The sequence below is a fragment of the Patiria miniata genome, unplaced genomic scaffold (genome assembly GCF_015706575.1).
Source record: "Patiria miniata isolate m_02_andy unplaced genomic scaffold, ASM1570657v1 HiC_scaffold_14, whole genome shotgun sequence".
Classification (NCBI taxonomy): Eukaryota; Metazoa; Echinodermata; class Asteroidea; order Valvatida; family Asterinidae; genus Patiria; species Patiria miniata.
The window spans coordinates 2,889,530-3,002,706 of record NW_024037052.1 but is presented as its reverse complement, the minus strand read 5'-3'; the positions used below and the strand labels follow the sequence as shown (position 1 = coordinate 3,002,706).

The 113,177-nt window shown below is 40.1% G+C and overlaps 2 protein-coding genes across 5 annotated transcripts; one reads left to right on the top strand and one right to left on the bottom strand.

Annotated features, from left to right (window-relative positions):
- The first annotated feature begins 8,916 nt into the window (after nt 1-8,916).
- On the top strand, nt 8,917-94,551 carry LOC119721892 (cadherin EGF LAG seven-pass G-type receptor 1-like). Of its 3 annotated transcripts, none has more exons than XM_038191833.1 (30): nt 8,917-9,572; nt 35,075-35,297; nt 36,427-36,631; nt 54,161-54,270; nt 56,152-56,453; nt 57,942-58,108; nt 60,447-60,593; nt 61,598-61,877; nt 62,985-63,244; nt 64,287-64,470; nt 66,951-67,147; nt 68,403-68,609; nt 70,140-70,323; nt 71,391-71,643; nt 72,387-72,563; nt 73,537-73,663; nt 74,543-74,749; nt 75,330-75,568; nt 76,441-76,507; nt 76,672-76,751; nt 78,251-78,419; nt 79,267-79,344; nt 80,302-80,414; nt 80,648-80,757; nt 82,312-82,359; nt 86,201-86,347; nt 87,613-87,660; nt 88,155-88,355; nt 89,314-89,557; nt 91,964-94,551. In XM_038191833.1, exons 1-30 carry the CDS (start codon nt 8,981-8,983, stop codon nt 91,989-91,991), a joined length of 5,394 nt encoding a protein of 1,797 aa, XP_038047761.1. In that variant the 5' UTR covers nt 8,917-8,980; the 3' UTR covers nt 91,992-94,551. The 3 variants fall into 3 exon arrangements, with proteins under 3 accessions (XP_038047761.1, XP_038047762.1, XP_038047764.1); XM_038191834.1 differs by lacking the exon at nt 91,964-94,551 and adding an exon at nt 90,283-91,150; XM_038191836.1 differs by lacking the exon at nt 82,312-82,359.
- A 2,920-nt stretch (nt 94,552-97,471) lies between these two features.
- LOC119721888 (protein SEC13 homolog) lies at nt 97,472-111,473 on the bottom strand. 2 transcript variants are annotated; one of them, XM_038191831.1, is made up of 9 exons: nt 111,321-111,473; nt 109,044-109,088; nt 108,327-108,442; nt 106,188-106,339; nt 105,294-105,424; nt 104,012-104,145; nt 101,047-101,227; nt 100,375-100,461; nt 97,472-98,877 (listed from the first exon to the last, which is right to left on the bottom strand). In XM_038191831.1, exons 1-9 carry the CDS (start codon nt 111,321-111,323, stop codon nt 98,770-98,772), a joined length of 957 nt encoding a protein of 318 aa, XP_038047759.1. In that variant the 5' UTR covers nt 111,324-111,473; the 3' UTR covers nt 97,472-98,769. The 2 variants fall into 2 exon arrangements, with proteins under 2 accessions (XP_038047759.1, XP_038047760.1); XM_038191832.1 differs by lacking the exon at nt 109,044-109,088 and having other exon boundaries at nt 111,321-111,419.
- Between the last annotated feature and the right edge of the window lie 1,704 nt (nt 111,474-113,177).

Sequence of the window (113,177 nt, the reverse complement as noted above, 5' to 3'; positions counted from 1 at the left end):
CAGGCTGCTTCTAGACAAAAGAGCTAAGGGAGTTACGGTACATGTAGGATTAAAGAAGCCTCATACTTGTGTCTCAACAGAATCATCTCAACTGATTCTGTATATCTTTGCTTGAGACTCCCTGAGTGGATTGTGAGCAAAAAGTGATGCAATCTTAGAAATTCAAAGATCACATTTTAAGAGGCAAGTAGGAACTGACCTAGCGATTAAATGAAACAAAAATCTTGCTCAAAGTGAAAATATTGATGTACCAAATACCCTGTGAAATAGTTCTGCCTGAAATGGTATTAGTTTAAAGAAAACAACCATTAATTAAGGTAAGTAAGATTTGAGGCTTTGCATGGTGAAGATACTAAATAATGAAAGGTTTGCGGAAACACCATGTGCGAATAATTTCTCAACTAAGAGAATGGTTCTGAAAAGAACCAGAGGTATAAACTCGACGTTCCGGTCAGTATGCTCTGAAGACGGTCAGAGCATACTGACCGGAACGTCGAGTTTATACCTCTGGTTCTTTTCAGAACCATTCTCTTAGTTGAGAAATTATTCGCACATGGTGTTTCCGCAAACCTTTCATTATTAATTAAGGTGGTTTTTAAAAAGTGTGGCCATGGGCCCACATTTTTTATGAGACCCAAAAAATTGTGCGCATGTATGGATGGTTGTCTTTTAGCTGAGAAATTTCTAATTTGTGTTCATGTATAAGGAAGGTTGCAATACACATCTCCATCAAGCTGGAAGTTCATGGGAGTTAAGATGAAAGATTATTCATAGATTTAGTCTGTATGCAGAAGGATGTTATGATAAGGGATTGATTTGGACAGATATTTCCCAATGAATTCCCTCAGCAAACAAGCCATGGATGCACTCATTGGACGCTAGGCTCTTCACCCTCAGAAACCACCGTCCCTCAAGATAGCATCGCTGTTTGTTTATCATCCTCAAACTGCCAGTCAACTCGCTGGAATAATTTCCTGAATCATAACGTGATGATCCTCGCAGTTTTCACACTTTGGCAAAATAGGCCAACAGATGAGCCCGTAGGTTAAAGTATCTTTCTTCCAGTTAATGTCAGTTATGTAGTGAGTTGTCCTCACGTGCATTTAATGTGAAAAACATCAATCCGGGGAAGAAGTAAGAAAAAAATTACACCTGCGTTTAATTTGTATCAAATTAAAATGCGAAACAGACAAGTTTTCCAAACTGACTGTGAAGTGTTTAATTTGGTTTTCCCATTGGAATTAATTTCTTTACAAGACAAACAATTAACACTAAATTAATTGAGCCATTAGGAAATTGCATGCATACACAGACGGAGATTCACTTGATGTGCCGCACACGTGATCCCATTATCAGTAGGTAGTGTTTTGCAATAATAATTATGTCCTCATTCAGTATGTGTTTTGTATTGATACCATATGATGTTGGCTTTATTTGTGGTTGCTTTACACAGACTGAACCAGTACAAGTTTACAATATATTTCTTTCTTCACACAGAATTTTAGCTCTTCATTCTTGGCAAGTAGCCTACATGTACATGTACATGGAATCATGTTTGCAGAAAACGTGTTGTATTTTTAATTGGTAAATTTTTTTAGGAATTTTTTAGCACACAATAAACTGTGGGAATCTGGCCATCATCTGTCACCCTGTGCACAAACCCTATGAGACTGGTCTGAAATTTCTAAGTGTTTTCTCAGTAAATACTTCAGTATTTTCCCTGCTAATTTTGACTCTTTGGGACATTGTCACTATCTGATGGCTGATACATGTAGGTCAATACAGGGAAAAAGTAGTGATGGCCAGATATGGGAATCTTTCCATGCTGTGTATTTAAGGATTTGATTTTTCAATATTTCAGTGACATGGTTGGTGCCAAATTAAGGATAATCTGAAAGAATTTGAAACTGGAGGGCTCCTTGAGAATGGCTAATATATTTATGTTGTCTATTGTTGTCTATTATGTTGTCTATATAAATATTGCAAATATTTATTGCATTCATTTATTGTTAAAAGTTTTGTTGCCAAGTTCATTTTAGGCACCAAAGACAACTGGGTAGCCCCTTTTTATCTTTAACACATTCAGCTGTGTTTAAACAACATGTGGCTGTGTTTATACCAGAAGTGGAAGGGTTAATCCTAGGACATGGCTTCATACACAAAGCATCATGTCCCACCCATCCCAGCTACTTGTCCCGTCTGACCCTTGACCTTGGAGAGACTGGTAACTGTCAATAGCGCATCGACCTGGTGATAAATGGGCAGGTATTGAGGGTGGTGTGCTGGCAAGTGCAACCATGGTGGAACCGGCATGTATTTGGGGTTCATGGTGCAGAGGGGATGTGGTCTGTATATCAAACAATAAATAGAAGATCGTTATGCTCCTGTATAGCACTATAGCTGCAGTGGTTTGCCATCGCTTTGTTTTGCTCTACCTTAGGGCATATACATTTTGTACATACAGGCAGAATTCCATGCAGTTGAATGCAGGGCCAGATTTAATGTTCGGTAGGCCCTAAGCACCGGTGTTCTGTAGGCCAGGTACTCCGCCCCATAGCACAGGCACCAATTTCATGTGATGCTAAGCTGTACAAAGCAAGCCAGGCCAAACTGGTAGCTTTAAAAACCTGTTGACACCGTGCTTCAGAACGACAAACTTTATACGTAAATTTGTACATGTACATACGTCAGCATCAGTTTGTGGTATAAAAAATTCTGAGAGAGATGTTGAAACTTTTGAAAATGTTTCTTGGTGTGGCACACTGCGGTATTTTTGTAGGCCCTCAAGTTTTTCGTAGGCCCCCAAATTTTTCGTGGACCTTAGGCACAGTGCCTACTGTGCCTATTGGATAATCCGGGCCTAGTTGAATGCTACTCCGATTGATTTCATTGCAGCTGTAGTACATGTAGGGCATTGTACATACATACATTGCATACTATTGTGAGAATGAAATACGGAAACAATTAAGGCACTCACCATACATGTACACAGTTGCTAATAATCAACGTATCTGAAACCTGAAAATCTGAAATTTGTTCAATTGAACTGTATGTGCATGTAATTAGGTTCTCTTTTGGGGAGGGGGCACCGTAGTTTCAAATAATCCAAACTTTGGGTCAGTTCGTATGAGCGAAGTTCTATGTAATGAAAATACTGGGAAAAATGCTATAAAAAACACACATGTACAACTGAGTACACGCATGTCCACCAGCTGTAAAGCCAACTCCTTAACAATTGACTCCTTAATCCTAATAACCCTGATTTCAGGATTTTGTGGGATTAGTTCTGTGCATTCTTTGAATACACATGTAAAGCCATAACAAAGGCTGTAACAAAATCCTGATAAACATGTACAGGTATACATACTGTACATTCAAAACAACAAATGGCACTTGCAACTGCAAAAGTACATAAATATGTAGTGTGTATGTACAAGGCTACGCGTATAAAATTAAACTGGTCATCATAATCTACAATGTACAAGTTCTGGCATGTTAGTAATGAAAGTTAGACTATGGTAAATTGTGCTTTGCCAAACTAACATGCTATGTACAAGTGTTACGCATTCTTTCCCTTTTGAAGAAAATCCCCCTCCTCAAAATGAAGAATTTGTGAAGTAACTGATTGTGACATTTAAAGTGGCGACACAAGTGAACACAGCATTTTATTCATCTCAAACAGCATTCCATGATATTTTTTTTCATCAGTAAAAAACTTCAAATGATTTGATAAGATCAGCAACTAGTGTAGTGCACTCTTGGGTTGCCCACTGTGACAGCATCTGTTTATGCACTCTATTACCGCTCCGTCCTGCCATCTGCCTTTGTACATTGTCATGTCCAATCACGGCCGAGCCACTTTAGGTTGCTTGTCACCTGCCATTACTCGTCATATTCCCATAGATGCCAAACTCGCATGTGTTTTTCATAAATTACAATATGTCACAATTGCAGGCTTTGCGCTTGAACCCTGAGGCTTATGCATTTTTCATCTTGTCACCTCAATACGTGTATCTATTTTGTTTTGCTTTCTATTTTTATTTTTTCTGAAAAATTTATTTTCAAAATTCAAATTGCAGTATATGTATTTTTGACAATTTTTTTAGCTGTGTTCTTTAGATGCACATCCCTTTCTTTGCTATTTGCCTGAAATACTCAGAAAATATAATTTTTTTTTCGTGAAAAAGAATTATGTTAGGCTTGATTTTGGTGGGATTTTTTTTTGGGGGGGGGTAGGTTTTTTTGGGAGTAATACGTTTTGGTGAGCCTCACGTTGTTGAACTAGTTTTGTACTGTTTTGTACTTGATAAATGAATATGAGCTTTTTGGTTAATGATTTTGATCAATTTAAATTGTTCATCCGTTCTTAAAGCGTAACTCGTCTTATAACTCTCCTTATTTGCAACATATCTAAAATTAACCACAATGTGTCAACACTTTTCTCGAATTACACTCAGCGATAGTGGCAAGCATGGTGTGAATAATGAAATGTCTGCATGTGCACTGTACTTTCTGCCATATCAAATAGGGCAGCGATTCTTCATATGTAGGCCATCCATAGCTCTGTGATAATACCGAGAAGCATCCTCATATTTCTCTCTCTTGAGATTCAGTGATAGAATCAGTCATCACCTCGTCAGCCCCACCTCCTATTCCGACCGTCACTCACTTTTTCTTTGTACTTCTTTACGTTCCGAATATGGTCACAGCACACAAGGAAACCCTGTCCGATTTTTCGCTGTGCGCAAATTGAAAGCAGTCCCCAGTGCCCTGTGGGACCGCTTAACGTCCAGTCCGGTCAATACATGGACGTTTGTATCTAGTGATGCGTGATGCGCAAGTGGTTGCGCCTCGGGCCATTTTGAATAATGGCGGTCAAGGAATTCTTTTATCACTGTTTTTCATGCGTGGAACGGTATAATAGGCAAGCAAGGGCAATTAGACAGAGCAATTTGTAAGTTGAACAAAAGAGATATAGGATTAGACATGTACATGTACTTGACCTTTACTGTACATGTATGTATAGTGTTTTTTGGCTTATAGCATATATCAAAATTGTGAATGAATCAGGTAGTTTGGAGTGGGCCTATTCAAACTTGGAATAATCAGATGTGGTTGAAACCAGACAACATGAGCTTTTTTTTGCATTTGACAGAGTTTGATATTTATTATCGTCATCAGATGATTCACTTAGAACATGTCCCTGCATTCATCATTTAAATAAAAAAAAAATTTACTCTATTCCCTGTTAATCCAAATAATAACTTTGTAATAAAAGGAACTGCATTCTTGTTTTGGGGTTTCTATGGAAAACATACATCTATTGATGTTTTCAACATATATTTGTCACTTTTTAAATATAAATATAATCAGCATTTCAAAGGAACTGGAAATTTTTGAAATAATTGACTTACATGTAGCATGATCACCTTGTGATTGAATTTATTTTAATTATAGGGAATATAATTACATGTAAATAGGAATATGATTAAAGGGAATATACTGGTAATTAAATATTCTTGCTAAAAATGTACATACTGTAGTGTTTGGTTATGACACACAGTATGTCAGAAGTATACACTGGCTTTGAGCGAAAAACTGTGTGCACATCAATGGTGTATGTTTGCACACGGAGGATCAGGGTCTGCATGCATATTTGAACGCTTCCCGTAATGAGTTTTGGACGCATGCTTTTCCCAAAATTGGCTTCATTTATTACCGTGTTCTACTGCCACCCGAAACTTTGCCCAAAACCAATATCCCAAAATGATGTCATCCTCTTGCCAATTCTGACTTGCGATCTGGCTGGAAGCGGGCACATTTCACGGCCAGATCACCTGACCCCAACACCTTTTGCCACCAGGTGCAGGGATTGTTATTAAAAGTCGGTGCCGGTACGCTACGTATTGTACGGTACCGAGCCCTTGCGTGCCTGCGCATTGTGTACCGGTTATGGGCGCCCTGAGCCAAAATGCACGCTTGGCAATAATACAGTGCCACGCAGTCACTCAGAAAACGTCCTGTATCCCCATAAGGCTTTCCCGGGATCAATTGTACTAGCTGTGTGGCTGCATGTACTAGTCTCATTTAAGGGGAGAAAGCTGCCATAAACATGAAGGGAACATATCTTCTTTTTTGGGGCAGCGCATTTTGCGTGATTGCTATCGGGTTTGCTGCATTGGCAGATAGGGATCTTAAATGGTGCATAAAAATTGACCCAGGGCGAGATTTCACAAATTGGATATGGAATTATGCAGAAGGGCCCCAGAGCCTCCGATGCAGGTGCCCATTTAGGCAAAAAAAAAGAGCCGCCTCTCCCGTTTTGCATTTTTAAAGGAATTCTTCGTTGATAGAAGGATGTGTGCATTGTAGTACCGGCATGTACCGGTAGGCCTACCGGTATTTACCGGTACATGTATAGTTTCAATAAAAGAAAAAACATTTGTAGGCTATCGGTTTAATTTAATCTCTGCCATAAAGCAATCAAATCACACATTTACAAATGAAGGCTTCTCTTCTAGTAAGATACCGGTAGCTAATTCAGGCCCCCCCCCCCAATAATAATAAATAAATGTGATTATTAAAAACAAATTCATGTACTAGTAAAAAAAAAAGGAGCCAACTCGTTTCAGAGCTGCTGGTTACAGTACACGGTAGTACTGTACCCATATGTACCGACAAAGTGTATGAATAATATCTGGTGTGTCTTCTGTGCAGCATCAACTAACAGCTTCTGGGGTTGCTGATTATGACTGATTTACGACTGTAGAAGTGTTGGCATTTTATGCGCTTGTATGTACAGTGTGAGCTGAAATGTCGCTCTGTTAGATCAGCAGGAGAGAAAATACAAGTGCCATCGGAGTTCAAGGCTTGCAATGAATTCTGGGCTATCCACATCAACAGGTCGTAAAATGATCAGTAGCAATTATGGAGAGTAGACTCTGTGAATAAATGCATGCAGTGCAAGAACATGGTGTTTTTCAAAAGACAATTTGAAGTTACCATGATACAGACAGTAAAAATGAAAATGAAGTAGTAGCCTGCACGTGGATGTACATATACACGTCTGACCTATTTGCAAAAACAAGTGAGTCACATGTGGAAAGTCACCACTAAGGTTTGAGTTGAATAACCCTGAGACATTAATTTTACAATGAGGGAATAAAATGTGTTTGGCCAGTTCTAAGCAAGTACGTTTAAAACCGGCTAGGGACCTGGTCACCGATAATGGCTAGACCCCAAGCCTGTTAAGCACATATTTATTCCCATTTATAAATACGGTACCGTTCAGTCTAAAAGTCAAAACAACTCAAACATTCACAAATTTCCAATGATTGTGTTCAACAAGTTGCTTCATGTTTTTTTTGTGAAACACCCATCTGGCCATGTCTATGGTATGTGCCTCATGCACATAGTGCTAAAATTCTCCTTCAATACATGTACATGTAGGCCCTATGTGGTGCAGAATTCAGAATCAGTCGGTGTTTTATCAACCATTTAAAACCACCCATGTGACAGGCTCTTAACCAATTCGCTCTTTTCACACTTCTGCCATGGACATGCAGAGCCTCGATCTGGCAATTTACACAATAAATATTGCCGGTTCAGTGATTCCCGAGTCGGGGTTCAGATCACTGAACCGGCAATTTTTATTGTGTAAAGTTGCCAGATCGAGGCTCTGCATGCAATAATGGCGGAGTGTGATAAGAATGAATAGGAATGGGTAAACTGCCTCAGGATTATTGTATGAATGGAAGATAATGGAACACATGTTCCAATTTTCCCAAAACAATTTCTCGTTTTTGTGACACAGTTGAGTTTAATTATATAAAACTTTAAAAGACTAACATTCAGTCAGATATTGCTGAACAATAAACAAAACTGGGTGCATGTTGTATGTACCGGTATTAATTCCCTCCTTTAAAAAAAGCTACACTACAGTGTAATGTTCAGAGCCTTATTACCATGTGCGATGATGCTGTGGTGCAGCGGCCATTAGCTACAGATGATGAATTAGGTGAAGAAATTGCAGTTTTCTAGACTTCAGTTCTTGTCAGGTCACACCAGTGTTATTCCAGTCCTTCGACCCCTCGCTGCATGGGGGACAACAACTCTACATTGTGCAGCTAGCTGAGGGTGTTTAACAAATAGACTGTCAAAAAAGTGACCCAGGTGCTGTGTTGAAATACGCAAGAGCCGCAAAGACATTTTGCCATTCTCAAAATCTGTACTTGTACAACCATTGTATAACAGCTATTGGTATGCACTCTAAAAATGTATTAGTCAGATTTGACTAGAAACCAGTTAAATTTGACTAGCCATTCAGGGTCAGCTGGATGCAACTGAAAATTAGTCAATCTGATTTTTCCAGTCAGTATTGTTGACTTTGGAAAAATAGTTATGCAAATAACTGAAATTGGAGTCCAACCCAACTACTTTTTCTACTGTAGTCAAAGTATGAAACTTTGCATGTTTAATTAAATTCCTGGTCAATTTTCAATAACTACATGTAGGAAAACCAGTCAATATTTTGACTAACTTAGAGTGTAATAAAGGCCACAAATTTGTCTTTTGGAATGATTTTTGTTTCATATTAATTAGTATTCTACATCCTTGATGATAGTAATGGAACCACAGAAATTCAATAAAATGTTGACAAAGTTTGACAAACTTGTCCATAGCTCCTCAAAACTTCCAGTTGAAAGTATTTCTCCGTTTTTCTTATTTTTGAAAAAAAAAGGTATTTTTCAATCTTTTGTACATGTATGATCTTTGAAAATATGGAAAACGTTCTACAATAATCCCTTTAACGGTTCAGTTTTTAAAGAAGTAACCCAAGAATTTGCTTGTCCTCTACTAGCACATGAGTATTCCAGAAACATCTGTCCAGAATATTAATGTATTTTTTTGGTATTGTTTCGGTTTGATTGTTGTAGATGGCCTGAATGCTGTGACAAAACAGTGTACCTTCCGTCTCACCATGGTCACCAACGACCTCCTCTTCAGCAGCATCACAGTCCAACTGGAGAACATGAACTCCCAGGAGTTCCTATCCCCTAAGATCAACCGCTTCGTTGACGCCCTGTCCAACATCATCCCCACCCAGCGCAACTTGATCTACGTCTTCAGCGTCAAGGACCATGACGTGACGGATCCGCCCATCCTCAACGTCTCCTTTGCCGCCCAGCACCAAGACGGTACCTTCTTCACCTCCCAGTACCTCCAGGAGCGGGTCTACCTGATGCGGTCCACCCTCTCTGAAGTCTCCACGGCCAAGGTGCTGCCGTTCGGAGACAACCTCTGCCTGTATGAAATCTGCAGCGGGCAGGACTACGCCCAGTGTCTCTCCCCGCTGTCCTTCTGGAGCTCGTCGGGTTTCATCGCCACTCAGACCGTCATCTTCCGTTCCATCCACCCGGAGACTCTGTACAAGTGTGACTGCCCACCAGGTTTCACAGGCAACTATTGCACAACGGAGATCAACTACTGCTACTCCAACCCTTGTGGTAGGAATGGTCAGTGCATTCAGAAGGAGGCCGGCTATACCTGCGTGTGCAATAACAACTTTGCAGGTGAGTGATTATTTCTGTAAAACTATAGAAACCCATCCTAAATTTTCCCCTTGCCCTTAGCCACACACAGGATGTATCAACTGCAGTAAGTGCCTTTCACTTCCAGAGTGGAGTAAATGGTTAATAGACAACAAAGAATTTCTTACGATTCCAAAGTAATTGAACAATTGTACTAGCACAACATCCACTTAAGTAGATAACGAGTGAAAAGAGTAAGACATATATTTAAGAAACTGTACAGGTGTACTTCTACCTAAAGAATTAAAAAAAACTTAAGAAAAACATCTTTAAACAAGAGAATTTTCAAAACTTAAGAAAAACATTTTAAACAAGAGCTGGAAAAATAGTGCAAATCAGGGTTTTAGTCAGAAAATCAGACATTCAGATTTGCCTTGAATTGAAAAACAGAACATTCCACTTGCTAACAACTTCAATAACAAAGTTGCTTATTGTAAAAAGCTTACATGGTGTCAGAAATACACACAGACACCCCTCTGGCAAAAGCCAGTACAAATGTTAAATAAACAAGAAAGGTCCACTTTTATCCTGCATCCAAATGCCCATCCAACCTAACATCACTCCAGAACGCAGGAATGCACATATCTCTGTTGCCTTTTCACCCATCTGAATTGCCACGTTAGACTCAAGAACCTTATCATTCCGGCTGCTTCCTTGGACCTGGTTTGGATTTCAGCCGGCCGCGAAACTTAAGACAGTAAACATGTAACCAGCGCAGGTCCTGTACTCCAAATAAGCTCTAGTTTTTGACTCGGCCGATCTTGTCCCACTTGAACGTGACCGAGGCTTCATGAAAATGGCTCACAGCCATTAGACCAGTCTCCTGGAGACGCAGGGTTGTTTTTTTGCGTGGGTGTTTTAATGACATCTATCAAAGTTTCTTATGTGGAATGACTTTTTTCAGAATTTGATGGGGACCCCTTTTGATTAAGAAGACCCTTTATACACGAGACAGTCTGGTGGAGTTTTAAGTGGTGTGTTTATTTGTAAGATGCATGTTATTACTTGATCGTGTCAGTTGCATATAAATGGGTTTGTTTTAAGTGCGTGTTTAATACATTTATGTGTTTGATCATCGCAGTCTACTTACGTGTACTGTTGATATGCAAATCTTAAAGGCCCCCAGCTCCTTGATGAGTTTTACATGTAAACTAAGAATCCTTAAAATCTTTCAGAAAATCCAATATTAACAAATATATTAAATGTGTTTAGGGCCTATCTTTGGCTTTTCCACACAAACAGCAGAACTTGGAGTCTACTTCAATCCTTTCATCATTCAAATTAACTACTACATTTTTACAATACATACATACATGCATAACAGTATTTTATTTTTCACACTCGAAGAGATGTCCACTGGAAAGTTTGATCAAAAGGCAGCATGAAATGCCGGAGGTTGTTGCATCTCTGCAGTGCTGCCCATTCTCTTGTACATGTACAATGTACATGTACTTACTTGGGAATGGGAACGTGCTGTTCTTGTACAAGAGATTGGTAAATGTTATTTTGTAACATGTACCTGAGCATTGTTTACAAAAGCAGTTTACAGCAAGCACAATGAAACATGTACCGTAGTATGTACCGCTACATGTACTTAACGGAGTACATAACGGAGTACATAGGTACATGTACATGTATGTAACAGTATCTTCAAAAGCGCGAGAACATGCGTACTTAAGTAGTAACTAGCTTGTAAATTCCAAATGTCAGACTCTATGAAACAAGAAATGGAAATCCAGAACTGACCCGGATGAGCCCTTGGGGAAAAACTGTTCATCTCAAGAGTCTTCTAGGGAATCTTGTTGTGACTTGGGTGTTAACAAGCCCACTATCACGCCTTCTCATATCCCATCTGCGTCCCAGTCTGGTCCGCTGCTGGCAGTATTATGCAGTGTTTGCCTTACTATACTGCGTGATATGGTTATGATAGGCATCAGAATGGCAGGTCAAGTCCAATTAGGACCTGGAAATGCCTTGAGGTTTAAAATAAGGGAGACATGGTGGAATCAAGAGTGGTGGGCTTCCGTGGAAATACAAAGTCCATCCTGCTCATTCCAATTATCAAAATACATGTACGTACCTTCATTAACCGTAACTCCCTAGGCATTTTTGCTAGGATGTAACCTCAGTCCTGTAAAATCCTCCAACTGCCTCCATGTAATAATTGCATACAGCCTCAATCCTGCAAAGTCCTCTGTTATTTCTTGAATGTGGTCCTCGGAGGGGTGACCACTGCCTCAATCCTGCAAACTGTCAATATGTTGAGGCAGAGACAGTGACATCGTGGAGGGTTTCAAATATAATTTAGGTCTAAATTTATGCATGGCTGAGCATAAACAACACAAGGTCTGGCCAAAAACCTTGACACAGTGCATCCTTCAAAATTAGCCATACAATTTGGCCATACATGTATAGCCTCAATCCTGCAAAATCCTCCATTTTGCATCCATTTTGCAAAGAGGAGTTTTGAGGATTGGGAAGGTTAGGGTTAAAAGGCAAAAGAAAGGTGAATTACATGTAGCTAAGGCCGGCAGAATGTGCATGCGCAGTTAGATCTCTTTAGCTTCTTAATGGACATACCAGTACCGGTACAGTCCCCTTTCCTAAAAGCAATCCTTACATTACTCCTAGGGGAAAAAGTTCTTGTGATAAAACGTCTTGCCCACGGACACAAACTGGAATACTCGACCTGAGCTGGATGCTACAATATATTTGAGATATTTGAGTCCAACACATCACAAATAGTGTTGGAATCAGGGAATGCTGAAGGATTATGGAGTGCAATGTCTTCCGTAATCCCATGCAAATCAATGCGCATAAAATAGCAATTAACCCAGATGCACTGAACCGCGAAATCAAAAAGTCACAAATGAAGTTGAAAGTACACTGGACTGCCTTCATATCGCAATACTGTATGCAGTGCTAGCCTTCCCCTGCACCCCTAGTGTACGTGACAGACATAAGGGAGACTACAATAAATCACAACATTCATGGCTAATGCATGAGTCTCTGAAGGAAAGAGCAAGGCAGGAAGGAAGGATCCAGGGGCTTGGTTAACACTCGGAACTGTTAAGATTCTTAGCATTTGCAGGTTGGTCGGTCCTCAATGGATAGATTATCTAAATTTCGAAAATTGCAAATGTCAACCACTCAGTCAAAATCAGAGAATAATTCAGTGGGAAAATATGTGAAGAAATATTCAAAGTCTGATCTACCAGTACATATATGCCAGGGGATTATATTGGTCAAATGTAGTTTTGTAAATTATGTTAGCAAATCTACGGTACATGTACATGTAGTTCCAAAGTAGAGGGTGCAAATATGTAACAAATGTTTTACTTTTTTACAACTTTCAGAACTGAGATATAAAAAGTTGCCTGTTTAATTATTATTAATGATAACAATTTATTAATTAATTATCATTTAATAATAATAATAGTATATTTCACAAATTTCAAATGAGCATTCCAAGAAAATAACCATAAAACTTAATGTACATGTACCGTAAATTGAAATATAATTAACATAATTTCACAAATTACACACGCACACACACAAATCACTGGTTAATCAAATACATTTTCTTTTTGTGTTCCTCTTGTTCAAATAACTGGTGGCAAATGCTTGACCGTCTGCCTTTTTTGGGGGGAAAGTCATAGATTTGTGGTGATTTTTTGTGGAAGAATAATCACTCATACCCCTCGTGACAGTTCTGTACTGATGAACAGACGAAGACTGATTGCAGTACATGCCAGGTTTCACTCAGCTCTTTTTGCTTGGGTGGTGACAATCGGACTAGGGCTGGATAAATTGGACAAAACCAAGCACAAGGAAGGGTATTTTATAAGTCCTTCATCTTGATCAGTTCGTGAGGATGTACATGAAAGGGAAATGTCAATCAGACGGAATCTTGCCCCTCAGGTCATGACGTTTGTCTGCTCATGCTGGTTGAGGTTGGACTGTGTAGTTCACTAATCTCCCAAGTGTCACTGGGAATGTGTCCGTCTCTTATTGCCCAAGTGCACGTTTGAAAATCTTTTTGAATCCATGGTCCATGTTTACCAGTGACTTAGACGTATTTGATTTGGAGACTTAGTGCCTTGTGGATCCTACACATGTGTATCCTCAACCCTATTGCCCCTCCCCTTAAAACCTTAAAATACTTTTAAAATTTGGGATGAAGGAATGAACCAAATAAAAAAAGGCAGTGTCCCGGAGGTTGCAGGTTTAACCCTCTCGAGTCAACTCTTTGTCTAAAGATTGTAAAATTATAGAAAAGGGAATCGCGTAACAGGACAAACAAAAAGAATGAACAACAATGCCTGGCTGGATAGATGGTACAGTCTCAACAACTTTATTCAGGCATGCACCTTTTCCTCGGATCTGCTGATCTCCTCATTTTTTTAACTTCTCATGAATGCCATTACAAATTGAAAAACACTTTACAAAATAATTTGTGGTATGGAGTTTCCTCGATACGAAGTACATTATTGTATGTACAGTATGTACATGTAACCCCTTTTCTAGCGTTGGGAGGAATTCCCCAGTGCAAGGATATAATAAGAAAAAGAAGTGCTAATAAATATCAATTGGTATTACACTAAAGTTAAAAAAAAAGTAATATTTTTTTCTGACAAGGGATTTCAAAAACCCATTAGATATTATGAATATACGCGTAGCATTAATTTTGCCATGCCTTTTTCAACCACGCACTTTTCCAAATTAAATGAGATCACTCGATCCAGTGAAACGAATACCATAGCTTCTGCTTCACTTCAGGTTGAATATATGAATTAATCGCTTCAAAAAAACCTGTCTGGCAATTAACCTTGAGCTACCATTTGAGCGGAGCATTCGCAGTGTAAAGCTTTACCGATGAATGAGCGCGCTGTTTTCTCGCCAATTATTAATACCTGCATCCAGCGTAGTGGTGTGCATGACTAACCGGTGATGTGTTAAAGTAACCAGCGTGGTTCATAGTGCGCAAAAGTGCAGCGCCTTTGTTGTTGTCTGCCATTTGTTTGACCTCAGACTATTGTTTGGTAAGGTATAATATGTGACGGTTTCATGCAGTGTTATGCTTTTTTACCTTATTTGAAAGACTTGTGCCTGTCTGAAAAGTTAAAATTTTGTCACAATTGTTCCTTTTTTTCCTTTATATTTTTCTTGGTTGTTTATTTACATGTAAATGATTTGTTCACCTGTTGTGATTTTTTTCATCAGATTTTGATCTGCTGGTTATGAAAATACATGTACATGTAGAAGGATTTTGCAATTGATTTTGCCCTTTTTATTTTCCCCCTCTTTTAAAAAAAATAATATTTTGTAGCTTTCCCAAATTTGTAACATCAGTAATTCAGTTCATACGGATTAAAAGTATGTCCATACATGTACATGTATGTGAAGGTGGCATTTGGCAAACTTGTACTTGTACGGTACATTTGTACTGTTGTGATAAAACAAAGTGACATATGGAGGATATTTCTTGTACAGTCCTTATGTTACCGGTACATACATGTACATACATGTACGTGTATATTCTTGTATGCATTATACATTCATACAGGAACCCAATAGCTGATACATACATCATTGTGCTTTCTCAGCTCACTCTTTTCCATGAAGTTTCAGCCATTGTTGAAAAGAAAGCCTGATCTGGCCTCCTGTACAGTGTGCATTGTGTGTAGAGCCACAGCCCTTTTCTCTTTGAATTGAACATTCTGTGAATGCAGTGGTTACATTTTAGCCATTTGTGGTTACACTGACATTAAAGGCATCCATAGGATCATTTGCATTTCATCCCAAAAGTAAACCACCGAATTATTATCTAAAGGCTTACCGGTACTTGGATTAAAGATCATACTGGTACTATAAACACCCTGTGAAATTATTCTGTCTGGCTTGCTGTCGTTTAGAAGAAATTTACGTAGGTGATTTCCAACGATCAGTCAATTGACAGATTTTTGGAATAAAGAGTCCCATTGACGGAATCAGAATTGTGTTCCTGATCAAAATGTTGCGCATGGTTTTTCACTGTTTTCTTGAAAAGTTTAATATCCACTAAGGTGAAACTTCAACAGATTAGGTTTGAACATTCCTCTTTGGATTTTGAGTGGTGGTGTTATTGGAAACGTACAAAAGACATGAAAAGCGAAAGATACTGCATGCCTTTAAAAAAGCAATGTGGTTAACCAAATGGAATATGCTGTACAAAAATGTACACATACCGGTACAATGTACATTTTACACATGGATGTTGTTGCGTTTTTTTTTTCAAACAGACAGACTTACTGTATCAAGAATTGTGTGCATGTGTGCGAGTCAAAAGAATAGGCCTATGTTCAGGCAATATTATTTTTAAACATCCAAAAAAATATAATATGTATTTTTTACATGAATTTTACCTCAATAATGTATTCCATGAATGATTCAAATCATGACTAATCATTGATGTTGTCCTTATCCGAAGAATTATCACCATCCACTCGTTTGCTAAGTTACCGGTACATGTATCATGCATGTATTTTTCAAAGATAGAATATTTTTGCATTCAAGTAGCAGTGTGCAAGATACAATGTACCGATACATATGTACCGGTACAAGAATACATGTAATTTGCATAACATTGACACTGACAAAATGACAGTAGATAAGTACATGTAGATAAAACAGGCAACATCCATCATAAAGTCGTGTCAGAGTTTAGCAAGATAGCATACTTGTATGGATTATATTATCTGATTCTGATAAAGTTCAGTCATTTTGTGTCGGCATTTTGATAAAATCGACAAACATTGAACGCAAAGTTTATGTATTTTTTTTCAAAGCTCCTTTGAAAAATACATGTATATTTATGCATAGACGTATAGATTTATCTTTTCAATATCAAATATCTACCTTTTGGTTTATACATACCAATACTTCCTAATGAACATTTATTTTACTGCGTTGTGGGGACTTAAATTGTGAAGTTCAACAGGAAATGGTAACAGTAAAGCATTCAAGATTGATTGTTACAATTCCTTGCAATTCGTCATTTTGTCAAAGCCAGCAAAATGTAGGTATGTGTACATTGTATGCGTATTGTCTAATTCACCTGCTGAAATTCCACCCATTATTGGTCCGTCTGACGCACCCAGTTCAACCTATTCTTTCATCAAGGGTCAACTCTGAAATGCAAAATTTCCTTTTTTTAGAATTTACTTGCACATTGAACAAACTTTAGGAGAAAAGGCGGGCTGTTGATACAGTATAATAAAGAGGCATAGAGACTGTGTGTACAGTACATAAAAGCGAGGAAAGGCTATGGAAGGCCAGTTGCGGCAAAAATACATACATACATGTACATGTACTTTATATACCGGTACATGATGTAGTGGTGGAATATTTAATCACTTGATATTTGGACTTGTTTGTGCACATACATGTAGGCAGTGTAGGCTTATACTTTACAGAAGATGATTAGGAATAACTTGATCATTTCATAAATTTGTAAGTGTTATACACGTAGATAGGGGGCACTTCCATCATTATAAAAGGAAGTGTCATGTCCGTGACACATCCACATAACCATGATGTATCTGATTAATGATTCAAAGAAATGATCCAAACTCCTAGTCTGGAATTGCCCATAGATGGTATTTTTCAGCATTATCATTAAATTTGATTTTGATTTGATACTTGTTAATGCCGTCATCTATTGAAATTGACAGAAAATTGAGTTACATGTTTAATGATGATATCCCTTACTGTCTATACCTTTGTAAAAGTTTTACATGTACTTGAACTTGTACATGCTTGAAAGAAAAATTGCTAAATCGGAAAAACATAAAGGATCAAGTTCCCACATTCAAACATTCGTGCACACTAACACGGTATCAAAAACAAATTGATTAGATTTTGCAGCCACTGGCTCTCCATACCCATCCTAAGAATAAGCATCTGTCTTTGAGCAACATTGGCCTCCTCTTGACCGCTCAAGCAGCTGTCTCCTTCCCTCAGCGCTCCGTCCAGAAACACATCCTAGGAGATGTTATCCTGCATAAAACATGCAGGTCGGTTCCCACAACCTTGTGCTTTCATTCACAAAGATGAGAAATCTTGAAACAGAGTTGCTTATTCATTAGGGAGGAGTGCAAAGCGTGCAGGGATTTTCAGCCCAGGACAAGGGCTTTTAAGTTGTTTGTTTTTCAGAGCCGTGCAGAGGGGAATATTTGGATTTGTGATTCAGTTTTGGGTGGCTGCGGTCATTTCCCTTTTTGGTGATGGTCATGATGAGAATTTCAGTCAAGTCGCATAGTGTAGTCTAAAGCTTTTATTTTTTTCAGTGTTATGTTTTTGATTTTTTTTGGGGGGGGGGGAGGGGGCTGCATCCACCCATAAATGTGTTGGCAGTCTCCAAGTTTGTCAATCGTGTTCTGGGATGCACTATTTTCAGAAACTAAAAAGCCTTTGCATGCCATGTACCGTGTATGTGGCAAGTTTCACAGCCAAAGCAAAATGCTTTCAGCACTGCTGAAAACTTGAAGAGCTGAACAGGCATGCAACTTTTTTACCTTGGAGCTGCTAATTTCCTCCTTTTTCACTTCACACTTATGTCATTAAAAATTTAAAAACAATGAATAATTTCTTGTAAAGCATGGAATTTCCTCTTCTGTTTTGTGACTTCCAAGTTGCAGTCCTGGTTGAAGTGGGGAATTCCTCATAAAGGTTACAGTTTTTTGTATAATGAGTATTGGATAACAGGGGTTTGCTGTTCAAGTCAGTGGCACTTGCCGATCATGCAAGAAGAAATTCCCACCATTCGGGCCAGTTCAGATTTAATCAAACTAGCTGCACCTGACCAGACTGCATTGCCAAACAGGAACTGCTTCTATCGCCAAAATCGGAAATTTACTCCGCTTAGCTGCATGACGTTCTGCTGACTTCTATTTGCATTATATCCATCGGGTCGTGACAGTCACGTCCGCGTGAAATCCCTCATTAAGAGACAGTCACTCACGCGGAGGCTCGGTAAATGGCTGCGTGGGCTTCCGAGGTGTTGGAGAACCGAATGAGAAGCTTTGATGAAAAGCAGCCAATTATTTGGTTGAGGGTCTGCTGAGTCCTTTTGAGGTGGGATCTTGATTAGTTACGTGTCGGCAGAGCTGCTTTGGAAAGGCCTGTTATTAAGATGTTGAGTTATTGATTTCAGATAAAAAAAAAACATCAGTGATCAAACGTTGATAAGCTTGGTTTATACGTACTCGTACTGTGAATTTCAAGGAGATTTAGGCATCTACTAAAAAGACCATTCTATTTTCAGAGAATTCTTATACTGTACATGTACAAATATACATGTACATGTACGCCACTGAAAAAAATAGGTAAACATACGCATACATGTACCTTTTAGGGATCACGTTTGTCTTTTACTTGTTGCCATTCCTTGTCAACACTTCACGGTATCCTTTCATCACGGTATGCACATGTGAAGGCAATTTTCTTTTGAGACATTGTTTTCAACAAGATATAATTCCACATGCAATCAACCACCTGATGTCATTCACACTTCACCTACATCATTGTGACACTGTGAGATATTTAGGCCTGGGGGTCCCTTTGGAGGAATTACACATGTATACTGATCAGTCTGATTCAGAATGATTCCCATCTGCTAAGGTTGTAATATCTAGTCCACAATTGCTTGTTATTAGAACTACCGGTAGGTGCGCTTGGGGAAAGATTACGAACTTGATCCCTCTGAAGTTATTCTGTCGCAAACATCTTTTTATCAGCATAATTGCTGACATCTGCGAACTGGTCAGTACCTTTATGTTCACTTTGTCTTACTGGATGACTCACAAGTTTGTCCTCTTTTACATACACGTGGAAATCATCCTGAACGTTATGAGACGTGCACACTCATCATAGACACCGGAAACAAAGATTTCTACACTGAAGATGTCAGACGTTGTTGTTACATTGTACATATTCTGGGTCAAAATTTAAAATTGGATGGAAGCTTTCCCTAAGTTGCATTTCTGGAAACTCTTCAGTGGTGCATACATGTATGTTGGTAACATTTTGCAGCCTCATTACCCCTTTGGGTTTCCTTAAATATATAGTCCATCATTTGTAATTTGTGCATTTTGTTCGTTTGAAGCAACAAAAGTGCTCAAAACCTAAAAAAGGGTACTGAACAACTAACCTGATGAAGTTTCAGCTCAGCTTCAGCTGTATATTCCGAGAAAAACAGCATTCTAGGATCTCAATTTCAAATCAAAAGTTGCTGAATCATGTTTTGAATTGGTCCTGAATTCAGCGTCCGAGACGCGTTCTCACTGAACCGACTGCAGTTACGCGATGTCGCGCACTGATCCGGCGAATTATAGCAACCGCGCGTGCGTGTGCGTCGTGCCAATGCTTGCGCGTGCTTCGCTGAATAACAAAACGAACTACTAATATAAATTTTCCTACGGTGCGTCTTAAGAAGCACCGTTCTTTCGTTGATTACTTCAAAATGACAGCTTGCCAGAAAGAATAATTTCACAGGGCGTTTAGTCCCCTTATTATCTTTCTACCAAGTATGTTTTTCAACAATAATTACGCCAGTTACTTTTCGGATAGCTGCAAATGATGGACTATAGCTTTAAAATCCAAAAAAAGTCACTGCTCAAAACAACAGAATTAACCAGTTCACATTGGATGATGTGTATACATATACGCAAAGGTTTGGCGGTATTTGGAACGGATGACGGATAAAGACACAACGAGTGAGCGAGCGGGGCCGGAAATATCAGGGTGTGCTACCCGCAGATGATGGCCTGAACCCGTAGACGCCAGCCTGAACCCGTCTGGCAATGAGGTTGGTGAAAACAATCCCGTGCCTGGGTACAGTCAGTGTCAAACTAATCCCGTCGTGAACTGGTTCAACAGAATTTGACCAGATTCATTATGTGTTTAAAGGACTCCTTGCTTCCATGTGTTTCATGTAGATACACAGTAGTGAATTTTTCCATCATACACACAGGTCAGTATAGCATTGCATCTTCCTCAATTGCGCCACAATTTCTGAAATGGAACCATGGACTAGTGACTCATGTGTAGGATCACATTAGTACATCTTTACATCCGATGGAAATGCAAAAGAATGTATTTCTCCAGAGTGCATTCTGCGACCCGATTCCACCACATCCTTCCCCTGGAAAGTGTGCGACTCAAAAAGCCAGGCGACATTTCATATTTCAGCTGCATAGAAAAAAAAAAAGATGGAGGGACTTGAGCCTGAAGAGGCTTTGGCTTATTCACTGTCCTCATCCCCAGTTTGCCAGCAATTTGTAAAACGATCATCGGAGGAGCACTCACTCCCTCGTAGAGAGAGAGACGGCGAGAGCTGGAATCGAATCTCTTGTCCCTCTCATGACTCACACATCGACAAATATCGCGGGCCCTCCTCGACGAGCCAATTTCTGGAAAAGTCTGGGGGAGGGTTCCGGATTGCCGTGGTGCAGCTGAGATGGGCTGTGTGTAATCAGGAAGAACTTAGTACGATTATTGAGTGGAGAGTACAAGAATGTGCCAAGCATGTCACTTGATTACGGAAGTAGGGTGTACATGTACATTTGCACATGTACATGTATTACGGAAGTAGGGTGTACATGTACATTTGCACATGTACATGTACTTGTTCTCAATGATTTTTTCTTGAAAGCATAATTGTACTGTAAGACTGGTGATCCAGCGTTGTGCTGACCACAGGGCATGCAAATTTTCCTCGGATCCCCTGATTTCCTCGTTTTTTACTTCTCTTGAATGCCATTACAAATTGAAAAATAGTGTACAAAGTCTTGTGTGGTTTTGAGTTTCCTCACTTTTTTTCTAAATTCCCAGTTGCATGCCAAAAAAGGATTTAAACAACTCAAGTAGAGACAATTTTTGCAGACTTTGGTTTCAGACAGGAATAAACATATCTACTAATTCCCACTGACTAAGTTCTAGAGCATTTCAACTGCATTGTCAGTCCATTTTGCTAGATGAGAACGTTCATTGTACATGTAATTCTAATACACAACAGATTTATCTTTTGGTGGTCAACTTCAAGAGTTGAAAGTTAATGAAAGTGTTACGCTCCATCTGTTGCATGCCTGCATGTTCCAAATTAGCAAGTTCTTCCCTTTTGACATTCTACAATTACATTTCAACAGCAAAAACTCTGACATAACGGCGCAATGACTTTGTGATCTTAACCTTATCCTCTGGGCTGCTGTATTCCCAGTGTCACTCCATTGCCCAAATATCCCCAGGATTATCACTGCAGGCCACACGGGCCCAATCTAATTTTTACCCAATCATCTCGAAATCTGCGTGCTATTTTCTCTCTTCCCCCCCCCCCCCTTCACCGTTGCAGCTCCATCCATCCCACCCCTCCACACCTTGCACGGTGTTGTCCACACAGCTGCGTTAATTACACCGCACCCGCAGATCTTGATTGAATTGACCCGCATTCCTCCGGCGCGCTGGACTTTATCGTCCAACCCAATCGCTGTACCGAGCTGATAGTCCCCGGTGTCGCAACACATCCTTCCTGAGGGCCATTTTTTCAACCGGTAGAAATCCTCAGTCACCTTTGAAGAATTGTACTTCCGGCAGTCTTAAAAATCTACAGAGAGAAGGCAGCCAAGATGGAGATTGTATGAGTTGATAAGACTCCTCCCATGTGACTGATCACTCCTGTGAGATATATCGCACATCTGTTTCATCTCTGTATCGGTCCATCTTTACCCACAAGTTGCTCAGAAGATTTGGGACTTATAGCTATTCCCTCTTGTTGCTCGCTGGGGCTTTGTGCCATAAAATAATCCACTTCATAAAATACTCGCATACATTTGTTGAATTCTCATTTAGTGCACCATCATTTTCCACAGTCCACTGCATGCATTCTTCATCAAATTCTATTTGCATGTCACAAATTTGTGAAAGGAGAATTTGCAGTTGTATAAGAAGATTCTAATATATATAATGTTGTGTTTGTACCGGATGTCTTCCACTTACTACGGTTAAATTAAATTTATGATTTACAGCAAACGTCTTCCCAAGTTTGCCTAAATGGCGTACGTTTGAAAAAAATCTGAACATAGATATTTTGTGAACATTCAATCATGTGGACTTTCTTTAGAGTTTTGGAGAAGGAAAAAATACTGGTTTTGTTAAAGTTGTTTTAGTTTTTTCAAGCTGTATTTCTTACGTTTGTGATTTTCTGATAACTGATGTACTCATACCGGTACATGTAAAATCTGAAGCAAAAAAATAATTTTCAGTAACAATGTGTTTTCCTAAACATATCCCCATTTAAAGGGATTGACACTTAATTCCTACGTAAATGAGCAAACGGAAATTGAGCAAGCACCACCCAATAAAAGATTCATTCACAAAAAAACCCTGAAGTTCTAACCTAGATTTTTGCTAGTTTGAAAGAGATGCCATACATGTAGGCTAAGATGAAATGAAGGATAATGTTCATAACATGGACGGACACTCTTGATTCATACCGGTGTATGTTCTTGTTATAATAAATCCAGCCCATGTTCCATTTATATTACATATGAAGAATTAGTATCATTCAACATTAAAGCAATTTATGAAATTATGATGCGACTTGATACATGTTCATAACATGGACAGAAATTTGTGACACAATTTCTGTCCCTGTTATGAACATGAAGTCTTGAAGATGTGCCCACCCTGTAGTTCAAAATACCTAGATATCTCAGTGGAACAAATTTGGGATAATTGATGTATTTTATTTACTGCTTCCCACCACTTGAAAATGAAATGTCTGTACATGTTATGAACGTTAAATCTTGAAGATAATCCTCTGTAATATCTCGAAACCTGAGAAATTTATCAAACTTGTTGGTGGGCAATGTTCTTACCAAGATATTGCATGAAGAAAGATGGAAAACTTAACATATTACTTCATGTATCGACTCCTGTCCATGGTTCCCTCTAAATGTCACACTTTTGTAACCGTTAGTGTGGACAGACTAGTGCAAGGTGCCATTCCAACCACCGTCCATTCATTCATGCTGATTTCATGCCAGGCCTACTTGTCCGTCAAAGACCGCCACAATCTGTTTTCCTGAGCCCTGGCAGTCCCTCGGTGTGAGAAGGTGAAAGAAAAATACATTGATTTTGGCCCGAACCAGGTCAAATCAAATACGGCTAATGCGCAATTCTTGTCCCGAGAAAGAAGTAGAACAACACTTGGAATGCAGAAGATTCACAGGCGGTTGGGGGTGCTGTATCAATACGCACGTCGGTACGGTAAACACGAAGAGAAACTGCGTATTATCATGCGGGGTACGGGACGTTATCGATCGCTTTTTAAGAAAAACCTGTTTTCTTAAATGGCAAGTTGTTTGTCCTTATCACCACGCTGTGCCATCAGTGGTGTTTACATGTATGTGTAGCAATAAATTGAAAACAGCTGAAAAAATAAATACATGGACTTGTTGAAATAATTTTTAGTGCTGTTAAAATTTTGTATGCGCAAAGCCTATGGGTGTAAACACATACATTGTAGGCACAGCACATGTATTGGGAATAGACCTGACGTCAAGTGTTGAGGCTTACATTGTAAAACATCATGAAAAGGAAATGAATACTTTTCTGAATGCAGATTCTATTGAAGGTTTTGCAACAGTCATGGTTTCTAAAAGCTGCATTATTGTAAATCAAACCCACAAATATGACACTGCTGTTGTGTAACACGCATAGGCGTAACATTTCTCGGAAGAACTAAAGGCATCACAATGAAACCTTTCAAAGCTATAAAAACCTATCCTTCAACTTGGGAGCTTACATGTATATTTTTTTTAAGTAACTATGTACGTATGAAACTTAAAAAAAATATATATTTTCTTCTAGCATAGGCCTACATTTTAACAAGTTTTAAATAACAAGTTATCATATTTTGCCAAAATAAGATCATCATTATGCAACCTCTCTAAGATTGTTTTCAGTGTTTCAGAAATGGGCAGTTTGCATGATATCCTGCAAATTACAGGTAGTTTTAGGGACAACGTGCAGGTTCACTGTATTTCTGCTACCTAATGCTGAAAAATTGCTCCCTAAAAACCTATAAAAGCCTATATTTTGGTACGTGTGGAAACCTTTAAAAACCTGTATTTTGATTTTCATAACGTTCTTAAAAGCTACCTGTATACTGAAGAGGGGCACTGTGAGGCATGGGAGTATGAGAGTTTGATATGGAATGAAAAGACACCAACATACATGTAATAACCATCACATCACCTTGACCGACAGCTTCACGCACATGTTTTGAGTTGACCCATTGATCTTAAAAATCAGTATCGAACCTTGAAACCACCAAGATCCACAACAACATTTGGCAGTTATTTAACAGATAAAAACTGAGTTGCTACATTGGGCTCATCGCGCCAGTGTTTGACAAGTATTGGCATGGTGGACATTCACCCATAGCAAAGATTATGGAAATGATTCCCATCGAAATGGCTTTGGGGAATTGGGATGATGTTAAGCATGCGCCTTGAACCAGTGATGGACAGCAACAAGTGAAATCCTGGGAGATATTAGGTTTATTGCTGCGCCCTTGCATCGGCAATAAAAATGAGCGGGTATGGATCTCGTTAATGTGGTTGCCACATAAAGGGTTGGTGTCCTCCGAGCAACTCTAGCTTAAAGGTATTAAATGGACACCATTTGCAAACATTCAAAAATAAACTGTCAAAATATCATGAAATATCCTCCTTGATTGTTAGTAAATAATAGGATCATTCATCCTGTGAGGTCATTGCGCCTAGTATGTTGTCATATTTTGAGAGAAGAGAAATTACCATTTTTCCTTTCAACAGAAACATATATGTTTGTGTCCAGAAAAATGAAGACACACTTTCACATTTTTCTCAAAAAGTATGGTATCTGTAGATCAGAAATTTCGGCAGGTAGTGTTTTAATAGCCTGCTTAAGTTTTGTTGTATTGTTGTTCCTTAAATCTGCATAATCACATTGTTTTTGGTAAATGGTGTCCATTACATTTCTTTTAGTGAGCTTTCTTTCACACATGGCCGGCTGGCCTGCAGTATTTTTCATCGTTCAGTACCTTTTCGTTGGACGTGCTTTCGGTTTGTTAATGACTTTCTTAATTGATAACTCATTTCAGCAACAGATTTTTTCTTATACCAGTACATGTAAATGTAATTTTCATTCTTCAAGGCTTGGTGTATAAGCCGCCCTGTGTATAAGCCACCCTGTGTATAAGCCACCTTGTGTATAAGCCGCAGTAAACATTTTCATGGGCAAATTCAACGTATAAGCCGCGGCTTATATTTCGCAAATTACGGTACTTGTATGCTGCATTGGAATGAGAACTAATGCGTCCCTTCTGGCTGCCATACTGAACAGTTGTAACTCGTATTACACGAAATCTACATCATGCAGTTCGGCTACCATTACTTACACCAGCTTTTAAAAGTTGAAAAACAAAACACTTTCAACAGGCAGTTATCAATTTTCTTTTTATAATACATTGTAACCATGGATCTTACTGGCCCAACCCATCCACAAGCCCATCGCCCTCCACAGGCCAAATAAACACCTCCCATGCTCAGCAAGCCCCAAATAAACAGCCTCCTACAGTGGGCTCATGATTTATGACTGTGGTCATTGGGGAACCAGACAAGCCTGTTCCTTCCTCCAGCCTGCAGACCAGTGTAAGTGACAAACAGCCAATTACTGGTGCATTGAGTGACCAGCTAGCCAGTTGATGACCCTAGTTAGGACACCTTGGTATGTGGCCTATCAGGGCTGATACATAGCTCCATGATGCAATCACAAATGGCTGACCTCATGAGGTGACATTGGTCAGTCCATGGTCAGTCCGCCTCATCCCAATTCTGAGTGTGCATTTAAGCAAAGGAAGTAAAACATCTTTTTGCTGTTTGCAGAGGGCCAGCTTAGCGTCGTCTTTGCACCTGATTGACTCACTTGCTGATTATCTGTCGCTAGCGACTGAAACCGCATTCACATTGGATTTGATTTTGTCAAAAGTTACCGTGAGGGATTGTTAATATTCCATTGTGGTTATTCTACTATAGCTGTACATCCACACTTATTCAAATACTGACCCCAATTTGCCATACATGTAGTTAATCCACATTTTGTTTGCAATCGATTACACACCTATGAATGGGTACAAGCCGGCTAGACTGGTTTACCTGACCTTACAACTCCCCGACGTCTATAAATTGCTTCGTTTCATCTTAAGTGGGGTCAGGGAACCAGACTACAAAAGCATGATTGTTTTTCTTGGTTTTTCCAGCATCCACGAACACAAAACTTCTAACAAGTCAGTGTAACAATATTTTTTTATAAAATACTAACCCCCCAATCCATCCATTTCTGAAAATTACAGCAAAAGTAAATGTTTTATATATATACATGTATTCCCTTTAAATGCGGCCCCAAACTATGGTACAACATACATACACCTGTTGCAATGTGAAAGTCTCCCAACAATACACACATACATTTGTACATGTACATGTACAAGAAGATACATTAGTACATGTACAATGAACGTGTACATATACTCTGTACATGTACAGTGTCATTATGGAGAATTCTAAAGGTATCAGGGCCCACATAAATCAATAATTATCTCAGGCAGAAACTGTTAAGCTCTCTGAAGAAACCGCTCATTACCGTATAGGGATTATGATGTTCACTCTGCGTAAATGATGAATGTTGTGCAAAAGCAATGCAATTTTTATACCCAAGTGAGTCACTACTTAGTGCAGCCACTTGTAAGAAAAATACATTGTGTTTAAGGTGCATTAGGCAGAGAAGTACAGTTCAATCAGTATTTAACATAATTTCATTTTCGTAATGTTCATTGAAACACTTGCATCTGTACCGGTACATTATGCATACACAATTTCTCATCCAATCATAATGTACATGTAATACTATGGTGTATTGCAGTATTTGATCATTTGAAAGAACTACCAGTACTGTAGTTTTATTTAGAAATTTTGGCCGCTTCAAATGAACCGGTAAGGGTGAAATAATTTATTTGAACCAATCTATACATTCGTGTACCGCTACCTTGCCTTTCTCAAGACACAATATATATACTGGGTGGATAGAAAGTGAGAAACAAGGCAAAATTTCAGGGGGGAAAAGGTTTGCTTCCGAGCAAAAAAGAAAGCTACAATGTATCAGCCCAAATGAAACGTGTGTACATGTACCAGTATGTGATGAAGTTGGCATACATGTACATGTATGAGTTGTTCTCAACTGAGTTTAGCTGAGCAGGGTGTTATGATCATTATCTGACTATTGAATACTGTTTGAAATGCATGTATACATTGCATAGCCCTGGTGCAAGTGTCATAGAGCCGTTATAAAGTATAAAATCCTGCCTACAGTATTTAGTCCCCAGATTATGCATGGGGGAATAAAACAATACATGTACATGTATGTATTTTTTTATTCCTTTGTGTTTTAAGTAACCTTTCAAAGTCGGAACAGGTTAAAGTACATTTAACCATATTTTTAACATGAATGCACTGAAGTTGCCATGGCTAGTTCTTCCCTTGCTCCATCAGTCTACATATTTTTATTTTTTTTCATCTGAAAATTTTACATTAGAAAATAGGAATGATAAATGAAATCACGGGGTGAATAATCAGAAATGACAGACCTGGAAGGGCAATGCAGCAAAAGTCGCCTGACGTGATCTTCTGGAAAACCTGTCTTCTGTGCCACACATGGACCCTACGTCATCTAAGGCACTGTACTGCAGCTAATTGAGCCTTTGCTGCGTAGTCTAACTTGACTGTGGGTCCCCCCTGTGGGCTGCCTGGCTTTTTTATTACAGCCAGTGATGAGTCCATTTAAAAGAATTGCACCCTAGGGGAGAATTGGATTCTTGGCAGGGAAAATGTGGTTTGGGCAGGCACTGGGGCTCTGGTGCGAAATGCCGAGGATAGTTTGGATGGGGGGGAAAAAAGTCAAGGGAGATGGAATTGGATATTTTATAGGAAACCAATCATGTTGCTGCCTGAAACCACTTTACATGTGACCCAAGACAGTAAGGTCTTGGCCCAATTTCAAGGCTCTGCTAACTAACGCATTCCACGCTTACGATCACCGTTCTGTGTTAACAGCGCTAACAGAAAAATTATGTGCTAGCCCTGTAAGCACAGAATCCCTAGTTATGGGATACATGTATATGGATGCACATACCTCAGCCGAAATTCCTCGCTAACACGGGAACTACGCTTACCATAAGCACAGAATTTTCTGCAGGATTTTTCGCCAACGGTAAGCAAAGCCATGAAATTGGGACCTGTATAGTTAAAGGTAGAATGGACCATTTGTCATTTGTGCATTTTTTGTGTGTGGAAGCAACAAAAGTGCTCAAAATCTATAGACGGGTGCTTAACCACTAACCTGATGAACTTTTAGCTCTGTGAATGTTATTTCCAGAAAATACAATATTTTGGACCTTGATGTCATTTCAAAATTTGTGGAGTCATGCCGCAATTGCACCCTCTCGTGACACAATCCCGATTACACAGCATTCGAGACATGATCCTCATTCAGCTGATTTTCTTTCTCCATGATGTCACACACTGAACCGACGAATAATAGCAGCCTTGAGTGCATGTGCGTCATTTCAATGCTTGCACCCATTCATGGATTATATCCGAATTACAAACCAACTACAAACGGTAATTTCCAAAAATTGTGACACATGGCACATCTTTGGAAATGACCTTTTGTAGTTTTCTTCAAGATAGCAGCATGCCAGAAGATATCATTTCACAGGGATTTTTATAGTTCCGTAACTATCTTTAAACCAAGTTACTTTTTTAACAATAATTTGGTTGTTTACTTTTTGATAGAGCTCTGCAAATGGTCCACTCAGTCAGATTACAATATGAATCACGAGATGGACATACTATTAATTGGCTTCTTTTTTTTTTAGTGAAATTGTTTTGAACATTTATTCTGAACTCTAAATGTAATATTTTTCAAATTCGAGAAGATCAATATTTTATTTTGTGAGGTTTTTTTTTTCTTTACTTTATTTCAAAATACCATACACATGATGTCATCAGACATGTACAATTAGCTGTGTCGATTTTCGTTGAATGCCAGAAAACTAATGCAAATGGCCCAAGGATAGCTTGAGTTTACTTTGAGGCATCTCAAGCAGAAAGAAGCAGTTACTGTAGCCTGCAACCAAAATGCATCCGTAAAATGGCCCCTCGGCCAAACGTGCCCGGCCCTGCGAAAACATCCTCTACGCCCGTTTGAAAGCTTTCAAGACCCCATCAGCTATAGCCCGTGCTGTGTGTGTATTGTGCAGTGGCAATGCTCGCACCCACTCCATCATTTCTCCAGCTTTCAGACATTTGCAAGTCAAATAAGATGGGAGAAACAATGAAGATCAAGAAAAGATTGTAAGGGGGAAATGTCTAGTGCTTGGAGCTATTAAAATGACAGCCGAGGAGGGACGCACAATGGCCCGGAGCCTGTGCAATTTCAGGGAGAAAAACGATAGCGTAAAATCAACACCCGCGTCTTGACATTTCCAGCTACTTTGGTGTGTATCTGTCTGCAGCGAGGTTTTTCCTCAGCAGTATCCCTCCCCCACATTTTGCTTATCACAGCCTTCCATCAGGCCATGTTCCCCTGATCAAAATGCCACCAGTCTTAAGCTTAATCCGACGGCACACCTTGTCTTCCCTCCCAGTGGCATGCTAGTTTACATGACCTACATGTACATGTGTCGAAGCATGTTTGAAATAAAAAAATTGGAAAACTGAATATCTGAATTTTGTTGCATCTGATTGTTTTCGTATATTTGGAGGTTGTAATTACAGAATCCATATAAGCTCACTGGAGTCTCCAAATTAATACCAAAGTCTGTGTCACTTGTACAGAAGAAAGGGCTTGCAAACTGTACCTGAAGTGAAGAACCTTGCTAGCTCTGAACAGAATTGCATGCCGTGAAATATGTCATGGCATGAAACTTCATGAAAAGAAAACAAGCGCACACCATTGCCTATGAACAAGGGACACGGGTATGGGGGGGGGGGGGGCTTGACTACAGATTTAAATGAGTATTCCCATCTCGCTATTTCCAGTGTTGATCTCTTTTATCAAATATTCTCAGATAAAGTACACACTGTAGAGGCTTGTACAACAGTACATGTTCATTTACATGACCTGTGCATATGTATGTTCTTCCACAGGCTATATTGTAGTTGTAAAACAAAATCACCAAATATTTCGGACTCAAATCTTTATTCACTACATTGTCCCCCCCCCCCCTTCTGGTTAAAAACAATTTTTGTCAGTTCTTCCAAGTCCCACGCTAACAAGGCTCAATAACAATCCCTGTACCCACCTAGTCCTTTGATAGTCATAAACATGATTGCCGCGTTTCCATTAAATATGATTTATAGCTTTCTGCTGTGTGTCTTAGTCTCCTAATGCCAGACACATTTAATGGTCTTGAGTTGCTACCATAGATGAATGCAACAGCTGCCTCAAATTGCCTCTGACTTACTATCAACAGTCAGATGTGCCTATATACATGTATACAGCTGTACAGTAAATTTAGATGTAGGGTGTACTGGTACTACCTACATGTACATGAGCATTGTATCAACATGTACATGTACATGTACACACATACACATGTCATGTTTTATAAACGCACATCCACTCCGTGAGCACAGATGTTCTCTCATTAATGGAATTGAACATTGAAATTTACTCAATTTATCATATTCATAGCAAAGGCAACAGAAGTGGAGATAAAGCATATTTTTACATTTCCAGTGTGTATGTATACACACATGTATACATGATCTGATACACCGTGCCCTCTGGAGACATGCACACAATAAGGAACAAAAGATTGTATACGTCTCCACAGGGCAATTTCTGTAGATGAAAATGTCTATACAAGGTTTTCACGAAATAGATATATGGATTTTACTCAAAAACTAGGAATTTCCAAGGTGGGTTGATTTGTCGCAAATGGAAGAGTTTCAGAAAAGGGATATTAAATCCGAATTTCAGCCAAGGAAATTAATTCTGGTTAAAATAAGAGCATTTTGAAACTGTTCTTTCAAACTCTAGTACACGAGAACAAAGAAATGTCTCCACAAGGATACAAATTGCAGTATTCGTGAATACATGTATGTATTGTGGACATCCTACTGCCCTAAACTCCAAGGTATTTCATCATACTCTACCCCTTTAAATGGCAGCCCAGATGTATGATGTACGGCGTGACCCATGGATATTTGGCTAGGAATCACACTTACAAGAACAAAATGTCATGTGCTCATTAAGGCCATGATGAAATGCCAGCTATGAGCCCATGTGTCAGGCTTGGGCACTAATTCATGAATTGCGTCCTCCTATCTGTCATCGCTGGTGCTGATGATGTCCCAACGTGCTAGTTAGGCTATATTGTGCTATCTGCGTATCTCAGGCATTTGTCATTTTCTAAATGCGTGCTTGTACAGTCAACTAAAGGACAATTTTGAAATGGGTATGAGCAATAGTGTGAGGTTGTGCATTAGACCATGGAGGTACCGGTAGAATTAGATGGACTAACGGTACGTGCTGAGCAGTAGGTGTTGCTTTTTGCATGCTTTCAAGATCTCCCTTGGAAGGTTACACCACATGGGTGCACTTAAGACTATTTATAGACCTTTATCATGCTGCCGCCATTTCAGTAATGTTTCCTGTATCCAATAACAGTACTGAATAATAATGTTTTTTGTACACAAAGGAACCAGACTATTTTTCCTTCCAGCCTCGCTATGGTTACGTTGATTTGAATGGGAAAAAAATCAAGATGGCCGCACAGGCTGTGAAGAACCGGTATGCACGAATAACATGTGCAGATATCTGTAGTGTCGTCTTTGCACAAGCGGTAGGCGTACGGGCCAATGCATACAAGTGTCTCTCCTATTGTGATGTCAGTGGTCCCTCCCGACTCTCTCTTTCCAACCGTTGAGGGGTACTTGTGCACTGAGTCCATTGATGGTACAGGATTCTGCAGGATAATGAAGTCTCCAGTAATGGATATTTTTTTCAGTTGGGGGAGGGGCTTTTTTTGACACCCCCCCCCCACCTTCCCCTGGCCGGAATAAGCTACTGTACTTCTCCCTTAAAATATGACCATTTGTGACAGTAATATCCAATTGTGGACATTAGCATAATAAATCCTCTATAAGCAAGCTTTTAGCTTAAATGACTCCTTCAGATGAAAAGTAAGTAATTGCTCTCTCATTTTGTCCTCCAAATGAGGTACTGGTATACAATGTATCTACCAGTACGGTACATGTACATGTACATGATGTACATGTACTGCTTACAAGTTACAGATACATACATGTACAATGTGCATACGGGTGCACATACCTGTATTCATACTGTAGTTCAGTAGTTGGCTATTAAGTTATGTTGCCACTGTCATTTCTACAGCTGGCAAAGATGATATAGTCTGAAATATTCTCTTTACAACCTAAAAACATGATATACATGTATATCTAAATATTGTGGTAATGTTCCATAAATATTATTGTTGAGATGTCGGGACCCCATAAGTATTGCCAACCGTGGGGGCGAAGGGTACATGTAGTAGTACGTTGTCCTGTCCACGTGCATCGTACATACAGGCGTGTTTTTTGAAGATTCTGCAAATCATGAATCATGTGTATACATCATTCAAACGTAATTGCCCAATTCCGACCAGAACACGAACATGTACTTTGCACAAGCAAAGAGCACATCTATCACAGCTGCGAATGTTTGTTGATTCTGAAATGACATTCACTTTTTAAAGTACAGTCAGATTCAGCGTTTGCAACTTCACTGGTAAAATATTTAAAAAAAATAATTGGTACATATGAAGAATTTAATACAAAAAACGTACTATATCTATCTGAAAAAAAAGTTGAAAATTTGCACAATTATGAAACTTTAAAGTATAAAAACAGTAGGCATGTAACAGCTATTTTTAAACTTTAATTTTCGCTTCATTTTATTCTCAAATTGTGTTTAATTACATAACAGCCATCGAAACTGGCTTTGGACAGCCAGGAGAGGGCGGGATTCCAAAAGTTTATCGCATTTTGGAAATGTTCATGAAGATCAGTTCATTTGTATATATATGAACTTGATACGTATTAATACTTCAAGTTGATGAATGTGTATTTGTTCAGTATGGGATTCATTTAAAATGCACATTTCCAGAATTTGTTTTCTTTATTAGCCAATTTCAACAGCCCACCAAAAGACATCATTAGGCAAGAATTTCCAAATTCACTGTCAGTTTGTGATGATGAATTTCCACAAAAACGTTATTCTGAACATAACTACTCATCTGCTGTGGAAGTAAATGTCCATTAATAATCGTGTGTAGCTGTACTTTAAGTTCGTTATTAAAGACTGTTGTTTATAAGCTACATGTAACTGATTGGGAGTTATAGGCGTATTAGAAAAATAGACTTAGCCTAATGAGAGTGGTGATGTGATGTGATTGTCCACGTTCAAACATCCTAGAATGAATGATGATCCAGATTCATCATGTTTTGCAGCATCATCTGTCGTCATGGGTAACAAATGATTAAGAGTGCATGAAGTAATGGTCAATTAATCACAGATTGGAGATGGCCTGAAGCGCATGTTTTGTATAAGCAATCTGCCCAATGCAGCCCAAAGAAATTCTATGGAAATGGAATGTAATTGGGAAAGATGTAATTCTGTAACATCTGTGATGATTCCACTATCAATGCTCGAGTTCATTTTTGAACAGGAATTTAGGGAAAAATTTGATTAGTCTTGCATTGTCGTGCTTGATTGGAGAGACTCAGTTGAGGCCATTATTTATACTCTGTGTCTAACTTGTCGGTCGGTCTGTCAGTCTGTCTGTCAGTCTGTCTGTCAGTCAGTCAGCGACTCCGGCTGTCACAGGACAATAGGCTGGCCAGCAAAAACTCAAAATTAAATCTTCAAACTCAACCGTGTTTAATTCATTCCAAGCTTTCAACTACATGTTCCGAAAAAAATTGTTTGGTATGATACTTATTAATTAAGCTGTTTTTACAATATTTTATTTTAGGGTTGACCAAGTTTGTTCAAATATTACTTAGGCTGTATCCAAATCACTTGGCTATGACCAGCAATAACGCAAGAGTCTATGGAAAGTGGCTACAGCCGCTAGCCAGTGGCTTCCATAGGTGCGTGTGTTATACACAGCCGTAACCAAGGGATTGGGACACAGCCTTACACAGGAGCTACATGTATGTATGAACAGTAAGACATTGATTGAGAAACCAACATTGGCTATACCGGTACCTCTACATGAGACATTTCATATTTCACAAAGCTATAATCCCATTCCTTTCTCTCGCTTTCTCTTGAAGGTCCAAACTGTGAGGTAGACTTTGACGAAGGCCGCTGCACGGACAACCTGTGTAAGAACGGTGGCCTGTGTAGGAACTTCTTACTAGGAGGCTTTGAGTGTGTCTGCCTGGGGCCGGAATATGATGGGCCTCTGTGTGAGATTCGGACCAGAAACTTCCCTGACAACTCCTTCTTGATGTTCCGGTCGTTAAATAGGAGAGTCCGGTTCCAGATGTCATTAAGGTAAGATGAAATGCACTTCTGGCAAAAATGTAGGAATGTAGTAAAATGGTTCCTGAGTGAAATTTCTATTTGACACCCAAAAAACGATACTTTTTTTTCTAGCTAAGGTTTTCAAAAGGGAATTTGGGGTATGTTTTAGTAACTTTTAACAAACTGTCAGTCCATGGTTCCGCCAAGAACAGATGAAAGGAAGCTGACTGGGTTCATTTTTGGTCCAAATTGGTTGATCAAAGAATTGATTGGATGCTCCAGTCACTTTTCTTGTTTAACATGATGTTGCTGTCATCTGGATTTTTGCGCAAACCCTGACCTCATGGTAAGGTACATATGAGTGTATGGCTCCTGAAAGAATTCCATGGACAAAGTCATTATTGTCAAATAGGGGAGAGGGGTCACTCCGTGTCAAATCACCAAAAACATTTGGAAGTTCAAATCGCACCCCCTTCAAGTTGGTTCTTATTTAGTGTATGGGGTAATTTAGGCTGAAAAAGCTGAAACTTTAAGTTTTGGCGCCATCAGACCTACTGTTTTCGCGCTACTCACTGCCATTTTTTGCAATTTTTGCCAAAATGGGTGTGGCTGCCAAGTTTCAAATGACCATAACTCCATAACTTGTTTGCAAAATTTGTTGATCTTGGTTTCTCTGGAAAGGTATTAAAACATGCTAAGGAATGGAATCTAAATTTACCATTATTTGTCATGCCGGAGCAATTAGAACTATGATGACCTTTACACCTTTAGTTTGACCTTAAATTTGACCTAGTCAATCACCAGACCTTGAGACGAACGTGGATGAAAATTATATCCCGGCCAACATGTTTTCTAGATATATATTCAAAATTTGGGGTTATAAGATTTTTTTATTTGCTTTCTAGGTCATCTCAAAGTTGGCATACCTGTTGCAAAAATGTGATGATATTCCTATTCCGATTTGACACGGAATGACACAGAGTGCCAGTATAGGACTAGATATTGTAGCCCAATTGGTAGAGAACCAATACAATGTTGCAACTGTCACAGGTTCGAATCCTGCACCAGTCAATTTCATTGTTAAGCCATCTATTGATTTAAAGTGATCTGGTCAGCGTCGTTTAATAATTAGCTCAATTTCCTGTGTTTGTGCCTTCAGTTTTGCCACCAAGGTGGACAACGGCCTCCTGTTCTACAACGGTCGCTATAATCAGAAGCACGATTTCATCGCGCTGGAGATTGTCAATAGGCAGGTTCGATTCCTGTTCTCAGCGGGCGAGGTGACCAGTGTAGTGACCGCATCTATCCTTGGTGGCGTTAGCAATGGGGAATGGCATAAGGTGTCGGTGGATTATCTGGAACAGGTGAGTTGGTCTGTTTGTTTGTCTTCATGTCATGGTAGTCTTGTCTTTGTCTGACTATTGTCTATTTGTGACCAGCTGTGTCAAAAAAATGAGTCTCCAGAGCTGGTTTGAAAGTCATGACCATGGAGTGTGATGGCCTAGCGGTTAAGAACACCGGACTCACGTTCTGGTGTTTCAGAGGCAACAGTGACGTGGGTTCGAGCCCGCCGGGGGACACTTGTGCTCTTAAGCAAGGCACTTAACCATTATTGCTTCGTCCTTCGGATGGGACGTTAAGTCTTAGGTCCCATGTGTTGTATAAATGCACGTAAAAGAACCCAGTAAACACTTATCGCTAAGAGAAGGGGTTTGCCCCTGTGTTTCTGGCCTCCCGGATAAACTCCCACGTGGAGTATTTAGGAGAAGAACCAACCAAGAACCATTCAGGTTCCTTTCTTCTCACTAGAGAAGCTCATTTCTGTTCACATTTGATTAATCTCTATTGAATGACACATTCAAGCGTTCCATATTTTTTATTTGTTGATATGAAAATTCTTTTCAGTTTCACATTTGCATGAGTTACACGTAAGAAGAGGGTATGAACAGTGGTGTACTTGTTTGGAAAGAAACGTACAGATCATGCTACATCACTCCACAGTCCATTTTCTTCATCCGAATACTATAAACAAATTACACATGGCGAGGCTGGGCTTAGAAAAATAATCAGAAGTAACTAATGTAAATGCATCACACGGTTTGCACATAAAAGAACAAGCAAGTTGTAGTCCTGTAGCATGTTAAAATAAGCCTACAGACTTTCCATATTCAAATTGGATAGTGACAAACTGTCATCTGAACTTCATGAGCAGCAAACACTCATTTGTTTGTTTTTATCTGGCACGGTCGGATAATCTTTATAAACCAAACACGTATCATGTGAACAGACCGTGGAGCTTGCCATAAAGTGCACTGATCTAAGGGTTTGAAGTCAATCCAATATTAGAAATAGAAAGACAACAAAAGCCCCTGGCTTTGTTTTTGTCTTCAGCCCAAGATCCCCAAGAATCTGTGTGACAGGATTTGGTGTTTCTGTTGGAAAAATATGGACCAAAATTGTACTGGAGTCTGTACATTACTTAAGGGGACTGAAAATCATGGGTCTTGCACCCGAGACAAAACCGAGAAATTCAAAAACGAGAAATTCATACATGGCAGACACTTCTAATACATGAAGGGTTTACATGTATTTCCAAAACGCAATATACGCCTTTTTGTTACTTTCTATGGAGAACCGAAGTGTGATGTCATTTAGAACCAGAAAGTGTAGTGCAAACGAGTGAAGTACGCGCGCGTGTTGGTTCACGGACTGAATCACGCACTAATGTCTTTTTACACACATATTGTGCGCATGATGTATTCACTTCAGTACTCCATAGAATCCTGCTCTCTCCTAACTGCACTAAGTTAGTTTCTACGACTGTTATACAGTTAAATACAATTTCAGTGTGCAAAAAAGGGAAAAGGGAAATTTAGAAACAGCTGTTATACTTTTTTGGCCTTTGAAGTTTCATAACCGTGCAAATTCTTCACTTTATTCAAATGGAGATATCGCGTTTTGAAAATAAACACTTCATGTGTATAATGCCATTACCACCTTGCTTTGCACCCACATGAAGATGCAACAAGGTTGCCACAGTGAACATTTGTTGTATGTATTTTGCACCGTACAGTTCATGTGCATGTACACGTACCGGTACGTGGATGTGTGCAAACCAGTACGTTTCATTGGCCACACAGCGCAATCTACATGTAATATTCTGTAAAGCCGCCCTCAGGTCGACCTGCGATTTGCTTGCGTCGCGAGGTAGCCATCGCCATCAAACACAAAAGTCATGCTCAGGTCACAAAACTGAGAAATCGTGTGATTATCGTTGAACAAGTGGCATCTCACTTAATTTTGAAAGCCCACCGAAAGATATACTAGGCAAGAATTTCCCGACTTCACAATGTTTAACATGTACATTTGTAATGTATGCTCATGTCACCCATGACGACGACTCACAATAAAATAAGATGATCTGGATGCGTGCATGACGTTGTAAGTTCACACAGGTCGAGTGCGATTGATTCCCGCCTATCGTGAACAAGTTCCGTCGCGGTGCAAAAGTTGAAATTTGTCTACTCTTGCGACTGTCGATTTCGTTAGCGCCGACTGATGCCGATTGTCTTAATATCATCGCAGTTGCACTCAGGTCGCAAATAAATTGGTGACTGATATGTTCCCGATAGTCGTAGATCAGACACAGCTTGATCGTGAAAAGTCAGTGCTGACTATTCAGTGTCGTCGCAAGGTCAATTTGGGGCAGCTTAAAGTGTTTTATGCATATTTTATGTACTTTTATGCATACTTATATGCTCCAGATCAAACACACTTTATGCGCACATCTACATTACTCCAGATGCCAGTTACAATATATCCCAACTACATGTAGGGGACCAAAAGTGTTAACAGCTTGTGCATGAATTTGATATCTCAAGAGTGAACGACATACATGAAAGGATTTCACACCGCTGACACTCAACACCATTATGGCCATCTGTGCTCGCTTGATCCAAATTAAAAAGCCACTCCAACACTCTCTGTGCACATAGTGACAACACTTGATTAAAATTAAATCATTTGTTGACTCAGTTTTCTTGCTATAGTAGGTGTTCTATTTGTTGCTATTTTGTAGTTTTAATCAATGAATCTCTATTTTTTTGGGGGGTGTATAGGTGTAAATGAGTACGTTCTTCAGGTATTTTTAATAAATTTAAGATTTAAAAAACCCTTCAAATTCTATAAAGATGTCAGATTGGGTCAAAACTGTTTTTTTTCCAAAGGTACATTTGTACATAAAAAGAATCAGTCCAGCATATATTTATTCATGAACTGATTCTAAAAGAACAATGAAACATGGATCTTTTTTTCTTCAAAAAATGCTAGCAGAATTAATGTCATGCGCATACTTATATAATAAGCAATATTGAAATTGAAACAAAAATGAAGTTATTAACGGGAGTAGAATAACAGATACATGCAGTATACCCACTGTCATTCCTTCACATGTGGTTTCACTACATCACCACCCCAATCACTTTTCTCCTACAAATGCCCAACCCGGTGGAAACCATTTACAAACCCACATTGCACATAACTGTCTCCGCAATTGCCCCATGCCTAAATTTATCAAATCTTGGAACATATCCTCATGCCATTACACAGTATGTGTATACATGCAGCCCACAGCATTCATTATATGCCCTGAGTCAATAATATTGCATGAAACAGAGTAGAATGTTGCCTGTTTGCACAGCACTCTGGAGCCGCTGATCAAACTAGCCAAAGTAAAGGTCAGATTCCAGGCAGGCCTAGTTGAAAAGGCGCCCCAGCTTTGTATGTTGATTCTCTGAATTATCTGGCCTGTGCATCAGGCAGTCAAAATATTCCTCTTTGACAAGAAACGGCGGCGCAGGTTTTGGGAATATCTTGAATCGTTCACCTTTTCAAAAGCCTCCACTCATTTCCAGCAAAGTTGGAACTTGATGAACGTTGTAGTTTGTCCACTCTCAAATACTTCAGAAGATCATGTGTGTTCCTTGATGGAAATTACATTACTTTTTGCCCGAATTTGGCAGACTTAAAGTTCCATGTATACATGTACCGTAGTTGTACGTGTTCTACATAACCACTGAGGACCGACACACAAAGGGAGAACAACAGATCCTTTCAGTCCTCGGGCATTGGGTCTTTTGTTGGAAACGGTCCTCTGTAGTAAGTTTGTGTGCTTAGTCTATGGGAGAGTGTTATATGACAGGGACAAAGGGAAACACAAAGCACTGTCCTCGAGAGTATAGTAAAACACTACTGTGTGTACAAGTCTGTTGAGGTAATATAATTAAAGTCTCTTTTATCAAAGTTGATACATTTGAGAATATTTGGTATCTGCAATACAATACCTCTTACTTTTGCTGTGAAAATACTGAATTGTAATCAAAAAATGATCTGCATCTTGTGCAGCTAAACATTACTGAGAAGCTGTCTTTGTTGACAACAAATTGTATGCGCTGGGCTTCATTATGATGGCTGCATATTTCTGAGATCACTGTATCAACTTTCATGCATGTATGAGCTGTTTTCGGTGGCCAGACAGAAAGTCAACAAACCACAGCACCCAGCACCAAGGCATCACATCACCAGGGGATCACCAATGTGTGATATCTGATACCCAAATTGAGGGATTAACCATAAGTTCTTTCAAAGAAAGTAGCACCAAAAAACGCAAGAATGATAGCAGGACACCTATCCTGCGGATTAAACCACGAATGCTCCATGCCTATTGCTGACGGCTCTGCAAGCCACCAAAACGTGACTTTATCCATTTCTCATTTACTAAAATATGTTTAACGCTAAGGGCTGTGTTGATATAATACCGCTTATTCTTAATGCACAGTGCTCATTTTTTTCCCCTACCGATATGGAAACATGCATTGAGTAAAAGTTTGGTGACCATTTCAACGTGAGCAAATGTGACAATGATGTATCGCCGGCGAAGGGACCCAAACCCAGCAGGACGCGCTGGTGACAAAGAGAAATGCTGCTGATTTGTAGCTGATATTGTTCCCTCGGTGTGTGAGGGGATCAGTCAATTTCATGGCCAGAAGGAAGAAAAAAATGTCTTCACAGACTAACAATGGAATCCGTTGGAGGATACTGTTGGCAGACCGTGAATAATCCTTCTCCATCAATAGGTAACCAGGAACGGCTAGGCTGTGATTTCTATGGTCGAAAATCGACAAAATATTATGAAAAATTGGGAATTGTATGGGGAAAGTATAGAATTGGAGAAGATGTATTACATGCCTGGAAACGTCTCAGTGAGAAGTTCTGTTTGAACTTTTCTTTGAAATGGCAGATTCAGACTTGTATGAAAAGTTGCTGGAATAAATCCTGAGTATACCTGTACTTGACAAGTCGGGCGATCCACAATGCAGTGCGCCACCAAGAGTTTGCCACAGAGAGTCCATTTTGCAAGTTTACGGTCGACAAAACGTGGCCCTTTTGAACGAGTGTCAGTAGACAACTTGAGCTAATTTGTTATAGATTGGGGCATAGCATACTGCTGCCTTACAAAAAACACCATATTGATAAAAAGAAAAAGAGGGCAAACAGATACACATACGAAACTACTGACTGGACAAACTAACAATTTCAAATATCCTTTCAAATGTCGACCATCTCCCACAATGCACTGGGAAAAATGAACTCTCTGTGGCAAACTATTGGTGGCGCACTGCATTAGTAATTGTAAGGAAATACAAGGGGATACAGATTGTCACTTTGTTAAAAAAAAAAAGGGCCTTCTGATAATCTGAAGGGCTTTTGGGAACCTCCAAACAGCTCTATGCAGTATGGCTGGATTCTTGTCCAAACAACTCTCGTCCTTTAGATCAAGCTCCAGAACTCTTCTGCCAAACATCCACAGACTGAGATGAAAAGGGAAACACTAAACCCAGCACACAAAAAAAGAACTGCCCTCTTACAGGCTTTCTTTCCGTCACACACACAAAAACCAAGAATTGAGGGTATGTGGGAAGGCATTGAAAATCTGTCAGAAGTCCCAGCGGTTTTCATTGTGTCTGACAAGGCAGCTTCCCATGGGCTGGCCACTGTTTGCATGACACACTTTAGAATACTGAAAGCTGTTGGTTGGTAGTCCTTTCTTTATCTGCAGCCATACATCCACTGCCAGCAGTGTCTGTGACCCTTGAAGGTGACTGTCCTGAAAATTTGCCTACTCCACTCTCAACAAAAAGTATTTGAGTAGGCACCCAATTCAAGCTCAAGAGAGAAATCCCGGAGGATGTAAGGCATTATTAAGCCCAAACTCTCAATGCACACCGGCCAAAAGACAGGCATATAAAAAAAAAATGGAGTATAATTGATTGAATTGAAAGCACCTGTGAGGGGATTGTAGGGCACCTTCTATTGAGAAAGTCCAGTAGCTCCTTCCCCCAGAGGACTTTTAGTGGATTCTGAGTTTGGGATTGTGGAGCGTGGATTGGGTTACGCAGGGTGTGAAAGGGCTCACTGAGCAGTGATTGAGTGAAGAGGAATGGTTTACATGAATCTTGGCTAGTCAATCCATTGGAGATTTCATGATTGGAAAGGATATTATTGTGTCCAGTTTTTGAATTTTTTTTCTTATTTGTGCATAATCTGCTTCATTGCAATTAGAGTAATTGACCAATTTTTCATGAAGTCACAAAGCACTGAAAAATCATTGCTGAGCTCAAATAAGGCCATGTAAATTATAAACCAGTTTCTCATCTCTGCAAACTTCTTTTTTTCCCAGCCGCCTCCATTTTTTTATTTGCCGTCTGCAATATATCTTGCACATATATTATCAAAATGTTGTCTTTTCATTTGTTTCCAATAAAATTGTAGCTACTTTAGGAAGGGCTATGGGCTTACTGTATGGCTCCTTTGGACAAATGTTGTTTCAGCAAAATAGTCAAGAAAATTGAAGAATCTATCCCCCATCTTGGAAAACAAGCCATCTTAGGGGAAAAAGATGGGAAAAATCACCCGCCTCCATTTTGGGTTTGTTCAACATTCATCCCAATACAATGTATCCTCCAAAATCCAGTGACACTTTTTTACCATTCAGCCTGGGTCCTCCAAAACCACCTGGTCAAAGAAACTGTTCATTTTTTAGCTGAAAGAACTTACGTACACGTCTTCTGAAAAGGAATTTTTGAATACTGCAAATGTTTTGGTAGGGAAGGGGCTATTAATATTGCAAAATGTGTCTTTCGCACAAGCCAACGCACAATCAACCTAAAGGTTTTGAATTTTACCTGGAGTACATGTTTGCGTTAAGATTGTATTGTATTGAGCCCTGATGTCCTAGAGCATTTTCCACTTAGTGACAGTGGCTGTAACTGTAGACATTCAAAAAACATCGGTAGAGAATGGCATACTGCTTGCCAGGATGTAATAGCATTAATTGCAACACCCTTGGATACAAACACAATTGCTGATCATCACATGGGTTACAAGTGAGCGCAAATTGCTTCCTAGCCAGGCAATTAACAAGTCATAATACAGTCACACAACATTCCGTGAAGACTTACAGGGACCCTAACTCAATGGCAATTATGGGTCATTTTATAGTCGGGAGTATGTGTTGTGGATACTGTTTGCCTGCAGAGAACAGATTTTGAAAAGAGTTTTAAATACACTTTGCTGTTGGCATAGAATACTGTGGCTGGGACTCTTGAAAAAACACGGCAAAATTGAGGCCCCATGTTTTTGTTAGCTGAGGTGCAGAATAACTCTAACTGTTAAGCTTACAAAATCCATGTTATTTATTTTGTACTTACGAAACCTGCACAGGGAATAAGGCAATGAAATGTTTAGATGTGCCTGGGGGGGGGGGGGGGGAACACATCACAAAATACAATCAAAACTAACCAGAAGCAGTGTTATCATATCAAAAAAATTTGAAGATGTGCTCAAGATAGTCATGGTTCATATCTTTGGCTTTATGCATGTATGGTAGCTACATGTAACGGGATGAATAAGCCAGTTGGGTATTTCAACTGCGCGTGCCCTCAGTGATATGGCTCACAGGTCATTTGGGATAATCGAATGCTCAGAGAAGGTGTATGAATGCGCAAGGAGATGGTCGTCCGATGCTCGAATGGTCATTCTAGTAACACCGCCTAAAATTGCGTTAAATGACTTTTGACCTGGACTACCTCATTGAGATACTGAACTGACTTATTGGCTAAAAATTCACATCAGCTTCCTTGAAAATGGGTAGATACACTGCTGAAAAAAAAAATCAAAATATATATTTCATAAATTTATTAAAACATTACCTCTGCATGCATCTAGCCCCTTCTAAATGAAATAGTTTCAAATACAGGGTGAGTCAAAAAAAGCGGAACCCAAACCCCATATAGTATATGTCATATTTAAAAAATACGGAGCATCAAAAATAATAATAACTGGAAAGCCAATTTCATAAGCTACTTTTAGATGAAAAAATTACTGAAATTGGTCAATCCGTTCAAAGAATATCACCATTTAAACACAATGACCCTAAACCTGTCTCGTCCAAAAATGCAATTTTAACAATCGTCGTCACAATTGTCTTCAAACATCACCAGCGATGAAATCTTAGTTTAAACGTTAACAATATGCAACAAAGTCCTTTTGAAGGCCCGTCTTTTCAGAAAGTAGATTTTATAAATCATATTGTTTGCCTAACCAGGGTTGTCAATCAAAATATTGTGTAGTACAGTTGGTGACAGTTGTTGAAACAAGTATTCTGTGTCATTTTCTTTGTTGTTCCAAACAGTCAAAACACACAATAAATTGGTTTTGTTGGACGAGACAGGTTTTAAGGTCATTGCGTTTAAATGGTGATATTCTTTGAATGGATTTAGCAATTTCAGTAATGTTTTCATCTAAAAGTAGCTTTTGAAATTGGCTTTCCAGTCATTATTATATTTAGTGCTACATATTTTTTTAAATATGAAATATATTTTTTAGGGTTTGGGTTCCGCTTTTTTTTACTCACCCTGTATGTTACCTTGTTTATTGATTGAAACAAATCTGATGTCATGTACATGTACATGTGAAACATTGAGCACACACTATGGCATGCAACCAGCTTTTTGTCTGCTCAGTGCTCAGACTCTAGTGCAGATGATCCAAAACCTTTTGTGTAATAAGCTGGCCCAAATCAAACAGCCAATCGCATTTGAAGTGAAACAGTAAAGCAGCCATCTCTTCTGTTCTGCACTCAGCTTAACTAAAGGTTCACTTGATAAAAAAAAAAGAACTCTCGAAAACAACCGTTTTTTCCCTGACCACTTCAGACAGAGCGTTGCCATGCAACGCAACATTTATGACCCAAGTCGTAAAGCCAAGGTACAAAGTTCGCACTTGTGGCTCCATTGTGTTTTGGGAAGAGACTGGTTATGTGGTTTGGATGCCTATTGACCTCGGCACTGACACAACTGAGCAGGTCCAAGAAATTCCACTCGAAAATAATAGAAGATGAATTGTAAATGTGTGCGCCAAGCAAGATCAAATTAATATGTGTGGGTAGTATAGATTGCTAGTTGAAATTTGACATTCAGGTTTTTATGTGAATGAAAAGTAACCTATGGTATTTTTCTAACATAAAATCTTAAAAAGCATAACTGATTTTGTAAAATTGTATTGGTTTTAAGGCAAATGGGCAATTTCACAGTTACTCACATTACATTTTTGATGTACTTTTGAGTTTCCTTGGGCTGTAATTACCTTACTGAAAAGGTTTAATAACTGTTATCCCCATGGCAGATAGAGTAGACCTAGACCTACCTAAGCACCACAGATGACTTCCAGAAAAATGTGTTATGTATGATAAACAAGGCGCACAATAGTCACGTTACATTTTCGTACATCAAAAATGTTACGTGAGTAACCGTGGAATTGCCCAAATGAAGACATGTTCATTTCAATGAAAACGAATCCAAGTAAGTCAAATTTTCTGATTTTGCCAATGTTTTTGGTCACATTTGTGATGGATTTTAGACTTTCACAAAAGTGTCTTTCAAAAATAGACAAAGCCCTGCAGTGATTAATACTCCAGCACACAGGCCCTGTGAAGAATATAGATTTGAAATTTAGTTCCATAATTTTGTTTATTTAGAACTGTCATTTTGAGGATGCGATGTTAACCCAGCTTTCCTGCCGTATTACTTGTAATACTGTATGGTACATTTTACATTGACATCGTTAAAATGTTGGCTCCAGCACAATGACTTGTCTGTTTTATTGACATGAGTCATAAATTGTGCCTAATATTGAAATGACTGTCAACAATCTTGTGAATACAAATAATTCAATTGACAGTTGATGCTACCCTGTGTACAAGTATGAACATTGCACACTTCAACCGTACAGTACCTGTGCATTCTAAATTGACCCCCCCCCCCCCCACGGACCCTCTTAAATTCAGTGAGATTTTCTTGAATGTACATGAGTCAACAGAGGGCGGTATTTTGCCTGACACAGTGCAATGTTTGCAGTCACTTGTCATTTAAGGACTTGGAGCACTCACTGAGTTACATGTACCGGTACTTGTAGATTCATTGCAAAGGATTATGCATGTGTCAATGCCACAAATACACAGCAACTACAGTAAACATGTACTTGTATTTTCATGAAAAACACATTTTTATTGAATTCTTATGAAGCTAACAATTGGAGGGAGGTATGATTATCTAGTCTGTTATCATATCTTTAAAGATATAGTTCATCATTTGTAATTTGTGCATTTTGTTCGTTTGAAGCAACAAAAGTGCTCAAAATCTAAAGAAGGGTACTGAACAACTAACCTGATGAAGTTTCAGCTCAGCTTCAGCTGTATATTCCGAGAAAAACAGCATTCTAGGATCTCAATTTCAAATCAAAATTTGCTGAATCATGTTTTGAATTGGGCCTGAATTCAGCGTCCGAGACACGTTCTCACTGAGCCGATTGCAGCTACGCAATGTCGCGCACTGATCCGACGAATTATAGCAACCACGCGTGTGTATGCATTGTGCCAATGCTTTCGCGTGCTTCGCCGAATAACAAAACAAACTACTAATTTTAATTTCCTACAGTGCATCTTAAGAAGCACCGTTGGAAAGACCTTCTTTGGTTGATTACCTCAAAATGACAGTTTGCCAGAAAGAATAATTTCACAGGGAGTTTAGTCCCCTTACAATCTTTCAACCAAGTATGTTTTTCAACAACAATTACGCCAGTTACTTTTTGGATAGCTGCAAATGATGGACTCTGGCTTTAAGTCTTTTATATGCACAAATTCCCTGAAAATGATAATGTAACCGCTACTCTAAGGAGTTCCATCCATTTCGTTTAGTCCCTGATCCCGACCCAAGTTAACCATTCACCAATGCCGCCATTTCTATTCATCGATTCATCCTGCCTGTTCCACGCATTTATGCGCCCAGAATTATTCACAGTTTCCCCCCTCGCGTTATGCCTGACACTACTTCATCGAGTTCAAGAATGCCCACAGGCTACTATTAACAGCCTTTCTTGTGGGGGGGGGGGGAGTCTGACGCAGGGCTGCAGAATAGGAGAAATGTGGAGACGGAACAATTAGAAATTGATGAGAAGGATTGGCCAGGGATTGTATTCGGGTGATCAGTCAGCTTTTTTGATAGTGACCGAGGGAATACACGTATTTTGGTTAAGCTACGTACGTGTACATGTATGTGGACTAGTACAGCAATTATTGGTTGGTGACTTGCTTGTACTGCACGCTCCTCAAGATGCAACAATTCATGTTTCATATATACATGTACATGTAACTGTTAAAGGGAATATACAACATATGCAAACATCGAAAACAAAAGTACAATTTTTTTTACAAAATACCTCACTAGGATATTGGTAAATGACAGTCTAAAGCATCCTGTAAAGTTATGGCAACCGGTGTGAAGCCATTGTCAAGAAAAATGGTATTTTGTATAAATTTCCAACGGTGGTCGGCCGACCACCGCTGGAGAAACCTAACTATTTTTCAACCACTTCTCCAAATTTACCTTCTTTTTTTTCAGTCCAAATTTTGTTTGCTATTGGGCACATGTTCTTGAACAGGTGCAGGCCAGCTAGACTGGTTCCATTACCTTACAGTTTTCCGACATCTATAAGTTGACCCATTTTGTCTTTAGTGGGGTCAGGGAACCAGACTACTTGAACACTTTTGTTTTTCTTGGTTTTTCCAGCGTTTTCGAACACAAAACTTACATGTAAAACATGTCAGTGTAACAATATTTGATCTATATACTAACCCCTCAAATAGTTCATTTCTGAAAATTATAGCAAAATCCAATGATGTACATTCCCTTAATTTAAGTGACTGCTTGGAAATTTTATAAGAATATGTTGAAGGTTTCTTTTTGCCAAGATATTGATATTCGGTACATATACCGGTACTGAAATATTGTTTAAATGGCATGAGAGTCCGAATTCTTTCATCCTCTTTTTCAAATTAACTTAATTTTTTTTTTTAATCCAAAGCATGAACGGTCAAGTACTTTATTCAATCAAATAATTTAAATTGGTTGTTTTTTTTCTGTTAACTTTTTCAAACTACATGTATATGTACATGTACAGATTGAAATGAAGTTGTCATTTCATGGCTGACCACAGGCATGCAACTTTTCCTTGGATCCGCTGATTTCCTCGTTTTTTACTTCTCATGAATGCCATTACAAATTTAAAAAACAGTGTACAAAGTCTTGTGTGGTTTGGAATTTCCTCGTTTTTTCTAAATTCCCAGTTGCATGCCTGTGACCATGATAATGTTTAGAGAAGTCAAAGATGTGAATCTTGTATGTTGTCATTACAATGACAAATAAACGTTTTCTTCTTGAAAATAAAATGTATATCAGTGAATCTTGCTGAAAGAGTTGAGTGAAGTGAGAGATATCTGTCAGGAGCTGAGTATTCTGATCTGAAGGAGCCAGTTCCAGGACTCGGATGTTTAACAGGGCAACTGTTTCCACCGTGAGTGGTTTACCGGCTGAGGAGAGCAAGTCAAACTGAAGCGAAGAAGCCACCAATTTTCTGACGAGTGACCCGCGGGAAATTCCTGGGTAACAATAGAGGTGGAGCGGAGACGAGGCTCTAACAACCAGCCAGCCTTAAACTTGTAACGAACAAGGCAGAGGGAATATCATCAACCGAGAAAGATCCCTCTAGGCTTGTGTATGACTCACACATTTAGAGCCACTAAGGTATTGGCTGTGAAAACCGCCCGCAGCAGCCGCGGCTACGTTCATATTGGAAAAATCCTGAACAAACCGGGGCAATCCGAGAAGCAAATATTGCATGAATGTAAGTCTTATCTAAACACGGCGGATCCGTGCGCAGAGAAGCGTCTGTATCAGACCTCTGTGGAATCGTCATGAGACAAACCCAAACATTTATCCATCTGGATAATGTTTCAGACATTTTAATCTAAGTTTCCACGCTGCCGGCCGTATATTTTGCCTCCCCCATATTGGCGGGTTTGGAGTAATCACCGGGGATACAGATTTTGCAGAGAGACTGTTGCAAAATGACTCAGGGCACAGCTCCCCAAAATAAACAGGGACTGCACTGTGGGTAATAGATGACTGACGAAGACCGATGACTCCTCTACTGCTCCCTTACACACCATATATTTATGATAAACAAACGTAAATTCCAAACATGAAAAAAAAAAGCAGTTGGGGGCCCCTGACTTGATCTGATCCTGGGCTCAAAAACACATAAACATGTCCAAAAATAAACAGGCTCAGACGCACATACATGTAGAAAGAATCTTTTAAAAACCAATTTGTCAGTGAAGTTGTCGCTATGGTACATACATCTCTCGGTTCAGAGTCACGTATTTGGAATATTAACCTTGCTTTCCTTCTGTCTTCACACTTTTTGGTCTTTGTGATATACAGTGGAATACACGCAACCATTGTTGGCCACATGTCCTAGTATAAAAGGGGATGCTGTAATCATTGTTTGGACCACAGTTTAAGCCTCAGTAGTTGCCTCAGTTGAAAGACATTTGCAGAGAGATGATTATGTTTAGCCACCAAAAAAACCCAACTCACAAACAAAACTGTCATTGCTGTGTTTTGCTATTTTTTACTAAGCATTAAAGGTCCCTGAAGGTTGCAGACCAGTAAAAGAACCACCTTAGACCCCATTGGTAATTTTTTTGGGTAAATATCCCCACCAAAATTCAGGAAAAATACTCACAACTCTCAAAGGTGTTTGAGACAGACATCAAAAATAAAGCTTATTTGTTCATCTTTCGTGAGACTTTCAACCCCGATTGAAAATCTCAACCCTGGGCTGGAGCAGGATTGAGTTCAACCCGGGGAGAAATCAATCTCAGGGTTGATGTGGGGTTGACGCGGGGTTGAACATTTTCAAGTGTGAAATGCCGCATTTCCTCAACCCTACGTCAACCCTGCATAAACTCCAAGATTTGTCCAGTGTGAAAAGGCCTATAGATGCTGCAGTAAATCCTTGGGCCAGTGTCATGTAGCTGCTACTGCTATTAGCTAACCAAGAACAGGTTACCAACCAAATGTTATACATGTATCATACATAATTTGTTTGACTGGTACTCTGCCAATTTCTGCTAAGGACTAGAAAATAGCTCAGCAGTGTTTTCAGCATAACAGCTACGTATACATGAAATTTTTCCTTTAACGCATTTGCTGATTTTTATCCAAATCGCATGTACAGTCTGAGAAACTTGAGATGCCAGCATCCCTCCATCCCGCCACACTCATAAGATGATTACTAGAACACGAGCTGCTTCTCTCTATATACACTCACACACATAACAAGCGGGTTGTTGATGAGACTGTAGATTGATCATTGTTGGCATTGACATCGGAGGGATGTACTCGGTACCATTACCATCCCAGACACGCTGGCTGGTCAGGGGGTGACTCACTCATTGCGTCCACATTAGGACTAATTGGTTGATGGATATCTTGTGTCTTAGTGTTATGCTGCACCCTGCATAGAGGTCACTGCAAAGATGTGAAATATATCACAATCTGTGCTTATCACTCCTATCATGGCAATTTGCGTGGGATTCCCTTGGCGTATTAACAGCTACGATGCCGAATCACTGAATGAATTGTGGAGTCCTTTACGCAGAATCACTTTTGGCATGCATGTAGGGTGCATCCGAAGGACTTGGTAATGGCCAGGCCGGTGATAGATACTGATTCCACTTTTTATAGAGGCATGTTTTACTGCTGGCCATAGGCAAGTAATCTAGAAACTGGGCCTAATTTGATGGCTCTGCTTAGCACATGATTTTTTTGCTAACTAGAGCCTCTGTCTATTTCAAAGTGACCATAAGCAGTAAGTACAGCAAAGCACACTGAACCCCAGAGGAAAAGGTTGCTTGAATCGGTGCCGTAAGAATAGAAATATCCATGCACGCGGCCTTTAGCACATGTATCCACTTCATGATATGAAGTGGAGGTTAGGTTTGAGGTTAGCACAATTTTCTGCTATAGTAAGCACAACTATTCTGCTAACAGTTAAGCAGTGCCATGAATTTAGGATCTGAGGGGCATTAACACACTTGCAATGTGGAGCCACACACACCTCAACCAAATTCTTGGGACTATGTTACCGGTATGTGGTATAAGCAGTCTTGCAAGATTGACGATCCTGCCCCCCCCCCCCCCCCCCCAACATCTGACCTTTTGTCTTATCGGGAAACCATCCGTAACCACTGTGGTTCACATCAATCTTGCCCCTGTCTTGGCTTTCATCTTGGCTTGATCAGCTAAGCGTGAGCCTCTCCAAGTCCCAGCCTAATGATGCATACAGCCAATTTGTTGCTTCAAATCTCTCTGCCGCGCAGAGTTCTTTGAGGCTGTGCCGCCCTGGCCATAACCAAAGGAGAAAGAAATCAGTCCGTGTGTTCCAGAGAGTGGAGGTGTCACATATTTCATGTGGTTTTCTGAGAGGCTGGCATTGCCAAGAATGATGGATTTCAATATGGATCATATCCTCTGCGTAAAGTGCTCTGACTTCCTCAACACCAAAGTAGCGTCATTCAAAAAGTAGAGCAATACTTTGATATGGAGATGCTGTGTTAACTTTTATTTGATATTCCATTTCATGAATGAATAATTTCCCTTTATGAGTGAATGATTTTTCTTGTGTGAAGTGAACGGTGCAATTTGCTTGAGTTATTTCTTCCAGTAATTGTGTTTGTGCAAAAACATCTTCTCAGTAGGATACATTGGAAATGGTACGAGCACGCGCTCAGGAAAAGTTGTGAAATCACTATATTGTGTGGTAATTTCATCTGGAACACTAGGGGCAATGTGCATTTTACATCCCAATGATAAGATTCATTATGTGGGTTTGGTGAAATAACCACACAAAATGGTGATATTCATGTAAAACAGCAAGTATTTCCGAGCCGCATTCGTATCCCGTACGCGTGCCATTTCTAATATTTCAGTTGCCCAAACCTGAAGTTATACCTCCAATACATGCTTCAGTCTAATTTTGTTTGAAGTGAATTTTTTTCCAAAAATTTGATGCAGAGACACAATTCACATAAGGTACTTAATTTCCCTTCTCTTGTGATGTGTCCAAGTAGACGTCCCAGTTGTCCCCCTATTTTAACCAAGCAAACCCGACCCTCAGTAACACGCAGTACGGTTAGCAGATCATGCCAAGAATCCGCAACAAGAGATGACAATTTACACCAAAACACTTGTAATGCCTGCCTGTGGAATACATCCTATCCGGCCCCCATCTCCCCAACGATATTTCCTGCAGATAAAGAACGGCCCACCTGCAGCCTCGCAGCATCTTGGGCACGCACGGCCGAAACGCGAAACCGCGGCCATAAAAAAAAAGTCCCTTTGTTCCCTGACCGTTTATTGAATTCATGAAACGTGTGAGTCACATGGTAGATGCTGAGTCGTGCCCGGGACACTGATATTTTAAAAATGTCAGAAAGAGTGAATTTCGGAATATGGTTCCGCTTGGCCTGTCATGAAACTGAGGTGGTTTAGAGGTTTCGGCTGGAAACGATACGAGCTTGTCATTAACTGCAGTGTGGTAGAGGGGTCAGATTTCAGCCAAGCAAGGGTGCGCATACAAAAAAAGGGCAGTTTTACACCAAAATGACGTACATTTAAAATGAAAGTGGGTTAAATAATTCATTCCGGACCTGTGCCATTATACTGTACATATCATTATTTTGACAAAATTATGTGTGAAATCATTATAGTGTACACACACAAACATACACAACTTGAGTTTAACAAGTTTTGAATTATTTGACAGTCAAATCATGGAGATGTTTTTTTACCTGTTCAGTTGATCTGATAAGATGCCATCTCCCTACAAGGAATTCACAAATTCCGTTGCGTATTTTGTATTTAGAACATCTTTTTTGTATTAAGCAGGACTGCAGTACTTGTTTTAAATTTGTTTATATGTTGATCAGTTAGTATCATTTGGGTTTAGTAAATCTTGGTGGAATAAAATGTACATAATCCTTACGACACAAATTCCAATCCAAGCACATGAATCTTTAGCAACTTATGTACATTTGATTTGTTTTGTTGAGAAGATAAATTAATGCAACTGATGGTTGCATCCAGTTTTTCCCATGAACGTGGTCGGAGCAAAGATTGTAAAATTTCTGTAAACCTATTTTTGCATTGATGAATTGGTAACTAATAAATTTAATAAAACTGCTCTAACCATTGGGCCTAACAATCTCAAAAATTGAATATTATAATAGTCCTCTTTGAACAGCAATGCATGTATATTTAATTGAGACTTCATCAGGTATCAGTGGTCAGATATTTTCTTGAACTCGCGTCTTACTTGAAACTCTTGACATGACCTTTAACCCTTTGTCTTTATATCCATCTTTTTCTGTGCAGACTGCAACATTGATTTTGGATGACTGTAACGCGGCTGTGTCTTTGCAGCATGGTGAAGAGCTAGGCAATTACTCCTGTGCAGCCTCAGTCACGCAAGGGGGACAACTCAAGTAAGTGACTGGCCATGATTTCGAGACCCACCATGAGGCATGTTTACAACATATCTAGAAGCCCTCCTTCGTCCAATTTTAACGTTGAGATACTTGAACTTTTTGTTGCATTTTGCATTTGTAAATACTAAATCAATCGTGGGTTTTTCCTTTTACTGATATAGGTTAGTTTCATAAACACTGAATATGTAGTGTTGTCCAAAGGCTTACCAAGAAACAATTTACACGCATACGCAGGTGGGACTCGAACCTACGACCTCCTGCTTACAATGGCAGACATCAGTACATGTTGTCGGACATATTCAAATTTGACTCGATCATAAACCCTATGGGCTCTGTGCGCCAAAGAAAGAGGGCACCCTTTTACCTAGCAACGACGTCCCATGGGTGGGACATTTAGCTGGTTGACGCGCACCGTTCCTTTTACACCAGGGGATTTGTACTATGTACACGCAGTGGTATGGCCGCGCATCGCAGCAAAACTTGCAGTCAGGCAAGATGGCGTCGGTCGGTCACCCCCAACTGTACTTTCTTTGCTGGTGAGGGGGTACTTGTGAGCGGAGCAAATAGGCCTACCCTGCCAGATCTTTCCAAATCTGTGAGGAGTTATTGAAGGATTTTGTAGGTTTGAGAAAGGTTGAGCCCAGCCTTTATTAAAGTTTAAACACACAAAAAATGTGCCATTTGGTTTCTGCAAAGTGGGTGATCAAAAATGCCATAGAAGGTAGTTTGGGCTGCACAATCATATTTACTTCAGGAAAGCTTATCCATTTTCTGTGGACCAATGTGACGCATTCTGGCATTCTGCGATGAAACAGGCCAAAGTGAAGAAAAAATTGCAAAAAAAAAAAAAAAAGTATCAATGGGGGTGATTTTCAGATTTACAAATTTATTGATATTGGTAATCTTTGATATGTCTACTACACATTTTGAAATCGTTGATTAAAAGTGTTTTATGGAAAAACATTTGGCATCTTTCATTTTCACGAATGCAAAACTCAAAAACTTTAAAGGCCTTTTTCTCAGTGTTTTACTTTTTTGACATGTCGATAAATGCAACCTTTAAACAGCCATAACTTGTCAACAGAATGTCTGATTGAAGTGCAACAAAACAGTATTGCTAGGAGAATTATGTTTTCTTTTCTAATACCCACAAACCCTCATTTGGACCTCTGCCCAGATCTGTCTTGTTTTGCCAGAACGCCTCACAAATGCAGTGCTTCAATGTAATGTGGCATGCACACTCATGTAGTTAAAGGTATAGTCCATCATTTGTATTTTGTGCATTTTGTTCGTTTGAAGCAACAAAAGTGCTCAAGATCTAAAGAAGGGTGCTGAACAACTAACCTGATGAAGTTGCAGCTCAGCTTCAGCTGTATATTTCGAGAAAAACAACATTCTAGGATCTCGATTTCAAATCAAAAGTTGCTGAATCACGTTTTGAATTGGGCCTGAATTCAGCGTGCGTGACACGTTCTCACTGAGCCGATTGCAGCTACGCGATGTCGCGCACTGATCCGACGAATTATAGCAACCGTGCGTGTGCGTCGTGCCAATGTGGGCGCGCGCTTCGCCAAATCACAAAACAAACTACTAATTTGAATTTCCTACGGTGCGTCTTAAGAAGCACCGTTGGAAAGGCCTTCTTTCATTGATTACTTCAAAATGACAGCTTGCCAGAAAGAATAATTTCACAGGGAGTTTAGTCTTCTTTAATACAATCTTTCAACCAAGTATGTTTTTCAACAATAATTACGCCAGTTACTTTTTGGATAGCTGCAAATGATGGACTCTGGCTTTAATGTCGTGTTAAGATGATCTGACATACAAACATACATACATGTACATGTACTAACTGATCAATTTTGTTTTTTCCCTCAGGTTCTTGGACATGACCGGGCCCTTCATACTCGGCGGGCTCCCCATGCTACCAGAAGACTTCCCCGTGATCAACACAGACTTCGTGGGCTGCCTCCGTGACGTCTACATTGACAGTGAGCTGTTGGACCTAGCCACAGCCACCAACCTGGAGCCCATGGGTAACACCTTGCCGGGCTGCTCGCATCGGGAAGACTTCTGCACCAGTGGGCCTTGCGGCGGTGATGGGGGGCGGTGTCTGTCGGAGTGGGATGGGTACAAGTGTCTGTGCCCCGATGGGTCTGGTGGACGCAACTGCCAGGAAGGTTGGTTGTGAATTCAACGAGCACTGTTACTAGAGTATTAGTTGTTTCATGTTATAATCAGGGTTCCCACAGTCATGAAAAGAATCCTTGAAAATTCTGGAATCACGGAGTCATGGAAGTTGATATTCCTAAAAAAGTCATGGAAACGTCCTGCATAACCCATACTTGATGATGCGTAATATTTGGCTTTATACATATATAACCGACATACAGATCCTTGTCATTTGATTGGTGGAACTCATCCCACATCACATGACATTCGTTATTGCCCCCATTCACGCCGGGTCTCAAAAAGTACTCTCCGCCCTTGGGTAATGGGAAATACTATTGAACAGTTAGGATCATTCTTGTTCCATGACACGGTATTTGTGTGCAAATGCATGCTGGTGTGCGCTTTCAGCATTGCGCGTAGCGCATATTGTTCCAAAGAGCCAGCGCTACAGCGTTGGGTTCAAACATTTTCGTGAAGGGGTGGTTTGGAAGAGAGAAATACATTTTCCTCCAGTTTTTATTGAAATAAAAGTTCAAATATATCAAATGACAAGGATCTATATGTCAGTTATATAAAACAAATATTGAGTGGCTTTAAATTGTGAAATGGGAGGAATATTATCGCTCGGTAAAATCTGGACTTTTCCAGTTCACTCGGCTTCGCCTCGTGAAATGGAACAGTCCAGATTTTACCTTGCGATAATATTCCTCCCATTTCACACTGAGCCACTCAATATTTGTATAATGGCAGTATTCCAGTTTGCATTCCAGTTCTGTATACTTCCTCTTTATACATCTAACTCTATACTTGGTGCCTGTTCAGTGCACCATTGAGATGCTTTTGTGGTGCTCAGTGGTCCTGTGTCAAACTGGAAGGCTAACAGGGAGTGGCGTCCCTTTCCTTAGTGTGATGACTGGCCAGAGTATTGTAAATAGGCTCCTTGATGCCAGAACAGTGTAGGAATTGGTCATAGAAAGCACTTTTTTGTCCTCGGGAAGTCATAGAATTTGTTTTACGATTTTTTTTGGGAACCCTATATAGTGGCAGTAATAATCGTGTAGTTTATAAACCCAGCCATTTTGTTCTTGGTGCTTGTGTTCTTTGGCAAGATACTTGACAGTAAGCGGCTTCCTTTGTCTGAGCATGAATGGTGACCTGATGTGGGCAGATTACATTGTGCACAGCTCTTGTCTTGTTGGATGCTCCCCGGAATGCTTATCAGCCAGAAATCTGTGACATTTTATAATTCCTGTAATTTCAATGGAAAGGGGCAACATTTATTCATTTATTTATGATAAACATATTCTGTGCTATGCTTTTATTAATGTTTTTCAATTAATTAAACTCTGAACTTTATGCTTGTCTTAATATTACTGATATCCACCATTCCTAGATCTTTATTATTTTTCTGAGAACTCTGCCAAAAATATACTTGTTGAGAAGCTCTCCCGTTGTTTTTCAAAGTGACGTTTCTTTTTTTTTCATTTTCACTGTAGATCTTTCGGACGTGATGACCTTCCAAGGCAACGGCCTCCTGACCTTTCCACCTTTGACCTCAGTGGTCACCATCCCGTGGCTGAACCGTGTGGTGTTCCGCACCAGGGACTTCAACGGGGTGCTGATGAACATTGAGCTGGCCTCCTCGCTCACCATACAAATCGAGGTGCGGGGAAAGACACCAACATTTCAAAACAAAAAAATAACAAAAATGAACATTCATTTTGTTTCTCCACTGAGCTGAAAGATAGGAAAGCCTTGAGGTTGCAAGATAGTGAAAATGATGCAGATTGATGATTGTAATTAAAATTTTAATTCAACTTGCATCAAATCAATCATGCTGATAAATTAATGCCAACACGGGAGTCTGTGTCTAGACAAGTCAGTGTTTGGTATGACAGGGATGTGATTTCTCCGTTTTTTTCCGGAAATCCGGTTTTTGGAGCCTCAAAAGTCCACCAACGTGAATCGTGTGAATCCGTTGATAAAATAGGGGGGTAGAATGTGCTAATTAATTATTCCTAATGAGTTTTGCTTTCCGAAATATCCAATTTACTTACGGACATAAACTTCGTTGATCGATATGTATGCCGCACGCACATATTGAACACCCAATGTGAGAACGAAGTTGAAGACCATGCATTGCCATTAGTGCAATTATGTGATTTTTCGCTCGGGGCCGAGGTTGTGGTTATGTAGGTCTAGTTTGTGTTTCGGTACTCGAGATGCACGTGTTGCGCTGGTCAGGTGTGCAGACGAGTGCAGCATGGTACACTGGTACCCTTCGCGTGCTAACAGAATCGATGCTATGATGCAGGATCGAAACCAGTGACTACTGCAAGTACTCACAGGTTTTCCGTGCGTAAGCGGCCGAAGTTGGATCGTAAAAATAGTAAAAATACCAAACAACCATCGATGGAAAAAGAGGATCTCGAAACATCGTAGCGTGTTTCTGCAGTCCTGCAGAATGTTCGGCCACGTGGGATGGGCCGTACACAGTGCAGCAATGCACACTGATACTGCGCCGGGCCGGCCGTGTGTACGGCGCGATGTACGGCCGGCCAGACTGAATGTTTGCGGTGCTAGCGGCCGTGATGTACGTTAAGCATAATTGTGGAATGACCCACCTCAAATATATTTTTAATTAGGTGAGGCAAGTTTTAATTACTTTTGATGGCTAGTCTTGATAATTTTTGTGGCGCAAATGAGAATAATCCAGGCACAAAATACATGAAATATAAACGATTCCTTGCTTTACTACAAATATACAAATGGTGAAATAATTTTTTTCCAACAATACTACCGACGCTATTTTGAAAGGCATGTTATCGGAAGCAGAAGTGATTTAAGTTTACAATTTTGATTTTTTTTTTTACAAAAAAATTACAAGATCTCCTGTGAAATGCTCTAAAATGCACCAGAAATCTTCTAAAGTTCAAAATTTTTCGGGGCCCTTAAGCGGGCCCCGAACCCACACCGTGGCTTCGCAGGTTGTTGTATCACAACAAAAATTCCCCCACAGGTTTGAAACAATCCTGGGGAGAACAGCTTGGTTCTCAACTTTGAGTACAGAAAAAACTTTATTAGAACAAGAGTACATTTTAACAATAAAGGAAAATTCTTCATAAAATTAAAACAAATTCTGCTTCAGAATTTCAGAGGAAAGTGCCCAGTAATTGCCTCAGATTGCACCACAGAGCATCTAAAATCAAAAAATTTTCGGGGCCCGTTTACGGGCCCCGGAAACCACGCCGTAATGGCTTCACGCTCGCCGGAGTTTGCACTTCATGCATACAATTTTCAGGTTTTTTTGTCACAGACCAATCACATCCCTGGTATGAAGACATTCACATAAAGACTTGCAAGCTCTGTTAAAAAGCTTTACATTTTGTATTAGTAATAATCAAGACTTGGTCTCACTGCACTTCCATAATACTTTGCAGTACTACACTGTTCATAAACAATAGGACAAGTGACATCATAAAATGGATACAGGGAATTTAATCTAGAAAATCATTAACAATATTTATCTATACACAAGATTATTATCCTGTACAGGACAGACTTTCGTTTATATCCGACAGTAATTTAAACAATTTTTGGGGGTGTAAATTCATTACATTTTCCATCAGGCAAGTATCAAACTATATATTTGAGACGTTTTGAATTGGCACTTAGTAAAACATTAGGGCCCATCTCAATTCATATCCGGGAAGAGTTCCCAACAAGTTGAGGATATTGTATTGGGTATAAGTTGCAGGATTCTGAACAACTCCTCCCACAATCTTCCTGGAATGGAGTTATCAGTATTGGTAAGTAAACCAGTTGCTAATGAAAACTTTCCCCAGAACTTTCCCTGGGACAAATGCAGAGCTTCTTCCTAAGAAAGTGAATGATTCTATTCGCAACTTGCCCAGAACTCGTCCCAGATATGAATTGAGACAGGCCTTTGTGTCATTGCATATGGGTGACAAACAACCTGGATGCGTTGTTTTGTTTTGTAGCTTGACTCTGGTCAGATTAAGTACCGCACACCCACGGTGACTGCCAAGCTGGACAATGTGGAGGTGAATGACGGACAGTGGCATGACTTCACTGCGGAATGGAAGAACAACCAAATTGTCCTGACGCTAGACTTCAACCAACACACGGTACGTTATCCTTCACACCTCCCCAGTTTACTCTCATGGCTTCTGTTGCAAGTTGCCATCGTGCTGGCTTCCTCAGTCATTTCAGTGGGTCAGATTGGGAACGATAGAGGGCAACGTTTTGTTGACCACAGGGTCCATTCCGTGGCACATTTCATGTACAGAAACAATTCATGCAAGGGACACCGCAGAACTTTTTACATAGTTGGTTTGTAACAGTAGGACACTGGCATGCTGCAACCACTTGAACAAGTTCTTATATAACATCCCATATCGTAGTCAAGTCTGTCAAGTTTTCACAAGTCATTCAATCTGAAAGTACATGTAAGTGACAACTATTGTTATGTGGAGTGTCATGGCCTAGCGGTTAAGAACACCGGACTCATGCTCAGGTGTTTCAGAGGCAACAGTGGCGTGGGTTCGAGCCCGGGCCTGGACACTTGTGCCCTTGAGCAAGGCACTTAACCATTATTGCTTCGTCCTTCGGATGGGACGTCAAGCCGTAGGTCCCGTGTGTTGTGTAATGCACGTTAAAGAACCCAGTAACACTTATCGCTGAGAGAAGGGGTTTGCCCCGGTGTTTCTGGCAGTTTCTTGTAACCCTTAAAGGTGCTACATAATGGGTCTCATATTTCTCATATTGAGGGCCTCCATGGAAAGCAGTGCCCTGCACTGATCGGAGCTACCCTCACTAAAGATGACGCAAATAAAATTAAAATAAAGTTAGTTGGGTGGCATGGATGGCTAGTGTGTAAAGTGCTCGCTTCGCACCGCTGTGGCCCGGGTTCGATTCCCGGCTCGGACCATATGTGAGTAGAGTTGTTCTTGATTCTCTCCTGTGGCACAAGGATTTTTCTCAGGGCTCTCCAGTTTTCCCCCTCCGCAAAAAAAATGACACGTTTGAACTGGCTGTGCTTTCGAACTGGCTGTGCTGATCTTAGCCTTGATGGAGTTTTCAATTGACAAATCTCCTTACCTTGGACACATGTTTGATTTGCACCTGTCAGAAATCTGTGACTGCCCGTGACACCATCGATGGCCAGACGGTCAGCGCCGTTCATGTCGGTGGCCTGGTCAACTCGGAAGGTACCCTGCGACGCGGTTTCACTGGCTGCGTGCAGGGCCTGAAGGTAGGGGATAACGTCCTGGCTATCGCTGCGGCCGAGCAGAGGAATATTCAGACAGGGTGTGATCAGCTGGACTCATGTTCCTTCCAGTCAATCACCTGTCCTTCTGCCAGCAAATGCAGGGATCTGTGGGGGAAGTACGAGTGCGTCTGTGATCAAGGTTAGTGAGCCACAGAATTCCATTGCAGTTTCTCCATTTTGTAACACCCTTATAATCGTTACTTCCAAATTGAAGACGGAGAGACTTCAAGATGAATTTCACACTTCACCGTTTTGGGGTATCTCCAAACTGTGTGAATAAGATTAAGAAATTATTGTAAAAGTAGTTTAAGGGGCAAGTTAGTATAGTCATATGTTAAAATTTGTTTTATCTTTTTGTGAAATTGTTATAACCCACTTTAATACCCAAATTTCAATTTTTTTTAAATGCTGATTGACAATTTAATACCAGATGCACTGAAGAACAAAGTAATGCTTCAAATGAAGCAGATATTTAAGGTCAATGCTGTCCCAACTCACGAGTTTTCATTGGCTTTTCCAGGCTTCCAGCATGCAACTTTGTAGTTAAAACAGACGGAAATTGCAAAGCACACAGAACTTTGTACAATGTTTTCAGTTATCTAAGACACTATATTTAAAAAATATAAAGGGTTATTTCGGCTTCGTTGTGATAAGCCCTTGCTGTGTCCAATGACAGAAATGACAGACAATCTCAAAGAGGCCGCTGGGAATTTTTTCCCCTTCTTTTTGCATTAATTCTTTCTATTACTTTAATTGAAAACTGAATTTCGATTTTCAGGTATTTCCTTTGACCCACCCACCCACACAATTTCGAAAAAAGATTGCAAATTTTTAATATTGACTATTCTGAATGGTCCCTAAGGCACTTTTTCGTCATTTTATAATCTCCAATGTTGCTGTCATATCACTTAAGTTGCTGACAATGTTGCTGACAGACAATTTTCTGACAAGGGATTTTCTGTTCAAATGTTGAACCTAAACATTTTCTGTTCAAATTTGGAACCTCCCACTAGGAGGGTTAAATGTCCATGCAAGTAAAGAACACCAGTGTTGTAGGTCTCGAGACCGGTCTAGGTCTCGGTCTCGAGACCACTTTTTGCCGGTCGGTCTCGGTCCGCCTTGAAGGGGCTGGTCACAGTCTCAGTCTCGGTCTCGAAACGTCAGGTCTCGGTCTTGGTCTCGGTCTCGGACTATCTGGTCTCGACTACAACACTAAAGAACACACATCTTGAATCTTTCCTTGCAGGGCATTACGGGCCAGACTGCGTCAGTGCCTGTGATCTGAACATCTGTCAGCATGGCTCGTCCTGTATCCCCTCCAACAACGCCCCCTATGGCTACTACTGTGAGTGCTCGGACCAGTATTACGGGGATCACTGCCAGTATAGGGTGGAGGAATGCGATGAGAATTGGTGGGGTTACAAGATCTGTGGGCCCTGTGAGTGTGATGAGGAGAGAGGTTTCAACTCGGACTGCAACAAAACCACTGGCCAGTGCTACTGTGAGGTGAGTGTGTGACGTGGGTTTATACTCAACTCACAGATGCCTCAACTTAGATGCTGTTTCCCTGGTTTGCAGGATTGCTAATGTTGCTGGCATCGTAAAATAGGGCAAGATGCCTGGCTACATGGCATACATATACGGGAATTTTGTTGGTTATCTTTTTATCCCTTCCTTTACTGAACCTAGAAGAACATGAAAAGTATGCAGTAAAGGAAAGAGTAACAAGATAACCAACAAAATTTGAAATTGTTTTTAAAGAATTTTTTGTTGGAAGATTGCGTTAGAGACAAAATGTTCACACTCTACTTGCACATATACAAAAGTCATTTGTCATAAATTGCATATTTTGTACACATTATCGCTATTTTGTGACAAATAAAGAGTGTGACTGTATAGCTTAGGAATTTTTTGATGGATTAGTCGTTATTTGAGCAAAAGATGCTCAGTGTTTGTTGAGTTAAGCAAAAAAGTATTAGGGACTTTCTTTTTGGTTAAATGTAGGTGTAATACATCTGGTAAGGATAGATTATAACTGTAGGCACATACTGTCGGATGTGCTCATTTGGCTAATGTGGGTAGGCAAAAAAAAAAATTCTCTACAGTTCAAGTTTTTCAGACAAATGGTTCTGATTGTAATTAATCCAAAGAAAGTCTATCAATTTAATATTGAAATTGTTTAGTACCTTTTTTACATTTTAATGTTGATTTTCCATAATATTTTATGTAAAAGCTGAACTAAACATGAAGTAAAAACTGCATGGTTTCCTCGGTCGTGGAAATATCACGGAAAGTCCTGGAATAAAAGTTGTCCCGGAAAGTCATTTGAATCAAGATCATGTAAGGGTCATTTTTGATGGGCCACTTTACGGATGGCTGTAGGGGAGAAGGAGGCCATTATTAATAAAATCTTATTTTCAAAAGTTAACAAATGGTTAGCCTAACATCAGCAGTTCATCAGTATCATAATACCTGAGACATTAGACATTTCAAATTATGACCAAGAAGCCAGCTGACATCTGACATCTGTTTTCTTTGGTCCATCTAGGAATATTCTTACCAACCGGAGAATAGCGACACCTGTTACCCCTGCAACTGTTTCGTGGAGGGGTCCTACGGACCGGAATGTGACCAACAAACCGGGCAGTGTCGCTGCAAGAGGGGTGTCATAGGCAGGGCCTGTGATGCCTGTGTTGACCCTTACGCTGAGGTCTCGCTCAGAGGTTGCGAAGGTTGGTGGAATTTTTATTTTCATAAAAAAATATTCACATTTCTGTTACAGAAAACGTGTCATCTCCGGTACTTATTATTAATGCATATCCAATGTGCATTCATACAAATTCTGCTGCTCACAACATAGCAATACATCGCCGCACCACACTGCGATACGATTGAAAACTCTGCCCTGTTTTTTTCAGCGCGAATCGAAAAATGTGACATGGAAAATACGACAGCACCAAAGCAACTGCACTGGTGATCCTTACCATGGGGCGACTTTTGTCGACAAGAAGTACCCCCCCCTGCTGGTTCCCATGGGCGACTTAAGTCGACCAGGAAACCACACACAGAACACCCTCAACACAGATATATTCACTACTTTTCAGAAAGGCGGCAATGTTGATATGTTTGCCCCCCCCCATACATCAACTATACACCAGCTGAAAGAGTATTTTCGGATCTTTCTATTGGTGTGGTTTATTCATAGTGTTACCATTAAAAAAAAATGAGAAAAGTGCTTCAGAAGTATCCACGCACAATTTGAGGTATGGAGTGCCATTTGGTCATGTGGTGAAATGGCTTGCAGTTTGATAATTGGGACCAGATGGACAAAAAGGCATAATATTCTTATATTTGCATGGATGGACTTCATTTTTACATCACATAAAAGAGTAAGGTTCAAGGAACAAACTTTACACACAACACCTATGAGTTTAATCACTCCTTGGCAGTGAAAATCTGGGTTGAAAAAAGTGAGTTTTGGACTTGTGGTCATTTTGTTGACGCTCTAGTGATTTCCGCATGACTGAGCAAACAATTTGGTTCTGGGGAGAGCCAAGTCAATAAACAATGTGGTAATGAAAGGGTTAACATGGTATAGTCAGTTCCTACAAATTTGCGTCGCAATGAAATTCATCTTTGTAGTAGGAACTGGCCTTTTCATAGATGGAGCGAGTAGCTGTGCCTGACTGTAAGGCATCCTGATGCAATGCACCATGTTCCTATGTTGGCCCAAATAAGAACAGACCATTCAGCAGCAATTGCGGGTAGTTCATACATTCCTATTTGGGAACACCTGGGATGGCCAGGCTGTTCCCAATTAGGAACTGAGTGACCAGTGTAGCGTGAATATCTGACTCCATAAAATATGGACTCATTGGTGGCATTGCGCATGCCAAAGTATGATAATAGCCTATTTAAAGGCCTATGAGCTCCGTGCGCCACCAAAAGAGGGCGCCTTTTACCTTACAACGACGTCCCATGGGCGGGACATTTCGCTGGTTGACGCGCACCGTTCCTTGTGTGTGACGCACGTACATCAGGGGATTTGTTCTATTTACACGCAGTGGCCGCGCTTCGCGGCGAATGAATTGCAGTCAGGCAAGATGGCGTCGGTCGGTCACCCCCAACTGTACTTCCTTTGCCGGTGAGGGGGTACCTGTGAACGAAGCGGATATATAGGAGAGTGACCTGTCACGTGTGAGGGATTAACCAATAATAGGGAAAAGGCATCTGATTTTCATAGGAGTTGGATTTTCATATGACACCGGCAGTGTTCTCAGTTAAAGGGCTGGATTACGCTGTGAACATTCCGCACAGTAGAGCGATAAATCGCTGAGGTTAGAAAACTGAGCAAATTGCCCCCCCCCCCCCAAATGCCACGTGGTGAACTTGCATGCTGACCAATGATAGCATTGGTGGTTATGACATTATGGAGCTAGGACGTGATGCCACCTTAATTAATTTGCATAAGTTAATTTGCATAAGTTAAAGGGAATATACATCATTGGCTTTTGCTGCAATTTTCAGAAATGAATTATTTGAGGGGTTAGTATAATAGATCAAATATTGTTTAACTGACATGTTTGAAGTTTTGTGTTCGAAAATGCTTGAAAAACCAAGAAAAACAAAAATGTTTAAGTAGTCTGGTTCCCTGACTCCACTAAAGATAAAATGGATCAATTTATAGATGTCAGAAAATTGTAAGGTAAGGGAACCAGTCTAGCTGGCCTGCACCCGTTCATGAACATGTAACCAATAGCAAACAAAATTTGAACTGAAAAAATTGTAAATTTGGAGCAGTAGTTGAAAAATAGTTAGGTTTTTTTAACGGTGGTCGGCCGACCACTGTTGGAAATGTATACAAAAATACAATTTTCTTGAAAATTACTTGACACCAGGTGCCATAATTTTAAAGGATGCTTTAGGCTGGCATTTACCAACATCCTAGTGAGCTATTTCGTAAAAACTTGGTAGTTTTATTTTAGATGTTTGGAAATGTTGTATATTCCCTTTAACATAATTCCGCACTGTCGTCCACCCATGTTTAAATATTTACTACCACGCGGTACGCCACTTTCATTACCGCTTCCAAGTTTTAATCAAATCCTTAACAATATGAATCATTCTATTCCTTAACAATATGATTCATTCTATTCCTGAACACTATGAATCATTCTATTCCTTAATGATATGAATCATTCTATTTTTCCAGTGGTGTACGACTCCTGTCCCAAGCGGTACGCCCAGGGGATCTGGTGGCCCAACACCAAGTTCAACCAGGAGGCGGTAGTAGACTGTCCTCAAGGCTCCTTTGGTAAAGCCACAAGGAAATGCTCCTTAGATGACAACTGGCTGCAGCCCAATCTCTTCCAGTGTATGTCCGAGGCATTCCACGCTCTCAAGGAAATGGCAAGTATTTCTCATTAACCCTCCTATGGTAACATGCATTGTCAGCCTTGTTATTACTTGGGTCAATATTGGTCAAGACCCCCATTGGTTTGTACACAGTGTGCCAGAGGTGAGGAAGAAAATTTTGACAATTGGTGACCTATTAAAGGGTTAATAACTGAATCTAGAGTTGAGCATAACATAAGTATCCTACGGTTGTTTTGTAACTGAGCAACAGAATGACGTTCAGTGTTTTTGTGACGTCAAAGAAGTTTGACTGAATCTTTCAGATTCTTAAAGCCGTTTCATACTTTGCACAAATCCAACGTTAAAACATGCAAGGAAATTCAACTTCTTGGAAATAAGATATGTGTGGCTTTTGTGAATTCGCAGAGCTACCACTCGCTGTGATGTAATGTATTCACGTTCATGTTCACCATTTCTCTGAGTATGAAACGGCCTGAGCATGAAAGTTTCTGAAAATTTGCCAACTTAGGTTATACTTTATTCAGTGGAAAATAAAAATATTTGTATAGCTGAAATGTAACAACACTGGCATCTCTATGTTCACATAAATATGCATCACTAAATTTGAAGGGCGCCCTCAGTAGGCCGGGCACAAAGAGGATACCTTCCATTCATATGCAGGATAGAACGATCATTCAGCCCCAACCCATACACGTGTGAAGAACATCTCCAATGTCACACAGCATTTTCCAGGCCTTGCACATCATACACAAGTGCACACATGTTGAATTTTGTCGGCCATAAATCAGTATTGGTCAAAATATAATGGGTGGTGCTTTAACCCTTACCTTCCCAAATCATCCAAAATCCACTTTGCAGAATGGAGGATTTCAAAGGATTCAGGCTATATGGCTAAAATGTGTGACTGGTTTTGTAGGATGCACTGTGTCAAAGTCTTAGGCCGGACCTTGTGTTGTTTATGCTCAACCGTGCATACATTTAGGCCTACTTTATACTTGAAATCCTCCGCACTGCGCCAGGGTGTCGCTGGCTCTGCCTCAACATATTGACAGTGATAGCCGGAGGTTTTTGCAGGATTCAGGCATTGGTCAACCCTCCAAGGACCACATTCAAGAAATTATGGATGATTTTGGAAGACTGAGGCTATATGCATTTTCTACATGGAGGCAGTTGCATCCTAGAAAAAATGCCTAGGGAGTTAGGGTTAATAGATGCAGTCCATTATAAACCACGTTATTGTGTTGATGTTATTATTAATTTTAATTTTTTTTTTTTCCCCACCCACTAGCTTGCTGAGCTTCGGCACGTCAAGCGGCTGAACCCAGACCTGTCCTTCTCGGCAGTGGAGAAGGTTCACCAGGCGACTGAAGACACAGACAAGATGTACGGAGCCGACGTCAACATCACATACGACATCTTGGTGCTGGTACTGAACCATGAGAGCAAGCAGGAGGGTCTGAATGTGACCGCTGCCATCAGGAGCTCATTCACTAGGGTGAGATGATCTAGATTAGAATTAGGCTTGGACGATATTCCAATAGTGACGATATTTTTGGATACCGAACAATAATGTTGTTTTAAATTCCAAAATACCGAAAAGCTTGGTATGGAATTCCAATACCACAATATTCTCTCTAACATGTGGCCATTTGTGTGCAAAAGCCCTTTAGTTTTGCACTATATGGATAAGATTTATACAATATACGCTCGATCAAACTTAAAGGGAAAATACAACATTTGCAAACATCAAAAAATAAAACTACCAAATCATTTTGAAATCCCTTGCTGGACTGTTAGTGAATGACAGTGTAAAGCATCCTGTAAAATCATGGCACCTGGTATACTGTCATTTTCAAGAAAAGTGGTATATTTGTATCAATTTCCAACGCTGGTCGGCCAACCAGTGTTGGAAAAAAAACTGGCTTTTTTCAAATACTGACCCCAATTGACCATCGAACTTGTTTGCAATCGATTACACACCTATGAATGGGTACAAGCCAGCTAGACTGGTTCCCTGACCTTACAATTCCCCAATGTATGTAAACTGCTCTGTTTCTTCTTATATGGAGTCAGGGAACCAGACTACAGGAAAATGATTGTTTTTCTTTGTTTTTATAGCATTTTCGAACCCAAAACCTCAAAAAAAGTCAGTGTAACTATTTCTTGCTATATATTTCCAACCGCCCAATTCCATCCATTTCTGAAAATTACAGCAAAAGCAAATGATGTATATTCCCTTTAAGTTTTCTACATACACTGACGGGATTCAAAATGATGTTTAAAAGCTAATTGTACTGGTATGCAAGTCACAGATCATTGTGCATATGCTGCTGCATGGTGATCGTCATGCTAACGCAGTACACCAATGTATGTATTGTACTTTCAGTGGCAATGTACTGGGTACATGTACGTAACGTAACGCTAGCACATGTGGTATTGTGACGTGAGTAGCATGGTGTATTGCGATCGTGTCAGATTTCTCCAGCCCTCAAGCAAAAACCCAGGGGTATCCCTGTATTCTTTTCCAGTTCAGTTACTCAAAAGTAGCTCTCCAGTCACATGTGACTCATTTTGTTGGGTTTTGTCACAAATTGGATTAACATTGACCTAAAGATATAATGGGATTTAAAATAAACTTACTGAATAAATAGAAAAAAAAGAGTGACTTGGGATTTAGAAAAATTAGATTGATCGTAATTTAGAACTAAATGGGATTAATAGAAGTGGTGAATTTAAGATGGATTAAGAGCAGAATTGATTCTAAATTAAATGCGGATTTAAGTGTGATTGGATTTAGATCTTTTGTATTCATTCCAGGATAAAAATGCAATGATAACTGTCCCTATTGGCCCAACTTTCTAAGATTTCAGTCAGCAATTCCCATTCACAATGTTGTAAGTGAATGACGGTATTGATACAGTATATATGAATGCATAGAAATTTCATGTGAGCTTTTCGCATTTGTTGGCAAAAAGTTTCATGAGCATCGTTGACTTCCTTTAATCCACTTTCTTTTCTCCTGTAGAAAATTGTTGAGATTGCTAGTCGTCTGCTGGACCCTGACAACAAGGCTCACTGGGCCGTGATCCAGAAGAGTTCAAAGGGCGTGTCAGAGGTCATATCGTCGCTAGAGGCCTTTGGTGCTAACATAGCCAGAACGTCGGACTACACCTACACCCCAGAGTTCTCCATCGTTACGCCTAATATTGGTAAGAGACAACTCCCTTGAACATTGCACAATTTAATAAACCTTTCAATCGACCTGTCGGGGTAAAATCGCATCAACACACCTTCTGAAATAATGTCCAATTACATGATATACAAATGGACGCAGAACGTGCAAAATGTGAGGCAACAAAACTTAGTGTACAAAAACTCCATCTAAGGGGTGTGGCTAACTCGCAAACGGCGCTCGCAAACGGTGCTCGCAAACGGCGCTAGGTCAATTCATATGTGTGGAATTGGAGTAGGGACAGAGTAGTTCTGAAAACATATCAGATAAGATTTTAAGATTTACAAAAAAGTAAGCAGTACTACTATACCTCATACATATTCATAAGCGAGAGCCGAATTCCTACTGGTCTATTCACCATTTCGTGGCAACCGCTAGTTTTGCTATTTACCAAATGCACACGTGAGGATTCACGCAAACAGTAAATATGCCTGTGCAGTGGACTATCGCATGGGTTATCCGTGCCATAGTCTACTTTGAATGCAGTTTATTTAGCTATTGTGGAACTATCTCATTGGGGAAGTGGCTTTCACAAACATCGCCCTAATTACATGTAAAGATGGCAGTTCACATGCGGCATACGTTAAATATGCCTGTGCAGTGGACTATCGCAGGGGTTATCTGTGCCATAGTCTACTACGCATGCAGTTTATTAAGCCATTTTGGAACTATCTCATGAGGGTAGTGTGCTTTCACGAACATCGTCCTATGTAAAGATGGTGGCACACACACAGCCACATTTTGCCAAAATACCTGATGTATAACTTGACAAAAGCAACCTCGCATTGAAGCAACGTTAATGCATATTGTCAGCATGCAATTTACACTGTGAACCCAAGATGTCTGAAATCACTTTGAGATGAAATGGCTGAAATTTCCGCAACGGGTATATACATCTAGAGCTTCATACCTGCACAGTGTATTGAATTTATGTGAGAGTTACAGACATTTTGTCCCAAGGGGTAAGATTACAGACATTGTTGAGCTTCAAAAGTTAATGTTTTGAAAAAGCTGACCGTTGTTTGTAACATCTGGTCTCGTTAGTGATGCACCACGATATTATCGTTCGAGAGGACTTCAACTCGACAGTCATCCCCAAGTACGAGGTGGAGCAATGGGAGGAAGGAATCGAACGAGACACTACCCGCATCCACATCCCAGACGATGCCATCCAACCCAAACCTGAACTGGAGGATCCCTCCATGATCTCCATCGAGGGAAACGTAGCCGTCACCTCCTATATCAAGTACAACACAGTGGGACAGCTCCTGCCCAACCAATCGGATATCACCATTAAGTAAGTCACTTGTGGAGAAATATGGAAATGTCTTGGTCTAAGGTCTAGTCTTGGTCTGAACTAGATTTGGATTTTATTCCCCTAAAAGCACAGCTGGTCTCTGGCAAGCGCGATCAAGCCACTGGTTGTTATTAACCAGTTCGCATCTGAGGACGTGATAACACGCACTGGCTTTGTTTATACACAGGCACGGCTGACGGGTTAAAACGTCAAGATTGCATGGACTCGCCTCCGGGTGACGTCTAAACATGCAAATCCCTCATGCCTTTTGTACACACACACAAAGTCTGTGAAGTCTGCGGAGGCGGACCATGCGTTGATCTTGAATTGGCCGTTGTGCACGGCCTATTGTTCTAGAATTTACGCTCCAGTGCACACCCAGGAGTATTGAAACATATGAGGTTTCGACAAGAAATATCACACAAATACTGTTGAAATGACTCCTATGAATCAGTATTTGTGGCGTTTGGCTGTATATCAGAAGTTGGCTGGAAAATTTTGGCCGAAAATTTTTGCGAAAATTGAAATTTTCGGCAAACATAATCCCGGCGCAAAGTGCTTCAGGATGAATCAAATCCAGACTTGGGAAGTTCAACAGCACTTCCCAGAAACTTCTGAGCATACCTCTTGTCAAGCTAATACAGGCGCGTGAGGTGTGCTCAGAATTAGCTTGAAAGCACTGCCAAAATAATTATCAATGGTGAATTATTTACTATTATGATTTTTTCTTTGTTACTGTTTAGGCCATCTGAGGGTGCCGTTGGTCAAGTCATCAACTCACCTGTCATCTCACTGACACTCTACGATCACCTAGCCAGCGAGGGTAGCACCAACAACCTACCAACCCCCATCCTCCTGGAGATAACCACGCTGGGTGCCAGCGTACTCGACCCACAATGTATCTTCTGGAACTTCTCCTTGTAAGTTTGCGATTCAGTAGACGTAATGGCTCATTTACATGTAGATAGTAAGAGAGTCTGAGTTTAACGCATAACGCAATACGAACAAATTCACGGTTACAGAAAAGCTGCTGTTCGTGGTACGGGCTCCATGCAAGAGTACCCCCTCAACATTATGAAAGGGCAATTGGGGGAGACCACTGGGGCATTAAAACGCATTGCAGTCGACGTCTGCGGTCGCGCGAAGCTGCTATGGCTTTGTGTACTTTCAGAATAAAATCAGTTGTGCATACTATACGTGCGTGAACCAGTATGCGCAAGTGGTTTGTCCCGTCCACTGGGTGCGTGAAAGTAGTTAAAAAGCGGCCTCTCTTGGTTGCGCATGGAGCCCATATTCTGCTGTAAATGTTGTGCATCTAAAGAAAATCTACATCCGTAGATGTTGGCAGAGGGTATTCATATTGCGTGGTTTTCATATGTTTTTCAGTTATCCACATGTCCTCAATTGTTGACATGCTGCACCACATAAACCAGTGTTGTAGTGGAGTACTTTTTTCCGAGTACCGAGTACTGCCGAGTACTTAGGTTACTGAGTACGAGTACCAGTCCTTGTGTTTCCAAGTACAAGTTAAGAAAATCGAAATTTGCTGCTCGAGTACAAGTACCCTCTTTTCGAGTACGAGTACTTTGACATTCGAGTAGGAGTACGAGTACGAGTACTCCAAAAAAGTACTCGAGTACGAGTACCGAGTACGAGTACTACAACACTGACACAAATGCATTTGGAAGCCTCATAATATATTATAGTCATTTCCATTGCAGTCAAAATCAAACCTACGTTGCTTGTGGGTTTCAACTTGCAACTGATATGCTGCGAAAATAGCCTCTCGGTGATAACCTTTTGGTGTTGAATTGTAGTGTGAATCGCTTCGTTTCTCTTGATGAAAGTTTGAATTCAAAGCAGTTACATGTATGTCTGTTATGCCCCTCTCAGGTTTGACGGTGTAGGTGGCTGGTCCACTAAAGGTTGCTCAGTCAGTTCCTTCAATGACACCCACGTCAACTGTTCCTGCAACCATCTCACCAACTTTGCTGTCATGGTGGACAATGCAAATCCTGTTGTAAGTATTCCTCCTAGGTATCCTTCCTATTATCATTATGCTCTAATAGAAACAATTTCTAATTGATACTTGATACTTCTAATTGATAGTTTACAAATGTATGAGCCTATGTATGGGCATATTTATGGTACTGCACTGATAAAGTTAATAAATATGTATGAGGTGAAATACTTATTACTGTATTGATAGCATTCATGAATATACATGAGATGAAATGCTCACTGTACTCCATGGACATATCTTGACCATGTGCAGGAGTTTGTGCAGCAGCCATTGTCCCTCCCATAGTCTCCTATGTAGGTCTGGGTTTGTCCATCATTGTCATGAATATGTATGAGGTGCAGTAATCACTGACTTGTCTTGACCTTTTGCAGAAGGAGTTTGCGCAGCAGCCATTGTCCCTCCCATAGTCTACTACATGTACAAATGTATGTAGGTCTGGGCGTGTCCATTTTTGCCATGAATATGTATGAGGTGCAGTAATCACTGACTTGTCTTGACCATTTGCAGAAGGCGTTTGGGCAGCAACCATTGGCCCTGCAGATTGTCTCCTACATCGGTCTGGGCGTGTCCATCTTTGCCATGAATATGTATAAGGTGCAATATTCACAGACTTGTCTTGACCATTTGCAGAAGGCGTTTGGGCAGCAACCATTGGCCCTGCAGATTGTCTCCTACATCGGTCTGGGCGTGTCCATCTTTGCCATGAATATGTATAAGGTGCAATATTCACTGACTTGTCTTGACCATTTGCAGAAGGCGTTTGGGCAGCAACCATTGGCCCTGCAGATTGTCTCCTACATCGGTCTGGGTGTGTCCATCATTGTCATGAATATGTATGAGGTGCAATAATCACTGACTTGTCTTGACCATTTGCAGAAGGTGTTTGGGCAGCAGCCATTGGCCCTGCAGATTGTCTCCTACATCGGTCTGGGCGTGTCCATCTTTGCCCTGGTCTTCACCTTCTTCACGCTGCTGTGCATTCCCAGCCTGCATTGCAACCTGAACAGCATCCACGTCAATCTGGTCTTCACGCTCATCACGGCCGAAGTCACTTTCCTTGTCGGAATCAACACCGAGAATAATGTAAGGCTGGTTTTCTTGTACTTACTACAATCAATCATGTAAGGCTACCTACTAAGTTACATTGAGTTTTGACTACATGTTGGTAGGTTAGTCCCCCTTCAATGAATGGACCCTTCTTACCTGTCAACTGGTACGTATTGACCAATTGGATCAAGGCTTTTAGTTATTTGACCATGGTCGGTTAAACCCGCCCACAAGCACTGTGAAAGCTGTACACAAACCAAAGGTGGGCAGGGCTTATGACTGAATTCAGAACAGTCAACTACTCGATTTCCTGCTTAAATGTAAATTGCATTGCAGCTAACACAAGTCCCATAGGCGTTGTATGCATACCCTCTTCAGTAAGTAGCCGAGCTAAACATGGAGTTGGAATCATAGATGTGTCGAATTTTGACACAATATTCCTCCTGTACATGTTTGAAACGAACACGCAGACAATGAACAAAGCATCATTGTACATATCAGCTCAATCATTGTGGGTCCGAAATTTGTAAGTCCATTTTTGTAATTGTGCAATTTTAGCCTCAGTGTGTAATAGTCATCATGACATCTTCTCATCACAACTTGTTCCTACCCACAGATTGCCTGTACCATCGTAGCCATCCTCCTCCATTACGCGCTCCTCAGCGCCTTTGGCTGGATGTTCATTGAGGGCATCCACCTGTACCGCATGATGACTGAAGTCCGTAACATCAACCAGGGGCCCATGACCTACTACTACGTGATTGCCTACGGCCTGCCGGGTCTCATCGTAGGCCTGGCGGTGCCGCTGAGTGAAGCCAACTACGGCCAGCAAGTCAACGTCAACAATCAACACTTGTGAGTTCAATAACGGGTTGTTGGTTTATTATTTATTTATTTCTGGCAATGAAACCAAAGATTCCCTCAAAAGCATCCTTGGCACCGTAGCTCACAGCCTGAAGAAACCTATGGAGTGTCATGGCCTAGCGGTTAAGAACACAGGACTCATGTTCTGGTGTTTCAGAGGCAACAGTGACGTGGGTTCGAGCCTGGGCGCGGACACTTGTGCCCTTAAGCAAGGCACTTAACCATTATTGCTTCGTCCTTCGGATGGGACGTGAAGCCGTAGGTCATGTGTGTTGTATAATGTCTAATGCACGTTAAAGAACCCAGTACACTTATCGCTAAGAGAAGGGGTTCGCCCCGGTGTTTCTGGCAGTGCGATTATCTTCAGCCATGAAGTCTGCACTTGTAAGGAAGAAGAAAAAGAAGGAGAGAAAACAATGAAGACAGATTCAGTTTTCAAGGTGGGAGGAGAAACCCTAAAGAAGGTTGTGGGGGAACCCACACATTCATGTAGGGACTAAAAACTCAATCCACATATGTATCTGGGATGGATTCGAACCCGGGCAATAGAGGTGGAAGGAGAGGTTAGGACCACTGCACCAACTTGACTCTCCACTGTTTTATCCTTTGCTGCCTTAAGTTCATGAGCTCTTTATACACAGTGCTGTCCGTGGGCTTGGCGATAAAATATTCACATGCTTACTCGGGTGGGACTCGAACCCTTGACTTCCTAGTGCAGACCACCGACCTTGGTGGGAGTTAACTTGCCAGTTCAAATCTGACGTAGCAGTGGGTAACACTTTGAGTGTCACACCGGAATCTAGTGCCACTTTTTTTAACTGTCACGGTTCCTTCTTAAATGTAAAATATTTCTCTTTCCTCAGTTGCTGGCTGTCGATTGAAGATATCCTGATCTGGAGTTTTGCTGGGCCTGTGCTGGCTGTCGTGGTGGTAAGTACCTTAATAATCATGCCAACCACAGCAAATTTCTTATTAGTCACAGAGTTTTATGAGGCGGTTCACCATACATTTTACATTGTCATTTTGTGATTTTGTTTCACTAACAGTTCTCTTACTCCCCGTAATGATTTGCATTTTTCATCTTGCCCTTTCAGATGAACCTAGCCGTGTTCTTCCTGGCAATAAGGGTCACTCTCACAGGCAAAACCAAAAACCCGGAATTCCAAAACACCAAGTAAGTCCATCGTTACAAAAGATATATATACCTTACAACTCCTATTGCTCGTCTTCTTAGAAACTATGAATTTCTGTCTGTTGTTTATTTATTCAGTGCGTATAACAGAGGAGCAAAGATTTGTCCTGCACTCACTGCATGGGAATTATTCAGTGTCATTTTTGTACATTTAAAAAAAACCTGGAAAATAGTGCATAAAGTGACCTAGAAATTTTCCAGACAGTTTCCCACCAAAAACAAAACACTTGTTACCACTCATTACCTATTACATAATTTATTCATAACACCCTTTGAATATGTATGGACCAAGTTGTGAGGATATACACATATGACAAAATTATGGTCAGTAAAATGCCATTTCTTATTTCACCATGTATTTGAAATAACTGGAGTAATTACAAGTACCCTTGTTTGATTTCCCCCGATTCATTGATGTCTACTTGACTCTTTAGGCCTCTATGGTAAGTATAGCAGACATTTTGTCCCACTTGATTGTAATAAGTTTGCATTTGTGTTTGCCAGCCGTCCCGAATGTTTGTGCATAAAACTGCATTTTGAAGGGAAAAGCAGACAAATTACATAAAACACTTTCACTGATGCTTGAAAGTTTCTCCCGCATATCTCAAAAACTAGTCTTCCTTTAAAATTGATTCCTTAAAAAGACACTCCTAAATAACTTTGTAACAAGTGATATTGGCGATGCATGGCACGCTTCCCAAAAAAATGTTGATTTTTTTAAAGTTGTCAAAGTTGTCCGACACGTTTGTTTTTGATAAAAAAAAAAATGTGTAAAGCACCCAGTCTCAAAGTTTCCACAGTTGTGAATGCCAGCCGTTTAAAACTGCATGTACATGTATGAGTATCCAGAACCCGCTTGCTATAAAGAACACAGCCATGTAAATGATGTCTGAAAGCCCCTTCCAAACTGCAGTGTTGAAGACAAAAATAGTACAGCTTTATTTTCTGCATTTGTTGTTGAACCCCAGTTGTTTCCGCTCAAGAGAAATCCTCGATTCGAGTCGCTGTGGTTTCGAATCTTTTTGAGATGCCACGTTAAAAATGATCCCCTTAATGAAACGTATCATTGTGTGCGCCATTGCAAACTGAAAGAGCATGTAGCATGCAGGAATTTCACTTGATCAAGTGCGCAATATTCCTGGGTAACATGAAGTGTGGTAAAGTGACTTGCCCAAGGACGCCAGCATAATTAATCCAATGTGGGATCGAACCCACTTTCTTAAAGACCACCACAAAAATGCAAACTGTTTTCCCATAAAGCATCATCATTACTCCAAGGCCATACATCCTCCAACCCATGAATCCATAGCCTAATCAACCATGTTATAGTCTTGCTAAGAAGAAGAAAGCGTGGTAAAGTGTTCTGCCCAAGAACACAAGCACCGTAATCCTCATGTCTCAGCGCTTGGTGAAATCCAGTGCTGGTCTTCATTTCATGACCCTTAATTCTCATGTCTCCTGCTATGGCTTGTCTGTGATAGGTCGGGGCTTCGCTCAGCAGGCATCCTCCTACCTCTACTAGGCATCACCTGGGTCTTTGGTCTACTCGCTGTCAATCAAGACATGGTGCTCTATCAGTACCTCTTTGCTGCCTTCAACTGCCTGCTGGGATTCTTCATCTTCCTCTTCCATTGTATCCTCAACTCCAAGGTAAGGATGTATTGACTTAGGAACAGTAGATCAGGCTGTGTGACCACTCACGAGAGCTCCAGTGTGCAGCACACACAGTACTCTGTCACTGCTTCAGCTGGTATGGCACGACAAAAGTGGCACATTTTCAATACAGGGCTGGAGTTTCTGATAAGAAAATAGCTTCTAGACTACAGGGTAAGCTAAAAAAAAAATTAAAGATAAGATTCAAAGGTTTGTATGGTGAAGGTAGCAATCACATAAAGGTTTCTGGTAGCAACATGTGACAAATGTCTTTTGTGAGTTGCGAGGTTCTGAAAAAAACCGGGGGGAAAATCAACGTTTTGGACAGTATGCTCTGCCCATCGTCAGGAGACACTGGATGACGGGCAGAGTAATCGTCCGAAACATTGAGTTTGCCCCTGGTTCTTTTCAGAGCCTCACAAACTCACAAAAGACATTTGTCACATGTTGCTACCATATACCTTTATCTTATTGTATGTAAAGACTTTTGCCAACATAAGACAATCAGTCATTTGCAGCGAAAAGGTGTATATTTTCCAAAACGTTTAGAAATTGTACAAGAACACTTTTGTTCTTTGTTACCAATAATAAATGGGAAAACAGAAGTATACAGAGCCATTTTGGACGTGAACTATAGTTAACCATAGTTCGACTAACTTTGCTCCTTCGTTCCTGTCTTTCGAATTTCATCAAAATAAAAAAAATACTGGAAATTACCATAGAAATGTGCTTACTTGGAGGATCAGTTGCTCTTTTATCTGGCTTGGGAAGGGGTCTAGCCAAATCCAGTGAATTGAATGCTCATTAAATGTAAGTCAACAATCTTGCATTGCGTCTTGCCTAGGTACGGAGGGAATGGATGCGTTGCTGCCTGGGGATCCAGGGCAAGAAGGTTCAGTTTGATGAGAGTGTCAATACCTCGGTAAGTTAACGATCACGTGCATCTAACCAAAAATGGCTTATATATATACAGCAAGCTACACAGGGAGGTTTTCCAAACCCTGGCTTTGTCTCTGGTCTTAGCTGCAGTTGTTATAGGTGTCCAATGTAGAGGATTTTGACTCCAATATAGCCATCATACTGTGTAATTTGAGGGAAAGTTCAGAGTAATTCCAATTAATTTGGACATAAGGGCTTTAAAAAACAAAGGGAATACCTGTCACAACCCACATCAGGGTTCAAATTACCTCAAGGTTATATTCAGTAGGAAGAAACTGCCGATTTCAGTTGAACAAAGAAATTTGGCTTGAGGCATATTAAAACTTATAATCCTCTGAGTACTCTAAAAGTGTTTTTTACCATCTGAGTTATCCAGCATTATAGTTCACGGTGTAAACCTCTGGGCCCAATTTCATAGAGCTGCTTAAGCGCAAAATTTGCTTAAGCACGAAAAAACATTGCTTGGTAAAATTAGGTTACCGGCCAAAACTCCAAGTGATGTACATTGTTTGTGACTGGTATTTAGCTGTTGTTTACTTAGCATAACAATTGCACGGAGTTTTAAAATTGGTGGGTAACCTGATTATATTAAGCACGTTTTTTTTGTGCTTAAGCAAATTTTGTACTTAAGCAGCTCTATGAAATTGGCCCCTGTTCAGGCCACCATTCGCATCGATTGTAGTCAGCCTTTACTCTGCTGCAAGGTTTTGCGTGTGTTCCTGCCAGTCATAAATTCCATTTAATGGACTAATGGGGTCTATCCTACACACCGTACTGTGCTGTGCCCCGTGCCATTGTGACACAAATAATGTGCAAAGTGGTTATTGACCGACATAAGTGATGTTGCAGTCATTTAATTACATGATTGTTCTAGTCCTATGAAGTTACAGTATTCAAGACATGATGTAATAATGGTGGTCTTTCTATGTTTATATCTCAGCGCTCAGCGTTGTCGTACAGCAAGACCGATGGTCAGTTCCGTCACCACATCGGCATCTCCACAGGCTCCATTGGCAGCAGTCATGGCAGCCGCAGCACCAAAGCCAGCAACAGGTGGGTTCATTATCAACTTCTTGTGGAACCCTGGTTGTGTCCTTGAGCAGTGCACTTTACCATGATTGCTTGTGTTGAACCTTCTCTGTTCTCACTTCTTTCCAGCATTTTCGTGACCTTTAATCCATTATTTGAAACAGAATGTTGCTTTTCCGAGTGTTTTGATTAAATAAATGTGCGATCCTCTTTTTTTTGAAAGAAAAAAATTAATCCAGTTCATTTTCCTACCTCAGGCCCGAGGGCTATCTACGCAACACGGCCAGTACATCCACAACATCGCCATCCAACCACGAATACGTTCCATCTTACTACAACTACAAACCCAAAGTCACCAATCTCGACGGTAAGTTTCTACATTTCTGAAAACCAAACAAGAAATTCCTCTAATTCTCAAAAGGTCTTCAAAAATGAGACGGTGTCACAAAGTAGGTGCCCATTGGGACAAAAATATTGGGATAATAGGGTTTGCTTTGGGGTGATATGGTATATGCACTGATGGGAAGAGGCTTAGCTTTATTGACTCCGTGCACAAACAAGAAATGGCGCTGTTTGGTCACTTATGAGAGCTCCATTGGGAAGGACGCACTGCGTGTGCGCACTGATTACTTGCATGTAGTATGCGTCGTTAATTCTATTCACAAACTCGTGTGAGCGTCGGGCGCCTTCAGCAATGCGTCTTAGTGATCTTCTGAGTGGTCTCCCCCAACTCTCCCTTTATAACCATTGAGGGGGTGCTTTTGCACGGAGTCTATACACCCTTTGGGTTCATTTTTGCACTCTTTGGAAAATAAAACCTCAGTTTTTGACATCATTGAACATGTACAAACCATAGGTCATATGATAAAATACAGACATTTGGAAGTAGGCCAATACTTACAGATATACTTTTAGATGAAAGATCTCGACAGCTTTTGTTCTGAAAAGAAAAAACAATTAAAAGTCTGGTATCCTTTTTCAAAAGCCAAAGACACTCAGGCAACCTTTGGGTTGAAACAGGGCACCAGACTTGGAGATGAATTTCAATTATGACTTGATTAACATTGAGCTAGTTTTCGCAGAATTTATTGCAAACAGACTGAAGTTATAACCTCGTGTGGAAATGACATTTCTCCAAATCTCTTCATCCCATGATCAATACCACTAACACATTTATTGATTAACGTCTCTATAGTCAATACTCTGTGGTGTCTTTTGGCTTCCATTATTTTGGCTTAAATGTTTAAACAGAGAATCCAGCTGATGCATGTCCGTGCGTGAAATGCTGCAGTGTGTGGAATTTTTGAGAGAATGCCTACCACATGGTTGTGAAAAGTTTGCTTCTCTGTGGACCAATTCATGAAGTCTTTTAAAAAGCACTTTCAACCAATCTTAGCAAACCAAGAAAGTAGTCTCGACCAACAATATTTCAATGCTCCTGTCCTGATAGGTTCTGCATAGAAACAATTATTACAAGAAGTTTTTCTCATCCAAGTGCGCAACAGTTTGTGTGAATGAATTCGTTACTTTGATAATCTTTCATATTAAATTTTCAAATTTTGTAGGAAAAATTAGAGTGTATATAAGTTATCTTATTAATTACCAAAAAAACCTTCTTTCTTTTTTACACTTTCCAACCTTCAGCAATACAATATTTACCTTTAATTTTTTGCTGGACGCAAATGGCCAGTCTATCGTCCTCTAGCTGACCGAGTCACTGAACGACTGATTCACTGACTAGAAGACTGGAGTATAGATCATGTATAAATCAAGTGACACTCATCTAGACATTGTTCTTTATGTCGCATCATTTAAGCCAAGGCCAGTGACAACATAATACTGTTTTTAATGGGACCAACTAATCCATTTCTTCAGTGCATGTATGCATGACGGTCCGTTATTAACCTTATACTACCCACAGATCCTGATAACTTGACTCTACTCAATCCTCAACGAAACAACCTACTAGGTAAGGTTCTCACCCCTGACCCTTAACCCCTGACCCTTAACCCCTGACCCTTGACCCTGTATTGTATCCATGGATGCTTCACGGCTCCAGTTTACATTATAAATCTGTGATTTACAGTCAATAAGCGCTGGTGTTCTGATGCTGTTAATTGAGGTGCCCAGTAAAATAGATTTTTATCGCAGACTAGTAGTTTGTTCCAGTCACCAAATGTCAAACTAATAAATTACACAAAAGGTAGCAAAGTCAATTTTATTTTTCAACTCCTCAATTGAACTAACTCCTTGATATTCTCACCGGGTTGAAAGTGTGTAAAAAATTGTACACCACTGTTAGTTTCTCCTAACTTGCAAACAAATGCTAATTCTCAGAATAACAACATCCACTTTTACCTCACAAACCCAAGCCTGAAGAAGTTTCTTCTTTGATTGTATCATAAATGTACAATCCTCTCCCTGACCCCCAAACTTGTGCTTGGCTGGCAGTTTTAAAGTTGCGTTCCCCGTGCTATTTTCAAGTTTCACCTTTTTCAAACAATTTTTTTTTAAATTGTTGTTCACCTAGCAATATGAAAGTTATTCTCTTTTGAATGAGACATCGACTGAAAAAAAATATGCCCATATTTAGTTATTAAATTAATTAGTTATTTAGTTATTAGAAATTTGAATTATTAGCTGTCAGACAATAATTAGGCTCACTCAGGGAGGGTCGTTTGTGCAATGAAAGTCTTTCAGGGGGTTGCAGATGCCCAAAAGTTTTTCCGTTAAAGCAAAAGTTGAAAATTCATTAGTTGAAAAAAAACCCACCAATTTTTATGAAGAGCACGGGGTACGCAACTGTAACTGTGCAACCAACCGACCAACCAACCAGCAGGCCTCTGATTGCGGCTGTGTGTCATCCAGCACATAGCAAACTAAACCTGATAAGTTATGCATTCCCTTCCTCGGCATCTCTAGAACCTTTATTGCATCCCCTGAATTGAAACCAAAAGTCCTTCCAGAAAGATGCTTTCAGGTATTTTGGTAAAAAGGAATGTCCTTTTTTTTTCCATCGCAAGCAATAATTTATTCGTTATTCATTTATTTTTATGCAAAATTTATATTTGACATATTTTCCTATTTGTAAATTCTGCATGGGTGACTAAACAAAAGCGAGAAAATTGGATTCCACAGTTATTATTCATTTTAATTTTGAGTCAAAGAATTAATTGAATATCCCTATGAAAGGAAATTCATATAAACTCATTTCCTTGACACTAAGACGTTTTCCTTTTTTAATGAATGAGTTTAAAAACAAGCATTATTCCTTTAAAACCAACGTTTCTTGACAAAGCCTGTCCCTATGCACTGCTGGACCTATTTAATATTCCTTAACCTATGCATTTATCCTGAAAGCTCATAGAATGTCTTAAGAAAGTCATCCACATCATTCCTCAGCTTCTAGCCATGAAACATGGGAGTTTTCTCCGTATCAACAGAAGTTTTTTCTCCTGACCTTGTCATATAATATAAATCATAGTCTCCTAATGGATAACCATTGTGCAGTAGTTTGGTATTAGCAATACTTGACCACCATACTAACACTTTTCACCTTCATTCCCTCCACCCCATTGTCACCTCACCATCCACTCACCTATACCTCCATCCACCATTTGCTGCTTGCATTTACGGCTTGCATAGACTGGGATTATGACTTTAGTGGCAGCCATACAGCCACACTGAGCAATAGCTGCAATAATAGTCGTAGTCAGAGTTGTGTTAGCCAGGGCCGGCGGAGTCAGCGAAGCCGGCGCAGCCGTGGTAAGATCAGTGGATGTCTGTGTCTAGTGGATGTCTAGTGGATGTTGTGGAACAGTGTTTATACAGTAGCTGACATTGCTTGTTTTTGCATGCCGTTGCTGATAGTGAAATTGGTTTGTGTTTACTACAAAGGTCAAACCCAAGTTAAGAACAGATTGTAAGATATTCGGTTGCATTATTTGCTTTTTGGTTTAATTTTCCAGAGTATATGTAAGATTTGAAGATTTGGTGTCGGGTCTGAATATTTGAGATAAGATATGAATATTTTGGGTCAGATCTAAAGATTTTAGGACAGATATTAAGTTCTGAGGTCAGATGTTGGGTGGCATTTTTTGCTTTCTGGTTTGATTGTCCGGAATATGAGTGAAATTTGGTCTCAAATCCTAATATTTGGGATCAGATCCAAGGATTTGAGGTCAAATATTGAGATATAGTGTTATCTGAAGATTTGGGGATCATCTGAAAATTTGGAGGTCATATCTGAAGATATGGGGTCAGATCTGAAGAATTTGGGTCAGATGTGATAATTTGCAGTCATATCTGAACATTTGCGGTCAGATCTAACAATTCAGGGGTCACATTTGAAGATGTTGGGACGGATATGAATACGTATTTGAGGACCTGAAGATTTTAGGTCGATTTTTACAGAACATTGAAAATCTGTTTTAACCCTTGGTAAGTCGCCTTTTTTGTGATCATTTATACCGATTTTTTTGTTTGTTTCAGTTTTAAATCTTTTATAGAGCTTTTATCCAACTTGCAAATATTGCATTCTTTCACCTTTTAATACTGCAATATCTTATGACATCATCATCTTTAATGAATGTTGCATGCATTTTCATTAATGTCACTACAGATTTTATTTTGGATCAAGTTTTCCATGTTATTATAAATTTTCTTTTTGCACGCTCTGTTTCGCACAATGTGCTCGTTCCATCCTTAACTCATACAAGTGTTTCATTTGCGATACCTTAATTATGCATGGAGGCATCTTTTGACAGGATTTTATTAACTTAGACTTCAGATATTGTTAGACAAACACTCAGACATTTCCCATCGAATTAAATATTACAATTCATTTTCATTTGCCAATCCATAACTGCTTTCATGAACCTCCGTGTCCATGTGATAACACTTCACAAAATAAGAATTCACTAGAATTTAAAAAGCTGCACTATCCTGTTGGTAAGTGACTGCATCATACACGCACGCCCACCACTGATTACTAGCGCCCACCACTGATTACTAGCGCCCACCACCGATTACTAGCGCCCACCACCGATTACTAGCGCCCACCACCGATTACTAGCGCCCACCACCGATTACTAGCGCCCACCACTGATTACCAGCGCCCACCACTGATTACTAGCGCCCACCACTGATTACCAGCGCCCACCACTGATTACCAGCGCCCACCACTGATTACCAGCGCCCACCACTGATTACCAGCGCCCACCACTGATTACTAGCGCCCACCACTGATTACTAGCGCCCACCACTGATTACTAGCGCCCACCACTGATTACTAGCGCCCACCACTGATTACTAGCGCCCACCACTGATTACTAGCGCCCACCACTGATTACTAGCGCCCACCACTGATTACTAGCGCCCACCACTGATTACTAGCGCCCACCACTGATTACTAGCGCCCACCACTGATTACTAGCGCCCACCACTGATTACTAGCGCCCAACACCGATTACTAGCGCCCACCACCGATTACTAGCGCCCACGTAACTAGCGCCCACCACCGATTACTAGCGCCCACCACCGATTACTAGCGCCCACCACTGATTACTAGCGCCCATTTGCTAAAGACCCAACTTTGCAATCCTTCCGGTTCCATTGGTTCCAATGCTACACCGTGTGCAGTGAGCATGGTTAAGTTGAAATGATGTCACACTTACTAACCGGATATAGTGTGTGTTCACCCCGGCGAACATACAAACAGCCTTGAGTCTCATTTTCTTGAACCTATGCACGTCATGATCAACTGTCTACGAACCGGATTTGGATTCTTGTTTGTGTCTTGTCTCCCACAGATGACCAAGATTCTGATTCGGACAGTGATGCCTCCATCCAGCGTAACCGTGACAGCATGTCATTAGCCTCCTCACATTCCTCAGATGAAGAAGAGGAAGAGGGCGTTGACCTCTGGAAGACCGCTCCTACTAAGGTCAACCTGCCAGGTATGTTTAGCCACGTCCCAATTAGGGACCGTGACCATTCAGCCCTGGTATGAAAAGGGCCCCCCGGTACCTCATCCGGTCCAAAGCCAGTCCGGTCTTCAGCCCAGTCTCGTCTGGTACATGGTCCTGTCTGACGGGAAGTTTTGAAGTCAGTCAGGGGCATCAATTTATTGCCCTTCAGAGAACGTCCAGAGCAGAACAATAGCAGACTTACCGGATTAAAGATAAAATCCTTCCATAACGCCTTAGTAGTTTACGGTCCCATTGTGTGCGAAACCGCATGGCAGGGGTTTTGATCTGTGCCGACGAAAGTGTTCTATTGTTTCGCGCTGAGAGATGAAAGCGGGTTTCCTCTGGGATATATTACATGTTACATATATATTACATGTGTCAATACTTGCAAACAATAGACGCCAGGATAGAGGAGTTCCTGATTAGCAACCGGACCAGCTCCTGGGCCGGTAGCTGGGACGGTACGAGAGGACTTCTTGGGAGGGGACGAGCCTACCGGGGGGCCCTTTTCATACCAGGGATGAATGGTCACGGGCCCTTAGTGGGCTATGACGGGTGTGACCGGATTTTTGTTCTCCATACAAACTGTCTAGGGGACAGAATGTCATAGGAATTAGTGTTTGGCTAGACCCGATATTCTGTTCCCCTTTAAGATATTTTGTCCACTTGAAAATTATTATGTCCCTCCCCCCCCCCCCCCCCCCACCAGTTTTAGGACAAATAAAGGCCATACCTGACTGTTGGTGGAGATTTTACAACTTTTTTATAAATGCATTGCGACTACTTTGTGTCGGATTTTTGTGAATGTGTGGTCATGATTAATTTTGTCGGACAAATAGAAGATAGAAGTCTGGCTTCCACACTTTAAATTTAACATGTACTGCATGGGGAAACAACATCCTGGGGGGAAGAATTCTCTGTTGAGGTAGGAGATGGAATATCCTGGAGGGGGACACTATTTCCTCGGAAAAGATGACTGGGGCCGCAATATCCTGGCCAAAAAAACCCAGGAAAATCTGTCCAGGGGACAGAATATCCTGGGAAAACAGAATGTTCTGGGGGATAGAATGTCCTGGGGGATAAAATCTCCTTGCACACTGGCAATTTTTTGGGGGGGTTGTATGTCACACCGACCCCCTCCACTGTCCCTCTTGTGATACCCGTTTGGCTTTACTCTAACACTGGTGACATCAGAGGATTGGTTTAGAGGACATCCATGTTAAGTACATTTCTGATCACTCTTTCGTTTGTAGATAACATAACATCCCATGGTTTGGGGCCACTGCACAGCACTCCTAAAGGTAGGAATGACAATTCTTTCTTAATTTCTTAAACTGACAAGAAAAATGTGTACCTCTTGATGTAAATAGATGACAGATTTTGATTTGTGAGCAATTCACATCAGTTAAAAGCATTTCTTTTACCTATCGACCCCTTAATCAGGCATGCAACTTTTCCTTGGATCAGCTGATTTCCTCTTTTTTATTTCCCATGGGTGCCATTGAAAATAGAAAAACACTGTACAAAGTCTTGGAAAGATGTGAATTTCCTCTCTTTTTTGTGACTTCCCAGTTGCATGCCTGCTTAATGTGAACTGACGATGAGCTTGCATAACTCATTATGTTTATTCAAGCTCCATCCTAAAAACAAGCGATCTGTTTAAGTATTTGAATACTCTGCTCTTGGAGCAAACAGGAGTTGATTTGCTATCATTCTGTAAGAATCTGCACTTACAAATGCAAGGTAAAGAAAAATGTGGTCAGGAGAGGATTGTATCTTGATTCTTACTCACCAGAAATGACGGTGCTGCCACCAGACAACGCAGACATCAAGCGCAAATGGCCGGGGGAGCCCTACACCGGGGACATGGAGACCATACCAGAGTCCACCCTCCGGGCTGAACTGAAGATCCTAGACCCAAAGTTCCCTCTGGACAATGACCGAGATAACAGCGTGACGGGGAGCGTGACGGGCAGCGTGACAGGCAGCATTGATGGTAAGACTGGGGGTGGGGGATAAGTTGGCAACTGGACGAAGTGCAAGGGCCTCGCGATTTGTGACAATTAGAATGTGCTGGTTTCAATGGGCCAGTTGAACACTGCACATGTACGTACTGCGAAGTAGACCTTGGAAGCCTGTGTACCATGTGATAAAACTGCATTTTGACCAATCACTGCATTGGTGGTCATGCCATTATGGAGCATAACTTTACACAATTCTGCCCAAGTGTAAATATTTACTCATACACAATAAACCACTTTTTCTTGTGCCTGGCAGAAGGGCTGTATTCCCTTAGGTGCGAATGCGTAATCACAAAAATGTTTCCAGCAGAAGGGCATTTGCAGAAAAGTGCCTCCATTTTAATGAAATTTAAGCATTTCCATCAAAAAGTAACACGCGTTTCAAAAAAATTGTATGATTTATAATACATGTTGGAGAAAATTGGATTCACAATATGCATGGGGAACACTGAAGCCTTTTAATGCAATTTTCTTGAAAAGTTGTTTTTGCGTCAAAACGTTCATATGTCCTCCTTTTGGAGGATTTTGGAAGATTTTGGAGGATTGAAGCTGAATTGGAAAAAAGTGTAGGTTGATTTTGGAGAATGCATTGGGTCAAGTTTGTAGGTTGTACCCAGCATTGTTTACAGTCAGCCATGCATGATTGAGCTGCATTATGCTCTATCATCTGAATGAAACTGCCTCAACCCATTAACAGTTTTTGTTGGAGGATTTTGAAGGATTGAGGCAATGGTCACCACTCCACTAAACAAAATTCAAGAAATAACGGATGATTTGTGAGGAATCCAAGTTTTACATGGTGGATGTTATTGAGGATGGTTCCTAGCCAATAGGGCCTAAAGTTAATTGTGACTTTCATCTTTATCCTGTTTTAAAAAAGGATTTCATTTTTAATGTCAAATGTATTGTATTCCTTTTCTTTCTTGGTAATAGGAAGCAACAGGAACCTGATTGTTTCCCACGTGTCGGCCCGGCCAGACATCCTCCCACTGAAGGGGATCATGAAGACGCCAGGCAGCTCTCATAAAGGGTCCTCCCACGGTTCAGGCTCAGGCTCGGGGTCCAACGCCAGCCTGACCAAGATCCCAATGTCAGTCACCACCACGCCTGACAAGTATGGGTCAGGATTGGGTGTCTCATTCCCCCCGGAGCAGAGGAGCCACGACTCCGAATCAGAGTAAGTTCTGTCTTTCAGTCTTTGCTTTCCTTTCCTAAACTTTCTCTTTTCAACCCTTCCTAATATTTTATGATTAATAACAACTGCTCAAATCATTTGAAAAGGATTATGTAAAAGTTGCTCTTTCTCTAAATTTTTTAGTTTCACCATTAACAAAATATTTTGCTTTTTATAGCATTGTACATGTTAGGCAGTGTTGAATGAGACTTCAAATGAACAAAACAAACACCCAAGCTTGGTTATGGAATGAATTCTTATACCAATTTCGAATTGTCATTTGCAGTCCGATAACAATGCAGGTTTTTTTTGGTGTCAGACATGACAAATAACCCAAAATAAACCATTTTTTTTTCTTTTCAGAGGGTTTCAGATGCTCAAAATAGTTTTAAAAAAAAATGTTTTGGGGAGTTCAAATGAAACATGCATTTTCAAATTTCACTCAGAGACTGAAGCCCGGTTCATACTCCATGCGAATGCGAAGCGAATTTGACGTCATGAAACATTCGCTGCGAAATTCGCCCGAGTTGAAATATGTTCAACTTTTATGAATTCGCAGCACGAATACTCGCCGTGACGTCACAAATTCGCGTTCGCTTTCGCTTTCGCGCCGAGTATGAACCGGGCTTAATGGACCCCACTTTTCATTGTGAAAACATTTGAACTTATCTTAACCTTACTTTTTATTAACTTTTTTTTATTGCCTACTATTTTCCCATTTATCGTAGGATCATCTACTAAGCACACTGGACCTCTTCAAGCATTCTACCACTATAAATGTTTCCATTGAAATCAATTGTAGGAATGCATGATTTAGAGATTTCATGGATGGAATTTAAGGGACGACATTTAAAAATGAGGGCTGTAGCTGCATGTCAATAAAAACAATGCCTTATGTCGTGCTCAAAACTTTTGAATAAATAAATGAATAAAATAAAACTGTTTTTGTGAATGCAGACAGATTTCCTCAAAAAGTGGAAACGATAAATAATATAAATGTTTGTGATTTAAAGACCAGTGTTTGTTGTGAATTGTAAAAAGGTGCCGTCATTCGTAAAAAAAAAATCATCTTTCCAAAAGCATTTCTCCAGCGTGTGCAGTATTCTCCTAAAACATTTCTTTCAATCATGCTAGTGAATTCGTGCTAAGTGCAGCTGCAGATTATTTTTTTTATTTGTTTCTTGTCACATTCTGCATGATGTATGATTTGAATCATAATTCCAACTTCCATTTTCATCTAGGTGTGCAACGCATTCAACTGAAGTTTTGATCTCTGGAAAAGTTTTGTTTTACTCTTTGCCCTGTGTTGTTGAAGCTGACAAAACCAGTGCTGTAGTTGAGCCAATCGCAAGTCCGCACGTGTAGTCACAAGTCAACAAAAACTGCATCCAGTCACAAGCTACTCAAATATACTGTGACAAAATTATTCCGTTGTTGTCGTTTGTCCGTTGTGGCTTGGGACCGGACTTGTGATTTACCGGTTCTTATGACCAGACTTGTGATGAGTTCAAGTATAGCACTGGCAAATACAGGCCTGCATTTGTTGTCCATAATAATTTTCGGATTTTATTTGTTTCAAACTTTCAAACTTCAAATTTCAAACTTGATACAGTATGTCCCAAAAAAGTGCCCGTCCGACTATTTTTAAAATAACTACAAAACCACGAAGTAAATTTTGAAAATTTTTGATTGTGGAGACACACCTTATCCTTGGCCTTAACCCCTATGAGTTTCATTTAATTTTCATCACGCCTCACTGCACAATGGTCAATTGATCACAACAACATTTTTGACACTGTGACCAAGTTCCTTGCCTTAATCAATTTCAGTGCTGTGTTATGTGAGATGTGTAAATCCTGCATGCTGTGAAACAAAGGCTGATGTGGTTTGGGATTGGAATCATTTGCCCTTGAACATGAGACTGAGGCCTTGTCATGATGACTGATAGCCAGGCAAATGATTCCAATCACAACCACAGCCCTTTTCACAACATGCAGGATTACACACAGCTTACATGACACAGTAGTGAAATTGATTAAGGCAAGGAACTTGGTCACCGGTTCCAAAAATGTTGTTGTGATCAATTGATAATTGTGCAGTGATGCGTGACTGAAATTAAATGAAACTCATCGGGGTTGAGGCCAAGGCTGAGGAGTATCTGCTCAATCAAACATTTTCAAAATTGACCTCATGATCTTGTAGTTATTTCAGAATAGTCAGACATACACTTTGTGGGGACAGACTGTATAATGCTGTATTCAAAACTCTGCAGAAAGTCTTCATAATTTCATGTATAATTTTCAGTTTTGATTTTGCCATCGCTTTAATGTCTTTTGTTTTCTTTCTTTTTGTGATCCCTCCTCTTCTTCCCCTACTTTTTTCTTTGTTTCCTTTTCTTCTTTTCTACAGTGGGAGCAGCAATGAAACATCAGTATGACGCGCAGTTCATGTTGATGCCGTTGGTTTTTGAAGGAGTATGGTGTGCATGTTGTGTCAAAATATCGTGCCCTTCTGGTTCTTTAAAAAAAAAAAAACTGTACAGCTGCATATGAACGACATACCGTATCAATTTTTTTGTAGATACAGAAAAATAATCTAAACGTGTACATTTTTGTACAATTTCTTTTTCTTCTGTACATTTTTGCTTTTTTTTTTAAAGTGTGTGGTCTTATACCTTAGAAGCTTAAAAGTTTCTTGTGTAGGGCTTGGATTGTTGACATGTATATTTGGACAATGATTTTTAAGTGTGATTTAAATCGTGATGCTCAATTTCTTTTTTAATCTCATGTGGCCATAATGTTGAAAGAAATAGTCCAAAACGGTAACAACATTATTCCTTGATTGGACCACTCGTAAAGAAGCAAAATACTCTTGCTGCTACTTTTGTTTTGGAGTGAATTTTTCAGAATGGTGCTTTGGTTTGTGTTACCCATCATTTTTAAACCAAAGTCTTTTTTTTTGAATAGATTTAGACAATTTTAATAGATTTATTTTCAAAATTGGCCTACCTTGTACAGTCATCTGATATTCTTATCGGTTTTAAAGAAACAGTTTTATCAAGTGATTTTTCTTTTTGACAAAGAATTTGACAAGCACAACATTATGTAATTTAAAAACTGGCCCCGATATTCAGTAAGATAGACCCTTTGCATATAACGTCACAACTGAGGGCTGGTTATTGTTCCTCTGTGATACGCATGAGTTAGACACTCATGTGCTTTCACTGTCACTGAGTTTAAATAACAAAAAGTGCCCACAGTGAGTGGGTGTGCACCGTGCAAGGAGTCTATAGGGTGCATGAGGTGAAGAATACCATTAACCAAAACAACATTCCAAGAAAACCTTACAAAATACTTGTTTGTTTGTTTAAATGGAGTGCACTTTTTGTGATTACTTTTAAGGAAAAGGTGGTTTGTAAACTGTACAAGAAGTGAGATTAGACTTAATATGAATAATTGTTTTATTAATTTTTGTAATTTTTTTTTTTAGGATAGGGACGCCTGTGTTGAACCCCCTGCATCTTCCAAAATACCACAATTGTGGACAATTTTTGCATGGCTTGGAAAATAGTGATATTGCATTGAAACTTCAACAAGACAAGGCATGTCTAGAAAAGCTGGACCCAGAGTGTACACCATTCTAGTCAATCGGTTGAGAATGGCTGCTCACTGGTGAAGTGTTTTCACGCATGTGGCCCACACAGTGGACTGGGTTTAGCCCATTAGTTGGTGTTATGGTGCTAACCTATTTCAAACCTTTGGGCCCAGGTGGGACTTATAGGTAATATACAACATTTGCAAACATTAAAAAAAACAAAAAAAAAACAAGTTACTATGAAATACCTTACTTGACTGTTAGTGGGTAATAGTCTCAAGCATCCTGTGAAATCATGGCACCTGGCGTGCTGTCATTGTTATGAAAAGTAGAGTTTTGTATCAATTTCCAACAATGTTTGGACGACAATTGTTGGAAGGAACTACCTTTTTTCAAATACTGCCCCCGATTTACCAAATTTAGTTAGCTTACATTTTGTTTGCAAAAACGGTTACACATCTGCGGTAGCAAGCCAGCTACTCTGGTTGCCTGACCTGACAATTCCCAGATTTCTAAAAATCGCTGCATTTCGCATGAAGTAGGATCAGGCAACCAGATTACAAGAACAGCATTGTTTTCTTGGTTTGTTCAGCATCTGTGAACACAAAACTTTAACCAGGTCAGTGTAATAATATTGCTGTACAATACTGAACCCCCCACATCCGTCCATTTCTGAAAATGTCAGTGAAGTAAATGTTGTATATTACCTTTTAAGCAAATCTAATTTATATTCGACAGTCAGACGGTCTTTTCCCAACACCATAATATAATAACACATGGTACCGTACAGACAGCTATCAAATTTCCCAAAATTGTGATTTTGGAAGATTTAGGTTGGTTACAATTTCATTTTCTCTTATGATTATACATGTAGAACCCCTTGCCAAAGTTCCTTCTTTTTGTATATGAAAAATAGTACTATTGTGCATTGACTGTTTTAGCACGTATGATTTAGTCTCTGTATATATTGTGTAAATGATTCCTGCAATGCGTGCGCCTTCGCTTTCTGAAATTAAGAGGAAAAAAAGGACAATATTGAATGTATTTATAAGGCTTGGTGATTTGCTTTGAATGATTTTTAAATGATTTTAAGTATTTTTATGGAGACGTTGTAAGCGTTACTGTGTTTGTGAATAATTGTGTTCTCTTACAATGCTAAAAAAATACTTGCATTTTTCCATGATGCATTAAGGGTGAAGGGTGTTTTATGATCCGCTATATTCAGTAGTTTTTGTTTGCCCAATTCAAAAACCAATGTGACTATTTGGTCAGAAAGCCAATAGGCTCTATTGGGTGACATGTATGTGAAAATGTTGTTTTAATGTCGTACTAAAACAGGTATTGTTTTTTTTTTTCAAAATAAAAGGTTGCTTAGTTTAGAAATACCAAATTTGAGAAAATTACATTGTATCTTTACATTCATTAACTTCACAATCGAAACCACCTTATTTTATCCCCGTTTACATGTGGTTGGGTTGTTATTGATTTGCAATAAGTAAAGTATAACTTTAAATGCATAACTGCTCTTCCCAGATTTACACATTACAATTTCTGATTATTGGTGCAAGTTATCAAGGTGCATGCTGTTTTTACGTTTTACTGTTAAATGAGCAATAAACCCCCTATAAAACCAACCCTTACCCTAAAATTGTCCTGTCACTCAACCCAGGTTGCTTATTTATGAGTTCACCCAGCGTAAAGCTTTTCAAAGATGTTGTAAAAAAAAAATACCCAACAAAACCCCAGTAGTTAGATTACTGTTAGTTACCCATCACTGAATGAACTAATGAACTATGCAATGTGTTCCATGTGAAGAGAAAGTCCAGTTTAAATAGTCGTAATCCATGTACCGGTACTTGGTACATAAAACAAAGTGAAGTACAGCCTGTCTCCAAAAAAATGGTACCATCAGAAAAAAAATTGATTAAAATATGAACTTTCAAAATAAGTCATTCTTACTAGGCATAATATTCAAGAACAAAGACTGGGCTTTCCAATAGTGTTTGTTTGATCTTATTTGCTTTTGTCAATTCAGAGATATAATCAATTTAGTGCCATACACCAAAATCGATTTTGTGCCACTTTTATGCATGGGCAGAGTTGTTTCGAGTACTGTGCCATGCTGTCTTGAAGCTCACAAAAGATTGCAACTTGGCAAAAGAAACAAAACACAGATTAAAGTAGACAAAGGAAGTCTGGTTTTCTCGATACAAGCTTTAATAGTCAACATAATAAGTTCAATGATAAATAGTTTCTTTATGAAGTTAATCCCTTCTTTGAATTTCAAATCTGTTCAAGTGTGAATAACGTTTTGTTTAACTAATTCTTTCACCGTTCTCACTCAACCAGAAAGTGGCACTAACTCGATTTTTGTGTTCCGCAGTAAACTGGAGTTATCTCTGGATTGACAAAAGCAAATGAGATGAAACAAAGAGTATTGGAATGCCTGGTTTTTTTTCTTTAATGTGATGCTCAAAACGACTTACTTATGTTGAGATTTAATATTGAAAAAAAAATCGTTTTCGATTGTACCATTTTTTTTTTAGACAGGCTGTATAGTGCATTGAGCTGCATAAACTTAGATGCCTATCATTCATCCTGCTAGTTTAAGGCATAAAGTGGACTCCAGTCGTCAATACATGTACCCTACCTGAATAGTCTAGACTGCTGAGTGACGCTGCAATGTGTTCTTTGCATGTACTTCTTCAAGTTTTTCTTGGAGCTGTACTGAAAGCAGCTGGTTTGTTTGTTTGTGTTTTTTGGTAAAAAAAAGAAGCCATATCCACTAAATGAGACATTTTATAGTATACATGTACAATCCTAAATGACTCTTTACCTAATGTGACAATGATCCAGTACCTCCCATGTCCATATCGTAATGGATTTAAATTCTTGTATTATCTTTATTTATCTTTCATGTTGACGCAATGAAGCCACCCTCCATTCATTTCATTATTCTTCCATCAAATCCACCTGTGTTTATCCACCAAGCCTTAAGTAAGTACTGTTTACTATCTTATGAACCTGGTACTAAACTCTTTTTGATTTCTTTGTACTTTTTAAATGGTATTTAAGAGCCGGTCCATAATGGCCATTTTTGTACATATACATTTCTTCAGGTACCGTGTACCGCTTTGCGTGTATTTGCAACTTGGATGTTGGTAGTACTATACTGTGTAAGGAAATCATGTTATATGCATTGTATCTTTATCAAAGTATAAAGAAATTTGCCTAAAAAATGTTGTGTGTATTTGTAAGATGTCGGAGGAATGAAAAGGTTGTGTCTCCTACTTTAAGATACAGCATGATGGGATGAAATGAAAACAAAAATCTTGAAATTTGTATAAAAAAAATTAATAATAAACGGATTTATATATTGAGATCATGCACATGTTCAAATTTTAGTGTCTTGTCGCATAGAGAGAGATATATTATATGTATAGACCAACAGCTAGTAGTGCAAAAAGCGTGCCGAGAAATTGTTACTGTAGAAAATGTAGTTTAGACTTGTGTCAGTAGCAAGTGCATTCTGGGAATTAATCAGGGAATCTTGGGAGGGCAGCCATTTTGAATGGCAGCCGATCATAGTTTAGAGGTTTGTTCTCACCACCACTGGAATTGACCAAGAGGGGCAGGCTGGGTGAGACTTTCAGGGGCATATTTGCGTAAAACCATCAAAGTATAATCTTATGTGCAACCTCTTGTAAATAAAGAAGAGCATAATATGGGTCATTTCTTTGCAAATGTCTATCACAAAAGGGTGCATTTTTAGGGGGTATTCTTGTGGGTAGAGTTGGAAATTGCATGTGAATAGCTCTGTAATACCATATTAAAGGGTTTTCCAATGTCTTCGTGCAAAAACCACAACGTGCCCGACCACAATGAAGACATCGCTTTGGTCGCCACGTGTTTTCACCTCATGAGAGTCGACATTCCCTGCGTCCTGTTTTTCATAATTGATTCTTGTGAACTGAGAGCTGGTAGTTGATCTGTAGGCTTATTGTGTAATGCCGTGGTGCTCATTCAATGTATCATACTATTATGTACTGTTCTTAACATGACACATCCTGTCTTCATGATTGTCACTGAATGTCCATTAAATATGGAGGAAAATGAAATTTGTGAAATAAAAACTGATTTGTCATCACATTCCTTGTTTCAAAATGTTGTGTTTGTTGACTTCACTTTGAACTTTGTTGTAAAATGGTGCCCTGGCTACATGTAAATTTCTCTAGATTCGGACATTCAAAACCATCCATTTTTGGGGGGGGGGGCATTGTTATGATTAAACTACAAGTTAAAAATTTGCTACCAAAAAAAATCGAAGTTGAATCTTAAATATATTTATGCAACCAATTCGATTTTGTTCACATCAAAAAACTAAATTTCTCTAGCCATACATAACTCTTGAATAAAAGACTTTACAGTAGTATTTGTATTTGCAAAGTTTAATTTTATTGTTTAAAATACACAGATTGAGGTTTAAAGACATCCATTCAATGAAACAAAACATTGATGACTACCAAAAGTTAATCGGTTTTGGACTTTCAAAATAATTTGAAGAACAAAATTTGGAGTATGTGCAAGAACTGGGAGTAGCTCACATCATTTCAAAAGTGCCAGAAAAAAAAAATCGGGTTTTTTTTCAAAGCTGGAAGTATGAGACAGTTAAAAACTAATCACTGCTTCTGAAACAGTCTGAACACAGTCCGTTTTGGTTCATCCCCAAAGTAACATATCCAAAAAGATGGCAAAAAAGCAAAAACAAGACAAATAATCCTATATACAAGCCCACAATTTCTCAGTAATCTTGACAGGCTGGCAAGTGGGTGACCTATAAACTGTTTTGCAGAACTTATGTTTAAAGGCTAAACTTTATTCCTTCAAAATGAGTCTCATATTAGAAGAAAAAAAATCACAAAAACATCCCCCTCTGACATTGAACCATTTTTTGGGGGGGGGGGGGTAGGGGGAGGTGGGGGACGGGGGCTGCTTCATAATTTAGGAATAACTACCCACAAAGCATGCTAAGAACAGACATTCAGTTTTTTATAAGCAGCATGGTCATGTAAACATGTTAAACATGGAAAATGTCCGAGTAATTATGCACAAAATTGATTGCCTAGTTTCAACATCATTTTCTTTCACATCCAATTTCTTGCCAAATCTGCTTTACATTGCCCCAAATTGCAGTAAATGAACAAAATAATGTGTTCCTGAATCATTGTTGTCATGACAACAGAAATGGAATTGTACCACAGAAATCAGCCTGTTTCCTAATACAAAACCGAAACATGTAAACACGCTGTTTCTCCAAATGTCTGAGCGTTTTACAGACTCCTGAAGTTTCAGCATCACAGTGAAAACAAAATGAAATGCAACACTGTTGCATGTTCAGTAAAAATTAAATCCATACTTATGTCAACACATTGTTAGCACCAACAGGTATTTTGAATAACACCAATTAAAAATAAACCTGGACTTTCCAGTTACGAAAATGGATTGTAAACACAGATTTGGAAAATTCAGGAGTCTAGCGCTGTGTCAATAAGTTTCAGTGAATGTTCCACTTGCCAGCCAGACAAAGCAGCCGTGTCTACTCTAGCTCACAGTGACTTCCCTCACTGTTCTGGTTGTGTATCTGTTGGCGTTGAGCTCTGGCCTTCACCCTTGTTCACATCGCTGACACAGACCCACTGACCTTCAAGAGATTCCTTCCATAGACTGACCTGAGGGTGGAGAATCAATGTGGACTGGTTTATAGGCTAATTCGGTGGCAGCCATTTTCTGAGGCAGCTCAGGCTTACGCAAGTCCTGCAAAGGTAGTACGCACGCACTCCGGGGTTACCAAAATGAGCGCACACCTTGTCTTTAGAAATGCATGCCATGCGCAATTACTATACATGTACCTCATAAATATTCATCAGGCAACCGCGGCATTTCATTGGTCCATTCCAGCAACTCAACCGTGTGAAAGTTTAACTATCACCCCGCGTCTTCATACACATGCGTGACGCGCAAAAACCAGGGAGGTACTATCACACATCTGGGTCACAGCAGTTAGATTTGTTCCAGTACTGTGTTATCTCTTTACCAACGACGCATGTGCTTTACGTGCGTACCGTGGAAAACACCAGTGAAGACAGTTGCACGTGCCAGACTATTTCAGCATACATTAAAATGGCGACCGGTGGTGCTCGCTTTGCGATTTTAACCGAGGAGGAAGTGGGTGAAATTTTACACAATAAATATAAATGCAGTGTTTTGCGTGAATGTTAAAGTTATTAAATGACACAAAATTAACTTTCCATTCTGTCTGTCTCCTTAAATTAAAGGGAATGTACATCATTGGTTTTTGCTGTAATTTTCAGAAATAAATTATTTGAGGGGTTATAATGTATCAAATATTTATTGTTACACTGACAAGTTTGAAGTTTTGTGTTCGAAATGCTGGAAAAACCAAGAAAAACAAAACGTTCAAGTAGTCTGGTTCCCTGACTTTATTAAAGATGAAATGGATCAATTTATTGATGCCGGAAAATTGTAAGGTAAGGGAACCAGTCTAGCTGGCCTGCACACGTTCATGAACATGTAACCAATAGCAAACCAAATTTGGACTGAAAAAATATGGTAAAATTGAAGCAGTAGTTGAAAAATAGTTAGGTATTTCCAACGGTGGTTGGCCGACCACAGTTGAAAATTTATACAAAAATACAAGTTAACTTGAAAATGGCTTCACACCAGGTGTCATAATTTTACAGGATGCTTTAGACTGTCATTTACCAACATCCTAGTAAGGTATTTCATAAAAATTTGGTAGTTTTGTTTTTCAATGTTTGCAAATGTTGTATATTCCCTTTCAAATAATGTTTCACTTTATCCAAATACTGCTCGATCAAAAACATGGTGGAATGGACGAATGAAATACCCCAGCTGCCTGATGAATATTTATGAGGTATAGTAAAACAAATACAACATGTTTTTGCGGGGAAATAGTGAAAACAAATGACCCCTCGGTGTTGGATGATTGGGACGATCTCCTGAGGCGAAAAGCCCAATAATCCAACACCTCGGGGTCATTAGTGTTCACTATTTCCCGACAAACCGTGTTGTATTTGTATTCTAATGTTTTCTAGACAAGCATAGGAAAGGGTCATAGACATGTTTTTCATACCACACATGAATTTCTCTGCAGTTGTCTACAAAATCAATGATATTTTGTTCACCTTATTATCTCCTCCTGACACAGCCAGTATGTTCCCAGTCACTGACCAGCTCACATGCCACACTACGTCACTGAATTTGTTCAAAATCTGCAAAAAGGAAACCAAAAAGCAATACAACAAATCACGATCGCATTTTCTGCATCTACATTACCTGGAGAGACTGCGACGCAAATTCACGATGGTGCAGAAAGTGCATTGAACTGCATGGCTTACTCCCAGCCACTTTTGATGCACTTAGATTTTAACCTCAACATTCAATATTTGAACCAGCCAGTTGAAGCTGATGGTCAAGTGGTAAGACGTCAGCACTAAGACGTAAGCAGGCGGTCATGGGTTCGAGTCCCACCCGAGTGGTTTGTGACTTTATTCTCACTGTCCCTTGGACAACACTGAGTATACAGTGTTTATAAAAGACGTCAGTGAAGGGCAAAACCCGATATTGAATATACATCACCCCACCGTGAATTCCATATTATAAATAACCTTAGCATTTAGACCAACTGCCATACCACGCTCTATTCAATTGAGTTTGACACAGACATTGTGCAGCGCTTACAGCAGGTCTCAGTCAGTAGAGCACTGGTATGGCGTTCCAGAGTTCACAGGTTCCAATCCCTTTGTAGTCAATTTCCTTGGTTTCATTTTACAGCCTCTATCACCCAGCTTACTCACCTTAGGTGTCCATGCTGTGCCTGTACTCTCATCGCTAGTCCAGATAATAACTCGGCCGTCTTGTGAACAGCTAGCGATGGTACTGTGAGGTAGACCGATAGAGGGCGCCCAAGCCACGTCTCGCACCCAGTCACTGTGGGCCTCTAGTTTGTGCTCTTCCCGCCATTCACCATTCTCCTCCCTGTCAAGAAATCCAGGATGATGATTCAATAGTCACAAAATCTCAACTATGTATAACCCCGTAGAAACGTGTCTGCAATCTTCTTTAGTAGCTTACTTACTCCAAATTTTAAAATGATGGAATTTTGCTTCACAAAGAAGCCATTTTAATATTTGGGTTAAAATATACACAATGTTAACTGCAGTCCCAGTGTTCTCCAACCTGTAAATATAACCTGGTGCCCCGCCAAGCTTTCTGAGGCACCCACCAAGCTTCAAAAGCTGCTGCCAAGCTTCAAAAGTTCCCTGCCATGCTTAAAAAAAAAAGGAAAAAAGTAATAAAAAAGAAAAACAAGTGGGACTACCCTTACCCTCCAAGGTACATTTTGGCCAGAAACTCTGCCAAAAGCAGTAACATGGAACATTTGTCAAACTGACAAGCCTTCCCATTGTAGCGATCGATCAGGTCAAAAGTCTCAAGGCCAAAACTGCCTCAGAGTCCCTGGTCACTGATGTGTTAAAAAAGATGATGCTGAGCCAGTATTGCACTTAATTGTTAGTGTTACTGTGTTAGAAATGGCCTAAAAGCTGTTATCCGTACAAAATGTACATGTTCATATGCAAATAGCGCCCCCTAGCATAAAGAAATGTATGACTGCAAATAGCGCCCCTAACATAATTATAGCGCCCCCCCCCTCCGCTTTTTGACGGCACACCGACCTTTAATTTTCAAAGTTGGAGAACACTGCAGTACCCCTACAATTTCACATGCAAATCTGCCAGTGGACCTTTGCCAGTGGTAAGACGTCTGCACAAGACAAGTGATCTGCAGATTGCACGTCGCCTTTTTTCGCGGTCGATCCCTATGTCTTGTGTTCTTACATAAATTTGAATTTTGAGCATTTTTAAACAATGACCTCCATTGACCCCTAGATGACCTTTGACCTGCAATTTCAGAAGAGGCGTCATGAAACCCCCACCCAAGGATAACTCCATCCAAGTGACATTAACATCCATCAAATTCTGCAGACAGAGAAACTTTTGAAGCATATTTGAACAATGACCTCTAATGACCCCTACATGACCTTTGACCTTAGCAATCCGATGAAGAATTGTGTTTTCCTACCCAAGGGTCACTGCATCCGAGTTTCATACAAAAACTTTTAACATACAGAGATATGGTCATGCAGAATTTGGGACTAGTAAGGCCAAAAAAAACCCTGCTGCTTCTGGTTTCCCTACCTACCCTATTCTGACAGCCCCTACCCTAATTTTTTATTGGAAATATGAGGAAAAACACCCAAAACCATCAATTTCTACCTTTTACCCTTGACTACACACAGACGCCTCCATATGATTGTACACAAAAAAAATTGGCCAAAAAAAAAAATTCCCTATTTTCAAATGCCATGTAATCGGAAGCAGAACTTTTGGGGGGGGGGGGCCTAAGTGTCCCCCAAAACTTTGTTAAGGCGACGCAAAAACCTGAACAAGCTTGCAATTTTTTTTTTTTGCAAGCTCTCAACACTGAGTGAATGGTGCCTACAACATTACAGCAGTGAAGGGCAAAACCAAATATTAGATTTGAAAATTTGCATGGTGAAGGTAGCAATAAGATAAAAATTACGGTAGGATCATGTGACAAGTCTCTTTTGTAAGTTTGTGAGGTTCTGAAATGAACCAAGGGAAACTCAGCGTTTTGGACAACATACTCCTTGTTGCCAGGAGATTGTAGGGGTTCCAACGGTGAAGGGGAGTTATGTAGTGTGACTGGAAGCAGTGAAGCGCATGAAGGATGCAACAGTGCAGTCCTAGCTGCAGCAGGGGTGCTGGATGATCAGTCCAGTTTTCCCCGGTTCTTTTCAGAACCTCACAAACTCACAAAAAGGGATTTGTCACATGGTGCACAGTAATACTTTATCTTCAAAACCCACTATTAAAACATCTTGACAAATTTTAAAATGGAAGAACTGGACATTAAAGGGAATGTACATCATTGGCTTTTGCTGTAATTTTCAGAGAAAAAAAATATTTGAGGGGTTAGTATAACAGATCACATATTGTTACACTGACGTGTTTGAAGTTTTGTGTTCGAAAATGCTAAAAAAACCAAGAAAAACAAAAATGTTCAAGTAGTCTGGTTCCCTGACTCCACTAAAGATAAAATGGATCAATTTATAGATGCCGGAAAATTGTAAGGTAATGGAACCAGTCTAGCTGGCCTGCACCCATTCATCAACATGTAACCAATAGCAAACAAACTTTGAACTGAAAACAATTGCTAAATTGGGAGCAGTACGGTAGTTGGAAAATAGTTGGGTTTTTCCAACGGTGGTCGGCCGACCACCGTTGGATTTTTATAAAAAATACCACTTTTCTTGAAAATGACTTAACGCCAGATGCCATAATTTTACAGGATGTTTTAGACTATCATTTGCCAACATCCTAGTAAGGTATTTTGTAAAAATTTGTTAATTTTGTTTTTCGATGTTTGCAAATGTTGTATATTCCCTTTAAGTAAATACATGTAATGGGATCGAGCATCCTGTGAAACCATTGTGCCTGGTATGCCGTCATTTTCACGAAAAATGATGATGCATTTTCACAGTTTTCTCAAAAAGTATATCCACTGAGCTGAAATTCTGACAGCTTTGTGTTTTAATAACCTATTTCAGATTTATTGTACAGTTTTTCCTTAGATCGGCAATTTGGAAATAGTGTCCATACCTTTACACCAGGCATTGATGTTTCTGCTGTCAACAAAACATGTTCTTTGACAAAGAGATATTTTAGTTCCCCTACTTACTTCCAGATTTTGACCAGGTTATCGCAGCCTCCTGTCACAAATCTCTTGACGGGTACCAGTTTCTGTGAGGATGGAGGCTCTATCAGGGAACCTGGCTCTACAGCCGGTGCCCAGCTCACTGCATTACAACCAATCTGCAGAACGAAGACATTATTCAATTCTCTTATATTTGTAATGGTGATCTTTAGTTCACTATGTTTGATAAGCTAGATTCCTTCGGTAAAGTGTTCAGTTTGGTGAATTTCAAATCCCTTCAGTGCATGTGTTTTAAAGCAATAGTCCATCTCTTGCAGCTATCCAAAAAGTAACTGACGTAATTATTGTTGAAAAACGTGCTTGGTTGAAAGATAGTATGCGAACTAAAACTCCCTGTGAAATAATTCTTTCTGGCAAGCTGTCATTTCGAAGAAATCAACGAAAGAAGGTCTTTCCAACGGTGCGTCTTAAGATGCACCATAGGAAATTTCCGTTAGTAGTTCCGTTTTCTTCATTCGGCGAAGCGTGCAAGCGTTGGCACTACGCACACGCGCGTGCGATTGCTATAATTTGTTGGATCGGTGCGCAACATCACGTAGCTGCATTCGGCTCAGTAAGAACGTGTCTCGGACGCTGAATTCAGGCCCAATTCAAAACATGATTTAGCAACATTTGAAATCGGATCCTAGAATGCTGTTTTTCTCAGAATATACAGCCGAAGCTGAGCTGAAACTTCATCAGGTTAGTTGTTCAACACCCTTCTTCAGATTTTTAGTACGTTTGTTGCTTCAAACAAACAAAATGCACAAGTTACAAATGATGGACTATACCTTTAAGGATTAAAATGGTAAACTGATGAAGCTGAAATAAGAAAATCAAGTTCTGGGTAAGGGAACGTCAAAAAAGTTGGAACACTTTTGGGGAACATCGCTTGCTCCAATTGGGAACATGCATTGATCCCACTGGGAACAGCCTGGAAACACCAGGTGATCCCGCGTGGGAACGTTGGTCTATCATGTCTATGCGCGTGCAAGCTTACTCAGGAACGGCCCATTCCAGTTGGGAACACGCTGGGAACACGCAGTGTTTCTAAAAGGAACGTTCCATACGGAACGGGAACGTTGCGACTTTTGACACGCTTCCTAAGAGGGTCATTACAGTAGGGTATAGGATTTTCAATGGGGTTTCCTCAGAAATCTAAACCTGACATTCCTTCCACTGGCTTTTATGAGTCGATAGGTCATTGCAAGAATAAATTATTAAAACCATTCATTTTGATATACTCCTCCTTATCCACTTGACTTACAGCGTGTGCATCTTTGATCTTCTGTGACTCCCATTTCCCGTCAGTATACGTGAGTATAGAGACTGAGCCATCAGATGAGGCGCAGGCTAGTGCCAGACCAAATTCATGGGGTGCCCACTGGACAGAATTCACTGCATCAAAGAAAATAAAGAGAACCCATCAGAAACAGTTCAATGTAGATGCTTTTTGGCCTGCAGCCAGAATATACCAGGTAGTATCCGTTGATCTCCAGTAGTAATTAGTAAGAAATTTTTTTAAAAATGAAAGAAAGGATCAAATAGTGGACACAGTTTTTATATTTTAGTGATGTGCATTAGTACGGGAACCTGGTACCCTATTGAAGTAAAACAGGGGAATCCAAGTACCCGTAAAAGAACCCAGCCCCAAAATTCAAATCAAAAGTTGTCTGAAGGGCTTAAACTGCAACTTTCACGAGCGTCATCTGTTGTGCATTAAAATGCACATTAATGTGAAATCTGCTTTAGTTTTCCATGCAACCTGGTTTTCACTTTGGAAATCCCACAAATGGCATTCACAACCTTTCTTTTTCATTGTCTGAGAAGTAACTCCGTAATTTGTAAAGTTTGTTACAGGTACCCGATCCCATAACCTTGAACCGGTTCCTGACGTCAGCGGTTGGGTACTTGGGTATCTGATTCTGATGCATACCCCTATTTGCATTTTTACTTTATAGGGGTATCACGCCCCATGGATTGTAATTTAAAAGTAACTAAGCTCCATCTTCCTCAATCTTGCAAAATCTTCCCACCTCTTCTGAAGGATTTTCTAGGATATGGGACAGGGAGATATCTCCAGTACTGAGGTAAAATAGCAAAACAGAATAATAATAATCATAATAATAATGTCGGGAAGGCAAAATGTAATATGTCCTACCAGATGAATCGTGACTGCTGTGCTCAAAGAGTTTGTCCCAGGCACTGTTATTCTCTTTCCAGATAATAACCTTACGATCATAGGAGCAGGACGCCAGGATGTTGCCAAACATGGGATGGGCCCAGGCAACCTGCCATACCGGTCCCTCGTGCCTGCATCGAAAAACCAATGAATGAGTGATAAGGTTGACATTGGTGAACTGAATGATATATTCTCAAACTGGGGACGGGGATTGGGTCAGGTTAGCACTGTGCTACTATCCTTGCTCTCATCTCTGTGGCATTCTGTGGTCCATTGGTTGCTGTATTCGACTCATGCGTCATGGTACGTGGACTCCAACCCTGATGGGGAACATATTGCTTGTGTCCTTGGGCAAGACACTTTACTACAATTGCCTTCTTCCAGCCAGGAGTATAAATGGGTACTTGTGAAGGTACAGACCAGATCGCACTGATCTTGAGCGCCACGGAAAACTGGTCTCAAAGCCTGATGAACAGGGGCAATAACTGTGAAGCATTTTGAGACCTTTAATGGTATAAAGCGCTATAAACACCATGTTATTATTTTTATTATCATTATCTCCGTGAACTGGATTGGAATCCTGCTGAAGTCCATGTGATATAAAGTAAGTAGTCCCTACCGCATATCATGAGCCCCTAACCCTTGCTGCATTGGCCATTACTTCTCACTTCGATGAGAGTGTTGCATGTTTGTTGTGTTGCAAAGGTTTCTAGACAAAATACCTTGGAGGGTGAGGTTCGTTTATGAAGAAAATATATCCACAGTTTTCTTCTCGTCTGTAAAACTGAATATTTCTTCAACTTCTGCCATAAATAAATTCTAAACTCTTCTAAGGCTGCCCTTGGGTCGACCTTGCAGTGATACAGGTCAGTCGGTGACTCAAACTGCGCCTGAGCTACAACTGTGGGGAACATTTTAGTCGCCGATGTTTAGCGACTGAGTGCAACTGCAACGATGTTAAGACAATCAGCATCAGTCGGCGCTAAAAAATGCAACAGTCACAAGAGTAAAAACATTTCAACTTCTGTGCGTCTCGATGGAACGTGTTCGCAACAGACAAGAATCAATCATTGTCAACCTGTGTGAAGTTACGACATCAAGCACGCATCCTGATCATTTATTGTGAAGTGTTGTCGCATTTGGGGTGACATGAGCAGGGTTGCGATTAATCTGTGCTCAGATGCCAAATGTTCCACGTTCATAACACGATTCCTCAGTTGACCTGAGGGTGGCCTAAGTTTCAGTGCCAACACATTTTTGAGAAATCTTCGGTTTCATTACATGTACCATGAAAATAATATAGGCCCTAGTACATAACCACATATATACATTTGTATCTCTAGTGGACCCATTTATTGACTGCTCGCCAGTGTTGTAGTCGAGACCGGATAGTCCGAGACCGAGACCAAGACCGAGACCTGAGGTTTCGAGACCGAGACCAAGACCAAGACCGAGACCAGCCCCTTCAAAGCGGACCGAGACCGAGACCGCGGATAATAAATAGCAATAATCTAAATAAAACACAAGACACATAATTAATTACAGCTGAACAGTCTGTCCTTGAGATGATGATGTTGATGGGGATGTGAAGGAAGTGATTGAAAGCTGGGAATCACTTGTACCTGCTTATGGCATGCGACTACCGGTACATGTATGCGAGTGTTCTTCATGTATGCTTCATACCTTAAATCACAACATGACAACAAAATTTGTTAATGTTGGCACAATCCTGTCCCTAATTAAAGAGAAGATTGTGTAGGGTCGAAATTGTCACTAATTTGGAGCACCTCATTTGTTTTAAGAATTACAAATACAAGTGAATACACCCACAGGGGTGGGCTAAACTACACAATCCCAGAATATGGTGGGCCCTTATTGCATAAATTGATCCTATTTTCCTTTATGTGCCTGACTAAAATGTCGATATTTTGGTTGGTCTCGACTCGAGACCAGCCAAAATATCGAGACCAAAGGGGACCGAGACCAAGACCGAGACCACAGCTCCTGAGACCGAGACCGAGACCAGCAAAAAGTGTTCTCGAGACCGAGACCAAGACCGAGACCGGTCTCGAGACTGCTGCTCGCTTGTTTTGACTTCAAACTCTAACTATTTCTCACCCTCTGAGGTCTGCAACTAGTGTCTGTTGTCCTCCTTTGACATCAAAGATCTTGACTGACCGGTCAGATGAGCAGGTTGCCAGACGAACACCGTAATAGTCCATCTGGGCATCATGCTATATATACACATACGTAAGTCAGCTAACAAATTTTTTTTTTTAACGTGACTTGCCTATAAATGCAAAGAATACTTTGTCTATGAAATTTTTAACAATTTCAGTTCTCTTAGACTATTTCCTTGTCATTTGAAACAAAAGCAACTGAACCCAATCATGTTACAAATCAGCATTTTCTGTTCTGATTGAAGATAATTAAATCTTTTCCACATACATGTACATGAAATGTAGCCACTGACCATGTTCAGCTTAATAGTTTAAAACTTTATATGGGCCAAACTGTGAAAATTAAAAATAAGTTGTGAACAAATTGCAATATTTTACACTAAAACTAATTCTTATGATTTCTTATGCTTTCTTTATGTACAACTACTGAGTCCAACACTGTCCAACACTATCCAACACAACGACTGTGACGACAGAAAGGTGTAAACAGAATCCTTGCTGTTTGGGTTGGAGCTGGTTTTGCCACATGCAAACATTTCTTAACAACTGATTATAATACAAATGTAGGTGGTGAAAGTATTTATGGTAGAAGATAATTCCATTAAAAATCTGATGAAATTTTCGTTAAGATAATGGCATACTTTATGATACTTACAATCATATCTTCGTGGGCAGTATCCACTGTACTTATTACAGAGACCTAGAACGACAAACAGGAACGGAATTCCTCTTATTAGTGAAGAATTGTCCACGATATTGTCCTTTAGTAAATTGAATTTCTATCTCCACACCATGCATGGTTGTCATATTAGGCAGGCTGGATTGAATTTGCACAACAGATTACAAGTAGGCCTATCTGCTTCGTTCACAAGTACCCCCTCACCGGCAAAGAAAGTACAGTTGGGGGTGACCGACCGACGCCATCTTGCCTGACTGCAATATATTTTGCCACAATGCGCGGCCGTACCACTGCGTGTACATAGTACAAATCCCCTGGTGTACGTGTGTCACACACAAGGAACGGTACATGTCAGCCAGCTAAATGTCCCGCCCATGAGACGTCGTTGCTAGGTAAAAGGGTGCCCTCTTTCGTTGGCGCACAGAGCCCACTGTGGGAAGAGAAGAGGCAGAGTTCGCCCCTTTTTCCTTCCTCTAGAGCTCTGTCGCTTTTGTGTGCAAAATTTCTGACATCTATGCAGTATGATTTGCCATTACTTAACAAATGGAATGTTATAGGCCTACACTTACAAAGATTCGGTAAAAACTTTTACACAGTGGCAGCCGTAACACGATTTTCAACTACTATCCTCAAAGAACCGTCTGGTTCCCTGACCTACATGTAATACTAGTATTCAATGTCAGGATTTTTGGCTGTAGGCCTAATTTCCAGGTTCATTTTGCACACGTTAGCATATCTTAACTTAACTTTATTTCCAATTCCAAACAAGAAAATGAAGAAATATATACAGTGAGTATGGATAAATAATGCAGTGAAAACGAAAAAAACAATGAGAAAGACAATAAAGTTTGGAAATGGAGGGGGTCCACAACTTGAAGCACAGCTTGTCAAGTTGCCCCCTAAATTATGGGTATTTTAAGGGATTTAGAAGGGACCCAAGTTACACCCAACACAATTCGGGCAATTCACAATGCAGTGCGCCACCAAGACAAGAGTTTGCCATGGAGAGTTCATTTTTCCCAGTGCATTGTGGGAGTTGGTCGACAAATTCGCAGCGCGGGACATTTGAAATTGTTAGTTTTTCCGGCCAGAAAGTAAAAGCATACGAATATATGTTTGCCTTTTTCTTTTCTTTTTATCAATATGGAGTTTTTTGTAAAGGCGGCAGAACGCTATGCCCCAATCTATAACAAATTAGCTCAAGTTTCTACTGACACTCGTTCAAATGGGCCATGTTTTGTCGACCGTAAACTTGAAAAATGAACTCTCCATGGCAAACTCTTGGTGGCGCAATGCATTGTGAATCGCCCGAATAGGATAAACACAGACAGAACTAAATGTAACATATTCAGATATTTCCAATTTTGTTAGGAAATACTTTGAAAAGTTTCTTGACTCTCCATAGACCCGTGAATGTGGCGTTGTATACAACGCCATGCTGTTGTGTATTTTTTAACCTAGCGAAATCGATCCGCCATACATAATTCCGTATGGATGTTGAGTACTCACCTAGAAATCTAAATTTGCCCGTCCGATTATTCAGGCTGTGTAATTTCGTCGAAATTTGCCATCAATAAAGACCCATACGAACGTGTAGAAATTAGATTTTAACCTGACGAGTGACCTTGACAAATGACCCCGGACGAGTACCACGGTCATTTCCGTGCAACAGATTGACGGCTGTTTCATGTCGCAACCCCGAAAAAAAACCCCACAGACGATTGGCTGCTCGGCTCATGTTGTGTACGTGTGCGCCCGCGTCAGTAAACAGCCGTCGAATCATACAAAACAGGACGGTACAATAAAACGCAATGCGCATGCGTCAGTTGGGAGAAAATGGCAGCTAGTCGCAGGACTTCATGAACCGGGGCCAGAATTTTCCTCAAATTTTTTCAAATGCAAGTTTTGACGTACAAACATGACAAACAGATTTCAAGACAGCTTCATATGTGAGTACTTATTACATGGGCAAAATAACGTCCAGTGTGGAGTCAGAGGGACAATTTCGCCAGGTTCGATAATACACAACAGCGTGGCGTAGTTTACACAAGCCACGTTCACGGGTCTAGACTCTCCATAGACTTTGTACACAACCGCTGAAGTGAAGTGGCGTCAGGTTGCAAAAATTTTTCCCATCGACATTCTGACATATTTGATTTGACAATGTTTTACTGATCATGTTTATGCCTACCAGAACCAATACAGTCAATTTATGTCTTTGGAATTCACCAGGAAATTCAGAAAATTTCATACCATGTTGTCAGCTGGATACGAGGACACGACCAACGACCGTGCTACAAACAACGCAACTTGGAAAGTTGTGGCACGAAAAAAAAAGACGTGGCACACACACGTTAGATATCACTTCCGGTAGGTCAATTTATCGGTCTAGTCTGGTACCCAGTATCGATACTTTATTCGAATACCGTCCGATACTCTATTCGAATACCGTCTGTAGGCAATCGTAAAGAATCGCAGCGAGCGTATCACACACGGGGCAAGTAGATGAGCAATCATTACTAGCGCGTTGTCGTAAAAGTTGGTACCTTGATCCTGTCGTAATTTATTCTTTAAAATGGGGCTTGCGGTCGCTGCCGAATTGAATTGAGCGCATGGGCAATTGAGCGCACTTGCCCCCCCCCCCCCGGAAAAGCAAAAAAAAAAAAAAAAAGGAGGAAGAAGAAGAAAAATAAGAGAAAAAAGAAAATAAAAAGAGGCGCGAAGACAAAGTGGTGTAAATTTAATGAGTGGGGGGGGGGGGCAACATGTCCCTGCCCCCCTCTAAAACTGATAAATCGAGAATATGTTGAGAAATGCAAGCATTTTTGGCAAAAAGAAATTTTTGCCCCCTCTAGAAAAAATCCTGGCGACGCCCATGATTGAGCGTGATGGGGAGTAATAAATAACCGTCTGATATTTTCTATACAAACCCCCTGTGTAGGGGGTTGTATAGAAATTTCTAGATACCAACCTTTACGATAATGTGTTAGTAATAGTAATGATCTTGCCACTCACGGACGATAAGTATAATACGCCGATTTTTGTCGGAGCCGTGCATGTCACATGCTGCGGCATTATTATTTTGTAGGACGAAACAGAGACAAAAAAGAAAAGAGTGTGGGCGAGGAATCAGCTTTTCTGAAGAAAATATCAACGGTGTGTTTGTTAACCTTTTAAAACTGTTAAGAATATGCATTAGAGACGCACTCTTGGGAAAAAAAACTGGTCCGGTTAACTTATTCCTTATGATGGGACCGTGCGGTTTGGCCGAAGTCAATTTAGCGTGATGGGCCGATCCAACATGGTTTTTGTATAGAAAGCTGCCGAACCACAGTTTGCGAGAGTGTGTCCGTAATGGGGTTGAAGCCTGCCGGTAATGCTGAGCCATACTGCCAAAGTTACTAATGGCATCCCTACATTTGCTCGTGCAAGTAGGACCAATTTTTGTACCCTAATTTTATCAAATATGCTCTTAGATAATAGCCCAACAGCTTGGGAGATGATCCTCGGCTATATTCGCTCGATTCCACCGATTTTTAAACTAGACGGTCTCGGTTTTTACAAAAAAATGGGGGGGGGGGGCACTTTTTACGCAAATTAACGACTCACGTAAATTTTTGAAACCCTAATCAAAATTATTGCGCCCGCTGTCGGTTTTATTGCGCCACTTCCGATATATCTTCTGTCTAGCCCCCCCCCCCCAGCCACCCCTCCCCCACCACCACATCGAAAAATAATAGTAATTAAATACTGTTTAAAAATGTGCTCGTTTATTCAGAAATTCATGAGGCATATTCAAACTGATTGGATGTTTCCAAAGTGTCTTTTCCATTTGCAAAAGTTCTTTTTAAAAGCCCACGGGGGCATGCAAATTGTGATTTGGCCAGCGTATGCAAATTCGGGTCTTGGACAATCTTAAAAGGTAGAACCTAGGAGCCTAGGAAATTTTTTTTATTTCCGTTTAAGAGTTAAGATTTCCCTTACAAAAACACCTAATTATTTTATATTCCCTGACGTGCCTTTATGTGCGCACCCCGCCCGCAGTCACCCATAAATAATAAAACGTCATTTCAGCTGGGTTTTGTTACTTTTGTAGTAGCTTGACCTCCC

Bases quoted from the DNA above. Each gene is read 5' to 3' on its own strand.
- LOC119721888 (XM_038191831.1), bottom strand. The intron at 106,340-108,326 runs GTGAGAAATAGT...TTTTCGATGCAG, and splicing joins CTAGTTGCAGACCTCAGAGG to GCACGAGGGACCGGTATGGC. The intron at 101,228-104,011 runs GTAAGTAGGGGA...ATTTCTTGACAG, and splicing joins AACCTGGTCAAAATCTGGAA to GGAGGAGAATGGTGAATGGC.
- LOC119721892 (XM_038191833.1), top strand. From the start codon at position 8,981: ATGGTCACCAACGACCTCCTCTTCAGCAGCATCACAGTCCAACTGGAG. The intron at 36,632-54,160 runs GTGAGTTGGTCT...TTTTCTGTGCAG, and splicing joins CGGTGGATTATCTGGAACAG to ACTGCAACATTGATTTTGGA. The intron at 87,661-88,154 runs GTAGGAATGACA...CTTACTCACCAG, and splicing joins ACTGCACAGCACTCCTAAAG to AAATGACGGTGCTGCCACCA.